Below are 144,179 nucleotides of genomic sequence, written 5' to 3'. Positions count from 1 at the left end.
AGAACAAGTCAGAAAAGGTAAACAAGGTCATCATGACTGGAACAAGTCGTGGCAAAAACGGCGGGTACTGGTTAATAATTCCTCAAAAAAGAGGGAAAGATCAAGGCGAAGGAATTCCTCACCCTAACTATGGGCAGCAAAAAAAGAAACTGAAATGGGAAAAGAAATTCCCATGTAGAACACTAGTGGAGAAAGGAAAGTTAAACAACGAGAAAGATTACTAGACAGTGACAAGTGTCCCAAGTACTGTTAGTTTAGAAAGAAAATGTGTGAGACTCTCTGAAGTGATCATTTAAAACCAGAAGATGATACATAATGAAATGATGACATTCAATTATGTAATAAATGCATAGAAGTCATGATATTACACACATTAAGATAGTAATCAACATCTCACATACATTAGCAGAATAATACATGTTTGTGGTGTTTATTTTTCTCAATACAATATTTTGTGGTCCTTATAGTGCGGATGCCAATAATACGCAAAAATAAACATAGATCTCTACTGTTCTACCTGGGAAACTAAAGACTAAATTGCCATCTAATTTGTAAAGAAGGAAATATATATATGAACAGATCTCTGTAATTCTGCCTGGGAAGCTGAAGACAGAATAGTCATTTAATTTATTAGAAAGGACACTAGAGAAGAGTGGCATAGATGTGGGGGAATCTAACTATACTCCTTCTACAGTGGTTATAAGAAACAGACCATGTCTAGCTTGTCATTGAGTCCTTTTGGCATCATAGTTTCCATGTGTTTTATCCACCAAATTTCTCTTTGTGATAACAATCTTATGTTATCGTGGTCTGGTTTTTGATCAATTACTTCAAGCACTAGAAATCTAAGTTGTGGAATGGTATGGTTCATGTCGTTCCAATGTGTGGCCGAGCTTGATGTTGTAGATTGACTACGGATTCAGCTCTTATGTTTTGATATGCGTATCTTGATTTTCCTGTCCGTTTTCCCGATATATAGTTTGCCACAGGGGCATTTTATTCCGTAAACACATGAGTGGAATTGCAATCGGCTCCGTGGCGAATTTGGATAGTTTTGCCAGTTTGTGGGTGTTGAATGGTTCTGCTAACAATGACGTTATTACAATGAACACAGTTAGCGCATTTTTTCATGCCTAATTGTCTTGTGTTCGGTTGTGTAAGGACTATTCTGGGTTTAGTGATCATCTCTTTTAGGTTTCTACTACGATTATAGGCAAACAGAGGTTTGTCTTTTGAATATTCCATTAAACTCTTGTTCTGTCTCAAGTAGTTCCCAGCGTTTATTGATGATGGTTTTGATTTGTGAAGATTGTGTTGAAAATTTGGTGACAAATACCATGCGTTGTTGTGTAGTTTTTGCTTTGGATTGTAACAATTGACTCCTTTTAATTGTTTGTATTCTGGATTCAGCTAGTTGTAGAATTTGTGGCGGATATCCACGTTCTGAGAATCTTTGTTTTTGTAAGTGTAGTTCTTGTGTGAAGGCTTGCTCAGTAGATGCGATGCGTTTTGCCCGCATGAATTGTGATAAAGGTAAGTTATGTAACAAAGCTTTCGGGTGAAAGCTGGAAAACAGCAAAGTATTATTGCGATCGGTGGGTTTATGAAACACCATAGTATCGAGTTGTCGTGTGTTGTTGTAGATCAGGACGTCCAAGAAAGGAATTTCTGAACGATTTGTTTTCGATGTGAATTGAATTCGGCAAACAATTGAGTCATTACCTGGAGCAAAATGACATACTAGATCCATCACAATCAGGATTCCGACAGTGTTTTAGTATGGAGACTGCTATTTTAGCAGTCACGTACTCGCTTAGACTAAAGATAGACAATTGCGGATCGGCTATCCTGATACTTCTAGATCTCTCCGCAGCATTCGATACCATCGCCCATGAAATGCTAGCAGAGTGACTGGAGTCATGTGGCATCCAAGGAACAGCCCTAAATTTGTTGCGTAACTTTATGTCCGATAGGACACAAACTATCATGCTTGGCCCATATAGGTCAGTGGCAAACAGTTTAGACAGAGGTGTCCCTCATGGATCCTGCCTAAGTCCTACCTTATTTAACATTTATATGGCCCCATTAGCTAGGAGAGCGGAACATCTGGGCTTTGAGATCATCTCTTATGCTGATAATACTCAGCTCATGTTCTCGTTTGGTATGGACTTAGTTGCTGAGAAAGCAAGGTTTGCCAGAGGTATTCTTGAGATCTCCAGCTGGAAGACGCAGAACTGTCTCCAGTTGAACCCTGGCAAAACCGAGATAATGTTAATGGGCAAAGCCACAGCAAGCTGGTCTGATGACTGGTGGCCAGCTCAGCTGTGAGCAGCTCAGTGCCTACTCATGTTGTGAAAAATTTAGGGATTAAATTAGATCAGTCCCTATCAATGAGAGATCATATTGCCACCGCAACCAGTTCTTGCTATTATAGCTTGCTTCTATTGCGAAAAATCCTCCCCTTCATGCCTACCGCTCATCGCAAAACCTTGATCCAATCTATGGTCATTAGTCGGTTGGACTATGGAAAAGCTTTACAGGCAGGGGCAGGAGAAACCCTATTGAATAAGCTGCAGGTGATTCAGAACACTGCAGCCAGGATGGTTCTGAATCGGCCAGGGGGATCCGCATCGGTGCCCCTCTTGCGAGAACTCCACTGGCTTGAGGTGAGAAAGAGATATTTTTTAAAGATCTGCTGTCTCACCTATACAGCACTTAATGGAAGACGTCCTAAATACCTCCAAAAAAGACTGGTCAAACATGTACCTAACAGGAACCTGAGGGCTGGGACACGTGGTCTCCTAGAAGTTCCACGTATAAGGCTATGTCGCTCTGGAGGGAAAGCCTTCTCGTATCTAGTTCCAAGATACTGGAATGAGTTACCAGATCCCCTTCACAAAATTAAAAATTATGGCACATTTAGGAAACAGCTAAAAGCCTTTCTTTTCTAATTCATTTGGCCGCTTTCAATCACGGGAACTGTTCTAGTCAAGCACCGAGATGCCCCCGGGTGATTCGAGCGCTATAGAAGAACAAATAACATAACATAACATAACACCCATTCACACCCCAATATAACATTTCATACACCCACTCCAACTTCCTCACTACCATTCTCAAAACCATTGACACACCCATACCAGTACTTATACACCCACTCACTGATTCATAAGTTTACACACATCCACTCATTCACCCCTACAGTCACTCATACACCAACTCACTCTCTAATATACAGCCACTGATATATCCACTCATACACCCACTCACACACTGTCAGTCACCCATAGAAGTACTATGTATTTTTTTGTTTCATTATGCCGCACATTCGCTTATGGACCCTTGGCCTTTTTTATGAAGCTCCTGGGTGGGCCAGACCCTGGGGGCATGCAGGCTTATATTCAAGGGAAGGGCTTATGGGACCCCCTCCTAGGCTTTTGAGAAGCCCTAGGGACTGCCACCTCCCAGTGGCATTAAACAATACAAATGTGAGGGGGCCCACGTGAGGGGGCCCACCCACCCTACCCACCTCACTCCAGCCCCAAGGACCGCCACCTCCCCAGGACACTTATTAATATAAATTTGGGGGGGCACCCAGCCCCCTGCAGCACCCGGGACTGCCAGCTCCCTGAGGCAGTGAACAATATGAATGCAATGGGTCTGCCTGGCCCTCCCACAACCCTGGGGACCACCACCTCCCTGGGGCACTTAACAATTTGAAAGCAGGGAGACCGCCCAGCCCCCGTGGACCACCACCACCCGGGCACTTAACAATGTGAATGTGGGGGACCTACCTGTCCCCCACAGCCCTGGGGACTGCCACCTTCCCAGGGCTTAAATATTATAATACAGGAGATCCACAGCTTTTAAATGGTAAAGGGATAGTGCAACCAATTGCATAATGCATGACAAACAGCGCCCAGGGTTCAAGTTCCCACTAAGATGACATTTTTACTACTGTATATTTGTATATATATTCAATAATTTTATATCTTTGGGAAATAATTTTAATTTTAATTAATAGCATCTAAGTAAATGGGTCAATTGAATACTGTAATACCCTAAGGTGGTAATTAGGTTGTCATATCACAGCAAGGGTGCTGAAGATAAAGTTTGTTGAATCGTAAGGAGTAGTTTTTCTTTTAAAAATCGTTCTGAGTTGGAAGCTTATAATTTGTAAGTAAAAATAGTAGTTATTAGGACAAACGTGTATTATACAGAACAACGTTTTTCCTTCTAAACCCATATCCTAAATTAATAATTGAGATAGAGTTCAAAAACAATTTGGAACATCTCACATACCATGAAACTGGCTGAACTGATTTACATGAAATGTGACAGTATTAGACATTATGGTGCACAGATGATTCTTGTGAGTACTACAGGTAAGTATGGTAAGTTGTTTATTTAAGTTGTAAGGCTTCTAAACTTACTGATATCTGTTGTTAGGCTATTTTTGTGAAATTTTGCAGTATTTAGCGATGACAAGGCATTATATGATTGGCTAATGACTGCTTTTACAAAAGTTTAAGTAAGCCATGTTGTTTTAGGTACACTTTAGCTGTGTTCTTTGTTTCATCCTCAGATATAGGTAAGTATTAAGTTTGATATTTTCCCCTCACTATCACCACTTTATATAATAGTTGTGAAAGATAGGGTCAAACACACGTTTTTATATATTTAAAAAGAAATGTGTGTAGTAATGCTGTACTCGCCCGGAAGTACCACAGTACATAAAGTGGAATTTTATGAAAATATATAAAAAATACAAAGAAATGCACTGTAAAACCTAACATTTTACAACATATGGTGTACAACAGAGTATTTTCTATTTTGAACATATTTAAATTGATATTGATGATGGTGACTGTCTGAGTGTTTTTGCTAGCTTTGACATTATTTGCCTTTAAGATACATCGGGGGGTCGAACCTCTCTTTGTGAATGGCTTTAGATCGTATCAGACTCCGGCCCTACACTCTAGAGCAGGTAGAGCGAAAGGTGGAGCGGAAAGCCAATACTTGCATGATTAAGATATGAAAACTTGTTAACCTTTTACAATATTTTCATTATTTGGTATGTGCGGGCCCTGACAAGTGAGATTTGTTAATAACAAAGTTTTATAATAATAACTTTATGGGTGACATATTACAAGTTGCCTGAGAAGTAGAGCAAGCAATCACTGTCACCAACTTGCTAAGCCTTTGAAATTTATTTGGCAGGGAGATTTAAATGTTAAGAATTGTCTTATATCGGAGAACCCAGTCTGAGGGATAGTGAACTGTGTACGGGAGCCCATCGCCCATTTTCTTCATACTGAGTATGGGAATGCACTACATAGGCTTTATCTGGAATCTGGGTTTCATAAATAAGGTTAACCCGGAGACAGGTCTTATAGAGGGGACCTTCTGGGTCTGGAAAAGGGTCAAGTCTCTGACACCTTACTAGATAAAATATTGAAGATGCAGACAACCTTTACAGAGTTTAGTGATCATGCCCTTCTCACCTGCCTTTTGTTCTGGGAGGGAAAAAAAGGCAATACCTGCTCTAGGGAAACATCCTTTACGGCGCAACTTTTACCACGCAGTGCCTTTACAATGCAGGTTTTTCAACGCAAGTCATTACAACGAATTGCGCTGGGGGGCGCTCCAGGATAGGTAATAGTTTAATTTACTATCCAACACCTTCCCAACTATCCACAGGGACTGGAGTTGGAATAGTAAATTCAACTATTCACTATCCAGCACCCCCCAACGCAAGTGGTTGTAACGACTTGCGTTGAAAAACCTGCGTTGTAAAGGCATGCGTAGTAAAAGCATGCGTTGTAACAACGTACATCCCCTGCTCTAAGAAAGTTGCAAAACCAGTCCTTTCTAAGAAAATTTTTTACACGTTAAAATGAAATTGGGTTGATGCGGGGAAGCTTTTATCTATTGTTTTTACCCACAGGCATCCAGAGGTCAAGGCTTGTCTAGATCTGTATGTCCCTTCAGAGCAAATAAAAGGGGCCTTCCAGGCGGATCTTGGAAGAAGTTAGTGTACAGTTAAAACACCCATTCCCTAGTAAAGGGCGTCCTCGGGAGCGATAGTTCTATACTAATTGCGCAAAGGCTCTGTCAGATGTTCACAAAGCCCTGAATATTATCCCTAGAGATGATCTTCTTGTCAGGATTCTCCACTCCGGATATAGGGAAGTGAGAAATACCAGGCTTAAAATGTTAAGAGAGGAAGCCTGGACAGATTTTCGTTAAGCATTAGCATTAAAGGACATTAGAGGATTTTGGTGTGTGATAAATACCCAGTTTCTGAAAGAGTCAGGTGAACCCTCCTTAGACACACACATAAAAGAAGAAAGGTGGGTCACACACTTTCCAAAAAATTTTTAAAGTATTGAAATGAGTAAGAATCCTGCCCAGAATGCAATAGGGAGTAGGGAGCATCTGCTGAGATTTGAAATGGCAGAAGTAGAGAGGGCTATAAATCAATCTACCCCCATGTAGGCCACTGCTCCCAATGAGGTGCCTGTTGACATCTTTCTGGCTAATAAAGCCCTTTGGGTACCCCTACTAACTAATGTTTTAATGCCATAGCTAAGTTGTATCCCCCCAAATCTTAGAATCATCGATCAAGTTCAATAAATTATCATTATTTATTTTTAATTGATAGCACTGCAATACTGATGGGACGTTTGTTATTAAATAGAATGGAAGATTGTGTAGGGGAACAGATAGTATGGCTTTCGAAAGGGCAAAGGAACTACAGATCAATGTCTAAACTTGGCAATGGTAATGGCTAAGCACCGTGGCAAAAATAAGACATTTATATATAGCCTTTATGGCCTCTCTGCCGCACTTGACTGTGTGGTCCATAGCAAGTTTTGGTTAATAATGGAGCAAATGGGCATTCATTCCCCCCCTCATTATCACATTTCTAAGGCAACTTTATATTGGGGCAACCTCATGTGCCCACTAATACAGGGAAGGAGAGTGAACAAAAACCTTTTTTATCCAGTAGGGTGTGATAAAGGGGTGCATTCTCGCTCCATTCCTGTTTGCTCTATACACCAACAGAATCGCTATGGTATTGGCAGAGTGTGCAAAAGATGTGCCTTACATTGAAGCTTCTCCCTTTCCCATACCCCTCTATGCAGACGATGCAATTCTCTTAGCTAGATCTTACAGAGTCTCATATAGGAGTATACCAAGTTTATGACAAGTTTGTAACTAATAGTAAATGAATCCAAAGCCCATGTGCTTATTGCAGGGGTCCACTAAGACCCCCCCCCCCCCCAAGGTTTTATATAGCCAACCAAAAGAAAGAGGCGGTGGAGACCTTCTCATATCTGGTGGTGTTATTGTACGGGAAATCTCAATGGAAGGAAATGGTCCCTAATCACACTGACCTGTTGGAAAAAAGTATTGTTGCAATCTTTAATTTTGTGAAGAAGCTGGGGTCTAGGCCTATTCCAGAAATGTTGAGCATTTATTCTGCCAAGGCCAAGATGGTTACGACATATGGCAGCAATTTGGGGAGCGATGAAAATCACTCAGCTGCAATGTGTGGGTGACACTTTTCTGAAAAAAGAATTCTATCACTGCCCTCAAGCTGTGTTAATTTCGTTTGTCACAACAAACATAATTTTTCATATATTGAGGGTAATATCTGATTGGCACCATGCCAATTTAAAACAGACTGTGCTGAGGGATTGCTTAAAATTCGATTTTTAACATTTTTTTCAGCCTTGGGACTCACATTTTTGTTAGAATCCCCTTCTGTTTGTGCTAGCTTTCTCAGGATGAAGCTTAAGAAGTTGTTTTGACATAAAGGTGCTAGGGAAAGGTGGGCATGCAACAACCACAACAATTCTGTAATTTTATATTATATGATGCCCCCTGTTAAACCTGAAACTCAGTCTTATTGGTCATGTGTATTAAATTCTCAACATCGTTTCATCGTTTCATCATGATACAGTTTTGTTCAAATATGATTCCCCTTCTGCTTGGTTTTCCGGCTCATAGCCATAAAATAAGTGCTCTGCCCCCTTGCCCCTGCGACGGGAGTTCTGCACAGACTAATTTGCATCTTTTATTTTTTTGTACTTTTTATTTACCACAAAGGTAAAACTATATTGTTCTCATGCTCCAAAAATATATTTTATACAATGTTTCCTCACTCTTTATTATATAGTCAACAGTTAGCTGACCATTATGTGTGCTTTGCGGTAACATTCTTTTTGTGGGCTGCATTAAAACATACGTGATTACTAAAGGATATGTGGTGCGAAGCATTTAAAGATATTTTAAACATGCTCTGTTTTTAAATCTAGTTTTATCTTTATGTATTAAGAAGTATGTATTTTAAGAAGCATTAATGAGTGTGGAGGCCGTATTTTATTTTATGAATTGAGGAATCAAATGTAATTTTAGTGGTTCTTTTACGATTGATGATGAACTTTGATCATGAAGGGTAGTAGTATGTGGATTCAGATGAGCTTTGTTTTTGTACTGTTTTACAGGATATTTTAACAAGATTTGGTAGGTAAATGCATATTTACTTATTTGTTAAAACTTTTATGCATTGAAAAATGCAAAGTATGGCAAGATGGCATCCGCACAACGGACGGGAGTGTGAGGAGCTCTCAGTTACCTCGTCTTTCCTGTCTGATTACGGAGTCAGAAGCGCGGCAACATTGATGAAAGCAGCGGTTTCAGTCGGCGTGCGTTGGGGCTCTTATTTGTGGTAATCTTCGCTGCTCGCAGCTCTCCAAGGAATTGTCTACGCGAGGAATTGCCCCTTGCTCGACCACACTGACAGGCGCAGTGGCGGCTGAGGAGGAGCGGCAGCGGATTGCTGCCACCTGTGCGGAGTTGCTAACAGCAGCCAGGGCGACTCTCTGTGGAACCCGCGGTCCGCTGCCAGATTCGCGGCCGGACTCACGACTGGATCTGGAGCTCAGCGGGAGCAATTGTTGCTGGTTTGGAGGGGCTGAACATTTAGGTAAAGTCTTTCATACAAAGTTACTTCCAGACAGTTCCCTGCAAACAATATAGTCGGTCTCTTTTTTTTTATTTTTGGTACGAAGGCAGGGGTTCCATTCCGACCTTAACAACATAGAAACCCTGTCGGAAAGTGTGTTTGGGGGCCTAGTGGGCATCTATGGTGCCCCCTGTTAATCTCTGCACATTGTGGCAGGCACCTTGAGGTTCCTGCCATTGGGTGCAGGGATTAACACAACCTCCTATTTCTCTATGGAAGCTTGTGTTACTGCCGGTTTACGGCCATAACACAAGCTCCCATAGAGAAATGGGAGAATGTGACCTCACCATCTGGGGTCGCATCATAATTAGGCCGTCGCAACTTACGCTGGAGGTCGGTCAGTCCTGGGAAACATCCTTTACAACGCAACTTTTACCACGCAGTGCCTTTACGATGCAACTTTTACAACGCAAACCATTACAACGCATTGCGCTGGGGGGCGCTCTAGGATAGGGAATACATTTAATTTACTATCCAACACCTTCCCTAGTGTCCACGGGGACTGGAGTTGGAATAGTAAATTAAACTATTCACTATCCAGCACCCCAAAGCGCTATGCGTTGTAAAGGTTTTCGTTGTAAAAACCGCGTTGTAAAGGCATGCGTTGTAAAAGTATGCGTTGTAACGTCATACATCCGTCGGTCCCATTCCCGCCACAGTGTAGGTCAGAAACTCTGACCGACATCGTAATAGGCCCCAGAATGTTTCATTGAAGTTGGCCTGACTGCAGACCTTGACTGAAACATATTTTGCTTTGCAGTGTGTTCTTTTTCTTTGCATGTGCTTTCTCAGGATTCAGTTAGCTAGAGAAAGGAGTGTTGTCTGTGCTCATTTCTTGGTAGTAAGGTCTGAGAAGAGAAATCTTGGCAAGAAATGTGAATACCTAATGAGCAGCTGAAGCCTCCTATGCATCTCCTATCTAGAATTAGGGGTGCTTAAGGTTGGAGTGACTGTCCAAGTTCTATGGGACGGGAAAGTATGGTAATGTTGCAAATGCATACCATGAGAAGTGAAATGATTGGTTCCTGCTGGAGCTGGAAGAGATATGATTGCTGTTCAAGCTCTACTGAGTTTAATTAGTGTTCACACTGTTAGAAGAGAGCAGATTCTCTTAGATATTGAGGGGACAGACCTCTCTGCTTCCTTTATTCTGCACGTTTGACACTTCGTACTAAACACTTATTCTAAAAGACAGCCACTGAAATGAATGAATGAAATTAAAATGGATTTATAAAGCGCATGGCTGCCCGAGAGCGTCCCAGCGCAGTAGAACCAAGGATAATGAGGGGGGCACCAGAGTTTAAGGGTCCTGGGGAAACAGAAAGGTTTTAAGGAGTTTACAGAACCTAGTGTAACTCGGTTCAGTGCGAATCCCAACAGGGAGGGCATTCCAGAGGGTCCCCGCATTTACAGAGAAGCGGCGTCCCCCTGTACGGGCCCTCTTGACTCTCTGGACGATAGCCAAGTTGCCATGATCAGAGCGCAGGGACCTGGAGGCTTTGTAGGGGCGGACCAGGTTCCCTAAAATAGGGGGTCCTTTCCCCTGTAGGGACTTATGGGCAATACATAAGGATTAATATTTAATTCATTCGCGAATTGGCAGCCAGTGAAGGGCTCTGAGTGCCGGTCTGGCTGATGCTCTGCGCGGGGTACCAGTAAGCAACCTCGCGGCCGAATTTTGGACTCGTTGAAGAGTATTGATAGTATTTTCAGGTGCGGCCAAATATAAGGCATTACTATAGTCTAGCCTTGATAGAATTAGGCCCTGGATAAGTAATTTTCTCGATTGCTCTGGTAGCAGAGGTAGAATTTTGTGGGCAGAGCGAAGTAGCCCTATGCATATGCCCGCTGTCTTTTTGGCTTGGGTCTTGAAGGACAGGTCCTGCTCATACCAGAACCCCAGACTTTTTAACTCCTTCTTAGGAGTAGGCGCGGTCCCCAGGCATGCAGGCCAGATGGAATTAGGTAATGATGTGATGTGGTGGCCTAGCAGCATGAGCTCTGTTTTGGTTCCGTTCAGTTTGAGTCGGGACCTATTCATCCAAGAGTGGATTTCCGACAGGCATGAATGAAAATTTTCCACGCAATGATTTTCTTGGGAAATCGAGACGACTAGTTGGGTGTCGTCAGCGTAGGTGACTACTTTGATCCCAAAGGGATTCACTACCTCCTCTAAAGGGGCCATATAGACATTAAATAAGGTAGGGCTCAGCGATGAGCCCTGTGGAACCCGCACTGAAGGGGGGTCAGTTTGGAGCGAGCTTCACCTTCCCAGACCTGAAAGGTTCGGTTCTCCAAAAAGGAAGTGAGCCATTGCAGCGCAGTACCTGTTACTCCCAGAGTACTGAGACGGTGGATTAAGATCTTATGATCCACCGTATCAAAAGCTGCGCTTAGATCCAGGAGGATCACAGCCGTTGATCCTCCCGAATCCAAGATGCACCTTGCCTCCTCCGCCACTGCTAATAGGGCAGACGCTGTACCCTGACCAGGGCGGTAGCCCATTTGAGAGTTACAGAGCAACCTATTACTCTCCAAAAAAGAGGAAAGCTGCTGATTGGCTATTTTTTCAGCCATCTTGCTGATACCAGGAAGCAGCGAGATTGGCCGGTAGTTTGCCAATTCAGAAGGATCGAACTCAGATTTTTTTAGGAGTTCTTTAACCGTGGCCTGCTTCCAGCTAGGAGGAACAATTCCCTGCAATGGTAGTTATTACCTGTTTCAAAATATACATGGGAGCAGGATCACTAGGGGAACCACTCTTCATAGATGACAGAACTTTTTGGCATTTGTCCTTAGTAATTGGAACAAATGCCTCTAGTCGGGGGCCAACGGTGTGGACATTCGATTGGAACAAGTCTGGAGCTAGATCATTATGGTCTAAGGTTTTTAGTACAGTTTGAATTTTACTTTCAAAAAATTGCTGCAAATTGATTGCATGGGTTTTTCGACGCCTCCTGGATTATGGGCAGACTTGGTGCTTTGAGGAGATATTTCACAATTTTGAATGTCTCTCTAGATGAATCAGAGGCAGTTCTAATTCTCTCCTCAAAGTACGCGGCCTGTGCTAGATTCCAAGATGATTTATATGTCTTCATAGCTGTTCTATATTTGGCTTTATTAAGGGAGGCCCAGTCTTTCCTCCAAGTGCGTTCTGCTTTTTTGCAATTTTTCCTTAGCTTTAGGAGTTCTGGCATGTACCAAGGTGTTTTGAAAACTCTGCTCTTCTTTTCCATTGATTTCTTAGGAAGAACAGCGTCCAGGGAGCTATTAAGCCAGTTTGAAAAAATGTTATCCGCCTCAACAGGGTCAGGATCGGAGGATGGAGCTGTCTGCTCTAATTTGTGTATCCAGCTTTCCAAAGGGAGTTTGGACCAGACCCTCTCTACAATACGTGGAGCTGGAACCTGCGGGCATTTAGTATTAATTTGCCACTCTAACGGGACTACAAAGTGGTCAGACCAAGGTATCGGTGGGGGGACTTGTTTCCAAGTCTGTAGTGTTTGTAAATATGGGATCCAGCAGATGCCCTTTTGTATGAGTGGCATCTTTATTTTTTAGGTCTAGCCCCAAGGATTTTAATTCGAGCTTAAGATCAGTTGCACCTTTATCACATGGGTCATTAAAATGCAAATTTAAATCCCCTAATAGGATGCAATTAGGAGCGGCCGAGGCTAAAGCAATAGTAGCTTCCAGGAGGGATCCTGCAAATTGACCTGGGTTGCCCAGGGGACGATATATCAATAAGCCAGAAAGTGACTTATTTGGGGTAATTTACAGGCTAAAATAAATATTCTCTCAATCCCTGATACCACCCTCTGATATTCTACAAACGAACTTGTCTCTATGTACTATGGCTAATCCACCACCTTTACCGTGAACCCTGTGTTGACACTGCATATTGAAGCCCTGTGGCAATGCAGTGACTATGTCGACCTCAGAGTTTGACGTCAGCCAAATCTCTGTCAGAAAAAGGATATCTAGTTTTAAGTCCTGGGTCAGAAGGTTAATCTCTACCGCATGTTTCGGCAGTGACCTACAATTTAGTAATGCCATACTGAGAGGATTCGTGCCTTTTTCGATAATTCTTTTTATCTGCGTGGGTACAGGGCCTCTGTAATATCTCGACCTTGAGTCATCAATCCTAGTATCCTGTACATTTAAGGGATTGTAGCTGGGTTTCATTTGTAGAAGCTTTTCGCGAGAATACATTATGTGATGCTCTGGGCACAAAGCCAGAGTTTCTGGCCCTTGGCCCGGTCTGGCACGGACGGGCACAGACGGGCTTGCTTCTGGTGCGCCTGTGGCGCGCCAGCGTCGCGCCCGCTGCGCGGACGGGAATTGCTGTTCATTTCATAGTGTATCGGCCGTAGCACTAGCGCGCTGACCTCGTCCTCCCCCAAGATGGCGCCCAAAGTCTGTTCCGGGAGGAATTGAGGCCGATGAGCAACAGCAGGAGCCCGAAATCGGCTTTAAGAAGTCAAGAATTCCCAGGAGGATACGCCACAAGTTGGATAAGGCTAGTCAAGTGGGGGGTGATTAAAATAACATAAAGCTAAATGCGTGAGTTAAAATTAAACAACGTTAACAGCATAACGATCGAAAACATTTTTTTTAAAAATGAGAGCCCTGACTCCCGGCTTTTCGTCTCAGGAGTCCTAAGTTCTACTGAATTCCCTGGTTTCAAGTGTCCAATTTATAGTGTCTCGGCCCAAATCGGCCGTAGCACTAGCGCGCTGACCTCGTCCTCCCCCAAGATGGTGCCCAAAGTCTGCGCCGGGAGGAATTGAGGCCGATGAACAACAGCAGGAGCCCGAAATCGGCTCTAAGAAGTCAAGAATTCCCAGGAGGATATGCCACAAGTTGGATAAGGCTAGTCAAGTGGGGGGTGATTAAAATACCATAAAGCGAAATGCCTGAGTTAAAATTAAACAGCGTTAACAGCATAACAATCGAAATTTTCTTTTTTTTAAATGAGAGCCCTGACTCCAGGCTTTTCGTCTCAGGAGTCCTAAGTTCTACTGAATTCCCTGGTTTCAAGTGTCCAATTTATAGTGTCTCGGCCAAAATCGGCCGTAGCACTAGCGCGCTGACCTCGTCCTCCCCCAAGATGGCGCCCAAAGTCTGCGCCGGGAGGAATTGAGGCCGATGAACAACAGCAGAAGCCCGAAATCGGCTCTAAGAAGTCAAGAATTCCCAGGAGGATACGCCACAAGTTGGATAAGGCTAGTCAAGTGGGGGGTGATTAAAATACCATAAAGCGAAATGCGTGAGTTAAAATTAAACAGCGTTAACAGCATAACGATCAACATTTTTTTTTTTTAAATGAGAGCCCTGACTCCCGGCTTTTCGCCTCAGGAGTCCTTAGTTCCACTGTAGTCTTTACTATGCTGACACCTTCTCACACTTCTGAATTTCCTTTCAAACCTATTCTATGAACCACCCTTTTTCTAAACTTAGAGCCTTGATTAGTTGACTTACAATGCATTCATGTTTAGGAGAGAGAATATGAGTTTCTATAAGGAACACCTATTCCAATTTATCAGTTTTTGTATTGATGTGGCTGGTATTATTTCGTAGTAAACACAGCAAAATTATGTGCATAGTACAGAAACTTTTCAAACCCTCAACCTCAGTCAAGCGATTTGGGTTACAGCTATCGTTCTTTTACTCACAATGCCACCCCATTTTCGATCTAGCCATATGCAAAGCAGTCTTGACCCTGGCCCCATGGTAACAGTCCAGCCCAAACTGCCAAGCCAGGTCCTCCCTGGACCAGGAATAAGCATCCTGAGACCGATCTCTGAGTATTACACCTCATCAACCAGGCTAGCTTCAATCCAGTGGCACAGGGAGCTAGGGAACTACATCTGGGCATACTCTTTGACACTTAGGGTGAACATAGCAAACACAACAAGATGATGGACGGATTGCTGAAACTTTTTAAAAACTCACCCTGAGTCAAGAGATTTGGGTTAAGTCCATCATTCCTTTGCTCACAATGCCACTCCAGTTTGGACCCAGCCATATGCAAATCAGTATTGACCCTGCTCCCCATGGGAACAGTCCAGCCCGAACTGCCAGGTCAGGTACTACCTGGACAGGAAACAAGTTTCCTGGGGCCCATTTTCAGGGTATCACCCCTCATCAGCCAGTCTAGCTTGACTTCAGTGACCAAATGAGCAAGCGACCCTCCTCAGGGCATTGATTATTTCATAACTTATTGTACTGAGACTAAACCTATTGCGATATCTCAGCTTGCCAGCTGTAATTCAGTATGTTTTAAATATTCTCTTGATATGCACATATATTGGTCTGAATATTAATTGGCCATAAAACTACTTAACTTCAATTACTGGTTCAGAGGAGTGAGTATCAATAGGGTACTGCATTGCAATTGCTGAGGTCTAGGTTATGGTGTTTTGCAGAGATATCATTGTGTGATGAGGTGATGTCATAAGTTGCTGTGAGGATGTGAAAGTACTTAATGCAAAGAAGTTAAAGTGGTTATCAGGCCTGATGTAGTCTAAGATCCTGGGATAGTAATGTAATATCAGTGTAGAAAACATTGTGTTGTACTTGTCTGCTAAATTTGATGGTGCTTGTCGTGAGGTACTGTCAATGGCACAATTGAGATAGGGTCATAAACTTTTGTGTGATAGTAAGGTCGGGTCGGTGTAGTGGATCCTTTTCTGCAGGGATTAAAACTACACTAATCCGGGTGATTCCCCGCCTGTCAAGGTTTCACTCAGAGTAGGACAGAAAGTGTTGCTCTGGACCATTTCTTCTGTGACTGAATACTTTGATTATTTTGTGGAACAGACAAAGTTTGTTGAATTTGCTTGGCATTGTTGTTGTGCTTGGATTGCAATGTTCACAGACGGAATTGTAAAGGATGGTGAGCCGCTGCAAGAAGTGAGAAGGATGTCACAGTATGCAGCACTGGTATTGGACAGTTGGCCTTAGTGCTGCTCTATTATTGGTTGAATATATCATAGGGTGCTGCACTGTTATTGGTTGTTGATGCTGAACTAGAATTGTGGGGAAAGAAATTATTTGCTGGGTTGAAATGAAATTCTACTTGTGATTGCTGACATTAGTGTTGAAAAGTGAAATTCCTTAAGGCTACATGAAATCGGATTAGGGGAGATGTGAGAATTCCTGCTAGAGATGCGGAAGAGGCATCACCAGAAGATACACCAGGTCATTAAATGACCATTAATGTGGGCCTTTAAACATGTATTTGCCTGAATCAATGGTAAAAAATTCCAGTGGAAGAAGGTGCATTGATGTTTCCATGATATGGCACATTTTCATTTGAGTATCATTGAAAACTTGAAAGGGCACTGTACAAAATGAAGCCGCCTCCTAGGCCCACACAGTTGAAAGCACTTAATGATTGGGAGCATGCAGCTCATGTTAGGTAAAAGGAAAAATATTAGGAAAAAATCAGAAAGGCAGTGCTAGATGGTATGCAGAACAGGGGCGGTGGAGAACTGATATAGTAGAGAAACTAGACTGCACCCTGTATTGATGAGTGAAGACCCTGAGAAAGAGAAGAAGAAGGAGGAAAAGACATGAAGCCCAGAGAGTAAAGGCAAAGACAGTGATAGTAATTCTAGCAATAATTTACAAGATTTGTTGTAATCAGCGTGTCCACCCCCATATAATGTGGTCCCACCTGAGGGAATTAATAGTGCAGTTGCCAGTGGGAACTCAGGAATAGCCACCACACCAGAAAAAAAATACATTAGTGAATATGAGTCAGACCTTGATAGGAGAGAGTTCAGGGACTTGTATCCCTGTTAACTCTGATGTTCCCAAGGCCCTAGGTGAAATTGATGTTCCGGGAAGTATTGGTCCCGCAGTTCCTTTGTATACACCTGAGTCGTCAGGAAACACAACACATATTTTGTAAGTTCCTACTGGAGTCAATATTTCAACTAATGCTCCTATTGTCCCAGGAATAGGAAGTACCTCCTTAGTCCCGACTCAGGTGAATACGCCTTATATTTCCGCTGCAGCATCAAACATGAATCAGATAGGATTTACTCCTGTTGGAGAGTCTGCTAAAAGATCACTGAAGTTTAATATGTCTATCTGGAATTCACCTCAGAGTGTTTTCAACAGTAATCCCCAAAAAAAGGATTGTGCCTTATACCTCTGTAGTACAGAATGGTATTAGTTCCAGAGAACTAGATAATTGGATTACATTAATAATGGAAGAGAGAAAGTGAAGGTTCAGGATTAGGCAAAGAAATAATTCAGACCCCAGTGAGGGAAAATGCAGTGGATGTGGTCAAATTAAAATTAGAAACGGAGGAGCTATTACAAGGAAATCTTGATCTTTCCTGATTAGATACCTACCAAGAGAACAAACTTGTATTCATGTAGCACCAAAGGAGCAGGACAAGCTCATGATAAATTGTCTGAAATGGTCTAAAATTATGATTCATGTCTTCACATCTAACATGGGCTTCGATTGGAATTCCATAGAGCATATTATCAAGACCATTATCGCCGCTTCATCGCCAGTTTTCTGCCGATAAAGCGGCGATAATTGTATCTCCTGTCTTGATAATATGCCCCTTGGTATCCACGCCAAATTTTCATCCTTTTCTTCTAACATCATGGGGATTCTAAAGGTACACAGGATTTGTGAATTGCCCTGGAGGGTCCCAGAAATTAGCCAAAATACAGCAAAATTCTGTTTTTATTTGGGAAAATTGGAAAAACTGGCTGCAAATGAAAGCGTCTGGGTTTTTCCCTGCAAATGGTATCAAAAAAGGGGTTGTGGGGCTGAAATCACCATTTTTACAGTTTGTAGGTAATGACAGACATTTGTCAGAAAACCAACATTTTTTACACAGTTCCGGCATTTTTCTGGGACATAGCCTATATTTGCCATTTTTTGTGCTTTTAACCTCCTTCCAGTTAATTGTAGAAATGGGTGTGAAAACAATAATGGATCCTATAAATTTCAGAAAAGTAGACAAAATTCTGAATTCAGTAAGGGGTAATTTGTGTAGAACCATCAAGGTTTCTTTATAGTAACTAACAGTTAAATATAGGAAAAATTGAAAATCAGTTGAAAAAAACAGCATTTTGTGTCAATGTTTTCACCTGTAACTTCTTATAATTATTACAGTTCTTTGAAAGCAATATACTGTTACATCCGTAGGACCTTCCTGGTTGTTGGGAAATATAGGACTTGTAATCTCACCAAGAACCTGACGAATCCAGAGTCAAAAACTGAACAGCAATTTGCAATGGCTTTTTATTATGTACCGGGTATATAGCAATTATTCTGCGAAAATGTATACATGGAAAAATCGGTATGAAAGACACCTATGCATTTCTGAAATGGGAACAATTTATAGAGTTTAGAAACAGTACATATTTGCACATTTTCGAAATTTGGAATACTAATACTAGCATGAAAATTATCGGTCATTTTTCAAAATGACTTCTTTTTTACACAATGTCTTTCATTTGGAAGGCGGAAATGCATACAAAATCAATAGGTAATAACAGTTGCTTTACAAATATGAATTACCCTAAGTCTCCGGATAACATTGGATGAAAATTATCGGTCATTTTTCAAAATGACTTCTTTTTTACACAATGTCTTTCATTTGGAAGGCGGAAATGCATACAAAATCAATAGGTAATAACAGTTGCTTTACAAATATGAATTACCCTAAGTCTCCGGATAACATTGGTACCTCACTTGTGTGGGTAGGCATAGTGCCCACGACAGGAAATGGCTCAAAACCCAACATGAACACACCACATTTTGACAATGAAAATGTACCATTCTTTTGCGAAGTGTCTAGCTGTAGTTTTGGAACACTAGCTCTGCCGGCACTTAGGGAAATCAAGTAAACCTATACATTTTTGAAAACTAGACATCCAGGGGAATCCAGGATGGGGGGACTTGATTGCCTCCCATCAGGCTCTGTTGCCCAGAATCCCTTGCAAACCTAAACATTTCTTTGGTGAAAAGTTCTGGAATCTCTGTGGATCCACACATTTCTACCCACACTGCGTTTCTCAAAGTCTTCCATGAAAAATGGTACCTCACTTGTGTGGGTCGTCCTAGTGCCTACGACAGGAAACGGCACAAAATGGAACGTGGTCACACCTCAATTTCGCAGTGAAAAACTTACCCTTTTTTGGCAAAGTGCCTAGCTGTAGTTTTTTAACCCCAGCTCTGCCGGCACTATACTTGTACTCATCCATTCACCCAGGCACTACACTTGCAGTTATCCATTCACCCAGGCACTGCACATCTACTCATGCAATCATCCAGGCACTGCACTTGCTCTCATACCGTCAGCCAGGCATTACTCATGCAGTTATGCAATCACTCAGACAATGCACTTACACTCATGTAATCAGTCAGGCACTGCACTTGCACTCATCCATCCACTCAGGTAGTACACTTGCACCTATGTATTACTCTCCAGGTGCTGCATTTTCACACATCCAATGATACAGGCACAGCACTTGTACTCATCCATTCAACCATGCACTACACTAGCACTCATCCATTAATGCAGGCACTGCAGTTGTATTTATCCGTTCATTCAGGCACTACACTTAGACTCATCCAATCATCCAGGCACTGCATTTGCATGCATGCACTCATACAGGCAGTGTACTAACACTCATACTATCAGTCAGGATTTGCCCATACAGTCATGCAATCACCCAAGCAGTGCACCTGCACTCATCCAATCATCAAAGCACTGCACTTGCAGTCATACAATCACCTAGGCACTACACATGCACTCATCCATTCACTCAGATACTACCCATGCAGTTATGCAATCACCTACGCACTGCACTTGCACTGATCTATTCACCCAGGCATCACACGTGTACTCCTCCATTCACACAGGCCATAAACAGTCACTTCATTTGCACTTATCTGATCATTCTGACACTTCATTTGCAGTCATGCAATCATACAGGCAGTGTACTTGCACTTATAGAATCAGTCAGCCATTGCCCATGATGATATACAATCACCCAGGCACTGCATTTGCACTCATTCATTCATCCAGACACTGCTCTTGTACTCATCCATTCACCCAGGCATTGCACTTGCACCACTAATCAATTCACCGAGGTACTGTACTTGCACACATGCAATCATCCAAGCATTTGCATTTGCACTCATCAATTCACTCAGGCAGTACCTGTGCAGTCATGCAATCACCCAGGCATTGCACTTGCACACATCCAGTCACCCTGGCACTACACTTGCACTCATCAATTCACCCAGACACTACAATTTCAGCCATTCAATCTCTCAGACACTACTCAGGCACTTATCCAGTCACCCAGGCAGTAGCCATGGAGTCATCCATACACTCAGGTATTACCCATGTAGTCATGCAATCACCCAGGTACACACATTCATTCACTAGGCGCTACATTTGGACTCATCCATTCACCCAGGCACTACACTTGCACTTATCTATTGACCCAGGCACTTAGACTTATCCAATGATCCAGGCACTGTACTTGCACTCATACAATCAGTCATGCAGTACCCATGCACTCACAAAATCACTCAAGCACTATCCACAAACTTATCCAATCGCCCAGCAACTTCCCACACATTCATCCAATCACCTAGAAACTTCTCATGCACTCATTGAATCACCGAGGCACAACACATGCACTCATCGAATCATGCATACACTACCCATGTAGTAATTCAATCAACCAGGCCCTATGCAGGAGCTCATCCAATCAGATATACACTACCCATGTGCTCATCCAGTCACCCAGGCCCTACACATGCACTCACCCAATCTCCCGGGCACTACACATGCACTCATCCAATCACCCAGGCACTCAACATGCAGTTATGCAGCAAGTCATGCATGTATTTAATCATTCATGACCCACTTATGCACTCATTCAATCATCCATGCATGATTATGTACTCACTCAATACCGCATGCACCACTCCTGCAATCATTCAATCATGCATGTACCACTTGTGCACTCATTCAGTCATCCAGGCACCACTCATACACTCATTCAATCAAACATGGACCACTCCTACACTCATTTAATCATCAATGCACTACTCATGCATGCATTCAATCGCCATATTTATGCTCATACATTGATTTATACAGCGTATCTTTTTTAACTGCAAAGATGTTTATTTTGGAGGTTTTTTGTGAATTGTAAAGTTTACAAAAACGTTGTTTGCTTCAAAGAAAAATGACAACTGGGTGTGCAAAAACTTCAACAGGCACTCAAAAATGTAAAAAAAGTATGAAGGGCCCAAAATTTTAAAAATCAAGCTTCATGATTCTTTGCAGCTTTGCGAATGATTGTTATTGACAGCCCTTCGGCACTCACTACAACTCTACAATCCATGCAGTATGATGCCCTCTGGGAAAACTCTGGAGCCAAATCTTGAAGTTGAGATTGGACATCTGAAGGAACTCTCTACCCCTGTGTTGTTGTGGCTGCTATTGAAGCTGATGATCTTTTAGCCTCACGCTGCCTTCTTGCTGCTTCTAGATGATTGCCATGGTCTGTTTTTAGATGCTAAAGCATGGACATAGCCCAGCAAGAATATTTTTTATTTGTACCTCTTGACAATGTCTTGTCACTTATTGTGTATTGCACATATTGTAGACTGTTTTTGATTCTCCCCACGGAATCCTGAAGAAATCCCAGGCAATGTTTGATTTCTTTTGCTGAGGCCCCTCATGTTCAGAGTCACCAGAATCCACCTCTTAGACTTTCTGGTCCACCTGCTGTTCCACCTGATCTCCCTCTTCTGTGTTAGTTTATCTTTTTGCAACAATATGCAAGAATAACACTACAAAAAATGCTAGTGAGCTGCTCACAATGAACTCCTCTTAAATAATGGCCAAGATAAATGGGCATGTTCTTCCTATTCTTATAGTTGAAAAGTGTATAATCCAATCATATTCCTTTATTATCTAAAAACATGATGTTCATGACGATCTGTGTCTTCCCAAAGGCTGAAAATTGAACAGAATGATATTTTATTTGAAATTTAGTACTCAAACAGATATTAAACCCCAAATGTGGAGCATACAATGTAATATGTATAAATATGGGTTATACACCAAAAACACGGGTTCATTGCAGTTACCGACTTCATCACGACTTCCAGCTTCGCAGTGAACACCTAGTCAAAGGCTTTTAATTGAAAACTTCTTACAAAAGTCAGGTTTAAAGAATATATAAATAAACAACTCGAGTCAAACATTAATTAAAATATGAGTAAAAAAGTGTTCCCAAGTTTTAAAATACCTGCGCACTTCGAGAATACTGATGACTCTGCAGTCACCACAAATATATAAAACACCACATTAAAGAGGTTTTTTTACAAAACCATCACACAAACTCAAATATAACTCTTCATTACTAATCAGCTAGTGTCTGCAATTAAGTAAAATCTATATATATGTTTAAGACTTTCTAAAAAAACATGCACTTTTCGCGATCTAACTGTGGGTATACCGAATTCTTCACGAATATAAAAAATGTAAAGGAAATAAACTACACTTATCAATCCACTGAAGAAAATTCATGGTTCTAAAAATACATGTTATAGAGCAATTATCGATCGAAAATACAGCTAGGAAATAGAATATGAAAAACCTTAGAAATTTACTGAAACCCCAAAGGTTACAGGGATGTTATAGTTAGAAAGTAGCATTTAGAAAGCCTTAGATATTCACAGAAAAAAACAAACGTTACAGGGACGTTATAGTTAGGAAAGGAAATTAAAAAAATTTAGAAATTCCCTGTAAAAAACAAAGATTACAGAGATGTTATAGTTAGGCTCAGGTTTCACTCTTACAAAACCAGGGAAATTCATCAGTTATAGTGCTGGGCTAACTAGAACTCGCGTCACCGCAATGCACTGCTTATAACTTCACATATTATATCACTCATGAGATGGTCAATGATATCACTCATAATATCACTGATGACATCCCAAATTACAACACTGATGACATCTTCCACATAATCTCTGGCACACCCATTCACACCCCAATATAACGTTTCATACACCCACTCCAACTTCCTCACTACCATTCTCAAAACCATTGACACACCCATACCAGTACTTATACACCCAATCACTGATTCATACGTTTACACACATCCACTCATTCACCCCTACAGTCACTCATACACCAACTCACTCACTAATATATAGCCACTGATATATCCACTCATACACCCACTCACACACTGTCAGTCACCCATAGAGGTACTAAGTATTTTTTTGTTTCATTTTGCCGCAAATTTGCTTGTGGACCCTTGGCCTTTTTTGTGAAGCTTCTGGGTGGGCCAGACCCTGGGGGCATGCAGGCTTACATTCAAGAGAAGGGCTAATGGGACCCCCCTCCTAGGCTTTTGAGAAGCCCTAGGGACTGCCACCTCCCAGTGGCATTAAACAATACAAATGTGAGAGGGCCCACCCACCCTACCCGCCCCACTCCACCCTTAAGGACCACCACCTCTCCAGGACACTTATTAATACAAATGTTGGTGGGGCAACCAGCCCCCTGCAGCACCCGGGACTGCCAGCTCCCTGAGGCAGTGAACAATATGAATGTGATGGGTCTGCCTGGCCCTCCTACAACCCCGGGGACCACCACCTCCCTGGGGCACTTAACAATTTGAAAGCAGGGAGATCAACCAGCCCCCGTGGGCCGCCACCACCCCAGGGCACTTAACAATGTGAATGTGGGGGACCTACCTGCCCCCCACAGCCCTGGGGATCGCCACCTTCCCAGGGCTTAAATATTATATGCAGGAGATCCACAGCTTTTAAATGGTAAAGGGATAGTGCAAACAATTGCATAATGCATGACAAACAGCACCCAGGGTTCAAGTTCCCACTAAGATTACAGTTTTACTTCTGTATATTTGTATATAAATTCAATAACTTTATATCTTTGGGAAATAATTGTAATTGTAATTAATAGCATGTAAGAAAATGGGTGAATTGAATACTGTAATTCCCTGAGGTGGTAATTAGGTTGTCATATGACAGTAAGATAAAGTAAGATAAAGTTTGTTGAATCGTAAGGAGTAGTTGTTCTTTTAAAAATCGTTCTGAGTTGGAAGTTTATATTTTGGAAGTAAAAATAGTAGTTATTAAGACAAACGTGTATTATAAAGAACAAAGTTTTTCCTTCTAAACCCATATTATAAATTAATAATTTAGATAGAGTTCAAAAACAATTTCGAACATCTCACATACCATGAAACCGGCTGGACTGATTTACATGAAATGTGACAGTATTAGGCATTATGGTGCACAGATGATTCTTGTGAGTACTACAGGTAAGTATGGTAAGTTGTTTTTTTTAATTTGAAAGGCTTCTAAACGTACTGATATCTGTTGTTAGGCTATTTTTGTGAAATTTTGCAGTATTTAGCAATGACAAGGCATAGATGATTGGCTAATGACTGCTTTTACAAAAGTTACTGTAAGCCATGTTGTTTTTAGGTACGCTTTGGCTGTGTTCTTTGTTTCACCCTTAGATATAGGTAAGTATTAAGTTTGATATTTTCCCCTCCCTATTACCACTTTATATAATAGTTGTTAAAGATTGGGTAAAATATACGTTTTTATATATTTAAAAAGAAATGTGTGTAGTAATGCTGTACTGGCCCGGAAGTACCACAGTACATAAAATGGAATTTTATGAAAATATTTAAAAAATACAAAGAAATACACTGTAAAACCTAACATTTTACAAATATGGTGTACAACAGAGTATTTTCTATTTTGAACATATTTAAATTGATATTGATGATGGTGATTGTCTGAGTGTTTTTGCTAGGTTTGACATTATTTGCCTTTAAGAGACATGGGAGGGGTCGAACCTCTCTTTGTGAATGGCTTTAGATCGTATCAGACTCCGGCCCTACACTCTAGAGCAGGTAGAACGAAAGGTGGAGCGGATAGCCAATACTTGCATGATTAAGATATGAAAACTTGTTAACCTTTCACAATATTTTCATTATTTGGTATGTGCGGGCCCTGACAAGTGAGATTTGTTAATAACAAAGTTGTATAACAATAATTTTATTTGTATTTGTATGGACTATTTATAAAGCGCGAACTATCGCTCCGAAAGGAGCATCCTGGCGCTGAAATAGTGTACAATACATCGACGGGATCTAGATGGCAGCCATTACAGTAACATCAGACAAGCTGTAAATCCAAGTTTTTAATTGCTTCCTGAAGACATTCTCCTTATCCAGGAGACTAAGATCTTTAGGCATGGAGGCCAGTACAGTAAGGGACTTTTCCCCCTTTGTTTTGAAATGGAATTTGGAGATATTGATCAGATTGCCACCTGATGACCTCAGACTTCTTGGAGGGTCATACCGGGTGAAACGCCTCGAAAGATACTTCGGCCCTGTCATGTTGAGGGCTCCAAAGATGGTCAGCAGAATTTTAAACAAGATCCTCTTATGTAGTGGAAGCCAATGTAGTGTCCGAAGCGCAGCCGAAGCAGAAGATATTCTAGGTAATTTGAGTACCAATCTTGCAGCTGCATGTTGCACACTCTGAAGTTTTTTTAACGTGGCTTTTTTTACCCCTGCCATCAGGCCATTACAATAGTCTAGGCATGAAAGTATTAGGGCCACTGCCACCGTCTTTCTGGATTTCAATACTCTGAAAAATGTTTTAAAAGTGACATGTTACAAGTTGCCTGAGAAGTAGAGCAAGCAATCACTGATTTATGTCACCAACATGCTAAGCCTTTGAAACTTATTTGGCATGGAGATTTACATGTTAAGAATTGTCTTATATCAGAGAACCCAGTCTGAGCGATAGTGAGCTGTGTACGGGAGCCCATCGCCCATTTCCTTCATACTGAGTATGGGAATGCACTACATAGGCTTTTGACTATCTGGAATCTGGGTTTAATAAATAAGGTTAACCCTGAGACAAGCCTTATGGAGGGGACCTTCTGGGTCTGGAAAAAGGTCAAGTATCTGACACCTTACTAGATAAAATATTGAAGATGCAGACAACCTTTACAGAGTTTAGTGATCATGCCCTTCTCACCTGTCTTTTGTTCTGGGAGGGAAAAAAGGCAAAACCTGCTCTAAGAAAGTTGCAAAACCAGTCCTTTCTAAGAAAAATTGTTATACGTTAAAATGGAATTGGGTTGATGCAGGGAAGCTTTTATCTATTGTTTTTACCCACAGGCATCCAGAGGTCAAGGCTTGTCTAGATCTGTATGTCCCTTCAGAGCAAATAAAAGGGGCCTTCCAGGCGGATCTTGGAAGAAGTTAGTGTACAGTTAAAACGCCCATTCCCTAGTAAACGGCATCCTCAGGAGCGATAGTTCTATACTAATTGCGCAAAGGCACTGGCAGATGCTCACAAAGCCCTGAATATGATCCCTAGAGATGATCTTCTTGTCAGGGATCTCCAGGATCAGGGATCAGGGAAGTGAGAAATACCATGCTTAAAACGTTAAGAGAGGAAGCCTGGACAGAATTTCATTAAGCATTAGCATTAAAGGACATTAGAGTATTTTGGTGTGTGATAAATACCCAGTTTCTGAAAAAGTCAGGTGAATCCTCTTTAGACACACACATAGAAGAAGAAAGGTGGATCACACACTTTTAAAACATTTTTCAAAGTATTGAAATGAGTAAGAATCCTGCCCAGAATGTAATAGGGAGTAGGGAGCATCTGCTGAGATTTGAAATGGCTAATAAAGCCCTTTGGGTACCCCTACTAACTAATGTTTTAATGCCATAGCTAAGTTGTATCCCCCTAAATCTTAGAACCATCGAACAATTTCAATCAATTATCATTGTTTATTTTTAATTGATAGCACTGCAATACTGATGGGACGTTTGTTATTAAATAGAATGGAAGATTGGGTAGCGGAACAGATAGTACGGCTTTAGAAATTGCAAAGGAAATACAGATCAATGTCAAACTTGGCCATGATAATGGCTAAGCACTGTGGCAAAAATAAGACATTTATATATAGCCTTTATGGCCTCTCTGCCCCACTTGACTGTATGGTCCATAGCAAGTTTTGGTTAATAATGGAGCAAATGGGCATTCATTCCCCCCCCCATTATCACATTTCTAAGGCAACTTTATATTGGGGCAACACTGTGCCCACTATTACAGGGAAGGAGAGTGCACAAAAACCTTTTTATCCAGTAGGGTGTGATAAAGGGGTGCATTCTCGCTCCATTCCTGTTTGCTCTATACACCAACAGAATCGCTATGGTATTGGCAGAGTGTGCAAAAGATGTGCCTTACATTGAAGCTTCTCCCTTTCCCATACCCCTCTATGCAGACGATGCAGTTCTCTTAGCTAGATCTTGCAGAGTCTCATATGGGAGTATACCAAGTTTATGTCAAGTTTGTAACTAAGAGTAAATGAATCCAAATCCCATGTGCTTATTGCAGGGGTCCACTAAGACCCCCCCCCCCAAGGTTTTATATAGCCAACCAAAAGAAAGAGGCGGTGGAGACCTTCTCATATCTGGTGGTGTTATTGTACGGGAAATGTCAATGGAAGGAAATGGTCCCTAATCGCACTGGCTTGTTGGAAAAAAGTATTGTTGAAATCTTTAATTTTGTGAAGAAGCTGGGGTCTAGGCCTATTCCAGAAATGTTGAGCATTTATTCTGCCAAGGCCAAGATGGTTGTGACATATGGCAGCAATTTGGGGAGCAATGGAAATCACTCAGCTGCAATGTGTGGGGGACACTTTCCTTAAAAAGGAATTCTATCACTGCCTGCAAGCTGTGTTATTTTGTTTGTCACAACGAACATAATTTCTCATATATTGAGGATGATATCTGATTGGCACCATGTCAATTTAAAACGGACTGTGCTGAGGGATTGATTAAAATTAGATTTTTACCATTTTTTTTCAGCCTTGAGACTCACATTTTTGTTTGAATCCTCTTCTGCTTGTGCTAGCATTCTCAGGATGAAGCTTAAGAAGTTGTTTTGAGATAAAGGTGCTAGGGAAAGGTGGGCATGCAACAACTACAAAAATTCTGTAATTTTATAGCATATGATGCCCCCTGTTAAACCTGGCACTCCGTCTTATTGGTCATTTGTATGAAATTCTCAACATTGTTTCATCTCGATACGGTTTGATTTAAATCTGATTCCCCTTCTGCTTGGTTTTCTGGCTAATACCCGTAAAATAAGTGCTCTGCCCCCTTGCCCCTGCGACGGGAGTTCTGCACAGACTAATTTGCATCTTTAATTTTTTTGTACTTTTTATTTGCCACAAAGGTAAACCTATATTGTTCTCATGCTCCAAAAATATATTTTATACAATGTTGCCTCACTCTTTATTATATATTCAACACTTAGCTGACCATTATGTGTGCTTTGCGGTAACATTATTTTTGTGAGCTGCATTAAAACATACGTGATTACTAAAGTATATGTGCAGCGAGGCATTTAAAGATATTTTAAACATGCTCTGTTTTTAAATCTAGTTTTATCTTTATGTATTAAGATGTATGTATTTTAAGAAGCGTTAATGAGTGTGGAGGCCCTATTTTATTTTATGAATTGAGGAATCAAATTTAATTATAGTGGGTCTTTTACGATTGATGATGGACTTTGATCATGAAGGGTTGTAGTATGTGTATTCAGATGAGCTTTGTTTTTGTACTGTTTTACAGGATATTTTTAAAAGATTTGGTAGTTAAATGCATATTCACTTATTTGTTAAAACTTTTATGTATTGAGAAATGCAAAGTCTGGCAAGATGGCATCCGCACAACAGACGGGAGTGTGAGGAGCTCTCAGTTACCTCGTCTTTCCTGTCTGATTACGGAGTGAGACGCGCGGCAACATTGATGAAAGCAGCGGTTTCAGTCGGCGTGCGTTGGGGCTCCTATTTGTGGTAATCTTCGGGGAGGCTGCGGTAGGGACATGTGCAGCACTTGCAGCAAAAATCTCCAAAGAAATGCTTGGTCGTGAGCATCTGGATAGCGGTTCAGAGGCCAAAGGGTTTTGTACAAGGGACACCCAAGATATCGCAGATTTTTCAAGCGGTTGCTGGTAAAAAAGCTGTGACTTCTTTGACACAAGTTAATTAATAACAATTCAAAGGTTAGCAGGGGGTGTCCGAAAGAGAAGCAACTCTACACCATAGATTTACATACCATCATCAAAATGTTTTATTTTCCATCCATCAATACTTATTTATACACGTAGTGTTTCAAAAGGTAGGTGCAGAGGTGACCCCAGGTGTAGTATAAGAACCAAGGAAATACAAAACATTATATAAAGTAAATAACACACAGTGATTTACAAGGTTTCTAAAAAGGAATTATATACAAGAAAAGGAAAACGACCTACAAGTAATTAATAATGTAACAATCAATGTAACAATGGCTATCAAGAGTCATAGACACTGTATGTAAGGTTTGTTTCCAGGGGGCGTCGACGGCGTTTCGACCCACATAGTATACTGGGTCTCGTCAGGACTGGGCAATATGGGACTTCTGTGAGATAGGAATAGAGAGTTAGGGTGTGGGAACACTACTTTACTATTATATTTTGATAATATCAGGTTGTTTGAGGGCAAGAGTGCTAATTACCTGGACGTATAAGAAAGCACGGGGACAGGATAGTCAAGGAGAGGGTAAACACCGTACGTGAATCATAAAATCATGCACTTACAGTTGACCCAGCCGGGTACTGTTGTTTGATGTTTTTTGAAAGAGGGAAAGGAAAAATTGATTAGAGACATATTTCTGCTAAGCCCGTTTTGAAACGAAGGTGTTGTTTACCTAGCATCACTTACCACTGTAGTGGTGCAGTCATGCGCGATCAGCGAGTGGGGTCAGATATGGCCGAGAGCTTGCACGGAAGTGAGTTAGGACGATACCTTAAAAATATAACCTGCCATCAGTGTCAATCTCGAGGTGATTACATAAATACACACACTGATGTCTTATGTGGGCCAAAGAAGGGATCTTACCTAGTGGAGACAGTTCAACCGGGTTGGTGCTGCCATTGAGCAACACGCATGAGGCGTCTCCACTTCTATCCACATATGCGCAGCCTCCCGTCTGACATTACTATACGAATATCTCATACCCAACAATATACTCTAAAGACAGAGTTTAGAATTCATACAACACATGCTATGAACTGAGTGTTTGCCCTTTAACACCTTCCCACCCAAACCTTTACCCCCCAAGTGACCCTCTACACCCCTCACCACCAAACCGCAAAACCCCCCACCCACCCTGACCGTGACCCTCCCCCATCAATGAGGCTTTAGGGCCAATCGCCCTTGTGATACTTGGTGAATAGGCCTTAATCAAGGGCGTCGACGTTTCTATCCGACTTATGGCGCTAGGGGATTTCGCAACCTCGGCCGTGCGGATCTTCTTCAGGACTGGGATAATGGGGGCAACCTGGATGAAGTGGCTGAGTCGCCGCCCTTGATTAAGGCCTAGACTAACTGTTCCATCACCCCTTATCGTGCAAATGTTGTATTCATTTCAGCTGTCATACATGTAAAAGTAAATGTATATATAATCTTGTGTAGCTAGTCTGCATATGACGGTGATTGATAAGCGCTCATATTGCCCTTTCAAATAATACACATTTCTTTCTCCTCTATGCCACTGATTTTTCTTTCTTTTTACACTGAGCACCCCTCTCTTTGCCAGCATGTTCCCCTTTTGAGCAACCTCCCTCTTTTGAAATGTTACTCATTGAATATGAAAAATTTCTCCACCTAAAAAAAGTACATTACATTGTTTGGTGGACATAACAATTTTGGTCTGTGGTGTATGCTCGTTTTCTAAAAATCTGATGTTCTGAATAATTTTGTACTAAGCCTTAGGCAGGAGCCTGCCTTGAGTCTTGACCTTAGGCTCCACCCTTTTGGGTTTTCCTGTTGTCTTGGCGTGTCTCTTCTCTATGCCCAAGTATGACTTGGTGTATTGTATCCAATGTAGTAGGACCACCATCTCATATCACCACTGGAGATTTACCTGGAAGCAAACCAGAAAGTGTTAAAGCTGATGAGTAATCCCATCTCAGATCTTTGCTATCCTTATTCTGAATACCACTCTGTGCGGCCGTTTTCTTAGCCTTTTTAGTCGTCGAGGGGAGATTTCCTTCACTATCCACAGGGTCAGATTCTAGACTGCTGCCCCCTTGAGATGTGCTTAGGACATCATCAGACCACTCTGCATCCTCTGAAACCGAGAAGAAGCAGTCACTGGGATTTTCATCCTTATCTGCGTCAAGCCTGCTTTGCTCAGTTAACGCTGATAATACAATACCACAATTTATTTCAGTGGCGGTACAGCTAGGATGGTTACTCATTTGGTTCACTTCTTCTTCAAGATCCGTTTCTAATCCGCCCACTTTATTCCTACCATTCACTGTCTTGCTGCTGGCGTTAATGATGTTACTGCCACTTTTACGGCTTCCAGACACTTCCAAACTGGACTCAAACTCTGGTTGGGGGGACTCCACTACTTCCACAGTATTTATCTGCTCAGTTGATGCAACTAAATCATCACCAAACTCCTCAGCCCCATGTAGAGAAAACTCAGTCATATCTCCCTCTAGCTGCGTTGAATAATACCACTCTTTGGGTTACCAGCGTCTGAGCCACACTGAAGCCCCACGTAGCTCACCTCTGTACCGTGGTGGCAAATCCGATTCTTCTCAATTCCTGCTGCATTGTTGCTGGTATCAGTATCGGTAATTGACCCGGTGCTGCCGCCTCTAATTCTGGTCGCGTATCCTTCGTCCGTAGGAGCAGCTCCTCTACTGAAGGACCGGGCGGGCGAATTTTAATGCTTGTTCCGCCCCTTCCTTTCCTGAGCACTGGTGGATCCGGGGAGGGGACCTGCTGCGGGCGGCCGGGAGAGCCCTCTCGCACCGCCGCATCTTCTGTATTCTCTGCACAAGCCCTTCGTGCTGTTGCCGCTACCGCCGTAGCGGAATTTGCCGCAACTTTTGGAGCCATCGGCAAGCGACCTCTCACCAACTGCTGCAAAAGCCGCAACAGGTACTCGTCATTGACGCGTCTGATCAGCTGCAGCTCGGCTCTTTTTAGCCAATTTCCACTGCGGGATGATGCATCGGGAGGAGGAGGGCGTGAGGGGGGTCCGGGTGCGGTATCACAGAGCGTGGACTGTCAGGATTAGATAAACATCGTATCCTGTCGTCATTAATACTTATACTCTGCCACAGCCAGCTAACACCACTGTCGGCCTCCTAAGCGGCCGCCATCTTCAGAATGTCTTCATTTTTCAATGGTAGGACGATGTAATGTTTTAAAAATGGTATACTCCCCCGGGTAATGTACTATTTTAGCACGGTACCGCTAGAGTTGAAACGGGTACAATTGACGCAGCTTCAGTCTATTGCAGATAGGTTTATATGGGGATGGAAGAAAAATCGGCGTGCTTCATATATGATGCGTCCATTGGCACGTGGTGGATGGGGCGTGGCGAACTTTATTTATTATTATCTAGTTTGTCTTCTGGAGAATATTCAGTATTTGGTGGTTGGGAATGAAGCAAGGCCATTTGAAGCTCCTAACTTATATCATACGTTGTTGGGGACTCAGACGAGCGAGGCCTTGCTTAAGTTCTATGAACCAAGCTATTTCAAAAGAAATCAATTTAAAATCGCCTCTACTGCATATAAGGCATGGAAGTTGATACGCAAAATCGTATATATAAATCGGATTGGCTACTAAACGCCTTTTAACTCCATGGAAATATTCCCACTGGTGTTTTGGGACACAAAGATGGCTACTTGGAAGGGCAAGTGGATACGACATCTAGGGGATATGTATAGGGCTGGAATAATTATTCCGCTTTCAGATTTAGTGGAACGATACAACATTTCTAAGTATTATTTTTTCTTTTTTTTTTTTTTTATATTTTTATTGATAAATTTTTTCCCCACATTTTATTTCCCACCCTCTCCCCCATTACATGGACAAGGCACAATGAGTTTCATAAGGCAGCCACATACTCAGCTACATATAAAAGAAAAAAGGGAAAATGAAATATTACAATATATATACTACATACAGATTCAATCATAATATATACGGATACAAATAATATATGTTAACATTCCATAATACATATATTTCTCTAAATACCTTATTCAGTTCCAACCTTCCATTGGATCAGAGGACCCCAGATTTGCATACCCAGCTTTTTACCCTTTCTCCCTTTCCTAGAGTAAATAGCTGTTTCCAATTTTTGTATTGACAAAGTTTTCCCAAGCCATTGATGATACGTTGGAGGATTTGGATCTAACCAAGTTGAGGCCACAAGCAGTCTAAAAATCGACATTGCTACAAACAGAAAATATTTACAATTAATTTGTCCGTTGGGGGATATTCCCAACAAAATGGTTGCTGAGTCCAACTCTATTGTTGTGTCTAAGGCATTCCGAAAAAAATTCCCGATATCTTGTTTTATCTTATCTAAATGTGGACAGGTAGAGAAAATATGTAACAAATTGGCCTCCATACTGCCACATCTTAAACACGAGATGCCCGACACAGCCCCCCATTGAGCAATTTTCCATGGCGTATAATACAAATGATACAAACTCTTGTAATGCTGGGCCTGAAGAGACGCTGAGCATAGTAAATTACATCCCATCTCAAGTGATTCAGAGAAAATATCTCTTTCTCTAGCTATATCTAAATCTGAGGACCATTTAATTATCCATTTGTCAAGATCATCCTTTTTTAACTTTATCATTTCTAAATAAAATCTTTTTATAGTACAGTCATTACCTTTTTGTATGAGATCCATCATTATACTCCTCCCAAAGCCTAGAGCTCCCCCTTTTATATTTAATATACAGCTCCTTATTTGAAGGTATTTAAAGAAATGATTTGTATTTAACATATACTTATTTTTCAAATCTATAAATTGTAAGATGCCATTATCGTCCCACATATCGCCAATCATTCTTATGCCTCGAATCTCCCATTCTTCATATACCATTCCTGAAAACACAGCCCTAGGTAATGAGGGATTATTTTTGAATCTAGTATATAAAAAAATATTTTCAGCATTTGTACCCAGAGCTAGACCATATATAGCCAACGAGCCTGTCTTATCCCATCCATCCATCTCAGCCCCCCCAATTAATCCAACCATTCCTTGTATTGCTGCAGCCCAATAATATACCTTTAGATCCGGCAGTGACCACCCCCCTCTCTCCCTAGGAAGGGACATAAACCTCAATGCCCTCCGGGTTTTACCTCTGGCCCAAATAAACCGATTTACCATACTTTCGCAAGTTTTAAACCACTTATTTTCAATTAAAAGAGGGATTGCCCTAAAAAGATACAACAGTTTGGGTAGGATCAACATTTTAATAATATTAACTCGCCCAACTAATGATAAATGTAAGTTCTCATAACGATCCAGATCTTTTCTTGCCTTTTCAATTACTGGGGCAATATTATTATCCACCAAACTATCTAAATTAGACATAATATTAATTCCGAGGTATTTCCCTGCCGACACTACTCTTCTATCTTCACAAGGTGTAAAAGAGTTTTTGATAATCTGAGTTTTAGACGCGTTCAATGAGTACCCTGAGACTTGTCCAAATCTTAAGGCCTCGGCCTCTACAAATGTGGCTGCTTCCGTAGGGCAAGGTGTTATCACCGCAACATCGTCAGCATAGGCTAATATCTTGCATGGCCCAAGAACTGTATTGACTGGGGTGATCTCTGGTGCTGATTCTATCTTCCGTATTAAGGGATCCATATAAATGGCAAATAGCAGGGGAGAGAAAGGACAACCCTGACGGGTTCCTCTCTTAATTTTAAATTGTCCAGTTATACCACCGTTTATCCTTAATGCTGCACCTGGGTCCACATATAAAGTCTGGATTGCTTTCAAATAACCTCCTCTAATCCCAACTCTAACTAGGGTCTGCCACAAATACTGCCAGGAGACCCGATCAAATGCTTTTTCCGCATCCAAAAGCATAACTGCCATCGGGTCTCCTGCTACCTCCGCCACATCAAATAAAGTTATAACTTTTCTAATATGGTGAGTTGTCCCTCTACCAGGAATAAACCCATGTTGGTTATCACTAACCAAGTTACTTATAATTCTTGCAAATCTTGCAGCCAGTGCCTTCGAATAAATTTTGGTATCATTATTCATCAATGTTATTGGGCGGTACAAACCTGGTTCATTCGGAGGCTTTTCTTTTTTTTAAATTAAGACTATATCTGCCCCGCTCCAGGATTTAGGAATGGATACCCCACTTTGTGCAGCTTGAAACATTTGAGTTAGATTATTGCCTAAACATCCCCAGAAAGTTTTATAAAACTCAATCGGTAGCTGGTCAGGTCCAGCAGCCTTCCCCGAGGGTAGAGCAGTCATTGCTTCTTTAATCTCAGTTTCGTCCAACACGGTCTCTAATTCCTCTGCATCTTCAGGGGATATAATTTTTGCCTCGATGTTCTGGAGATATTCATTTATTCTATCGATACTACTGGGGTCTTTCTCATCATATAAAGATTGGTAAAACTTCCTAAAGACCTCCCGAATTTCTTCTGGATCTGAATGTAATTGTCCCTTTTCATCTTTTATTTCCTTAATCATCCCTGCCGCCGCTATCTGTCTGGTTCGTATAGCAAGGACTCGCCCTATTTTCTCACTGAACTCGTAACATCTCTCCCTTCTAATTGTGTATTGCTTTGCGGATTTATTAGCAAGTTCTTCCTCTGCCTCACTTTTCACCTTCAGTAATTCTATTACGAATTGTTCAATCGGCTCGCCCCTTATTACACAGTTATTAAGTTGTTCTTCTGCCTCCAGTACTTTTCCCTCTTTCTCCTTATATTGCAGTCTTTCTGTTTTCCTCTTAAAGGCGCTATAACTACACGTTTCACCGCGTGCTCCTGCCTTAAAGGCATCCCATACTATGCCAACTGCAGCGGTTCCTCTATTATATTCAAAGAATTCGGTAATCCATTTAGACATATGTTTTATATAATCATCATCTAAAAGCAATCCCCTTTCGAATGTCCACTCCCTTCTTATTGTTGTTCCCCCACTCTGCTTTATCGTTAGGATTAGGGGATTGTGGTCACTAAGTATCCGAGGAAGTCTATCAATTTCCACTATACTAATTAAATCATTGGAGACCAGAAAGTAATCCAGCCTAACGCATATCTGATGCGGTGCTGAATAATATGTATAACCAAGTTGTTTCGATCTAATTGACCCCCAGGCATCTCGCAGTGTATTATTTTCTAGAAGATCAATAAGGGCCTTGTAGACCTTTTTTTTCCTACCCTTATACTGTCTTATTGAACCTGAACCTAGACCCTCCGCTCCATCAATATTTAAGTCTCCACCTATGATAACTCGAGGGGCCCAGTCTGCCAACTCAGAATCCAAAAATTGCAGAATTTCTGGATCGTCCTGTGTAGAACCATATACTGCAACTAATGTTGTCCACACACCCCCTAATAGTACCTCTACCATCGCCCATCTCCCCCAATTATCTCTTAACTTTCTCCTGGTTACTACACTTTTATCCCTCGATAGAATCGCTACCCCTCTCTGTTTTACTCCTTGTTTAGAAGCAACTATTAATTGAAACCCCAGCTGATTTAGATAGATCTCCTGGGTACTCATTACATGTGTCTCCTGAAGAAACACAAAATCTACATTCATTTGCCGTAGCCGTATTCCTATCTTCTGCCTTTTCGTTACATCATTTAGGCCGCATACATTCCATGTCACTAATCTAATAGACATTTTTCATTTTATTTTTTTTCCCCAGCCAGTTCTCTTCATACCCAATCTGCTTGCTTTTATTTAATGTTCTAAAAATGATATACAATACGAGACCTAGCTCACTACATAAATAGACTTCCTTGTTAATTTCAACATTTTCTTCCACATCTTCAGTATCACTACCCATATCATACAGTTGATACAAATTACTTTTGTCAAATCCTCTTAAGAGTCTTGTGCCTTTGTGCCCTGTCCATTTCCCTACCCGTCCCCAGCCCCACCCCAGACTGCCCACCCTCAGAGTCCCACCCCCCCTACAGGCAAATAGGTCCAACGGACCTATGTCTGGCCGACTTTTGCCTCCTGGATGTCAAACCCGTCAACCCCCTAACTTTCCCTTCATCTTACTGTGCTCAGTGTGTGTACAACGAATACCACCCCTATTCGTGCTCAACCTCTACCCCAATTCTTCTTATATTAATACCAATCTTTACTTATTGAAGCAGAAAAAGCTACAACTAAAGAAATTCTTCCAATAAAGAGGGAAAAAACAACAAATACATTTTTCATAGACCTTGAGCAAACCGCTTCCTCTATTATTTTAAATAAGTCCTCATATGTAGCTTTTCGTCTCCAAAAATTACCAGACACAGTCTCTATTTTCCATACTATATTTATCTTTGTTTCTTTTGGGGAATATCCCTAAGAGCAACTGCATAATCATTATTCTCAACATTCTCCTTGTGCCTTGTTTTCCGTAGATCTTGCAGAAAGTTAAGATATTCTTGTGCAAGTATCTCAGAATAGAACATTATAAGTTCCCATTTACACCAATCTTCAGACGAGCGGGATACAGAAGGTAAGCCTCACAACCTATATTTTGAAATGGAGTAATGAGCTGCCTCATCCTCCACCTTCTTTCCACCGTGGTGTGGCAAAAGTCAGGACGTGCGAAAAACTCTACACCGTTGTGTTTACATTTAGCTTGGGGCTTTGCTTTGTTGATTATCTCTTCTCGTAGAAGAAAATTCCCCACGTATATAAGTATTGCACGAGGCTTACTCTGCGCTGCTTTCTGAATCAGAGGAAAACGATGCGCCCTTTGTATTTCGTGTTCAAGATCCCATGTAGATAACTCTGGGAGGGCACCCTTTAGTAAGTCAACAACATACCCCCGAACATCACTTCCTTCTTTCCCTTCCTGTACTCCAATCAGGCGTACATTGTTGCGTCTTTGTCTATTCTCAAATTCCTCGAATTTCCATAACATATCAGCCGTAGTCTTATCTTGTTCTTTTCTGTCATCCTTCACTTTGACCATATCATCTTCTAATTTTCCGGTTCTAGTCTCTACTTCAGAGACTCTCTCAGCCATCTCCTCATACAACCTGCTAACCTTGTGCAAAGAGGATTGTATTTTCTTATTCGCATGTTTAGCCCTGCGCTTTGCTTTTTGGCTCTCAATGCGAGCCTCACTCTGCATTTGTTTTAATGTTGTAAATAAAACTTCAAAATTAGACATACCACCATCCGCTCCACGGTCCGCAGAATCCAGAGTTTCACCATTTACAAGCTCATCTGCCGGTATTCCAGAGTTCTCTGCGACCTTATCCAAATTCAATTTCTTTACTACTGTTTTCATATTGCCTCTGCATTCCTTTGACAATCTCTGTTGCCTAGATTTCCCTTTTCGTTTGCTTGACTTCTTTTTTTTTTTGCTCTTAGTTTTGGTTTTTCCCACAATTCTGATACTGCCCTCAAGATTTGTTTTTGATCTGGAAGAGGCGTCTTTTTGCAATGTTTTTTGAACTGAATCCTTATATTCTTTATCATTAGATTCGATCTCACTGCTGATAGGAGTTGAGGAGTTTTCAGAGTCAGTCCCTGATATAGTCTCGTTACTTCCTGTATCAGTATTCACTGTTTCATCATCTGAACTATCCGTCTCTGACTCCGTGTCTGTCGTTGATCCCAAACTACCATTCATACTTTCCTCGTCGTCCGCCTCATCATTACCAGTGAAAAAGACCTCATCACTGGGAGAAGCAGGAAGTGCATCAGGTAATTTGCTTGCATCCCTCTTATTAATTAAATCAAAGTTAATATCTTTATCAACCCTTAGCTCTATTTCAATAGAGTTAATCGCAGCCTCGGAATTACCTTTTTCCCCAACAGTGTTCTCCACCAGGCCTTGCTCTGCGCCTGGCCCTTTAACCCCAGATTCCACTGGTGCCAAATGAATTGTGACCTTCTCCTTTAAGAGCTTGGGTCCGCCCTTTTTCACAGCTGTAGAAAAGTCTCCACCTTCTGCTGCCTCTGTAACTTCAGTTAGAGGCTGTATCTCAAGTGTGCAGGTACCTTCCCCATCTGCTCCTGCCTGCTCAAACGGCTCCCTCTCCATAGCAGACTGAAACATCCTGCACAGGCTCACCAGCGTGGGGACTTTCACTGCCAGTGGAAAATTCGACTGTAAAGTCGTTTGGTCAGTCGTTACTGGCGTTACTGCGGGAGAAAAAGTCTCAACTATGGTCATCTGGCGAAGTGCAGTTTCCTTTCCAAATATCTCCCCAGCGGTGAGTTTTGCTTCCTCTCTTCTCCTTACAGTAGCTGACGCTGGGGCATTCACATTCTTTTTTTTCCCTCCTTCCTCTTTTTCACGCATTTTCTTTAATTTATTTTCCTTTGCCATTTCTCGTCTTTGCTGCGCTTTAGTTCGTGCTTTCCCTCTTAAATTAAGCGCTGGGGCCCTGAGATTATCCATATCTTCCTCCACTTCGAGGTCACGGCTCCAATCGTCTCGGTCACGACTCTTCCTCAAATAATGTGCAGGTTTTGTAGCCATATATTTTGAAGCAGCTTTCCAATATCGACTTCCAGGTAAAGGCGAGCGGGGAATCAAAGCTGAACAATGTTTGTGCAAATATTTCTGCAGAGCCCACTTTTTCTCTTGTGGAAAGTCACATATCAGAAAAAGCAAACCAGTGAGCTCTCTCAGCATCGCTTTTTGTCAATATCGAGTGGACTTTCTTCCCAGTAAAAAGGATAAATTTTCCAGAGCAGAATTAACTCAGCTTAGCTTAGTATTAAATCTGTAAATCTGCAAATATGTAACTCTGCAATCTAAGCATATGAGCACGTAGTACACCTCATCTTCTCAGTCAGGAGGTTTACAGGGGGCGACCATCCACTACGGCGTCTCGGCGGCCATCTTGCCGGACATCCCCAGTATTATTTTTTCAAATATTTGCAAATTTGTGATTTTATTAACTAACATTGCAGATATACGTCTATAACAACCAATGATTTTTTAGAGGCATTGTCTAAAAGAGCTAAGATTGGGGCACTGTATGACATATTACGGGCGACACAGCGGGATGACATTGAGATGCATGATGCAAAGTGGAGGGATAGATTTGGTAATAATGGCTCATATGTGCAATCATCTATAGGTATGGCTAGTAAAGTTATACTGACAGCAAATCTACGCACCCAACACTATATAACTCTGTTTCATTTATACCATACACCGGTCAAGATGATGAAGTGGGGTGGGGTACACGACGGGAAATGTTTTAGATGTCAGGCATAGAAAGCGGATATTGTACATATATTCTGTGATTGTACAGTTTTTAAACAATTTCTAGCAGGCATCTCTGAATTTCTATCGCAAACCAAGGGGGTCGATGTCCGTATTTCTAGACAGATTATGTTAGTAGGTGCGAGTGAGGATATTGAACCCACGCAGATGTGCTATTCTTTTCAATATTTTATATTTATAGCTATGGCCATGGCCCAATTATGTATCGCTTCTATGTGGTTGCAATCAGAGAGGCACCTTCATATGAAATGTGGCGTGCCAAGTTTCATAATGTGTTTAATCTTGAATTTAGCTTGATCGCAAAAAAACTTTGCGGAAGAAACAACTAGGGATTAAAATCTGGCAGCCTATGTTACAATATATGGAGATGTCGATTTGAAATGTAGCCTTTGATTATCTCTGTCTTTTTTGGGGGTTTTTTCTGGGTTGTTTTCCTCAATGTGATTTATGTTTGGTGCTATTACATATAACTGTGTAATATTCCTACACTTATGATTTAATTGTCTGATTTACAAATGTTATTTGCTATGAACTGAATAACAAAGAAATAAAAAAAAAAAAAATAAAAATGCAAAGTCTGATGATGATATTGATACTGATATGTCTTTATAAAGTACAACGAATGCCCACGGGCATCTTGGCACTAGCATCTGTAAGATACAGTACCGAGGTAGCAATATCTGTGGAAAACTATAGAGGGAGGGAAAAGAGCTGGGATTTTAGATGTTTCCTGAAAATGATCAAATTTGACTAACGTCTAATTGCCAGAGCAGCCGATACCAAAGTTTACAGGTGGAGTGGACAATGCCCCGCCCACCCCAAGATGCTTTACGAATTTTAGGGACAATAACTGTTTTAGAAACTGCAGATTGCCGACATCTTCTTGCAGTGTAGCATGACAATTTCTTCTTTAAGTGCTCGGGCCCTGAACAGTGGAGAGCTTCCACTATGCATAATGTTTTAACAGCACTCTCTTTTTCACTGGGAGCCAATTAAGCTTCACTTGTGCACCAGTGACTGATTTGAACTTCAGAATGTTCTTGAAGAGTTGTGCTGCTGCCTTTTCCAACCTCTGTAGTTTGTTTGAGGAACCTTGCTGAATGCCCAAATAGAGGGCATTACAATAGTCTAGCCTTGACAAAACCAGGGAGATGATAACTGATTTCTGTAATTCAATGGGAATGAAAGGCAGAAACTCTTCAAGATTTTTAATAGGAAAAAACAGGATGAGGTAAGTTGATTGATCTAATCAATGTGAGAAAGTTTGGAATCTAAGGTTACCTCAAAATTTCTAACTTTAGAATCTGGCGTAAGTAGAAGATCCTAAGTCTTTGGCCACTGGAATTGTTTTCAACATGAAGTGGCCTTACCAAAGAGGAGCACCTCTGTTTTCTCTGAGTTCAGCTTAAGACAATGACTGCTCATCCAGCTGACTACTGATCATATGCAGTTGTCAAAGCAATGCACCACCTTCCCAATTCTAATTGAGATCGATACCAAATTTTGTTTTTACATTTATTTTTGATAAGCCAATAACTGATAATATACAATTACAAAACAAAGTATTTCAACCAACATACAATTCCTGAGTCATAGAAGGGCGAGAAAGAGAAAAGAGAAATAACAAATACATACATATGGAGATTATACTCTGTCGTAGTAGTCTAATACTTCATCATATCTATAAGCAAAAAAAAATTCATATATATCAATTCATGGATACCAAGAAGAAGGCAGAAGAAATGTCAGATCTTTTATTCTATCTAGTTCCCTTTTAATTTTCCGCACCATGGGCTATCATTTTATCCAGACATACATTAATATGGACCCCCAGGTATGTTGCCTCCTCCGTAACCTTAGAAAAGATAAATAGCGCTTGGTTTGTGCATAATATTTGAGTCTTGGCTATATTTAATTTGTAGCCAGAGTTTTGTCTAAATAGAGTTGCTAGCCATTCAGTGTCTATCAAGGCCTTGGCTGGATCCGGCGAGACTACATCAATGCCATCTGCATATGGTAACATTTTGACCTGCTCTTCCCAAACCCCACCAGTTGAATGCTTAAACTATTCTCCAATAAGTTCAGAAATGGATTATTATAAAGGGCAAAGAGTAAAGGGGAGCATGGTAGCCGTGTCTGGTACCTCTTGATGTTGGCACCAGGTCAGATTCGAGCCCCTGCGCACATATTTGTGCAGGAGCTTTGTACATTGTTCTAATTGTCCTGACAAAACCAGGCCCTGAACCTTTCCACCGCATGGTTGCCGATAAAAATTCCCAAGAGACACTGTCAAAGCCTTCTCTGTATCAAATAGCACTACTCTACAAGGAGTTTGTCGAACATTAGCAGAGTCCAACAGAGTAACTACCCTGTTAATATGGTTGATCGTGCCTCTTCCTGGAATAAAGCCATGTTGGCGGACAGAAACTAGGGGAGTAACCGCTCGTGAGAGTCGTGTAGCTAAGATTTTTGCATATATTTTCCTATCGCAATTTAAAAATGAAATGGGTCTATACGACACAGGTAGTGTGGGTGATTTATCTTTTTTTTTTTAAATGATGATATTAGCTACATCCCACGAGGCAGGGGCATCCCCCTTCTGTGCTTCCTGAAACATAATAAGCATATCTGATTCCAGCTCCAATAAAAAAGTTCTATAGAATTCTAATGGGAGTTGATCAGGCCCGGCAGCCCTACCTGCTGCTAAAGAACCAACACCCTCCACAAGCTCTTCTGATGTTATTGGCTCCTCCAAATATCTCCGATCATCAGAGCTCAACATCCTCCTGTGTGGATCTGTGTAAAAAGATTCAGTTCTCTGCTGACTATTTTGATCCTCCGTATACAATTCCTCATAGAAAGCCCTGAAGATCCAAGGTGTACTGCAAACGTACCACAGTATACTGCAGCACAATACATAACTATGTTTTTTAAACGTATAACTTTAGCACTACTTACTCTATACACACACATACTACCAAAAATTACCATTTACACATTATGTATATTTCTGCAACATTACATCTACATTAATTCACCCACTTTCACTCTATGTATGTTTCAATTAAAACACTCTACACCACTCCACTCTATGCCACTCTATGCTATTACACTCTATGCCACTCCACTCAATGTGACTCCACTATATGCTACTCCACTCTACGCCACTCCACTCTACTCCACTCCACTCTACGTTACTCGACTCTACATCATACCACTGTTCGTTGTTAGACACTCCAGCCTATGCCACTCCACTGTATGCCGCTCCACTCTACACTACTCCACTGTACGCAGCTCCACTCGACGACACTCCACTGTATACTATTATACTCAGTACCACTCAACTGTTCACCACTTCAGTGTACACCACTGCACTATACACTGATCCACTGTATGCTACTTCTTGTGTGGGCTACTGACCGTCTGCTGCCCCACTGCACAGCCCAGCAGAACGCCGCCAACACCAGTACCCTCTGCCTCCCTCCCGCCGCCGCAGAATCCAGCCTTAGCGGCCGCAGTGTGGAGGGAGGCGACCGGGGAGAAACCACAACCCCCAGACGCCCCAGCGGCGGGAGCCGCGTCCAGCTGACCAACTCGCGCCAAGAGGCGCGCTAAAAGGACGCCGCCCCGGTGGAGCAAGGGGTCCATTCTTGTGTGGGCTACTGACCGTCTGCTGCCCCACTGCACAGCCCAGCAAAACGCCGCCAACACCAGCACCAGCACCCTCTACCTCCCTCCCGCCACCGCAGAATCCAGCCTTAGCGGCCGCAGTGTGGAGGGAGGCGACCGGGGAGAAACCACAACCCCCAGACGCCCCAGCGGCGGAGGCAAAGTCCAGCTGACCAACTCGCGCCAAGAGGCGCGCTAAAAGGACGCCGCCCCGGTGGAGCGGGGGGTCCATTCTTGTGTGGGCTACTGACCGTCTGCTGCCCCACTGCACAGCCCAGCAGAACGCCGCCAACACCAGCACCCTCTACCTCCCTCCCGCCACCGCAGAATCCAGCCTTAGCGGCCGCAGTGTGGAGGGAGGCGACCGGGGAGAAACCACAACCCCCAGACGCCCCAGCGGCGGGAGCCATGTCCAGCTGACCAACTCGCGCCAAGAGGCGCGCTAAAAGGACGCCGCCCCAGCGTCGCGGGAGCGCGCGGGAGCACCCGGGGCTAAGCCCGGGCAGAGGGCGGGCTGTCTGTGGCCGTCCAGGGTCGGCCTGGGACGGGACGGGCCACATCTCTAACATCCCCCCCCAAAAAAAAGGATCACCGATACTAGCAAAAGCTGTAAGAGGAACTTATTATCTAACTGTGACTGTTCTGCCTTAGGGGCAATACATTGTACTCTTTGAAAAGACGAAATCCCCGTATACCCTAGCTACATGGGGAAACAAAAAGCGACGGAGGGGGGGAACGGAGCAGGCAATGCATCAAAGCTTCGCAAGGCGAAGAGAGTATCTAAAAAGACATGCCAAGCAGCAGATAGTGACGTTATGGATCGTATTGACTCCTTTGTGAATGAGTGTAGAGAAATTCTCGTTGTTGATCAGATAGAGTCCTTTGCGACTGATAATGGTGGGGACACTTTGAATCTATCCAATGCTCCAAATGATCATCCTAAAATAACAGCTATGTTCAAGGCCAAACGGATACGTAAATCTAAGGAAAGTATGGCAAATGCTATTGAGGATTGTTTAATTGTACCAAGTGAATCTGTTAGCACAGTAGGCAGGACTACTCCCCCTGATTCCGAGAGTGAGATTGAGCCATTGGCCTCAGCCCCGCAGGTACTTCTGGGAAACAGGTTTGCAGTTTTGGCTGAGGTCCATGAAGAGTCTCCTTCTCACTTTAGTAACAATAGTAGCAGGGATAAGATGCTGCCTATGGACGTTGGTACTTTGTCCAATCTAGTTATCTTACTAAGGGATGAAATAGGGGCCTTGAGGTCATTGATCGTAAATTTAACCTCTATGATCACTGAAAAAACGCAAAGGTGTACCAAAACCAACAAGTAAAGTGGCTCCGCCAGTACGTAATCTATCTCAAACACGTACTGACGTCGTTAGTAAAGTACCCCTAGTTAAAACCCCGAACCAATCTAGTACCCAGAGACAGGGGAATATAGCTGAATTAAACACCGGGTGCCTAGCCCCGAAATTAAGGAATACAGGCCAGCCTCCCCAATGCCTTAGAGGAGAGGGGTGTGGCCAAACAACAAGACAAACTATTAATGGTCCAGCTGGTCCCCGTTTATATTCGGCTAAAGTCTCTGAGGGTCCACCAACCTTAGGGCCAAATAACTTGGGTCCTAAACCAAGTAGCCTTTATAATAAAATACACTCCTCTAAGAATAAAATATATATGACCAATGTTCCGAAACTTACGAAGGGTAAGCCTGGTAATAGCGAGCCCCCAGATTCTCTAACCAACAAAGCCATTCATTGGCTGCGCCATGCTAGAAGTTGCCGTTCGGTAATTAGGGAGGATATTGTAGAGGCAAAGAGATTGAGCTCCCCAAATCTTGTAGGTGACTCTATAGAGCTAACTCTGAAATCCCCATTCCTTGCAGAAAACCTTTTCGGACTGGAGTTTAGATGCAGTGCCCCATCTCCTTCTCAGATCCAGCTAAGGAAGACATGCCCCCACACCTTGGTGTCCACCCCTGCACTTCCTGTAAGACTAGGCAGTAGGTTTAACTCTGGGCTAGATAATATTGACTGACAATCATTGGTCTTACAGACAGAAGGTAGTGAGAATTGGATGGCAACCAATGATAGCGAGGGTATGCACAGACTGGTAAGAAATGGCTCACCTAGTCCTGAAGTGTGTGATGTTACCTCCTTAGTAAGCCCTAACCGTGAGCCAGATCCTGGGAGTAGGGTTGACATGGCTTCTGATCAACATCAAGGTCTGGTAAAGGAAACGGAACAAGATTCGTCTTTGGTAAACTATGCAAACCCTCTACTGAAGCCCCCGGTTGGTATTGTGGTCAATGTGGTAAAACTACTCTCATGGAACATTGCTGGGTTGGGTTCTAAACTGGACTCTGGCGACTGGCTTTTCTTTGTTAATTCTTATGATTTATGTATATTCCAGGAAACATGGTTATGCGAACCATCCTTTGCACAGGGATATTTGAATTACTTCGTGCCAGCACTAAAGGGTCCAAAGGGGAGACCTATGGGTGGTTTAACCATTTGGGTCCGACAGACTTTAAAACTAGCTGTCAAGGCAATAGACACCTCCCACAGAGACATACAACTAATCAGAATGAGCTCTGACACTCTGGGGTTGCTTGATATCTACAATGTTTATGTAAGGAGCAAAAAGGGTGGGAGGTCAGAGGTTTTAGCGGCCTTGGGTTCCCTCCTTGATACTCATTCACAAGATAATAACATTGTCATTGCAGGTGATTTTAACCGAACATTTGAACCCTTAGCCATAGATGACGATTTTCTCAGGGACGAAGAGGATATGCAATGGGGAGTCCCCAAATTAGAGCTGAAATCAGTTGTACGCTGGACCGAGGATGTCATTAGTATGAATGCCTTATGCTATGAAAAAGGATTAAGAGCGTTAAATGGGAGGACTTTAAGCGACAAAAATGGGTCTAGTACATTTGACAACGGGCGCCATAAAAGCAGAATTGACTATGTCTTATGTAGCCTGAAATAATGGCCGTTGGTCTGTGACATGGAGGTTGTGTGGAGGAGTGAGAGCGACCACATCCCTCTGTGTACAGAGCATAAATGGTGGACTCCCACCAATGGGCCCATAGGCTCTAATGTCCTTATTCCTCCCTTAATTGTCCCTACAAATGACATGCGCAGGCTTAGGTGGGTAAATGTAGCGACCAACCAGCAGGCTATTGCCAATATTAACTGTGAGGTAGATAATGCAATACTAGCTTTAGAACTCATTAACTCCTCTAGTTCTGGGTCGAGTACTGTGGATAAAATCCACGATACTCTCTTTTGTATAATCAAAAACCACTTTCTGAAGCCCGTAAAAATCACAAGAGCGAGAGCCCCCAAACATGCAAAATGGTTTAATGCCCACAGCAGGGATGCACGCCTGGCCCTAGGTGCAGCCATAAAAGGGAGACAGCCCATTGCTATTCTATTTGCTAGAAAGGAATATAAGGCTAGTATAGCGAAGGCAAAGAAAGCCTGGGACGAGCATTATTGGTCTGAGTTAAAAGTAGCCTGCGATAGGAACGATTCTAGGTTATTCTGGAGCATTGTTAAGTGGGGTAGTGAGGGGCAACCCGGTCCCCCAGGTAACAATGTTCCGGAAGAGGAGTGGGTAAAATACTTTAAGGCACAGTATGCTGATCCTAAACAGGTCCCTACATTGGTGGGTATAAGTTCATCCCACTTTAAAGATAAATCCTTTAGCCCAAAAGAGATCATGGCGGCCTTGAGCTCTGTGTCCAGTGGGCGTGCTCCTGGACTAGATGGAGTACCAGCGGACGTTTTTATTAACGATAAGGAACGCTGGTGTAAGTACATCTACCTTCTTATTACCGCTATTGCCCAGGGTGCAGAGGTAACGACATCCTGGCAGGGTGCGGTAATAATACCAGTGTTTAGGAAGGGTGACCGATCACAGCCTGGCAATTACAGGCCGATAAGCCTTATTGATACCATCCAAAGGTAGTGGGGCGTGTGATTGTGAACAGGCTGCTTGACTGGGCAGAGGAGAACAACGCTCGGTCACCTTTCCAAGCTGGATTCCGTAGGTCCACAAGCACGGTGGACCAGGTTTTCCGCTTTACCTTGTTGCAATGGAGGACCGTGGTACTGGGCGGGGGCAGTCTATACGTAGCCTTTGTTGACTTGCGGGCTGCCTTCGACCTAGCGCCACGGTCCAAGCTGTGGTCAGTCCTCAAGATTATGGGTGTTCCTACAGAATTATTGTCACTGATAATAAGACTCCACGAAACAAACTTTGCCAGGATTCTGTGGGGGGGACATGGTAAGGTGACTGCGGACTTCCCGGTTGAGCGGGGCGTCCGGCAAGGTTGGCTCAATGGCACCCTCCCTCTTTACACTATTCATTAATGGCATTGTAGCCCATATGTTGTCTGCGAAGGTGGATGCTCCCTCATTATCGGGCATAAAAATGCCTATTTTAATGTTCGCAGACGACACGCTCATCCTATCAAAGACTCCGAGCGGTCTCCAGAGTGCTTTGTCCATCTTTGATCTATTCTGTGGGGAACATGGCCTAGAGGTCAATGTGGCCAAAACAAAACTTATGGTTTTTAACCCCCACCGTAGCTTCGAATCTAAAATCATTATGAATGGCCGCCCTCTGGAGATGGTGAATGCTTTCACATATTTGGGGATTCACATATCGAGTAGGAACAGGTGGAGCCAGCATATAGATCTTGCCACACTGAGACATAGACAACTGTCAGGTGCTATTAGCTCAGAGCATAGAAAATCCCAGACTAAACCTGTAAAGCCTGCTCTCCAGGTATATGAAGCAAAGGCTCTTGGCTCCGCACTTTATGGTGCTGAGCTATGGGTGTTTGAGAAGGTGGGTGCACTTCAATCCTTGGAAAATAAGTTTTTCCGTGCAATAACTGGTGTACCTAAAAGTACTTCCTTGCTGCCCCTGAGGTATGATCTGGGCAGGAAAGCGGTTACAGACTTGGTTAGGCTTCGACCGATTCTGTATTGGCGAAGGCTCTGGACGACTCCTGAGCTTTCCCATTACGCGGAGGGGTTCCTAGACATTATTAAGGCAGATGTGTTTCACAAAATCGAGTGGCTCAAATCACTCAGTGCAATTTTGAATGAGCTTGGTATGAGTTCACTTTGGGTAGATCCAGCGGGATCGCCTTTTCCGACTAGAAGAGTCTTAAAAGAAATTTACTGGGAGAAGGTAGCCTCTTGGGGCTGGGGTAGCTCGAGTACAGGATCTATGGCTGGAACATTCCTAGAAGCTAAACTTTATCCCTGCCTGGAACCCTATTGGGACATCATAACAAGGCCTGGCGATAGAAAGCTCCTTTTCCAATTAAGAGCAGGTGCACTTCCCCTTAGAGCTTTGACAGCAAAATGGGACGGTGGAGCATGCGACAGTTGCCCTGCTTGTGGTACTGCCAAAGAAACAATTGGTCATTTTTTATTTTCTTGCACAGCCTACTCTGATCCACGGCGTACTTGGTTACCACCGATGTGTAAGAACTTGGGAACCACCAGCAGCACTGTTGCCTTGCGTATTATACGCACTAACAATCTGACATGGCTATTATCAGCTACTGCCAAGTATCTTGGATGGGCATGGTCGATCAGACAGAGACTGCTAGTCATCTGACTATTCTCTGTCCAACTAACTTGTCTGCATTTTATGCCTATGTTTTTACCTATAAAATTGTTTTAACCAGGCAAATTTTTACTTTTGTATTATTTTTAACAAATTGCTTATTTTGCACTGCTTTAAATTCCTAAAATTGGAATTGTAACCCAAGTCAATAATTGCTTTAGTTCTTAATATAACTAACTGTAAAATCTAATTGTATTTTTAAAATTGATGAATGTACCTGCTTTTATGAGTGAAACCTCGAATAAAGCATACCTTGACTTGACTTGACTTGACTTGCTACTTCACTCTATTACAGTGTAGACTCCTACACTGTACCTCACTCCACTCCAAGGCACTCCACTCTATGATATTCCACTCCATGCCACTCTATGCCACAACACTAATTCTTCACTATTCTACTTTATACCACTTCACTGTATGCCACTTAAGTCTAAGCCACTGGAATGTACACAATTCCACAGTACACCACTCCACTCTATGCCACTTTACTGTGAATAACTCCATTAAATGCCACTTCACTCAATGACAATCCACTGTACACTATTACACTGTACACCACTTCACTGTACGCCTAGCCACGCTACACCACTACGCTGTATGCTAGTACACTCTATGTGAGGTCCATTATATAATATTCCACTCTATGCCACTCTAATCCATGGTGTTCCTCTATATGCAACCCTACTCTATGGTACCACACTTTATGCCAGTAAACTCAATGTTATTACACTCTAGACCACTGCCATCAACCCTCCTCCATTGTATGCCACTCCACTCTACATCATGACACACCACACCATTCCAATGTACGACACTCTACACTGCACCACTCCACAGTACGCTATTATACTGTATGTCGCTGCAGTCTAACCCACCACACTCTAGCCAGTTCCACTCTACAACAGTCCTCTCTATGGTATTCTACTCTACAACAATCCACTCTATGCTACTTCACTGTATGCCACTCCACTCTATGTTATTACACTGTACGCAACTACACTCTACCTCACTCTACTCAATGTCTCTCCACTGTCTGTACACTACCCCACTGTATGCCACTCCAGTGTATGTTATTCCACTGTTAATCACTCCACTGTATACTATTCAACTGTACATCATTACATAGAACCTCACTCAACTTTATACCAGTTGACTCAACACCGCTCCACTCTATGCCCTTGCCCTTTATGGTATTCCAATCTATGCCAGTCCATGGATCATACTCTACTCTATGCCACTGTAGTGTACACCACTCCACTCTATGGCACGCCACCACACTGTATGACACTCCACTCTATGCTATTATTCTCCACGCTATTTCACTTAGGCCAGTCCACTAAACCACACTGCACTCTACACCAGTTTAGTGTACACTTTTCCACTGCACACTCTTCCACTGTATGCTGCTCCACTGTATGACACTCCAGTCCATGCCACTCTACTGTACTTAACTACACTGTACAGTAATCTACTCCCGGTGATTCTACTGTACAGATATCCACTGTATGACACTCCACTCGATGCTATTACACTCTATGCCTCTACAATCTACCCCACTGCACTCCACTCCACTCTACTATACACTATTCCTTTGTATATCACTCCACTTTATGCCACTCCATTCTACACCATTTTACTCGACTCCAGCTACTCTTCGCCACTCAACTCTATGCCACTCCACTCTACGCCACTCCACTCTATGCAACTCCAGTCTATGCCACTCCACTCTACAAGACTCCACTCTGCGCTATTTCACTGTATGCATATACACTCTTGCCACATTCTATGCTATTCCACTCTACACTACTTCACTCTGCGCCACTCCACTGTTTGCCACTCCATTTTGTGACAGTCCACTCTACACCACTCCACTTTTATTATACACTGGGTCACTCCACTCTAAGCCACGTCACTTTATGCCACTCCACTATAAACTATTCCACTCTACGTCACTCCACTCTACACCACTCCACTGCATGCTATTGTGCTCTCACAAACTCCACTCTACAGCACTCCACTCTTCGCCAATCCACTATACACTATTCTTCTGTATGGCTCTCCACTCTACATCACTACCCTCGACAACACTCCACTGTATGCTACTCCAATCTATGCCACTCCACTCTACTACAGTCCACTCTATGGCATTTCATTATATGCTATTCCACTGTTCACAACTATATTCTACGCCATTCAACTCTATGCTATTTGACTCTATGCCACTCCACTCTATACCACACTATTGTACGTCACTCCACTGCATGCTATTCTGTAAACAACTCCACAGTATCCCACTTCACTCTACACCACTCTACTGTACATCACTGCAGTTTACGCCTCTCCCCTGTACGCTTTTCCAATCAATGCCACTCCAGTCTACACCGGTCTAGTGTACATCGCTCTACTGTATGCCACTGCTCTCTGCGTTACTCCATTGTAAGCTATTTCAATGTTTGCTAGTCTACTATATGCTAGTCCACTGTATGCAACTTCACGATACAACACTACCCTGTATGCCACTCCACTGTATGCATGTTTTATTCTACGGCACTCCACTCTATCAATCAATCAATCATTCAATCATTCAATCAATCAATCAATGGGTATTTGTGGAACACAACTAATCTCGCTAGAGGGTACCCAGGAGCTATGATTCTGCCACAATCACTTGAAGAGCCAGGTCTTCAGTCCCTTTCTGAATTCCGTGAGGGAGGATGCTGTTCGGAGGTAGTAGGGAAGGCTGTTTCAGAAAATGGCGGTGAGGTAGGAGCGAAGGGTGTGAGCAACGGTGAGGGGTGTTGATCGTAGGTGTCTGGAGGGTTGGTGATAGTTGAGGTGATGGTTGGTCATGGTTGGCCTCGTAGGCATGTGTTAGTATCTTGAATTAAGTATTAAGAAAAAGTGGTAAACCAGGTACACTCTTGGAGGCTTGGGCAATTCAAGTATTAGCAGGTAAGTGTGCCTACAAGGAATTTGTTAAACCACATATTCACGTTAATGTTTGCATTCAATGTTGACAAGCTCTATCAAGTAGCTTACAGTTCAATTGATTCAGATTCAATTTTGCTTATTTCCATGTGAACAAATCTACAGAAGAATTTTTAACATAGGTATATGTATTCAAAAGATACATTTATATTGGCAAAAAAATGCAAAGGGTACAAAAAAGGATAGGAGAATTTCCATAACCAGAACACAATGTACCGAGAAGTTACAATATGTTGATGTTACAAACACCTCATTGTTGCACTCCACTCGATGCTTTATTAATGGATAGTTTTATTTTGGTTTGCAGTTAAAGAATAAATAAAGTTACATTGGGTTATCCTTTGGACACTTCACCCTTAGGGCCATGAAGTTTGCAAAAATCCTAACATGTTCTTTCATCTTAAATCTTTGTTAAAAGCGTCTCAGTCGCTCTCAGACACTTGAATGGAAATTGGTTTCCTGACACGGTATCAGAACTAGAGCGTGGATTGCTTACATATTACTATCAAATCCACCTGAAAATGTAGGACCTTAACTCCACATTATAGGAACACTTTCTGTAGATGTTTCAGTAGAATACCCATAATCCATACAAATGAATGTACGAAGGAAGGAAACACATTTGAAACACGAAAAGAGTAAATAACTGTGGTATCTGATTTTTTAAATTGTTTTTTTAGAGTAAAGTGTTTGTTTTTCTTCCGAGCTGACTAAGCACAGATGGGAAGTTTAACTCAAATCCACAAAATCCCCCTAATTCATGCGGCTCTCACTCTTACCAAGGGGGATCAAACTCTGATTTGTGAGAGCCCCCCCTTAGGTGAACCTACACCGTACCAATTAACGGTGGTCTGTAATAAAGCCAAGACAGCTCGCTCAAGGCTTCGAAATTCGCCAAGCGCCTTGTAGATGGAAAGGATCAGTTTAATTGGTGGGCTTTTGTTGGACAAAAATACATATTTTCATGCAAGGCTTCAACACACAGTGCATTCATTGCGCAGTTAGGAATTCTCAGAACGGAGCGCGCAGGGTATTAGCTAAATCTGTAAGCCTAACACTTTGATCCCACTGTAGCTAAGGTTTCAAAAAAATATAACCTTCCGCTACAATAAAAAGGGCAGGCGGGAATCATTACACTTTCCGGATTTGAAAGTTTTGTGCAGTTGCTATTTAACATAACGTGCTATATATGAGTATCTGCGTGTACCCCAGGAAAAGTAATTAACCTCTGAATGTTGTGGAGCTTCATTAAAATGCGCGAGCTGAGTGTCTCAGGCAGGATCCTGAAGAAAGTGTTCTCTGAGCCAGCGTAACAAGCAAGGCTACTTTGAGATAATTTGTATTGCTACACTCCAGCCTCGTGACCAATGTTATTAAACAACAAAATGAGAAATTAAATATGTATAAGATTCATTATGTCGAACACAGCTCGGGAAAACACACTGTAGCATGCCATTGCCCTAAGCTCTCCTTGAGGGCACGGCCAAGATAAATACATTCTGTAATGAAATCCAGGGGGCCCACACTTTCTGAAGAGGTGGTGACAGTGATAATTTTCAATAGTTTTAATGCCATTTTAAAGGATGGAGAAGTGAAGTCCTGTGCTTTTGTGGCAGAATGCTCGAAAGCATTTTGTTTGTTACAAACCTGGATACATGTCACAATTTATTGTAAATACCTTTGAAGTTGCCTTACACTTTTTTTCTGCTTATTTTTTCCTCTGTTCAGTTGTTGACTTAGTGGCATTTTAGTGCGGGGGCAATGAAGAACACCCCTGCCAACAAGAGAGCAGGCAGAGAACAGTGAATGTGCTCCCACCCTCACTCAGGATGGGTGATTGTTGGGGAGCAGGTGGGGCCATGCGCTTCCCCAGTCATAAAAAGCTGTGTGTGCCCCACATGGGAACAGGGCTCTCAGCAAAAAAAACTAAAATCATAAAAACTGCAAGGTAGCACAGAACGAGTCCAACACGCTGCCATACAAAAGAAAATAGGGCATCGGTGCCCCGGTTAGGACCTTGGCATCCGAATAATTAAAAAAAACAAGAGGAAACAACACTGTGCTGCCAGAAAATTAAAATTTAAATAAAAGTAAAAAAGGTTGGCTGTTGGTACCTCAGGGCATACACCCTGCAGCCCCAAACAAAGAAAATATGGTTTTCCCACAAAATAAACTAATAATAAAAAGTACAATACGGATAGAATAAAAGAACGCCCAGAGCTAATCCAATCCCCGCTGTGCACTTCCTTCCGCAGTGCATGGCGATAGGTTGGCTGTAGGGCCTGGCCGGCCATCTTGTCACAGACACTTAACCCCCTGCTGCTCAGGCCCTTTGCCTGTACTCAGTGGGGGATCGGCCACAGGCCAGGCCCCGTGGCCAACACCCCACATGCAGGCGCACCCGGGAGAGGGACATGCTGCCCCCCTCTCCAGGCTGATTACGGCTCCTGGGACCCCATCCTGGGGCCCATTCATATTATAAATTGGAGGAGTGCAGGCATCCCCCTCCCAGGGCTGAATTTAGCCCCAGGGACCCCATCTCCCACGGTCTGGCCCCTAAAAATAAGGGGGTGGACGACATGTGCCCCCCTTCACAGACCAGATTAGCCTTGGGGACCTCCTCTCCTAGGACCCTGTTCCTTTTTAAATGGGGAAGGCGGCATGCAACCCCCCTGTCCGGGCCATTATATGCACAGAAACTCTATGCCCCGAGGCCTGGCCAATCCAAAATGGTGGCAGGGGCCCAGCCAATTACTGAAACGTTGGGTGCTGCGTTACCCCGCTCTCCAGGCCAATATTAGCCCCAGGGACCATATCCTCTGGCAGGCCGGCCAGTCAATGGTATACACATATATTCACCGAAAAAAGCAAAGGTTAAAGTAACGTTATAGTTAGGTGAAATGTTCAGTGTAAATGTAGCATAATAAACTCTAAAACCCATAGAAATTCAACAGTTATACCTACAATTATCTCAAGCAACTATAACTCGTACCCTTTGGTAACTCAACATTGCACCCCTGCAATGCACAGTTTTCTCATCAATAATTTAATTGCAAATGTTGCTTGAATATTATCAATGATGTCACAGAAGATTTCATGAGTGATGTAATATGTGGGGTAATTAGCAGTGCATGGTGAGGGTGTGAGTTATAAAATCCTTAGGGCATGAGTTATAGTAACTTTAGATAACTATAACTATATCTGGTGAATTTCTATGATTTTCTCAGTTTAAACAATACATTGTTACTGAACATTTTGCCTAACTATAACATTACTATTATTTTCTTCAGTGAATTTCCAGAGTTTTTTTTTACGGAAAGTAATATTTTATTACCATATGTAAGGCAAACCCACTGCCGTGCACAGCTCCCTGTAGACAGCCAACTACATGCTGCGCACAGCCACATTTCGGGGGGTTGGCCAACACCCCCTTCCTCCCACTCAACACCCTACAGCTCTATCATCTTTCTCCAAACATTACCAATAATTTTAATCAAATTTATATTTCAATAATACACACAATACAAGGTTTATGTTTATTGATTAGTTAAAACATATTTAATTTGGTTTTTATTAAACTACATGTCTGTGTTTCTTTATCTTTACATAGATTTTATTCTAACATTTAGGTGGTGCAAAATGTGAAAATAAATAGTTAGAGCTATATTATTTTTCTTCTATAATCCACTTTGTAACATTTTATACCCCCAAAAATGCAGTCATAAAAATGTTTACAGAAAGGCCTTATATTTTATGTGATACATTTTCAGGCCATTTTCAGGCCACATATAATACAACCTGTCCCTACATGGCATTGCAGTTACAGCTGCAGAGCAAAAGCTCCAGCAGAGAAATACTTTAAAACAATATATTAAGATCTGTTCGGGCCATGGTTTCAATGACCCAGGAGACTTATGTTTTTTTTCCTAATGTTGAGAGAGGACGGCAGAACTCCCTGCAGCCCCCCACAACATTAAGAAAAACAATTTTGGGTGATGTATCTGCCCTTTCTATGGACATCACCAAAAACAAAATATATGGAAATAGCCCTTCCAGGGAATTATTGGCTGCTCCTTGAAAGAGATGTGAATAATAAATGAGCTTCCACTCACTTTTTCATGTATTTTTTTCTGGGCATCCCTGTCCCACCTGGTACACACACTGCTTTTCTTTCCATAGGGGGAGCTCAAGGGCCTCAGTGGCCCTGCCTGCTTCCTGCAACTGGCCCTATGGAACCACACAGGAGCTGACTGTTTCTTTAAATTTAAGGGTGGCCCCGGTGCCCACCCAGAAAACCCCATTCCATTAATATTTATAGGGGCTTTGGGGGAGCCTCGGTCCCCTGTGACCAAGCTAGCATTTATTTTTTTATTATAAATTGGCATGCCCCAGTGCCAATATGGGGCATACCACAACTAGTCCTGTTACATTCTTCTTACGTGGGGTGCCACGGTGCCCACTTTGGGTGCCCCACAGCTAGTTCCTTGTTGGGGGCTGGGGGGAAGGTCTGCAGCCCCTTCAGCTCCCCTGCTTGCAACCATCATGGGTGCAGTGGGAGCCAGCATTGTAAATCCCACAGGAGCAGTTTTCCTTTGCTCCTGTGGGGTGGGAGCAATTACCAGTGTTTCTCTGACTGAGAGCATGGGCAGCGACATGTTTTGTTCTCCCACTGGATGAATTCAGCTTTCTTCTTCTGCCTGGTTGGAGACCTTTGCATTTCCCTGCCCATACCCATGGGCAGGGAAATAAATGGCGTCCAGGGGTTGGGGACCTGGGACACCATCACTGAGCCAGCCCCGGGGAATGGGGTCTCCATGCAGACTGTATGCCTTAGGGAAGGGGGTATGTGCCCCCCTACCCTTTATTTAAATAACCAGTCCCAGAGAATAAACTCCTTGGGGGCTTTCCCAACTTGGAGAGGGAGGGCTACATGCCGTCCCTTCCTTTTATGTTAAAAGACGGGCCAGGGGATGGGATCGCCGACTACTCTTGGAGGCTTTGGGAGGGGGGCTGCATGCCACCTCACCCTAACATATACCCAGCACATCCCACCTAGACCTGGCCCACCTGCGATAGTTTAAAGGTGCTTTTTTAAAAGTTGCTGTGGCTTTGAGGATCCTCCATGACTTCACAGCAGAATTAATAAAAAAACATTTTGGTCCAAGATGGGATCTCTCTGATATCCCACCAGCAGGCCAGAGGGCCAAGGTATCTGTCCCCAGCCACCTTTGTCTCTTTTTGTGTTTTTTTGGGGTGGGGACTCGGGCTGAGTCCTGAGTCCTTATATGACTGCCACCATTTCCAGGTCCAAGTGGTGTCAGCCAATCAGATAACAGGATAAGATCTGTCTGATCCACAGACCCTGTGTGGCATGATATATGCTATTTTTTAACCTTCTTTTATCCAAAACTATTGAACAGATTTACACCAAAACACAAAAAGTACTCTTTCTGGACCAATATCTAGCTTCCTGCCAAATTTGTTTATTCTAACATTTAGGTGGTGCAAAATGTGAAAATAAATAGTTAGAGCTATATTATTTTTCTTCTATAATCCACTTTGTAACATTTTATACCCCCAAAAATGCAGTCATAAAAATGTTTACAGAAAGGCCTTATATTTTATGTGATACATTTTCAGGCCATTTTCAGGCCACATATAATACAACCTGTCCCTACATGGCATTGCAGTTACAGCTGCAGAGCAAAAGCTCCAGCAGAGAAATACTTTAAAACAATATATTAAGATCTGTTCGGGCCATGGTTTCAATGACCCAGGAGACTTATGTTTTTTTTCCTAATGTTGAGAGAGGACGGCAGAACTCCCTGCAGCCCCCCACAACATTAAGAAAAACAATTTTGGGTGATGTATCTGCCCTTTCTATGGACATCACCAAAAACAAAATATATGGAAATAGCCCTTCCAGGGAATTATTGGCTGCTCCTTGAAAGAGATGTGAATAATAAATGAGCTTCCACTCACTTTTTCATGTATTTTTTTCTGGGCATCCCTGTCCCACCTGGTACACACACTGCTTTTCTTTCCATAGGGGGAGCTCAAGGGCCTCAGTGGCCCTGCCTGCTTCCTGCAACTGGCCCTATGGAACCACACAGGAGCTGACTGTTTCTTTAAATTTAAGGGTGGCCCCGGTGCCCACCCAGAAAACCCCATTCCATTAATATTTATAGGGGCTTTGGGGGAGCCTCGGTCCCCTGTGACCAAGCTAGCATTTATTTTTTTATTATAAATTGGCATGCCCCAGTGCCAATATGGGGCATACCACAACTAGTCCTGTTACATTCTTCTTACGTGGGGTGCCACGGTGCCCACTTTGGGTGCCCCACAGCTAGTTCCTTGTTGGGGGCTGGGGGGAAGGTCTGCAGCCCCTTCAGCTCCCCTGCTTGCAACCATCATGGGTGCAGTGGGAGCCAGCATTGTAAATCCCACAGGAGCAGTTTTCCTTTGCTCCTGTGGGGTGGGAGCAATTACCAGTGTTTCTCTGACTGAGAGCATGGGCAGCGACATGTTTTGTTCTCCCACTGGATGAATTCAGCTTTCTTCTTCTGCCTGGTTGGAGACCTTTGCATTTCCCTGCCCATACCCATGGGCAGGGAAATAAATGGCGTCCAGGGGTTGGGGACCTGGGACACCATCACTGAGCCAGCCCCGGGGAATGGGGTCTCCATGCAGACTGTATGCCTTAGGGAAGGGGGTATGTGCCCCCCTACCCTTTATTTAAATAACCAGTCCCAGAGAATAAACTCCTTGGGGGCTTTCCCAACTTGGAGAGGGAGGGCTACATGCCGTCCCTTCCTTTTATGTTAAAAGACGGGCCAGGGGATGGGATCGCCGACTACTCTTGGAGGCTTTGGGAGGGGGGCTGCATGCCACCTCACCCTAACATATACCCAGCACATCCCACCTAGACCTGGCCCACCTGCGATAGTTTAAAGGTGCTTTTTTAAAAGTTGCTGTGGCTTTGAGGATCCTCCATGACTTCACAGCAGAATTAATAAAAAAACATTTTGGTCCAAGATGGGATCTCTCTGATATCCCACCAGCAGGCCAGAGGGCCAAGGTATCTGTCCCCAGCCACCTTTGTCTCTTTTTGTGTTTTTTTGGGGTGGGGACTCGGGCTGAGTCCTGAGTCCTTATATGACTGCCACCATTTCCAGGTCCAAGTGGTGTCAGCCAATCAGATAACAGGATAAGATCTGTCTGATCCACAGACCCTGTGTGGCATGATATATGCTATTTTTTAACCTTCTTTTATCCAAAACTATTGAACAGATTTACACCAAAACACAAAAAGTACTCTTTCTGGACCAATATCTAGCTTCCTGCCAAATTTGTTGCAAATCCTTACAGTGATTTAGGCTGTATCTGTGTTTAAATCTCCTTTAAAAAAAGTAATGGGGAAAACGTGTTTAGGGGCCTCTCTTTTTTCTCAGCGTCCACTTGACGGATCACCCTGAAACTGTCCATGCACAAACTAGTCAAACTGTAGCACTTTTATAGAAAGTTTTGAGGAGATTTGTTAAATAGCACAAACGTTATTAGCAACATAAAAAGGGATTTTCCAGTGTATCCTAACTATAACATCCCAGTGGCAACCATCACTAGGTAATATATGTGTGTGTGTGTGTGTGTATATATTTTTTTAAATATATTTTCACTGAAGAAAACAAAGGTTAACGATTGGTCATAGATAGGAAAATTTCATTTATTATTCCTATACAAAACAAACATTCTACACAAACTTTGGAAATTCAAAACTGATAGTTATAGTTTAAAGTTATAATTTGCACCCCATGCAAAACCTAATACAACTCAAAAACCTCTGTACTCGGTGTTGTAAACTCACTGACCAGACTATATAAACTATAACTCGTGCCTTTTAAATGCACCGCTGATAAGCTTTCATATAACATCATTTATACTATGTTCGATGATAGCATTCATAGCAAAACTTATGACATCCTAAAACACATAATTTATGTGAAGACTGTGCATAATAGTGGGCAAGCAAAAATAAAAAAAGAGAAGGATAAACATTGTTATTTTGTAACAAAATGTCTCAAAAGCTAAAGAGCTTCAACAATAGTAACCATATTTTTTGTAGGCATCAGAAATAGCACATTGCAAATAATATAGAGATAAATAGTTAGAGTAAGTGTTAGAAATGGGAGTTTTGGTCAGCTAGGGCATGTGCCAAAGTCGGGCAGAAACCACCACTCTATTAAGGATAAGGGAGTTACACTCCTAAAATAACCCCTCGCGGTGTAATGCATTTGCACATAACTAACAGTAATACTGTGTAAGCACTACAAAAGGACACCACACCAGTTTAGAAAATATCCAATATTTTTATATACTTAATACAAGACCAAAAACGATAACAATTCACAATACAGTACTTAAAAATCTTCGGTTATCAAACTATGCTTGAAAAATAGTTTCTTATTTTCAAGAGTTTTATATAGCGCTGGCTAGACCCGGAGGTATCAGAGCGCTTTACATGTGCATCAGATCATAGTTACAGGTTACATCATAACGAAGGCTACATAGTTCTTAGAGCATGGCCACATAGTTACTGGTAAGGTCGAGATAAACAATAAGCACAAATACGTAAGGGGAGAAGCAGGCAAGGTGAGAGATTCAGCGGAAGGGGGGTTGGAGCAGGGGAAGTAGACAGATAATGAAGGCGGGAAAGAGGAGGTTAGGGTGAGAGACACAGCATGGGAAGAGGAGGGGAAGGGTGACTGGTACACAAACCGGTAGATGAGTCAAGGCAACGTCCAAAGTCCAGTGAGCTGTGATCCCAGGGGAAGTGGTATCACTTCCCTATCTCTGTTGCGAGAGGCTCCCTTTGCGCAGTGGACTCTCTCAGAGAGGTCTCTGAGACTCCAAGACCTACATACCGGATCCTTCCCCAGAAAGGGGAGAGGGAGTGCTTTGGCAAGGGGTGCCATACCATGCCTCAAGTGTGAGTGGCTCCCTTGGCGCAGTGGACTCACTCAGCGGGTTCGCTGAGACTCCAGAGTATAAATATTGGATCTTCCCCAACAAGGGGAGAAGGAGTGCTTAGTCAAAGGGCACAAAGGACAGGGGGTAGGCACAGTAGCAGGCAAGGGGAGAGAATTTGGGGGAGAGGGGATAGGAGCTAGGGACGAGACAATGAGGAGAGATGAAAAGAAGTCTGTCTAAAGACCGACTGGGTAGGTGACGACCAAGGAGGGAATCCACGGCCCATCTCCCCCTATGGCTAAACTAAGTAGCTCCATCGGGCGTTAGACAAAATAGTTCAGTCTCAATACATTAAGAGAGGAGGGAAGGAGAGACATAAATGAAGGGCGGATGCGGTAGGAGACTGCAGGAGAGACGAAAGTAAGTGCAACAATGTGGTTCAACAATATATAGGAAAAGATCAACCAAGAAAACATTATATCAAACAGTCAGCAATACATTAGGGGAGGAGAGAGAGGAGCGAGAAAGTAGTGAGGGGGAAGGGGGGAGGGGTAGCGGACAGGATGGGCCACACAGGCGTACACGGGTAGATGGAGGATCGCCATAAATCAGGAGGAAGCAGAGGGCAGGTCAAATGAAGAGGGCTAAGGGAGGGGAGGAGGGAAAGTGAGGTTGGCGCGACCCAAAGGTATCAGAGCACTATACATGAGTATCAACAATGTATCAGACAAGATCAACAATTACACAATACATCAAAAATAATAGGCAATACATTAGGAGAGGAGAGAAAGGAGAGAGAAAAGCATTGGAGGGGTCGGGGGAGGTGGGAAAGGGACGAAAGGGAGAAAAGACAACAAGGAGAGACAAGAGGAAGTCTGTCTAAAGACCGACTGGGTAGGTGACGACCAAGGAGGGAATCCACGGTCCATCTCCCCTATAGCTAAGCCATGTAGCTCCATCGGGCATCAGACAAAATAGTTCAGTCTCAATACTTAGAGAGAGCGGGGAAGGAGAGACATAATAAAAATAAAGTAAAATAAAAATAAATGGTGGGAGGATGTGGGAAGAGACGACAGGAGAGATGCAAGGAAGTCTGGCTAAAAACCGACTGGGTAGGTGGCGTCCAAGGAGGGAAATCCCCGACCTGTCTCCCCTATAGCTAAACTAGGTAGCTTCATCGGGCATCAGAACAAAATAGCTAGATCTCAATTGACGAGGGAAAATTCACAGATAGAGAGGGTGGGGGCTAGGACAGGTGAGGGCAGGGGTCATTAGCAGGAAAGTGGAGAAGAGTAGAGCGGGGAGGGGTAGCGGACAGGACGGGCCACACAGGCGCACACGGGTAGATGGAGGATTGCCATAAATAAGGAGGAAGGAGAGGGCAGGTCAAATTAACAGGGCTAAGCGAATTACAGTTGCGGGAGTCCAACCGGGTAAATGGGTTGTAGAGCCCCCGGAAAACGCTGCTAGTTTGGTGTAAGTTTCCATGGATCAGCTTTGAATCAATCTAAAAGTGGGTCCGTTCCTTCTCAGGTGCCCTATAAGATCCAGCCGGCTAGGGGGTCAGCGCAGTCCCACTCCTGCGCGTAACGGCTCCAGCAACGAGTAGATCTATTCCATGGAGGGCCGCCTCAAGTCCTCCAGGCCGCAACACACAAGAGGATGGGGGCCCTAGGCTGGGCGCAGGTCGCTAGGGGCAAGAACACTCGGGAGCCAGTGCCACCAGACCGCCCAGCGCAGGGGGACATCACCACTGCGGTGCCCTGTCTAGTCGAAAATACCGCCGTGGTTCGTCTGCCGTGAGAAGGTGCCCATTCAGCAGGGGCAGAGAGAACAGCCCGGGTAGATAGGTAGCAGTGCGGTAGGCGCCCAGTGGATGAGGAGGGGAGTCCCACGGGTGGTGGTCGGGAAGGTCAATACTGTTAATCCCAGTTGTTGTTCTGCCTGGTGGGAGCCCTGGGCAAAGCTAGTGCTGGATCTTCCGTCTCCCCTCCATCCAAAGTGGCAGTCGTCCCGGGCCACAGGGCACTCCGCCGGACCACCTCCTGCCAGCCGGCTCTGAGAAATTCGGGCCCACCATGTGCAGGATCCTGAAATCAGTCCCCTCACCCCTTACACGGAGCCAGCAGCTGAGGGAAACTCCGGGATATTATTCAGGCCGCCAGCCTAGGATTGTCATTGCAACGCTTCTCTGTCACCCCGGTCAGTCCGCACCACTATCGGGGCGTTGTGAGCAAACAAATCCAAACATTTCTGGCTGACCACGGCGTAGCGGGACAGCTACTGTGTTGGGAAGACCAGTAAACAGTACCTTTTAGAAATGCAGGGTGCCGGCAACCTCTTCTTGAGCTTCTGAAAGCATGGCGTCCATATGCGTCGGTTCCGGAGATCGGTGTAGGAGTTGTCGGGCCCTCGAAGTCACATGCATTGCATATCAATCTCCTCTCTGTTGAAGTCAGGAGTGCTGTCGTTGGCAGGTGATGAGTGCTGCGGTGTGATGCCCTCAGGTCGCGGTGCCAGCAGCGGCTCGGTGGCGGCATCAGATGGCGGTGTCAGTGAGACCAGGGTCGCGGTGCAAAGTGAATGCAGTGCTCATCGCGGTGCTGGGAGGTCGCAGTGCAAGCAGCGTCATCGTCGTTGCTGAAGCGCTGATGAACTGGAATCGATGGCGCTGGCATCGATAGGCCAAGGCTGCGGTGCGGGAGGAGGGTGGTGTGTCGTGTAACTTTACAAGCGTTGACCTTGAACCACGGTACAAGCAGCGGCGTAAATTTCAGCGTGGAGCACCGGCGTCGGGTATACCACGGTGTCGTCTTGAATAGAGGCGGTGTGGAGTGTGGTACCCACAGGTCGTGGTGTGAGCAGTGGCTTGCTGGCGGCATCAGCAAGTGTCGTCGTTGAGACCAGGGCTGCGGTGCAGTGGTGCGGCAGTGCGGCGTTGCGGCGGTACCCTCTGCGGTGCCTTCAGGACACAGAGTCAGCAGCGGCGTTTGTAGACGTCGTTGGGCCGCTTTTCTTCCGTTGCAGCACATAACACACAATCTCCAGTGCTGAGTCAGAAGAGCTAGAAGTCTTTGCAGTTCCTTGAGACTTCTTGAACAGGGGACAAGCTCTACCTCAAGACCTTGGAGAAACTCACAAAAGTAGATTGCAGAAAGTTCAGTTCAGTCCTTTCACTGCCCAAGACAGAAGCAGCCACTGAAGGCCAATACAGCAAAGCACCCAGCAAACTTATAGTTCCTCCTCACAGCTTCTCCAGCTCTTCTTCTTGGCAGTCTTCTTGATCTAAAAGAATTCTAAAGTTCAGGGTTCTGGGCCTCAATATTTACATCCCAAAATCCTTTGATCTCTTTGGCAGAGAGTGTCCGTGCTCAGCCAAAACCAGCTCTGCCTTCTCTGGTATGACTTTCTGGCAGGAAGTGGAGATGGCATTGTCGGAGGCAGACCAGGCCCTTTGAGGTACGTGGAAATCTCCTCCCCCTTTCCCAGTTGTAGCCCAGATCTATCAAGCCCTTTCACGACCCACCTAGACTATCTGGAGTCACTCCTGCTCCCCAGCCTTCTGTCATCCGAAACCCAGACAGGCAACCCACATTCCAGCAGAGGCACACAGGAAGACTGAGCAAGAACATACCTACTTTCTAAAAGTGGTATTTTCAAACACAGAATGTAAAAATCACCTTCACTAAAAGATGTATCTTTAGATTCTGAGTTCAGGCATACTAAACTTTATTTTCCTACCAAGTTCCCAGGGCTAGTTATGTTTATAAGATGTTATAAACAAACTTCCCATTACATCCAATGGGGTACAGGTAGCCTTGCAATAGTGAAAAACGAAATTGGCAGTAATTCACTATCAGGACATGCCTCACACAGCAGGGCATGTCCTACCTTTCACATACACTGCACACTGCCCACAGGGGTAAGCTTGGGCCTACATTAGGGGTGGTTGACATGTAAGAACAGGGAAGGTTAGGGCCTGGCAAGTGGGTGCACTTGCCAAGTCGACATGGCAGTACCAGACTGCGCACAGGCAAGCCGGAGTCACATTTACAGGCTGTTTGAGTGGGTGGCACAATCCAGTGCTGCAGCCCACCAACAGCATTTGATTTACAGGCCCTGGCATAAACAGTGCTCTTTACTAGGGACTGACACATAAATCAAATAGGCCAATCATGGAAACACCAATCCATAACACATTGTACCACAGGAGCACTTGCACTTTACCACTGATCAGCAGTGAGAAAAGTGTGCAGAAACACTAAGCCAGCACAAACAGAGTCAAAACCGGGAGTTCAGAGAGCAAAAACTCAGGGGAAACACGCCAAAAGATGCCAAGTCTAACAGTAAGGTAAGTTACACATTTGCTTTATGGTGGCTTCATAGTAGATTGAACATTAATAATACACTACTACAATGATATGTGACTGCATTTAATAAACATAACACAAAGTCAATCAATCATTGCTTTCCCTTTTATAGTTTTCAGACAAAACTACAGTTATTATGGCAATGTTTAGACCATTTATAGTTGAAGAGGATTATATGGTCATAGCCGTTATAAAAAAACTGGGGGAAAAAATCAATACGATTGTGAAAAATAACATACATGCTGTGCATGTGCAACTTTTAATATGTCTAATGAAGTAACTTCATATATGTGAAAGCATAGAAGACAGCAATACTTAGACTGGATTTTTACAAATGTCATCACCCATGGCAAGCCACATAATGACATAGCTCCTGAATTATCTGGCTACTGAAGTTGTGTAAGTATCAGTTTTATGTTATAGCAATGGTAACATAGTAACTTAGAACTTTTTCTAGACAATAAGAAAGTAGCTGTCTTGTATATTTTAGGCAGTCTTTGCTTAAAAGTCAGAGTAGTATCATTATACTCTGACCAACCTTTATTATTTAAGTAGATTGCGTAGTGTCCTGATGCTACCGTCTCTCCATGAGGTAAATTAGGACATTAGTAGTATAGGTGAATCCTGAAAAAGAAATTTGTGAAGCTATAAAGCTAGAAATAGACTTATTTATATTTCTCCTATAAATGGTACATCTTTGTCTCATAAAAATTACATATTTGGTTACCATTGTTGACATGTTCTGATGTAAACTTGGGCATAAGTTCTTTTGCCAACCTTCAGATATTAAGTTGTTAAATGGAATAGATTTGCAATCAGGTATGGGCAGATATACAAATATTTTTGCAATTTTTAACAATGGTGGTTGAATGTAGACAATTTAGGCATTCATGCTCGCAAGAGTAACTTATACCAAATAGGTCACAACTGGGGTGATTTTCCTTATATAGCCGTGTAGAATTCCAAAACATCTTGTTGTTCATCAATAAAAAATTGATTATGACCTGTAAACATATCTACCTTATCTCTTATGGCACTTATAGGGTGGCATGTGTGGTTGTCTGATACAATCTTTTCATAAAAATGTATCAGAGTTTTGCAGAAGTGTTCATCTACATGCTGGTGGATAATTTCTTTGACAGATGACAGTTAAAAAATAAGATTAACCATTACATTGCTGTAGTAAATTATACCGTTCTGATTTTGAAAATGAGGTCCTGCCATTTCCATGTGTTTTTTCGATTTTGTTTCTGTTGTTCCAATTCTTCTTTCTTATTGTAGTGTGTTTCAATTTGTCTTTTAACCCATTTACTGCCAGGCCGTTTTCCCTCTGTGACAAGCCTTTTTTTGGCCATTTGGGATAGAGTGCGCGTATGCCCCTATAATCTTTTGTCCACGTAATATATTCAGGCCAAATTTGCATTCTTGTTTCCAATCAACCTGGGGATTCTAGAGGTACCGAGGGTTTGTAGATTCCCTTAGAGGGGACTGAGAAATTAGCTAAAACACAGCTACATTTGGGGGGTTTTGATTTTTTTTTTTTTAAAGTGCTGCAGAAGAAATTATCAGTTTTTTTCCTGCAAATGGAATCAATGAAGGGTTTGTGATTCTATAATCACCATCTTTACAGCTTTCAGGAACAGGTAGACTTTTGTCAGAAGACCACATTGTTCACCACAGTTTTGGCATTTTACTTGGACACAGCCCATTTTGTTTTTTAATTGTTTGTGTTTTTAACCTCCTTCCAGACAGTGCTAGAAATAGATGTGAAACCAATAGTGAATCCCAGAAAACTATACATCTCTGAAAAGTAGACAAAGTTATACATTCAGAAAAGAGGCATTTGTGTAGATCTTTCAAAGTTTCCCTATAGAAAGTAACAGTTGAAATAAAAGAAAATTTAAATTGATTTGAAAACACAGCCATTTGTAACTTTATTTTCACCTGTAACTTTTAACTATAACAGATTTTGAAAAGCAATAGACTGCTATGTCAGCTGAATCCTTCTCTTTGAAGGGATATGTAGGGCTTGTAGGTTCATCAAGAACCAGAGGTACCCACAGCCAGTAACTTAGCTGTTCCTTGCAGTGTTTTCTTTAAAGTGTACCCAGTATACAGCAATTCATTTATTAAGAGATAAAGATTGAAAAATAGATATTGAGGAAATCTGTGTATTTTCAAAATTGGAACAAGATATGAAGTTTAGAAGCAGTGGTTATTTGGACATCGCCGTATTTGTGGGTATCCATACTAGCATGATATTTAGAGAAAATCTTTCAAAATGACTTCTCTTTTACACAGTGTCTTACATTTGGAAGGGACAAATGTAGAGAAAGACAATTGGTAATAACACTTGTTGTACTATTCTGTGTTCCCCTAAGTGTCCAGATAAAACTGGTACCTCGCTTGTGTGAGTAGACCTAGTGCCCGTGACGGGAAGAGGACCAAAATGCAACATGGACACATCACATTTTTCCACTTAATATTAACACTTTTTTGCAATGTGCCTAGCTGTGGATTTTGGGCCCTAGCTCAGCGGGCACCTAAGTTAATCTAGTGAACCTGTACATTTTTTAAACTAGATAACCAGGAGAATCCAGGATTGGGTGACTTGTGTGGCTCACAAGATTTTGTTACCCACTATCCTGTGCAAACCTCAAACTTTGCAAATCAAAACACATTTTCCTCATATTTCTGTGATGGAAAATTCTGGAATCTGTGGGGAGCCATGAAATTCCACCCCCCCCCCCCCAGCATTCCTCCAAGTCTCCAGATAACAATATTACCTCCCTTTTGTGGGTAGGTTTAGTGCATGTGACAGAAAAAGGGTAAAAACGCAGCATGGACACATCTTATTTTTCCACTTTTTTTGCAATGTGCCTAACTCTGAATTTGGGGCTCTAGCTCAGCAGACACCTAGGGAAACCTAGCAACCCGGCACATTTTTCAAAACAGTACACCCAGGGGAATCTAGGATGGGGTGATTTATGTGGCTCTCACCAGATTCTGCTACCTGGAATCCCTTGCAAACCTATGATGGGAAGTTCTGGAATCTGTGAGGAGCGACAAATTCCATCCACCCAGCATTCCCCCAAAGCTCCTGATAAAAATGGTACCTCACTTGTGTGGGTAAGACTAGTGCCCGCAACAGGAAAGGGCTCAAAACGTATTGCGGAGATATCAAAATTGTGGATCACAAAAAGACCTGGTTTCGCAAGAGAGGCACCTGCAAAACCAAGACATTTCTGACAAGTAGACACCCAGGGGAGTCCATGGAGGTTTGGCTTACCCAGAATCCTCTGCAAACCTCAAATTTAGCTAAAACAAAATCACATTTTCCTCACATTTCAGTCTAGGAAAGTTGTGGGATTACTGGGCCGACATACATTTTCTACCATCCAGCATTTCTCCAGATCTCCTCATCAAAATGTGTGGTGGGCCAAGTGTCTGCGACAGGGAAAGGTCCAAAACATGCTGGTTGCATTTGGCATGAGGGTGAGTGAAAGGTTCCAAATGTATATATTTTTCAACAAGAGATTTCAAAAAAATGAAAGACACTGTTAAGAACTGAAAGTTCTAAAAACTGAACCAATGACTCACAGCTCATGAGCTGTAAAGCAATGTCATGGTACCAACCGCTTTACAGGTCATTCGCACACCTTTCATACATGACACACACACAAGACCATTCACACGGCCAGCCACGGACCCAGTATATTACAACATAAACATCAACAGGCAATATAGAGACAATGGACACCCTGGCAGAGAAAGACAGAAAAACAAATATTACTTCACACTCATCTACTCCTCAAGTACACACACATACTGGTTGGGTTTGGCACAAGGGTGAGTAAAGGTTCAGAGCATAAAATGTTATTAACAAGAAAGTTCACAAAAATGAAATGTACTGGTAATTATTGAAAGGTTAAAATCCTGAACCAATAACTCACAGCTGATGAGCTGTAGCAGTAGCTGCAGCAAGCCACCAAACTCTTACAGATCTTTCATATGTGACACACACAAGACCATTCACAGCACTAACTGCAGGCCCAGCACATGACAACACCCATATCAACAGACTGCACCATTTAAGGGCCCATCACATTCATACGCCTACATGACTGGCACAGAAATCACACTGGCTGGCGGTTAACAGAGTGTGTGCACTGGCGTTTGGCTAGCAGTGTGTGTTGTGACCAGCCAAGCACCAGTCCATGCACACTGCTAGCCAATTCCCAGTCCATAATACTGCCAGGCCATGCACACCACCAGCTAAGCACCAGTCCACACACACCTCCAGCCAAGCACCAGTCCACGCACACCGCCAGCCATGCACCAGTCCACGCACACCAGATTCAAATTTTTTATACTAAAAAGAAAACACAAAACAATTTGCAATAGATTTAACATTTTAACTACAAACACAACAGCTCTAACTAAATACATCACACTAATGCCAACCCTGAAATATGAACAAAAAGTATAAAACAATACAGACCAGTCAGTTTAATTTATGCTCATGGTTGCAAACAAAAACTCAGTTCCGTATGGTACAATTTAAAACATGCTTAGAAGAACAATCGGGGAGTAAACAACTACCTCTTCGGGCACAAACTCAATATTTCTTAGCAGGATAGGTTTATTTGAACATGGGAGGAATGTGATTGGGAAAGTGATGATATTTCACTCAAGCCACATCCTCCACTCCTGCTTCTTTAGGAACTCTTGCCTGTTCCACTACAACAGGGCTGCCTATCAGAGACTGCTGAAACTGAAAAAATGTCACCTTTTACTCTGGAGAACAATCCTTAAATATAACAAAAGCATTGAAGGTAGCTAAATGGAATAAATGGATAGACAACTTCTTATACCAAATGTATGCCTAGTGAACAGCAGTGTAAGGTTCCATCCAACTTCTGATCTACTCTATCTACATTACCCATGTGCTTATTGTAGTCTAAAATGCACACCGGTTTACACACTTTGCAACCTGAGTCCAAAGCAGTCACAGGTGAAGTACTTTCATCATGTATGATAGTCAGCATATAGACATCTCTCCAGTCAGAAAATTTCAGAGCTAGAATATCATCACTACACAAGGCACTGCATAGTCCCTTCCCAGGTTTTTTATTTTACAAACAAGTTCTTTTGGGTAACATTTACTGTTAGAGCGGATTATGCTACAAGCAACTGTGGCACTTTGAACAATTTCCCGAACAATTACATACCAGTGTAAAAGTTATCGACGTATAAATGGTGACCTTTGCTAAACATTCCTCTACCAAGTTCCCACACAATTTAACATGTAACTCCAAAAGTGGATGGATATCAGGGGAGTCAATACTCAATTACCTACTTGTGTAGACCGTGAAATTATAGACATATCCAGAACTGCTCTCAGACAGCATATACATCTTAATTCTATAATGTGCTCTCTTGCTAGGAATGTACTACCTAATAAACAATCAGTCCTTGAACAGGACCAAAGACTCATCCGCACATGTTTCTATCCCTGGAACATAGATCTCTAAAAATGTATCTAGAAAGTAATCAAGAACAGGCCGAACCTTAAAAAGACAGTCACAATCAGGGAGATTTTGTGGCAATACAAAAGCATTATCAACAAAATGCAGCATCCGAATAAGAAGCAAATACCGATTATGACTCATGGTTGCAGGAAATATAGTTGTTGCCATCAAGGGACTAATAGACCAGTATGATGACAGTGGCAGCTTCCTTATCGGGCCCATCAAAAAGGTTAAACCCAAGACATTCTTCAACTCATCCAGATTCATGGGAGTCCACCAGGTAGCTATAGAGCAGGGCTTAAGTCTGGTACTGTTGTCCTTTAAATACTGCTCAGAATATAAATTAGTCTGCTCAACAATCTCATCCATAAATACATTATCCATAAACAACTGAAAAATGTTATAGGCAAAACATTTTCGAAAGTTACTCTTCACCCTGCTACACCACTAAAGGCAGGCAAGACTGGCTGCACCATGTTTGGGTCAACCCAGAGTCCAGCACTTCCAATGGATAGCCTTTCAGCCCTAGGCTGCAATCCACATGCCTCTTGCTGCACTATTGGCACACCAGCAACTTCCTCTAAAAAAAGCACTTCAACCGCACTGAGAGCGGCTTCATCATCAGATGATTCCTCTCAGACAGAAAATTCACTGCCAAAATCCTGGCTTTCCTCCTCTGCCTCAGATGCAGTCAGTCTCATAATCATCCTCAGATGAAGACTCAAAAAGCATGCTAACAACCTGCTGGGCAGTCATCCTGCAGCTAGCCATAATCCTTACCATGAAAAGTAACTTGACAAACAAGTCAAGAATACCCAACACTGTGTAAAATGAGAAATAAACAAAGTGTGGATTTATAAAACGCAAAGCAAAGCTACTGGCATAAAGCAATTGCAAGGTAAAGTCAATGAAGACCTTCATACTGTAAAGTAATACCACTCGCTTTTGAAAGACAGCAAGACTCACCACCACATACTTCACACAGACACTGCAAGCACCAATAATATTCCACTAGAAAAGAAAAAAAAAAGAAAATGACACACAAGGAAACACAATGCACATTGTGCACAAATACAAGGAAAATTTCACACACATTCAAACAGAAGCTAAATAGGCTGCTATTATTACAGCATTTCCATTAGTCACATTCATTCAGGTCATTGATACTCGTTTGGAGTAAAACGTAAAAAAAAGGTTTTCTTACCAAACACTTGAACCTACACAAATTGCAGATCTATCAGTGCCAAAACTGCAAGCAAAAACTACACCAAAGAAAAACAATAGTTTTGCACTAGAATACAAGGAGAAATAAAACATCACGATCATAAATGATGACAAAAAAGAACAGTTAACATTATCAAATGCTATGAAGTCTGCCAATCACTATCCAATTGCCAGCCACACATACCGCCAGCCAAGCACCAGTCCACACACAGCCAGCCAAACCCCAGAACACTCAGACCATCAGCTGAACTACATTCCACACAGAAACCTTTCCAGGTAGTTTAGTGTCTCTGAGTCCTGCCCCCCTTGGGGGCAAATACGCCTACAAATATGCATGATCTGCTCCCTGGGGGAGAGAAAACAGACAAAACATTCACCTAAAAAAGGGAAGTGACCTTCTGACAAGCGGCTGCTCCCCAAAACATGCACCATGCACCAAATATAATAAAATCCTTGGTGGTCTGGTGGCTTCTGCCCCCCTCAAGGCAGATGGGCCTAAAAATAAATGGCAGATCTGCTCCCAACGGGGACAAAAATGGCTAAAATACTCAACCCAAAAATGGGAGCAACTCTTGCCCAAGCGGGCCTGTCTCCAAAACATTTTGTGCCATATACAATAAAATAACTGTTGGTCTACTGACTTTTCGCCCCTTGAGGGCAGATGGGCCTAAAAATATAAGACTGATCTGCCCCCAAGGTGGGCAGCAATGGGCAAAATATTCACCCCCCAAAAGGAGTGTAATCATAACAACCACAAAATCCCTGGCTTCTAGGGGGTTTCAACTCCCCGGGACTAGATTCCAAAATATGGCTGATCTAGCCTGGGGAGGGGACAAAAAATGGAAAAAACAGGCTGCCCCGAGGGCAGGGACCCTTGTCCACGGGGCCACCCCCGTATAGATGTATTTAAAATAAATTCCTGGGATCTAGTAGATTTTGACCAGAAGGGCAGATCGGTCAGAAAAACAACTGAATCAGCTCCCGGGCAGGAAGGGGGGGCATAGTGGGGGGGGGGGGCACAAAACATAGATCAAATAATGCCCCTGGGAAGCGACCCTTGCCTAAGTGCTAGCGCCCACAAATAACACCCCAAAACATCCCTGGTATCTAGAAGTGTGGATTTCTGCTCCACGATCGCGGACCCTCCTGCGATTATGGAGCAGAAATCCTCTCTACAGCTCTACAGATGCACGGGGAAAGCCTTCTCCTCCTGTATCTGTATTCCTAAAAAAAACAACAGCGAAAGACTCACTAACAACAAGTCCTCGTCCCGGTCGCGCTGGAAGTAAATGGCATCTAGCACGTCTGGGGCTGCACTTGATGACATTGGCGTGAGCACACCAACATCACTAGATTGCTGGGGGGGTCAGGGGTGGCAGCTAAAGCGCTTCTGCTGCCATCCCCAATGAGGCCATGTGGTTGGATGCCCCATGGGGGGGAACACCAGTGCTTCCCCCACTGGTGGGTATCTAGATGTAATGGTTATATCCTCAGCCAGGAGCACCACAGCAGAGGTGGTACCCATTATGACGATGGCACAGAAGGGGATAAGTAGTAGGATGTATTGTTCCCTATTACCACTTTAGTAAAGTAAAAATAGTTGGGAACAACAATAAAACCTCCTACTTACTAATATGTATTGATCCCTGACTCAGAATGCAGGGAAACGTAGAACGTGGAATGTGGTGAAACTGTGCTTCAAATGACATGGCTGCCTTTTAAGTTTGGTAAATAGAGCAATTTGCTAATCACATACTGCCTTCACATCCACATGTAACACGGTATACTGCAAACTTACTGTGGTATACTGCGCAACAATAGATAACTAAGCATTTTAACACCTGTAAGTTTCACACTACTCTGTTTCCACAATGTACCAAAAATGGTATTCCTGGCACATTAAGCTACATTCATTTACCCACTTTCATGCTATGCCTGTTTTAAGTACCACATTCCACTCTATACCACTTCACTTAATGCCACTTTACCCTGTGACACTCCACTCCACATCATTCAATGGTACTTCACTCCATTATATGCCTCTTTATGCTAATTCCCTGTGCGCCACTTCAATGTGCTCCACTCCACGGTACACTACTCCACTCTACACCACTTCACTGAAGATTACTACAGTCTATACCACTGCATTGTAAGACAAACCAGTCGATGGCACTCTACCCTATGCCCCTGTTCTCTAGACTACTTCACTGTACGCTATTCCTTGGTACTCAACTCCACCAACATCACTACACACTACTCTGTTCCATTCTATATCACTCCAATGTATGCCACTTTAGTGTACACTACTGCACTGTAGCTATTTCACTGTTTGCCACTATAGTGTACGCCACTCCACTGTATACTACTCCAATATACACCACCCACTCTACGATAATCCACTGTATGCTATTACACTGTACACCACCCCCCTGTATGCCTCTCAACTCTATGCTATTCCACTGTACGACACTCCACTCTGCCCTCAGGAGTAAAGTGGAATTCATTCCCCAACCAGTAGTGCACCAGGAGACGCGTTTGCAGAGTGAGGAGACAGGGGTGTGGACTCCAACAACCTCTTAGCAATCTGGCTGTGTGGGACTTACTAGAGGAAACAGGATGAGTTGCTCGGCACCAAGGACCCTCTGGAGGCAGAAGGACCTCATTACCCAACCAGCAGCGCACCAGGAAGGCAGTTTGCAGAGTGGTGGAAAAAAGGGGTGGGGCCTCCAGCGAGTTGCTGGGCATTTATTTCTTCTATTTTTAAGAAAGGAGAGCTGCATAACCCCCTCATGGGCTGATTTCGGCCCAGGGACCCCATTCCCCAGGGCCTGGCCCATATACTGGGTATCCTGGACTCACTTAGAACAAACACTCATTTTCCCCTGCTGGCTCCTGCCTGCTAACCATGTCCTGCGGGAGACAGCAGTGCTTTTGGACAGAGGGAGCTACTGCACATGCAGCTCCCGAATTTGCAAATATCGGTGAAAAACCTAAAATACATTCAAAGATCCACACAGACAATGATGCATCCAATTACAGATCCACTCAGGGACTCATGCATCTACTCGTAGACCCACTCTGAGACTCATGCACCTACTGAGAGACCCACTCACAGACTCATGCACTCACTCACAGACCTGAGTGGGTCTATGAGTAGATGCAGCCAATCACAGATCCACTCAGAAATTCTTGCACCCACTCATGGACCTACTCAGAAACTAATGTACCTACTCACCGACTCACTCAGGGATTCACACACCTACTCAGAGACTCATGTACCCACTCAGAGATGCACTGAGACACTCAAGCACCCACTTGCAGACCCACTCTGAGACTCGTGCACTCTTTCACAGACCCACTTGAAAACTGTTACACCCACTAACAGACCCCCTCAGAGACGCATGCATTCACTCACAGACCCAGTCACAGACTCATGCACCCACTCACAGACCCATTGATACACTCATGCACCCTCTCTCAGACCCACTCAGATGCTCATGCACCCACTCACAGATCTACTGAGACACTAACACACCCACTCACAATCCCACTCAGAGACACACTGACTCAAGTGTAGACCCACACACAGACTCATGCACCCACTCACACCCACTAACACACTTGCACATACACCCACAGCACCTATTTACAGATCTACTCAGACACTCATGCTTCCACTCACAGACCCACTCAGAGACTCATGCACCCACTCACAGTCCTTGTCAGTCATCTATGTACTGACTCACAGACCCACTCACAGACATATGCACCCACTCACATTCCCACTCAGAGACTGATTCACCCACTCACATACCCACTCAGACACTCAAGCACCCATTCACAGACCCACTCAGACAATGATGCACCCACTCGCAGATCCACTACGAGGTCCATGCACCCACTCACAGACCCTCTCAGATACTGGAGAAAGCTGTCTCTCTATATAGTGTGCTAAAACAAAGTACATTATGCAGAGAGTCCAGTGAGTAACATATTGGTTTACAGAGGCAATAGTAGATAATACTAAAGCTTTATTTGTGGTAGTGTGGACGAACAGTTAAGCTTATCAGAGGATAGTGCTAAGCATTTGCTGAACTCACATTGGCAATACATGAGACACACACTCAGCAATAAATCCACAACCAATTTATAAAAATAGTATACATTTTTATATAATTTTTAAGATTAAGAACTTTGATTTACAGTAAGTGCCTTTAAAGTTGAGATTTTTCAGCATTCGCAAAATACATCACTTTTGTACGCAATTATGCACCATTGAAGTCAATGTAGAAAAGCAGAAAAATGCATGCAAAATCCGGCAATGTTTCCACGAAGTTCCCCTTTTCTTTTTAGGTTGATTGCAGGACCCAGTCCAATGTTCCAGCAGCAGAAGATTGGGAATGTCCTGGATTCGACTGGGAGCAGGAGGCTGAGGCTGTTAGTAGCTGGTGTGCTATGACAAAGGGTACCACTTGAAGCGACACTGCACAGGAGGACTTAAAGGTAAGTCTGGTGAGACCCATTTGGGCGAGAAGGTCGGAAGAATCTGAGGACCATGGGAGCAGAGTTGAGTCATAGTTACCAGGGCTGGTCGGGCACAGAGTAGATAGGTCTGCCGGGTGCTGTGCATCGAGATGGCCTCACGGTCAAGAGCAGACAACTTTGAGAGACAATCTCGGACAACTAGGCCACTCATCAGCATGGGTCTCAGGGGTCTCTATGTACCACGATGGATGCTTGCTTCTGGGCTGTTTGGAATCTGGAATGTACTATTCGCCTTGCTGTTTGGTGAAGAGGGTCCAGTTCCCCGGGTATTGGTATGGTGTGGCTCCTGTAGGTCCTGGTGTCTCGAAACTCGGTGGGAGACATATATTACCCTCCAAAGCTGATGTGCCTTTTCTGCTTTGGAGGCTGTGCCAGCATAGCCAGGGAACAGCAATTGTACAGTAAGTCTCGGTGGTGAACTGAGTGCTCCACCCTTAGTGAATAATATATAGATATTTTTATTTATTTTAGCCAGTACCCATATTTATTTGCACAATAAGTTGCCAAGGACAAGCACTTAGCTTTGCAGAGGGTGTCTAACTCTGTCATTGGCTTGTGTCCAAGCTTCCAAGCAAAACAGAGTAACCCCTCCACTACCCTACTTGTATGGTGTACCATTGCTGTTATGAGTGGTTTCCAATTCATCATATCATTAAGTAAGTTTACTAAATATGTAAAATTACTCAATTTGTCAATACTTTGCCCCTTACAGCAAAATGTCTAGTTTTGGTCAGTTTGGGGGCCATACACCATAATATGAGATTTCATAAAATGAACTTTCAAATCAAGCGTCAACACAAAAGCCGTAAAATCGTTGAGTGATTTTTGGAGACTATTTGCTGTCCAAGCCATTAGCACTGTGCCATCCGTGTAAAATAGTAGCGGGACATAGTTATCACCAATTCGGTGAAAATCAATTTCCTTATAAAATAAAATTGCCTCTAGGACATTAGTATAGATTAAAAAGAGAAAAGGAGCTAAAATGCTCCCCTGTCGGACATCTTCAGTGGAATCAATCAGCTTAGTCTTTTCCCCATGGGGGCCCCCTATCTAATGGCAACAATGGTGGGAGTATGTAACATACACAAGAGGGAGATGAGTGCCTACTCAACACCCATTTTTCCAATTAGTGTCCTCAATTTCTCCCGATTAATGGTATTGAAAGCACTAGACCGGTCCATGAAGGCCAGGTGGATAGAACCCTTCCTGGCCCTTAGGTACTTGCTAATAATCAGGGACAAATTGAGGCACTGGCATGTAGCCCCCTCCTAAAACCATATTGGGTTTTGAAAACGACCGCTCTGGTGGCCGCCCAGGCTTCCAGTCGGGCAAGGATGACCCTCCCCAGTACCTTTGCTGTGGCAACGACAAGGGAGATGGGCCTATGACAAGCCGGGTCATTCCTATTACCCTTTTTAAAGATAGGCACCACAATGGCCTCCTTCCAAGCTGCTGGAATAGGTCCAATCACCACCGATTTAAAGACATTAGTCAAAAGGGGTGCCCAAAGGTTGGGATTCCTTTTGAACAAATCAAGTTGAACCCCATCAGGGCCTGGGTCTTTCATGCATATTCCTTTCGCTAAAGCCTCCTCAAACTCCAATACTGAGATGGAAAAGCTTAATTGGGAGGCTGCGGTTAGAATGAAAGGCAGGTCCCCACTATTCTCCTCTAAATGCAGGCTGTTCGGGTTAAATATAGCTGAGAAATGGTATTCCCAGACATCCACCAGAATCAGTGAGTCCATCTGCCTCACCTCGACCATAAATAAAGGCCGATTAATGATGTCCCAAAAGCCCGTGGTATGTTTAAGGGAACTAGCTGTCTCCAGATCTTTCATTACAAATCTCCTCAATTCATCTTTCCTTTGGCTGATAATAGTTTGTACATTTGTCTTGCACTTTTTTATTTCTGTCATGAGGGCTAGCGCGAAGGGCCATCTTAAGGTTCTTTGGAGCCCTTGTGCATTCGGTTTTAAACCACTGTACCTCTTGAGGTTCCCTTCTTTGGGCCGGCCTAGTTAGTCTCTTAGCTACATTTATACAAATCGACTCAAATTGCAGAATAACCTCCTCGGGGAAAGAATCTTGTTGTAGACAATTTATAATTAGTTGATAATTAGCTATGACAGTTTCTACCTCAAATTGGGGGGTTATTTTACCCCACTTTAGTCACTCTTTATTAGGATTATAATGAATCAGGCGGCTGTCACCCTTCCCTACCTGGGCTGTTATGCTTAGCAAAACTGTGAGGGGGTTTCGATCACTGGAATTATTGGGTTCTACCTCGAAGTCGCTAACAAGACACAAAAACGTCCTTGAAATAAGTATATAATCACTAAAACTTTCCCTGCCACCTCCAACATATGTGGGGCATAGAGATGAGGAACTAAAGGCCAAGTTATTATTGAGGCCTAGGTTATTCTCAATGATGATGGAATTTAAGGCCTCACCCCGTAGTGTATGGATAAAGTGCGGCTGGGGCTGACCTCTATGTCCAACAGCCCACAGACTCGATGGCCGCTAAACCCTCAGATAGTGCAGTTAAAATCCCCCACCCAAAAGATACATAATGGCTGCCACTTCCCAGAAATTTTTGAAATTTCAGCCTGTAGGACTTCTATAATATGACAGGAATTTTGGTCAAAGATGTTGTAATACCAATTCACCACTAGTATTTTAACCTGCATCAAATCAGAAATCATAATTAATTGATACCAGGACGAGGAACCTAAGTTAAGGGGTTTTAATGGATGCATACTTTACCGAGATCAACAACACCAGCCCTCCTTTAGCCCTCCCTGCTGGGGAAAGAACTGCAGGGACAGTGAACGAGCAGTAACCGTCTAACATGATGTCATCCCTATACCATGTCTCCTGGAGACAAATTATATCAAAGCCATACCTCATTGGTCAATGTACAGCGAATAAAGCAAACACAAGGAGATGATGGACGGAGTGCTGAAACTTTTCAAACACTCACCCCCAGTCACAGATCTGGGTTGAATCCATCATTGTTCTTTAGCTCACTGTGCCACCTCACTTCAGACCCAGCTATATGCAATTCAGTCTTGACCCTGTGCCTCATGGGAACAGTCCACCCCAAACTTCGTCCATCATTTCCATGTGTTTAATTTATTGCAAATACCTGCAATGTTCCAGAAAATAATTTTGAGGGGAAAAGTTGTATGTCCCTGGTTCACCAAACCCATTGGTGCACTGTTAATAGCGGCGTAGTGGCAAGAGCTGCTAAGCCAGGTCCCTCCCCTACGGGATTACCCTCAATGATTGAGTTGAGTGGGAGGAAGGGTTTTCATGTTCATTTTGACTCTTATACGTAGTGATTGAGTTCTATGAAATGGTATCGGCTAGGTCTAGAAGCCCTTTACTGACAGAGTCACCTTCATGTAAATCTCTCTCTGGGTTGATGTATTGCGAACCCATTCTTCTCTTCTCAACTGGCTGTCCAAGTTGTTTGAGCAATCAATCGATATCAGTAAGTCCCGAGAGAGCATCAAAGCGGTTTGGATGATTAAAAGGCGAGGACTGTGACTGTGCAGAAGAATGAATATTCAAACCCAACCATGAGGGCTGTTGTCTCATGATAGTACCCCTATGTGGATGATAGAAAAAACCCAATGGGCGAGCTTTTATCATTTCGCCAGGGCTGTGTCTAGGATGCTTCAGAGCAAAATACACACACCTGGCATCATTGAAATTAAGCACCACACAATCCCCTTCCACAGACTTAGCCGTGTAACCTAACCAGCTCACCTGCCTTGCCATGATGATGTGTTCAAACCAATTTATCTGGGATGGCATTTTCAAAATGGGTGTGAAGAGGGGTGGGTGATTATATTCGATCTGGGCATGTAATAAGCTTATCAGGATTTGGAGGGGGTAGCGCATCCTCAAAGAGTCTCAGCGCTCTAAGCTTGGCAGGTAAATATTGCGCATGTTCTATTTTACAGAGATATTGAACCAGGGGACGCCATACAGTGTTAAAGTGAGTTTCTCGCAATTGCAGTCGCGCAGTGAAAAGCTCCATAGTTATAAAGTGCCACAGTCGTACAAACCAGCTCACCTGCCTTGCCATGATGATGTGTTCAAACCAATTTATCTGGGATGGCATTTTCAAAAAGCACCAATGAGTTAACTTATTATAGAGACTTTGACAAGTTTCATGTAGACCCGGGGGAATATGGGGAATTCCTGTCAAGATCAGTGTATATGGTGTACAATCAGGGGGTATATTTAGTATGTTTTTTACACCCCCCCACTTAGGGAGACATACACTGGGCCGTTAGCATTTGTAATTCCTCATGGATAGTTAGTCTCATATGGGGGTCCGGTCTAGACAAATTGAAACCCCATGACCGACCTTTTCATTATTCCCTTGGATGTTCCCATGGGGCACAGGTTCCCACATTGTCCGTGCCGGAGAGTTGTTATGGGGATGCTGAAGGGACGTGACTCTCTTCCATAGAGTACTATAAGTAGATGTTAAACTTAAAGGGGCCATCCTATCCAAAGGGGCACTAAAAGGAGCATCATTTACATTTCGTTCTACATTAATAACCTGAGTGGCCCTTTCAGTCTGTTTGTTGACTGACAAATCCTTTCCCATGTCCCGCAAAGGCTCTTCTATACAGACTAACCGAGATAAGATTGGTACTAAAGCCTCTTGTACTATTTGACTGATTTTTTTGAAAGAGGTGTCCATTCCTTCATGTGTGGCGCTTCGTCTTCCTCCTGTGAGAGGTCTGCCGGCATTGCCTGGTATGTGTGTTTTTATAGTTCTCTTGACCCTCCGTGAGTGGCCCTTTAATTTGTGCTCATCCCCTGCCAGTTCAGTGCGTTTCCTCTTCCCCCTGTTGCTGGCTGAGTACCAATCTTTTCCAGGGATGGGTTGGAGGTAGGCTCAATTCCCTCATGTGTAGCACAAAGGACAACCTGATTCAAAATTATGACAGAGGCAAAAGTGGGGCTTGTGGCCTCTGGTCAGAGTCTATTTCAGCCATGGCTGGACGAAAGTCAGAGTTAGCATGAACAAGTGAATCAGGAAGTGAAACTAATTAAAGTCTTTGTTCCCCCAGTTATATTTCCTTGCTAATCGCCTCTACTGCCTTTTGAAGGAAACCATCCAGTGTAGTGTCAGTGGTTTTTGAAGCAGGGTCAGGTTCCAGTTTCCCCATAATAAGATTTCCCTTAGATATATATCTGGGAACAATTAATATTTTCACCTTCAGGTGGCTTCACAGGGCTGGATCGCAACACGGCTGACACCACAAACACAGCTACACCAAGAGTACAGAGACAAAAAAAGGAAAGGAAGAAAACCCTAGAGGATAGGCCCAGCCCAGTCTCCTCCGGGCGCGGAAGGAGCGTCAGTAGCAGCAAAACTCAAGCTCCAAGCCTGCTCATTCTAAGAGCGCCTCAGGGCGTGTCGCGTTGGCCGCATGTTGCCGCAGTGGTGCCTGGGTACTGTGGTCCTGGGCAGTGGCATGGTGTCAGTAGCAGCAAAACTCAGGATCCCTGGTGCACACTTTTTCTGGAACTTTATTATGTGAGAGTAGCAGATGGGTAGGGACTTCCAGTACTCAACATAATGTCTTTAAAATTTAGTTAATTGTGGTTAAAGCAATTAGGGATGCTTGATGCATATGGGACTGAATCATCACCTAAGGAGCCTTCAGGAAAATGGCAGTCAATGGAACCAAGGCTTCCTCTTGGCTGGCTGACCTCTTCTCATTATCCAGTTAAGAACGTTTACAGATGCGTTTCACAGGGGACTGTATTTGAAGACTTTCTCTCCTACCATAAGATTCCTTTAGAACTTGAGGAGTGAAGGATTTTCTGTTTTCCAGCTTGTGAATTCTACAAGCGCTTGATAGTGACTGTGCATGGTCACGCGTTGGAGGAGCAGCAAGAACAGTGCTGTTGTTGCCGCGAATACCGAAACACTGAACATGAGTACCGGCAAATCGGACTATTGGTTGCGGCTGTGAAGGAGGCCCGGACGGAGGTGAGGCAAGAAAGCAGTCCCTCGTGGCCTAAGCTCAGAAGTGGCCATAAAGGGGGCTGGCAAGGTGAGGCAGTTCCTCGTGGACCCTCGCTGTCTGAGGAGTGAGGAGAGCCACAGAGGCGGCCGTGAAAGGGGCTGTGGAGGTGAGGCAGTTCGTCCAGTTAGTAATCTCCCCAGCAGGCAAACCCGCTGAAGGGGGACCGGCAGCCCCGGAGCCAGCCCATGGGCACAGGAGGGCGGGCCACCACACAAGACCGGAGCACCCAAGTCGTGATGGCACAGGACCTGCCCCAAGCCCTATGCAGCAGGTCTCAGGGGGATCAGGTCCGGCACCCAGTGGTGTGTCCAGGCAGCAGGTCACGGAGGCACCAGGCCTGCAGCTGAGCAGTCCGCTTTCCTCCGGTTGCAGCAGACCTGGTTATCCCTGTCTACAACACAACTTACGGTTTTATGTGTATGATCTTTTCAGATTTTTTGACGATATCTCCTTGCGGGTAATCATTTGGCCCTTTGCCAACCATGCTAGTAAAGTCAAGTCAAAATACTTATTTCGGCTTTATGAATAAAACTATAAAAGTTGCTAGTCATTTAGTATATATTTTTTAAGAATCTAAAGTTGTTTGCATGTATTATTAACCATCACATTTTTCTCCATAGTGTAGGATATTAGCTTATACATTATCATGTGACAATCATTAGATTGGGTATTCCGGTTTTAACCTGCACATATGTATGAGGTTTCATGGTTATATTTCTGACCAAATGTGTTCTTACAACGTGGGACACTAGTCCTAGATTCTACACGCACTTGGCACTTATCATGGTAACTTGATATGTATAGTATTCAGATATTTCAGCCTTTCTTTACGGATGTTTGACAACTTTATTGTATAGATTCTTGTGAATAAACATACCTTTGTTTTCTAAATTGATTTTTAAAGCATAATTTTGAGATGGCATGTCGAAATGAACTATTATTTGTATATTGCACTGGTTTACAAATGAGCAACAAACTGACCACATGTCCTATATGAAATGGATGGCATTAGTCTTTTCTTTTTGCTTTCTGTAAACAGTGAATTCACCTGCAGGTCGAAACACATTAGCCCCAATAAATTGATCATTTTGGAAAATATGTCCGGAGTGCGGGCTCTTACTTGCGTTGCAGCGTGGGTACTGGCTAAAAAAAATAAATATGGGTCTGTTGAAATAAAGCTGCTGCCATAAGAATGAAGCCCCGTGAGTGCCATTCTTTTTCTTTGTGAGGAGGAGAAATTGTGAGCTGGATATATATATATATATATATATATATATATATATATTCACTGAAAAAACCATAGGTTATAGACCATATATAGTTAGGAATTAGCATTTAAAAAACCTTATTTTACTCACACAAAACCAATGAAATTCCATATATAGTTAGTTGTACTAACTATATATCACGCACCCGCAATCCACTGCTGATGATGTCACATATTACATCATTCATGACATGGTCAGTGACATCACTGATGACATCACTGATGACATCTCAAATGACATCACTGATGACATCACTGATGACATCTCAAATGACATCACTGATGGCATCACTGATGACATCTCAAATGACATCACTGATGACATCACTGATGACATCATCCATTGACTGTGTGTTTCTGTAAAGTTTAAATATGTTTTACATATTGAAAAATGAGTAGATGTAGAAGTGCCTAAATAAAAGATTTAGTAGGTGCGTGACTGACTTTATGAATGAGTAAGTGATTAAATGTGTCTCACTGAGTGCATGGGTTAGTGACTAAACTGTCTTAATTTGTGCATCATTATGTCTGTTGTTCTGTAAAGTGCTGCATGTGTTGATCAGTAGCTATATGAGTAACTATATGGGTTATTGATTGATTGTCCAAGTATTTGTATGGGAGACTGAGTGTGTGTGTGGCTGGCTGGGAGATGTCTGACTCTGTGCAGATCAATGTGTTCTTGTATCAATGATTGTATAAGAGAGTAAGTATGTGTTAGTATATGTTTGAAAATGTAAGGTACTCTATGTTTAACTGTATAGATTAGAAAATGGAAGTGTGATTGATTCTTTACAGGACTGACTAGGTGTGTGAGTAACTCCATGGATCAGTGGCAGAGTGTGAGTGTCTGTATAGGTGTATGAGTGCATATGATAGTGTTGTAAAGATGAGTGATTGTATGTATAAATGATTGAATGGGTCAATGAGTGAATGTGTGTGTAGACGTAGGAATCAGTGAGGGCGTATGTAGTAACTAGTATTGGTGTGTCAATGGTTTAAAAAATGATATTCTGTATTTAACACTGGGTGTAACAGAGATTATATTAAAGTGTGAGGAGATGCATTGTATTGTCACATGAATGATATCATCAGTGATGTGACCATTGATGTCAAATGAGATGTCATCAGTGATGTCATCAGTGATGTCATTTGAGATGTCATCAGTGATGTCATCAGTGATGTCATTTGAAATGTTATCAGTGATGTCATTTGAGATGTCATCAGTGATGCCATCAGTGATGTCATTTGAGATGTCATCAGTGATGTCATCAGTGATGTCATTTGAGATGTCATCAGTGATGTCACTGACCATGTCATGAATGATGTAATATGTGACATCATCAGCAGTGGATTGCGGGTGCGTGATATATAGTTAGTACAACTAACTATATATGGAATTTCATTGGTTTTGTGTGAGTAAAATAAGGTTTTTTAAATGCTAATTCCTAACTATATATGGTCTATAACCTATGGTTTTTTCAGTGAATTTTCAAGGTTTTTTAAATGCTAATTCCTAACTATATATGGTTTATAACCTATGGTTTTTTCAGTGAATTTCAATGGTTTTTTAATAGCAAATATCTATAGCTATAAAATGTATTCTTATTTAAATCCAAAAATATATTTTATATGTTTATTAATAATTTTTTTTAAATATTTTTTTTGTTTCGCTCCCGGTCCGCGAACCGGGAAGCTTCCCGTTAGCTCAATTTGATGCCGCGACCCGGTAAAAAATCAACTTAGTGACGGTATCGCGTTGCCGCGTAATGCGTCTTATGACGTACTGCGTTAGCGCACCCGGAAGTGCCCCGGGGCGCGGACCGAGGCGCGAAGCTCAGCGACCCGGAAGCTAACCGGGGCGCGTCGCGAAAGCGCGACGTATCGCGTTGCCGCGTAATGCGTCTTGTGACGTACCGCGTTAGCGCACCCGGAAGTGTCCCGGGGCGCGGACCGGGGCGCGAAGCTTAGCGACCCGGAAGCTAACCGGGGCGCGTTCCGCAGCGCGTAACATGAGCGTGAGAGGTCATGTGACTTGTTAATAAAACTTTTCATTGGTTCATTTCAATTTTGGTTTCATAATGATGTAAGGCTAGGTCAGGTGACCTAAAAATAACACTTTTCATTGGTTGAGAAGTATTGTTTTTCCCAAATGATGAAAACCCCTCCTTCTTTCCTCACTCTGACTTTCATCTTGGTGAGAGAAAGACCCTTTTACTTTATAGAGAAATGGCTTCCATTGTTGCTTCAGCTAGTGTTCCCCCACCACCACCCCCACCTCCTCAAGGGAAGAAAGGACCACCTGCTCAACCAATGTTTGAAGAAGAGGAAGATCAAGAAGAGGAGGAAGAGGAGGAAGAGCCTGAGTTTTTGCCAGAGGAGCCCAGGAGGTACAATAGAAAAGAAAACTACATCTGGCAATTTTTTAAATTTCCAGCAGGGCAAAAAAAAGTCAATGCCAGATATGTGTTTTGCCGTATTTGCAACGATCGACTGTCAAGGGGCACTGACAAGAAATACAGCTTCGGCAATTATACGATGCACAGGCATATGAGTAGGTGGCACCCAAATAATTATAGTGCTGCCCAGCTTCGTGATGAACAGCAAAATCCCCTGGCAATGGTGAGAACATCTGCTGTCAAAGAAGTATCGGGACCAGAGGCGAGGGAGGTGATCCCAAACATTCAAATGGACATGGGGGAAGTAAAGCAAGTGTGCGTGTGGTGCAGCCAAACACTTTGCTACCGAGAAAGTAGCATTACTCTTATAATGAGAGCTATCAAAAATCATGTTTGCCCGAAACGCCCCAAAAAATAAATTCTTCTTTTTTTCGTTGCTCCTGTTGAGCCCTTCTCAATGAATCATTTTTGTTTCCCCCCTCCCCCCCAAAAAAACAAAAAAATTACAAAATGTTCAGAAAAAACAAAAAAAATATAAAAAATGTTCAGAAAAATAATAAAAAAAATTTAAAACAACAAAAAACAAAAAAAAAGTTCTTTTCAGAACTACCTCCCCATTATAAAAAAATTGGTAGAATTTTTGAAACTCTGCCAATCTCTATTTCTTTTAGTTCGCTTCCAGTTCGCACTCCGGTACGCGAACCAGGAGCGAACCAAAAAAAAATTTTTACAAAAAGAACAGTAAGTATAAGGGAAGGAAACAGACAGTTATGTTAAAAGAAAGACAGCTACAGGGAGTAAAGAAAACATACTGTTACCCGCAATCCACTTCTGATCATGTCACATATTATATCATTCTTGACATGGTCAGTGACATCATCAGCAGTGGATTGCGAGTAACAGTATCTTTTGTTTACTTCCTATAGCTGTCTTTCTTGTAACATAAATGTCTGTTTCCTATCCTTATACTTACTGTTCTTGTTTTAAAAATTTTTTGAGATCATTCAGAAACAGTAACATTAATAGAGACAGAATGAGTGAATAATAATGAAGAAGTATGAGAAGAGAGGGACTGAGAAAAATACTGGAAGGAGTAGAATAATTAAGTAATAGAGAAAGGAATGAGAGAAGTAGCAAACGCAGGAAAGTAAGGATTAAAGAAATGAAGCAGTAGAACTAATAGATGTTAAATGTGATAGATTAAATGATTGATTCAGGATGACGATAAGGTGTGTCCTCTCCAAAATTTTGTTTAAGATGAGGCCTACTTAGGGTTGCATATCAAATTTATGCTTGTTGAAGAATACAGAGGAGATAATACATGTGAAGGCCTACCATTGAAGTAAAACATGTCCACTTCACTCTTGAACAACGGCCAGACCTCTTCTGTGTCCATAGACAGACCTAAAGTTCATCTGCACAATGTCATCCGTAAACTTAGAAAACACAAGTAATGTAATTGAAAAACGTGGAGTTTCTTTTGCTCATTTCAAAATCACATCACCTGTGTTGCCTTTGCTTAGGTATCTCATAGTGCAGATGTAGTTCAGCATATGAAACAGTACGCAGAAGTGCAGCAGTGTATGCATTAATACATGTGAAGGCCTACCAATGAAGTAAGTCATGTCCACTTATTACATCATTCATGACATAGTCAATGACATCATCAGCAGTGGATTGCGGGTTAAAAGAGTAGAAAACATTTACCTTATAATTCTTGTTAACTTTTTCAAATATTTTTTCATACTTTCAATCTGTAAAAGAGAGAAGAAACATTTCAAAAATATTAAAACATGTATTTAAAAATTTGAAAAGACAAGGGAAAAGGTTCAAGAAGAAACAGTTTTTCAAAAACTTTGAGATTTACAGAAGCCTCTGCTGCTATACGTCCCCTACACAATCCTAAAGATATATATTTTAAACAAACAGTATCTTGATGCTGATGAAGTGAGGCCTATTTTGGAACATGGTGCATCTTTTGCACTGCTGATGTCTCACAATAGTGATGCAATAGCAGCGCAAAAAAGATGTAAAGCCATCATAAAATTGTGTCTAACATTTTAAATGATTCTTTCAGGATACAAATAAGATGTGTCCTTTCAAGAGGTTTCTTTAAGGTGAGGCCTATTCAGTTTTCAAAAAAAACCAGTACCCAGAAGTGCAGCACTGTAAGCATTAACTTTGACACTTACAGAAGCCTCAGTTTCTCCATATCTACCTCACATTTCTAAATGTATATCATAAGTACAAAAAGTAGAACATTAATTATACATGTTAAATGGTTTATTTTTGCTGTTCTCAGAATGTATCAAATTTCACTAAAAACAGTGACTTGAAGGTATTCATCATGTAACAGCGGGGAAAAAAAACCACAATCAAAATGATTGTGTTTAAAAAACCCATACAACATCAGAAATCAAAATTCAGAACTCCTTAAAGTTAACATACTTTCCATGACGTCCAAGGATGTCCTATGAACAGCTTACACTCTTTTGTGCTGTTATTACTTTCAGCCCGCCACTTTCTGAAAGAAAATCTCCATCGTTTTTAAAAACACGTTACATGCAATAAATGACTTCTTGCTCTCTACCACAATTTTCCACAAGGCCAAATCTGGTCAGAGCCATTTATAACTCTTGGATTTCTTGTAAGCCAATCCCGTCATTTGGCATTTCCGCAACTTTCAGAATTAAAATGTTGAAGATCATTTTCACAATCCTGGAATAGTAATATCTTCCCCTTCTTCCTCAGTCATGTTCTACATTTCCTATGACACTGATACTGCTTACTATGAAGCAGACTTACACTACCTCTATGACTACTACAATTATTTAATTCTCTACATCACTTTTAATCACAAAGCAATGTAAAACAGTAGACAGCATTGCAGACTTACATTCCCTCTACTCCATGTTTTGATTGGCTGCTTCAATTAGCTTATAAAAAGAAACAGTTTTTCTGAACTCATTGAAAGTGCACGTATTTCTCCATGACGTCCAGTCCTATGGTTAGAAGTTATGTCTCTGAACTACACTTATCCTCAAGGCCAAATTGTGTAGGAGCCATTAGAACTTCTTGAAATTCCACAGAGCACATCCCGAGATTATTTCCCTAAAATTTTGGTTTTAAAAACACCAGGTAAGAGTTTTTAAGGTCATACGGCAATTTTTTTTTGAAAATTAAAACAGAATCATTGCAGAATGACCAGCCATTTCTAGACTTTAAATAAGCTGTATAATGTCCTGATGTTATTGCAGGGCCGTCATGATATATAATTGCTGCAGTTACAAAAGTCCTTCCTGATATTGACAACTGCGAAGCTACAAAATTTTTAATTAAAGTTGTCAATTTTGTTCCATCAGGCCTACATCGTTGGAACATTAAAATGACATACTGGCCATATGTTCGTATAAATAATGTGGACATCATTTCAGATTTACATTGGCTACACTCCATGTTGTGATCAGCTGCTTTTACTAGCTTATTAAAGGAGACTGATTTACTGTCTGGCAAAGTTAAATATATAAATCTTTCTGAGTCTACACTAGTAGTACTTGATACCATACAGTTCTCGCAGTCATGCTGCCATTGATAAGAAAGCCCAAACAGCTGATCTACATCTACACCTTCAGCATGTAATACATCAAGCATATACATTAAAAACTCCTGACAATCTTGCTGAATATTTTGAGAGAATTGTGTTTGGCCTGAACATCTGTCTAACAGATTTCGAATTTCAGACACACTTTCTATGTTTCTTCTATCAGTGCTACATTTCTCTAACACAGAATTTAACAAACTGCAAAATCTTTGATCAGAATTGACCACAATCTTTTCTTTTACATTTTTTAGAGAAAACAAAACATTAACCACTACATTAGCATAGCAGTTGACACCAGAACTGTTTTCAAACTGAAAACCAACAACATCTTCAACAGAATCCTTTTTGTTTCTGCTTGTAATTTTAGGTTCATTGACTTTTTGTCTTTTTGCTACAACCTCCCCAGTATTGTTCTCATTTCTTCGTTTTCGGCCTACCACACGTTTCTCAAACAAAGGATACTGAGGCAAATGTGGCGCATACTCTCTTCTTAACCTATTGTATTCCTTAACACAATCTAGATCCGCACAAATGTTTGTGACATCACACTCAATCAAGTACAATCCCGATAAAGTTCTAACTCATGACAATGCCACATATGCCATACCCTCCTTGAACACAGAACTGCCAATATTCACCAATGCACTGTCTACACTTAAACCTTGCGATTTATGGATTGTCACCGCATATGCCAAGCAAACAGGAAACTGCTTACGGCGAACATATAAGTCTTTTACAAGCAAAAATCTAGCAGAACAACGAGCAATTAGCTGTACTTCCTCAATGCCATCAAATTTAATTTTTAAAAATTCAATTCCATCTCTATTTCTGTATTTCACAAAATCAACAACATTACCCATTGATCCATTTACCAGACCTCTTTCAACATGTAAATTCCTTCTTAAAATTATACGGCAGTTCAAGCACACATTCAGAGTCTTTTCAAAACCTGCAGTTTTAGATATACTCTTCTCTAATGAATCCAATTTTGTTTTCAGATTCTCAGACAAAATAATTGTTGATCCCATATGCTCTACTCTATCAATAGCTTCCAGTTTCACAATCTCTTGCTTTTCTAAATGCAACATTTTGTTGTTAAATTTGGCACATTCTGCAAGAGTTGGCATCAAACATATTCCAGATTTCTTCTCAGTAATTTTCTGAAAAATATTCTCAGGCACAACATCTTGTTCTGGATATAAATTTGACAGTAATCGTGCATGTAAAGCTTCTTTCCCATGCTCGGTCACTTTTCCAATTCTAACATCTTGTAGAATAGTCTTGTAAACTTCATCCTTCGCCTGACGCATATTTTCATGCAGTTCAGCATAATTGAAGTTTAACCATATATTGACGTTGCCAATGCTGCCTAGGCACTTCCTGGTATCTTCATGCGTGAGCATTTTGAACACAGGTTGCCCTTTCACTGGTGTCAGCTGCAGAAGATCTCCGAAAACAATGATGTGTTTGCCACCAAATAACACATCATACTCTGTTTTGAGAACTTCTTGCATCCTCAAATGCACAAAGGCAAGCATGACATTGGAAACCATGCTTACTTCGTCAATGATAAGAAGTTTCATTTTCCTCAAGATTCTTGAAACTTCAAAACAAGCATCTCCAGATAGCTTGTGATATTGTAATTTGTTGTCATGCTCCACTGGCAGCATCAGTAAACGATGTAAAGTAATCCCTTTAATATTATGTGCTGCCAGTCCAGTTGGAGCAGTGACAACACAAGACAGCGATGACTCTGTCCTTTCCTGCAAATAGCATGAAATTGCTTTAATGAGGAAACTTTTTCCAGTTCCCGCTTCTCCACTCACGTACAGTCGGACAGGCTTCAACGACGTACATGAGCACTCTTTCTTATCATGACTTAATCCATGATCAATTTGCATGGTAACTTCGTCATATATTTTCCTCTGCTCAACGTTGAGTTGTCTTTCCAACTCTTCTAAGTTAACCGCATCCTCCTGAGCATGTGCCATGGCTCTTTCCACTTCATTCATGGCAGTGGCAGCTTCATTTTCGATAACAGGTCCTCCTAGTGGATCCTGACTCAATGAAGCAGAACTCTGACTGTCCTGAGAACTGTCTCTGGCAATCTCGGCTGCAATCGTTGCTTCCTGCTCAATTTCCGCATTCAACATTTCTACATATTTGGGAAAAGCAGGACATTCTATGGTCTCCTTGGCGGCATTGAAAGAGTCTTCGTAACAGAGGAAATCTCCAAGCAGTTCCTCTTCTGCACGCCAAGGCTTGAAAAGTTGCAAAAGTGCTAAATAGAAAAACTCCTTTTTTTCAGGAGATTCGCCACTCAATTTTCGATGGTTTACCAAGTGGCATTTTCTTTGCTTGACCAGACATCCCTCACTTCCTATTACAGCATACACTCCTTTCTCAGTATCTTCTTTGATGTTCCTCTTGAATATGTAATTTTGCAGAACCTCATACAGACAAACATTCTCGAGGTGACTGCTTCGATTTGGATAATATGTATCCAACATGTTTGTCTTCAAAATGTCGGTACTGTTTGGCTCCTTTTCCGCCAAATACTCAATTTCCCGCACAGGTTTGAGAACTCGATTACGCGTTGCTGCAAGACCAAGACTCGCCCAAACGATACTCCTGGACTTGGCATAGAGACTTGCTGAAGACAACCGGTCAGAACATTCGTACGCTCCGATTTCTCGATGCGACAACATCTTCAGACTGAAACTGTACAACTTCTTGCTGAGGCTCTTTTCATGGGAAATGTCCTCCCACATATCCTTCAATTCTGTCTTCTCTTTTTTGGTGATGTAAGACGTCACATACCGAGCCACAGCCATACAGTTATCAGCCACAAACTGTATATCCATGTTAGCATTCCACATGGACAAAATCACCGGGTTGTAGTCGTTGATGTACTTGGACTCTTCGTTCCTCTTCAAATTGTAAGTGTTTTTAGGTGATTTCTTCATGACATTGTGTCGCAGCGAAGACATCAAACTGTTTACTCTTCCTTTAGAAATCACCGGTCGTGGAAAGCCGAAACGACATTTAGTGTAGAACTTGTCCTTGTTTCGGAATTTACGACGGCAGTACTTTCCACATCGATGGCTTTGGAAACGCAGAACTTTTTCTCTTAGGCTTTTCTTCTCCTTTGCGTTTGGAACAGCACACGTAGAATACTGTTGGATGAAACTCATCACTGAGTCTTCTGGATCCGTTCCAAATTTAGGTGCATCCTTGATCCACAGCAACATATGTATATGAGGAGCACCTCTTGCTTGGTACTCCTTTCTCCAGAAGAAATGCAACACCTCTCCAAGAGGTGGATTCTTCTTATTCATGATGAAAGACATCATAGCTTCAAATCTATGATTGAAGTACCTACATACATTGACTGGATCCAAAGAGCACAGTTCTCCGGGTGTCTTGAATTCGATGTTATCTACGTTAGCATTTGCCTCTCGTAGAAATTCAAGTAAGTCTTCCCAGCCATACTCGGCACAGCTCAGAGTGAGGAACCATGTGGGAGTACCTAAGTTCCTCAACATACATTTTAAATCACCATGACGACGGTACCAGTACTCATTAGTACCACGCTGACACGCCATGAGATTAATCAGGTGAGAATCCAAAATACTGTCTTGGACATTGACTTTATCCATAAAGTCACTTGCCGAGATGTTTTGCATGTGTATACCACTTTTCAAGATGTGGTTCACTGCATATGACAGTCCAGACAGATCGCTTTCAAACAGGAGATGAAACAAATAAGGAATGCATTGTCGAAACCTAGCATCTCCTGCATACAATCGCAAAGTCCGGTATTCAGAAGCAGGAATTTGATGAGGTCGCTCATCATATCTTCCTCCCTGACCTGTTGGAAAAAGCTGTGGGAAACACCGAGCTTCCAAACTTTCCTCCCAAACACTAATGGGACTCCCTTTGGCTTGTTTCATTTGAAACAACTCAATAGCATTCCCCATGACCTCCTTGGAATGCAAAGGATGAACACTATAATGTTCATATATTTCTTCACTAGTAGAGGGTTCTACTTTCTCAATTTGACCAGCACACAAATCGCTATCCTCTTCCTCACTTACTTCCTCTTCTGCAACATATACATTCTTATAGTATTTATTATTTTTTTTCAAATACAATGTTGCCTTTTTAACTTTCCTAACATCTACTAAATCTTGCCATATTTTCTTATTCTTTGTCGGAACCCCATTAACTAAGATAACCAGAGGTTCCTCTTCCACTTTTTCTACTCCAATTGTGTTAATGTTTTTCTTCAAATCTAGAGGCAAATAAACAACTCTTCCCTTTAATCCTCTCTGTAAATCTGATGGAGGCAATTTCCCTGTCTTTGGCTCCATTCTTACAATAGCCTGAAAGGGATGGATACTTTGAATCAAAATAGATTCATAAGTATTTAAATCCTTCAATTCAGAAGGAATCTCAACCAATTCCAGATTATTATGAACTGCTCTAGCAGGCATCTGGTTTTGATTTAATTTGCAACAACAATAACTACACACACGTTGATCCAATCCCAAATCAAAACAATTTTCTACCATCAAGTATGTTGCGAAATCCTTCCATTCACTATTATTTTCCCTTTCACTTTTTGCATATAAATCCACTAACTTAGTCTGATTCTTATAATAAGTGCGTCGACAACACACACAAGTGAAATTAGGCCTCTCACTTGATTTCACCTCAAACGTCGCAATTTCCCTCTGGAAATTATCTGTACTGGAAACCTGTACACTATCTTCCACATGACCCTCTTCTTCTTGCTCAATTTCAACATTCTCCTCTTTACTTCCAAAGTAACAAAACTCAATTTCTTCACATATATTCTTCACATCTATTTCAGAACCATGCAAAAGAGCAGCGCATAATTGTTTAAGCATAATTGCTGGACTCTTAGCATAATACAACATTCTAACTAATTTCCTCACTTTATTATGATGCACTGCTAGCATCCTGAAATGATGAAAAACACTCTGGCATACTCTCCTGGAAAGACAAGCCAGTGAATGACCATGCAAACCTGTCACTTCTCTTACTCTGCAAGGATCTAATTCTTGCAACAACCTTATTTTCTGCTTCAAACTTTTCTTATTAAATGACCGTACAAAATCACAAAGCAAATTGATGGAATCCTGTCGCACACTGCAAATACTACTACACTTCCAGGTGTACACAGGACCCTTAGCACGTCTTCCTAAAACCTCATTACCTAACACCTCTTCTGCCTCTGTTGTCACAAGTTTTTCTTTTTCAACTGGACAACCATCTTTCACTTCATAAGCACGACCACTGGTGTCAACTGCATGCACCAAATCATTATCCTGGAAATAACTCTCCTCATTAAAAAATGCCTCACAGCTTGAACTATGCATCCATTCTCCAGAAAAAAATTCACAAAAATTACTACGATTAACTATTCTCTTCCATCTACTATTTCTTTTGAAATCATAAATTGCCTTGTTTAGCTTCCTAATTCTATTGATTATCAAAATAAATAACTTACGTTTAATTTCAAATGCCTGATCAATAACTTTCTCAACTTTTTTTTTTCTCTTATAAAAAACCAGTTTCTGTTGACCTTTCTTAATATTTTTTAACAAATTGCCAATTATCCTGTTGCGGAACTGTTGTTTCCTTCTACTATCATGCATAGAGTTATCTCTTGCTCTAGCAGTAACATTTTTCATTGGCCTTTCCTTTCCATTTGAATTCCTTCTCGTTTTATGGACTGAAACATTTTCTGTAGTAATATTTTTTTTACTACACATATTTCTTATGAAATATTTTGTGCTCTTACCCGGTGCTTTCTTCGTGACTTGACAAATCTTTTTGTTAGAGGACTGCTGCTTATTTTCTTTCACCTGCTGTCTTTGACGTTTTGCAGCCTTTCTCTGTCTTTCTATTGTTGGCATGGTGAAATCTTGAAATGATCTGCAGTTGAATCTGTGGTAAAATATAATAAAAAATGTTATTAACCATTATTACCAAACAGTAAAACAATAACAGTGATCAAAAACTTAACACACTACTTGACATTTTAAATAGAAGATTTTTTAGTCCTTGCAAATTTACAATACAGAAATAGCAGAAAAGAAATGACATTTATATTTATGTTACCTGTGCTATTTTATATGTGAATCTGATCTAATTTTATGAGCATATTTTAATATTTTATTGAAGACACTACACATAACCTGCTTTTGAAGGTGTCTTTATTTTTAAATTAAACGGTTTACCTTTTTACTTTTTATTAATTATAAATTTTTAAAATAAATGTTTATATTTCCATAGGCTCAAGCAGGTCAGCTTCCCATCCTATGTCATATAATTCGGACAAATCTGCATCCTCATCACGCTCTTCTTCATCCTCAGGATTTAAATCATCCAAGGGATCAACATCCACTGATGTTTCAATTACAAGTTCAATGATGAGGTCAAAATCAACTGATTGCAGATTGTCGCTCATGTTGAGGTTGTCTTTATCTTTAAAGAAAGATAACAACAATGAGATGTTGCAGAGTAAGAGACAAATCTCAGAGATTATAATAGTAAAATTGTTTAACAAGAGTAATATTTTGCAGCTATTATTTAGCCATGTCCATCAATGCTGAGCAGGTGAAGACTATGTCTAAATTTTCAGTGAACAGGACTCATCTCTTCTTAACCTTGGATAAGCCTCACCGACTCTGTGTGTCCTGCACATACTTAAATGTAAAGGGGCAGATTTATGTTAAATGGCACATCCCCAGGCATGCACCAGTTAACGTGCACCACTACTCTGCCACCCATGGTGTGCCGTATTTACAATCAGATAGGAAAAAGCTTCGTCAAAACCCTGCGCCTGCTTTAAGCAGGCATAGGTCTTGACGCAACATTGTGGAGATGGGGCACCCCTGAGCCTTGCTTGAGCTGCATCGCACTTGCGATACAACTCCAGCAATCACTACCTTTACAGCACAGATACGTCACGCATCTGTGCCATTTTTGCCCCATGATGCCCCGCATTCTAAATGCAGCACACCATGGGTGGCGGAACAGCGGCGCAGGATGACTGACACATCCCTGGTGATGCACCAGTCATCATAAATCTATCCCTAAGCTTCTTATCTTGTTACAGATGAACCGCCATATGTAGCATGAAACTATTTTGCATTTCCTAAATAGCGAATTTTAAGGAATAAAAAGCAATTCTTTACCATTCCTAATTTGCAATGAGCAAATTGCTAATTGCAAGTTACCCATTCATTTCCATGGGCTAGGAGGCTCATAGGAATGAAGGTTTAATTTGCGATTAGCAATTTGCTCATCACAAATTAGGAATTTTTCCAAGGGTGCAGGGGTGTCTCAAGAACACCCTGCTGCACCCCTGAAAAAGAAATTTGGGGGCATATGGCACACATACATGCCCTAAGGGCATGTGTTGGCGTCATATGGCAGAATTCACAAATTACCACCAATTTACCACAATAGTTTCCAAATCCTTAATGTCATTTTTTACATATTTTTTGTTTGATACATTGCATTTAAGTAGTCACAAAATTTGCAAATCCTTCAGTGCAATTGCAAAATAAGGAATAGCAAATTTTGCTACTCCTTATTTTGCATCAAACTTGTTTGATACATACCATTTGTCTAATTAACATTCGCAAAGGCCGAAATTCGTAGAATTTTGATCTTTGCGAATGCTAATTAGCTTGATACATATGGCCCCAAGTGAGGCCTGTCTTGCGACATGGTGCATCTTTTGCATCACTGCTGCATCGGTTTCATGTGGTACGTTTTTTTTACACCATGACATATCTGCCTAAATGCATCAATTTGTAATGTTGTCGCCTCATAGCAAATCTTTTGCACCGCCGCTGCATCATAAAAGTGACGCACAGTGGCGCAAAAGAGGCATACACCTATCATAAATCTGTCTCTACCATTTTAAATGATGAATTCAGGATGACGATAAGGTGTGGCCTATCCAGAGGTTTGTTTAAGGTGAGGCCTACTCAGGATTGCAGATTAAAGTTACGCTTGATGAAGAATACAGAGGACATAATGCATGTAAAGCTCTACCAATGAAGTAAGTGATGTCCACTTCATTGCGCCAGTCATCATAAATGTATCCCTAAGCTTCTTATCTTGTTACAGATGAACCACCATATGTACCATCAAACTATTTTGCATTTCCTAAATAGCAAATTTTAAGGAATAAATAGCAATTCTTTACCATTCCTAATTTGCAATGAGCAAATTGCTAATTGCAAATTAGCACCGCCGCTGCATCATAAAAGTGACGCACAGTGGCACAAAAGAGGCATACACCTATCATAAATCTGTCCCTAGCATTTTAAATGATTAATCCAGGATGACGATAAGGTGTGGCCTATCCAGAAGTTTGTTTAAGGTGAGGCCTACTCAGGATTGCAGATTAAAGTTACGCTTGATGAAGAATACAGAGGAGATAATACATGTAAAGGCCTACCAATGAAGTAAGTAATGTCCACTTTATTGCGCCAGTCATCATAAATGTATCCCTAAGCTTCTTATCTTGTTACAGATGAACCACCATATGTACCATCAAACTATTTTGCATTTCCTAAATAGCAAATTTTAAGGAATAAATAGCAATTCTTTACCATTCCTAATTTGCAATGAGCAAATTGCTAATTGCAAGTTACCCATTCATTTCCATGGGCTAGGAGGCTCATAGGAATGAAGGTTGCAATTTGCGATTAGCAATTAGCTCATCACAAAATAGGAAATTTTTCAAGCGTGCAGGGGTATCTCAAGAACACCCTGCTACACCCCTGAAAAAGAAATTTGGGGGCATATGGCACACATACATGCCCTAAGGACATGTATAGGCGTCATATGGCACCTTTTGTTTTTTGGAAAAAAATGCTTTTTGAAAAGAATTCGCAAATTACCACAAACTAGAAGTTGGTGGTAGTTTCCAAATCCTTAATATCATTTTTTACATATTTTTTGTTTGATACATTGCATTTAAGGAATCGCAAAATTTGCAAATCCTTCAGTGCAATCGCAAAATAAGGAATAGCAAATTTTGAATTAAGGACATTTTAAGTAATTTCCACATGTGCAGTGTTTTCAAATTATGATTTGAAAATCGTTTTTGGGGAAAAGTAATGGTTAAAAATTTATGACAAGGACATAATGGTGTATGCTTCTCTATAAGGCATTTCAGTGTCTCTGATGTCATTTTTCCCATATTACATTATAAGACCTTTCCCCATAGAGCACATTCCTTGTAAATATGCTCCCACCTGTGCATGGTGAATTTAGATTTTGACTGTTTGAGTCACATAGCCATGTTAAAAGTCACCCCAAAAAATTGCAAACGCTTTAAAAAAACACATTCATGTGTCTTAAGGACATTTTAAGTCATTTCCCCGTGGACAGTGTTTTGTAAGTGGCACAAAAGAGGCATACACCTATCATAAATCTGTCCCTAGCATTTTAAATGATTAATTCAGGATGACGATAAGGTGTGGCCTATCCAGAGGTTTGTTTAAGGTGAGGCCTACTCAGGATTGCAGATTAAAGTTACGCTTGATGAAGAATACAGAGGACATAATACATGTAAAGCTCTACCAATGAAGTAAGTGATGTCCACTTCATTGCGCCAGTCATCATAAATGTATCCCTAAGCTTCTTATCTTGTTAGACATTAACCGCCATATGTATCATATAACTATTTTGCATTTCCAAAATAGCGAATTTTAAGGAATAAATAGCGATTCTTTACCATTCCTAATTTGCGATGAGCAAATTGCCAATTGCAAATTACCCATTCATTTCCATGGAGCAGGAGGCCCATAGGAATGAAGGTGCAATTTGCGATTAGCAATTAGCTCATCGCAAATTAGGAATTTTTCCAAAGGTGCAGGGGTGTCTCAAGAACACCCTGCTGCACCCCTGAAAACGAAATTTGTGGGCATATGGCGCACATAAATTTTAACAACATTCCTTTACCTCAAAAACGATTTTCAATTCATAATTTGAAAACACTGCCCACAGGGAAATTACTTAAAATGTCCTTAAGACACATGAAAGTGTTTTTTTATTGCCTTTCCAGCATGGTTGGGTCACTTTTAACATGGCTATGTAACACAAACATTTAAAATCTAAATTTCCCATGCACAGGTCGGAGCATATTTACAAGCAACTTGCGCCACAGAGAAAGGTCTTACATTAAAATGGGAAAAATAACATCAGGGACAGTCAATTGCCGTATAAAGAAGCATACACCATTATGTCCTTGTCATAAATTTAAAAACAATTCCTTTTCCCCAAAAACGATTTTCAAATCATAATTTCAAAACACTGCACATGGGAAAATTACTTAAAATGTCCTTAAGACACATAAAAGCGTTTTTTGATTGCCTTTGCAGCATGTTTGTATCACTTTTAACATGGCTATGTAACACAAACATTCAAAATCTAAATTTTCCATGCACATGTGGGATCATATTTACAAGCAATTTGCGCCACATAATTCATAATTTTCTCCTTAAAGCACACTATTCTCTATCTAAATTAAAGAAATATTTTCTCACCTTAGCAAATACTTTGAGTTTGAAAACAGTCTCAGAAACACACCAATTTGTCTTCAGCAGAGCAAAAGGTATGCACTCCAGAGTCTGCAGCTATCAAAAGCACAGAAATGCTGTAAATCTTCACACATATCTCTCATGTCACCCAATCAAAACTCTTCCCTCACTTTTTTTCAAATGAAAACCCTTCCCCCCTCTGCCATTTCATGCCTTTTCTGCATGGCAACCACCTCATTGGAAGACTTCTGGTGTTTGCAAGTTCACACAACTTTGTTGCAATTGAACTCTGAACTCTCCGTGCACCTGCATATCCAGTGCATTCTTTCATTTACTGATTTTTTATTGACCATTCAAAATACATCTTTCAAAGAACACATCCGTGCACCCTAACTTTCTGTTTTCAGCAATCAAAATCCACCAATCACTGTTACTGCTTCATGAACACAGAAACTCCACAGTTTTTTTCATTTTAAACTCTCATTTTTTCAACTGCCATTTCATTGCCACACTTCATCTGACTGCAGGAGAACCTTCTCTCACCATGTTTTCTGTCTGGATTGTTGGACATAGTTATATTCACTGGGCTCAAAGGTACGTTGAAAACAGGAATTTACCTAACCTCAATTTACAAGATGTGGAAATTAAGTGGTTTGGCCACAGAGGATTAAAATGTCACCAATTGATACCATTGGTGAAAACCTTTATGCATTTGCCCAAACCTGACCTGTTAATTGTGCACTGTGGAGGTAATGACTTGGGCACTTTGACTGGGGTAGGTCTGGAAATGCTTTTAAAGGACACCTTTGAGCAATTGATGGCACTTTTTCCTCAGACTGCCTTGGTATATTCAAATATATGCCAAAGACAGAAATGGAGGTGGTCAAACCAATTTTGTCCACAAATTGAGAAGTCGAGGAAGCATGTAAACAAATCTGTTTCAGCTTACATGAGAGACCATGGAATGGGCTCCCTGTACAACAATAACTTGCGTTACTACATGCAAGATATCTACAGAGGAGATGGAGTTCACTTCTCAGATGAGGGCAACAGAGTTTTCACTCTGAATTTAAGAATGTGCATTGGTACCTACTTATAAGTATCTAAATGTACCATAAACCCAAAAGCTCTTCTCAGAGCTACCCTACATCTAATCACTCACAATTATTATTTTACTCTAACATTTTTCACTAATTTTCAACAAAGTACGCTCCCCGGGGCGCTACCCGGTACGCGAACCGGGAGCTAACCTCGCGAAATTTTTTAAAAAAATGGTTTTTTTCCACACATATAAGCCTCCTCAGCCACCCTCACAAAACCTAGGGTGTCAAGATAAGTCTACCGTGCCCCCTACTACCCATTCTGAACATTATTTGCCCTCCATTTTGTATCTTAATTCGACCGAAACACAAAATGGTGGACTCTCGTAACGCTTAAGGTTCGCGTACCGGGGCGCTCACCGGTTCGCGTACCGGGTCACTCCCTGGGAAGCGCACCATCAAAAAAGGTGGGAAAGTAGTTCACAGAAAAGCCACTGGAGACAATTTCACCAAATATAGATTAGCTCATACTACATACCAATCCCTACCATTTTCACAAATTTGATTGGAATTCCATTTAGTCATTTAGCCTGTAGACCTCTCTAAATACCCTGAGGTAAATTACTTCACAAAACACATCTGAAGTGTTGGAATTGACAACCAATGAAAATGTTACTTTCATTTTCTACTTTTTTTACCTGACATTTCATTGGTTATATACCTGAATATATATAAAGGAAGAGAAGAAAACACAGCCATTTTGACTACTACTTCTTGCTGTACATTTCAATAGTATTTTCACTAATTCCTTCAACTTCTTTCTAAAGGTAAGTTTTTATTTTTAAAACTGAAGTATATTGTGCACTATAAGTTAATATGGTAAACTTTTTCTGATAGATATATACTATCCCTCTGTAGTAGTTATAGATTTAGAGAGACTTCTCTGTTATAGTTATGGATGGAGTTAGGCTTCTCTTGTATAATTATGAATTTACTTACGTTAAATCACATACACTTTTTTAAATTCCTACTTCCACTCTGATACTATACACTGCCCAAAGATAAATTCACTGATAAAAAATGCCTATCTAAAATTATTCCCAACATTGCCCTATCTCTACTAATATATATTTTTTTAATCCAAATTTCAGGCAAAATGGAAGGCGAAAACCAAGTTTCTTTTGAAATGGACCTGCAAGAGAGCAGCCAAGAATTGATTGATACAATTGATCAAATTGACATTGAATTTTTCGATGAAACTTGGGACAATGAACTACTGCAATGTGTACAAGCAGTAGATAACCTCCTTGCAAATGAGGACATTTTACACCCTCAGAGACTACAATGTATATTCCATGATAATTATGAAATTTCTGACAATGAAATGTTAGAAAGTTTAATAAATTATGAAACACAATCACAATAAAAAAATGCTTAAAAAATAAAGAAAATAAAAAATAATCAACAAAACCAACAATCAATTAACATACTGCATTTGAAAAGTCTCTCATTCTTTTTTCATTGTAGTACGCTGCCCAGAACGCTTCCCGGTTCGCGTACCGGGCGCTACCCACGCAAAAAAAACAAAAAAAAATTATTTTTTTGCCCCGCGGGGCCCTTTTAAAGCCTCCACATTAAACCTAGGGGGTCAGGGAGGATCTACTATGCCCCCTTATGGTCATTTCCCCCTTTGTTTTGGCCTCCTCTTGTCTCTCAATCCTACAGAGAGACAAGATGGCGGCCGCTACGGACTGTTTAGAATGTTGACAGACACCGGAGAGCCAATCAGCTTCGCTACGCGAAGTTCCGGTACGCGCCCCGGTCCGCGAACCGGGGCGCGGACCGGAGCGCGCTTACAGATATATATCTTTTTTTAAACGTTAATTTCTCAAAATCCACTGGAGCACATATATTGAGACCTACAAAAGGCACATCGGGCTACCAGTCCCTACAATTTTGCCAAGTTTCGTGCAAATCCATTCAGCCGTTCGGGCTAAAAGTGAGGCCAACCGCCCTATGGAAAACTCAATGTTAAAAACACGTTTTGGGACCCCCCTTTTTTCTCGGCCCCCCCTTGACGAACCCCCCCCAAATTTTCAAGGGCTGCTCAGAAACAAAATGTTCCATTTTCCAGAAAATTTCAGCCAATTCCGTCCACAAACACCAAAGTTATTAGACATAGAATTTTCAAAAATCCCATAGGGAAAAAATCCTAACTATATATACCTACTGGCGACCGCCAGTAGGTAATATATATATATATATATATATATATATATATTCACTGAAAAAAACATAGGTTTCAGCCACGTTATAGTTAAAAATTAGCATTCAAAAAACCTTAAAAATTCACTGAAAAAAACAGAGGTTTCAGCCATGTTATAGTTAAAAATTAGCATTTAAAAAACCTTAGAAATTCACTGAAAAAACCATAGGTTTCACATACGTTATAGTTAGGAATTAGCATTTAAAAAACCTTAGAAATTCACTGAAAAAACCATAGGTTTCACACATGTTATAGTTAGCTGGACATGTCACTCATACAAACCCATTGAAATTCCCCCGTTATAGTTAATTCAGCTAACTAAAACTTGTGCGCCCGCATTGCACTGCTGATGACGTCACATATTACATCACTCATGACATGGTCAGTGACATCACTCATGACATCACTCATGACATCTCAAATGACATCACTGATGACATCATCCAGTGAATGTGTATCTTTCTGAAAAATAAATATTTTTTATATATGTATATCTAAAGGTTGATGGAAGAATAAATGGGTAAATAAATGTCTAAATGGATGTTTTTTTTGTGTAAAATTGATTGGTTAACTGACTTAAATGTATCTTAGTGAATACATATATTAGCGAGTAATGTTTAAATATTTAAATATCTGTATCTGTGTCTCACTTTGTGTATAAGTGGCTGCATGGGTTGGTGAGTAGCTACATGAGTGTGTATATGGGTTATTAGTTGTTTTTTTGAGTATCAGTATCAGTGTCTGTATGGTTCGGTCGGGGATATTACTTAGAGCACAGATGCATGAATGAGTGACTCACTATTTGTATTTATTTTGAAGACAGCATGTGTGCAAGACTGTATGGGTGGATGATTGTGTGTATGGGTGGGTTAGTGAGTATGTGTTTTTATAATTGATTGTTCAAGAGAGTAAATATGTTTCCGTTTCTGTAGAAGTATGTGTAGTGGTGTGTATATAGCAGTATAATCAAGTAAATGGTTTTTGATAGTTTATTTGCATGTGTGAATTTGTGTGTGAGTAACTATATGGATGAGTATTAGTGTGTAACAAGATGTATAGGTGTATGAGTACATATGATGAGTAAGTACATGCATGAGTGACTATATAGAACTTTTGGTGAATGAGTGGATGTGTATGTAGATGTTGGAATTACCTAATAAGTTGTTGTAATTGGTATTGGTTTCTCCTTTTTTAAGAAAATGTTAGTTTCTATTTTTGAATGTGTGTGTCAAAGGTTATTTTATGCTGATAGGAGGTCTGCCACTTTGTCACAAGGATGTTGTCATCAGTGATGTCATTTGAGATGTCATCAGTGATGTCATGAGGGATGTCATGAGTGATGTAATATGTGATGTCATCAGCAGTGCATTGCACGCGCAAGTTATAGTGAGTCCAACTAACTATAACGTGGGAATTTCAATGGTTTTATACGAGTAAAATTTCCACCTAACTATAACTGGTGTGAAACCTATGGTTTTTTCAGTGAATATAATATATATATATATATATATATATATATATATATGTATATATGTATCCAAACCTAGCAGGAGTCCATTTGAATGAAGCCTCAGAGAGTGTTTTCTATTCTCAATAGTTTAATGACAGCATGCCAGCAAAAGGAAACGGGACCCAAAGCTCGCAAATTTTCAAATGCCAGACGCGTTTCAGGACAAGAAATCCCTTCTTCAGTGGCGTAGTGTTCTCCGGGAAAATGAAAAGCGCTGTTGCACGGCGCACACTTTATCTTCGACACCTGTCCCAGTGGGCGTGGGCACACTGCGGCCTCATGGTTGTTGTAGTGCGCCGAATGTCATGTCCCAGTGGGCGCTATATTCACTTTCAAAATTAAAACAAATAACAAATCCCAAGTGGGTGGAGGTGGGCATCCGCTTGCTTTTGCTGGGAAATTATCGGACCTAAAGGGAAAAAATCACCATTTTCTGGCCTGTGATGGAGGGTCCCGTTCTACCATCTAAATCACCCGGAAGGATATTTCTAGCGGCCTTGGTAAGATGAAGGTCTGATGTAGGCCCTGCGTGATGTAACCCTGAAAATATGCTAATATAACTCTCATCATGCACTATTAGTAAACAAAGGCCCAAGAGCCCACCATGCTTAGGCCTAAAACGTGTCCAGGGGCTACCATCTTATGATGACAGCCTCTCACATTAAACTTACATTTCGGTGCATTGAAATAAACAGGTGAAATTAGGCCTTCAGAGGCTAGTTAGTTTCACAGCCAGCTTCAAGACCAACACCCACACATACACAGACTGGTGCACGTTGGTACAGCTTCCTGAAAACATTGCTAAAGAAATATTTTGAAACATAGCTTGCACGAAGTAAAAGCAGCAACCTCTCGCAATAATGAGCACCTATCATAAGTTTCGCACTTGCAGATGTTTTTAGAAATGTACGTAACAAAAAATGTTCTTTTTAAAAAAAGTACAAAATGTTCTCTTTCAAAATGTACGTAACACAATGTTCTTTAAAGATGTCCTTCCGGTGTCCTAGGACACATGTGGTTAAACCGCCTGCACTGAATGGGCGTAGGCCAGTGCGTCACCATAGAACCTTGGTTCCTCAATTTCAGGTATATCAGACCCAACCGCCAGATTCTAAGGCAGAACTTTCCTGCGGATGCCTGGCATTGAGCGTGGTCTGTTCTCCGGCTAGCCGAATATCTGACTTGGGACACCAACGCCTCTCTCAGGTTGTGGGTCTCCCAGGGCAGATAACCCTTCCGCCTCTCTAGATCTCTAACCCTTTAGCTATCTCTCTTTATAGCTAGTTCCCTGTATGGTAGACTTTTTAGACATTAGGGGACTGGTCTAGTTTCCAGGTACCACCAGACACTGAATTTAATAGCAAAATGTTCTATTTTAAGCTAAGTGTACTTGTGCCATCATTGCCTTGACCCCATAATTCAGGGTCCTGATAGAAATGTATAATCTGTGAGAATAGATCTGTCCTAGATATTTTGCCCTTAGGCACTGGAGTTCTATATCAATGTACTCAGTAGCGTAGGATCTTTGATCACCTGTGATCGTGTTATTTTTAATACATTTTTATTCCAGTTTTGCCTTGCCATATTGTGAGCATTTGTCATCTAGCATTTACTCCAGACAGGGCGAAGTCTGGACCCCTTGTAGGAACTTGCATTATAGCCTGAACTGATATGCAGTTATTTTTCTGCTTGTGAACTGAAAATAAAAGTGCCACTCCAAACTTGAAATTCTGGTATCTTACATCTTTATTCCTTGTCTCTCAGTGGAATGCTGGGTTGCTGATTTGTGTCCACACTCGAGGTGGTGATCACTGACCGAAAGGGTCAAGATTTACCCTTTCTCAGCTGGCGCCCAACGTTTCGTCGTGCCTGCTCCATTCTGCGGTGGATCTGGTGAACTTCCACGAGCTGCCTTAGGGGGTCCGGCCGCAGCCTCTTGCATACCATTGGTGAGTCAAGGAACGTTTTCTTTTTTCCCTTGAGTTTCCGTGGTGTTGGCTACTTGGCTGTGTGCGGTCCCCTTGTGGCTAGCTCTGTTTAGGACTCCTGACCCCCCCCCACAGCATTGTCTATGGTCATGATTCAAGAACCTTCTGTGTCTCTCAGTGGTCACATTTTGCAACTTTCGTCTCATACATATTGGTTCTTAACAGTTGTAGTTGTGGCTTGTGGTTTGTCGGTTTACGGCCCGTCTCCCTGCCGGTTCAAGCCCGGAGGGAATGGTTTGTGGTGTGGTTTTTGGTGTCAACTACCCCTAGGTTCATGATCCCTCTCGACAGTTCAAGTCTGTGAGCTGGGTGTGTTCCGGACCCTACGGGTCCTGAATTGGGTTCAAGTCCCACCCTCCCCCTTTTGGGGGTAGGTTCGCGATCCCTCTCCCAGTTCGAGTCTGGGGTGCTGGGTGTTCCCTGGTTGTATCCAGATTCGGAGTTTCTCCCCTAGGGGTCTTGTTGACACATGCTTATTGGCCCTCTGTGGTACTTGCCAGCACATTTTAAATACTGCATTTTGCTTGCCAGCACAGTTGAATATTCTATTTCTCTTCTTTCCTTTGGAACACCTCCTGCAATATTGTCTTTCTTTTTTCTTCTTCATGCATTGAATATTGTGCCCTTCGTACTCCTCCTATGTTCTTACTCTTCATTTGATTCCGCATCCTTCATCCCCCCCCTGCCTTGCTGCCCGCTCTCCCCTTCATTTGATTCCGCATCCTTCCTTCTCCTCCCCTGCCTTGCTGACCGCTCTCCCCTTCATTTCTCATCTGATCTGTGTCCTGCCCTTCCCTTCCATGAGGGCTCCTCCTTCCCTTTACTTTCCTCACAATCTCTTTGTCCATGATCTGGCTGTATTAGTGTACATCTCCGTTCCACTTCTACATCCCTTCTGCTGCCTGCCTCTGAAAGCCTGCCCTCCGCGCACACAGAAAGAGGAAGTACTTAGTGCTATTTGTGGCTCATACACTCCATCGCCCGGCCCACTTCCTCCCCTGGCGCCGCGGCGTTGCCTTCGCTCCACAGCTCCCCCGAGCCCCCGCTCTTCCTTAAACTCTCACTCTACACACTTCCAGACTTTCCTTCTTTCTCCTCTTCCTTGTTCTACCTTCCTCCTGTCGTTCGCTGCCACTTCACGCCTCTTCTCTCTCTCTATCCACAGGCACTTCTTTTCTCTGCCCCCCCCTGTTCTTCCCCTACCTACTCTTACTATTATTACCCCACTGCCCCCTGCGCCTGCCTTTCTCCTGCCACTTACCCTGTTGTCCTATGCTGCCTCTGTCACTCTCCCTTTCGTTCTTCTTCTCTACGACCCTCCGTGCCTCTTCTCATGATTACATTACCTTTTTACTGCTGACATTACCTTACACTGTGTCTGTCGTTCTCCTGACATTTTATCTTTAGGTCTCTTGTTGGTGACGTTCCATTTCTGGGTCTCTTGTTCCTGATATTCTTTACCAAGTTCTTGCTTCTGCCGTTTCCTTTATAGATCGGACATTATTTTGCTTACAAACTCTGACGTTCTTTCCAGGTCTCTTGCTTGCGCCACTTCGTTTTTAGACATCTCTGGCAGTAGTGAAATCTCTGTTCTTGCATTAGTGAGATTTAATATCTAGATCGTTGCTTTTTCATTAAGGATGCATCCTCTTTACTTCATCAGTATTTATTGTTCCGTCATTATGTTTTGTTGATTATTGACTGTGTTGATTATTGATCCTCTCTATTTCATGTTTTGTTCATTTGCCCTGCTCTATGTCCAATGTGCTTTTGGATCCATGTGCTTTGTGTAAGCAGCAGCTGTGCTTTGTGATTCCGCCAGGACTTCCCTCCCCAGTGCCCCACTGTTCCCGCAGTTGTCTGCGTTACCTGCTCCCTGCCTTGTCCCCTCACTTCGGTGTATCACACGCCTGATAGGTAGCCATTTGCTCGTCCCCATCCCCTGCATTGCCTTTCCTTTCTAATACAGCACGCTCATTTTTTGCCAATCATTTGCTTCAGCAAGTGATTGCCAAAGGGGGGGGAACTGTTATTCCTCCTGCCTCCCTCTATCCCTTGCCTATACGTGGTATGCCTTACACCTCCTTATTTCCGTAATGTCCAGCATCCCCCCACATATTCTTCATTGCACTATTCAGTTCCTTCACGGCAGGCCTGAAATAATTCACAGGACCACTAACAACGTATTCGCTTCCCATGACGACGAACTCCGCACTATACTAACAGGCGCCTGGACAATTTTAGGAGTTAACCCTACGCCAGGCACCCAGCTTAACTTCTCTACCAAATCTCTTGGCATCCTCCCAGACATATTTCTTACCCCACCATCTCCAGACACTACGGGCCCTCAGCTGCTGTATACAGAAGAGGCCTCACCGAGCCTATAGTAAAGGCTCATAGCAGTTCTCACTACACCTCTGCACCACCTGCTTGTCGCACTCAGGAAACAAGCCCCATGCAGACTCTTCAGGCAGTATACGAGAAACGGATATTCGGCACTTCAGTGCAAGAAACACCAGAGTGGATCTACATACGGATTCGCCTACTATCCCCAGGCCTAGAACTACCCACTGTATTCATGTCCTCCTGGCCACGAAACCCACTGCAAAGCAAAATTCGCAACACCTTTGCCCGACACAATCTTGAATTCCCTGACCTCTCCCCAGAAGGAAGGTACAGGGGACCTGACGAATTAGATTTAAGATTCATACTCTACCATATTGTCTGTAATGAAGTAGGAGAGGAACTTATCAGAGATCTGCATCCTCACGACTGTAGCCCTGTAGAAACTTCACACTCCACAGACCCCAACCCTCCCAACTACTAGGTGAAAAACACCCAGGCAGGGTTTGTCTGTCCCTCCATGCAAACATCAGACCTTATCCCACACAGTTTTGCCCAGCTACCGCATATGCATTAAGTAACCTTATGAATAGGATACTGAATTCCACTGTGTATAAGACATCTGCTGGCTATTATATATATTTTATTTTGCGCCTTGCAAGTTGGGAAGGACCAACAATCCTGTCAAGCTTCTTCCCCAGACACCCTCTCCAGTCCCAAATAGCAAGCGCCTGCTTTGGAGGCCAACTCCAGTTCCCTGGCTGCACCCCCGCACAAAATATTGAGTTACAAAAGGGTGTTTACGACCGGGTCCTAGCGGGTGTAGCAGAGGAACTCGTGCCTGATCTTTAGAGAAGCATAGCCAACACCCCGCATTAAAGGCTCTGCCTTGCGGGCCCACAAAAAAAATTTCATTATGGCAACACCCCTCCAGCACGTCTTGAGTGTATTTGGTGGCCAGGAAAAAAGCATACTCAAACACTGTAGAGAGATTCATAAGCTGACACAAAAAATGACTTTTCCATGGCCGTCAGAAGGCAGCTTTGAAAAAAATGTACTGGAGCACGCCACCACCTTCCTGGATACTAAATACTCTGGCACCAAATTACAAAAAAGAAAAGCCTCCTTAGATCTCTGGCGAATCTTTAAAGAGAACCCGCAAGAGCACCCTGTCACCCTGGCCACTGCCCCTTCGGCGCCCCCACCATACCAGGCCTCTGGTATGTACACCGCAATAGCATCCGCTGACACTAAAGAACTAGACCTACAGTGTACAACTAATAACTTACCAACTGTCGGATACGGACAACTCCCAAGTGATCTCTTTGCCACACCCGAGCACCCTCCACCTGTCACTGACGGTAGTGCTGCCCCATCGACACCACCTGGCACCAGCGGTGGCCCAACAATACCCGTTACAGTGCCAGCCACCATACCCGCGTCAGTGCCAACCCTAGTCAGCCCCCCACCGGTTACACCTATCACCGGTGGCAGTCCAACACTGCACGCCACGGTACCAGGGTTACCAGGGCAGATAAATGCGCAGTTTTCACTACAATTGAACCCCACTTCTGTCACAGTCCTGCCTGTTGAGGAGGAAGAGGAGGTGTCCGACAATGTGTCCATCGCATCATCAAACCACTCACGCGCGTCGTCTCACCACTCACCCGACCCAATTCGCCCTGCACTCCCCCATTACCCCGAGCTGAGCAGCCTCCGAGACACCAATGTTCCACAACCCCAGGAGCAGGAGGACACCTCACAAGACTGCATGCCATTCTGCGGCATAAACACAGGCGAACAACTGATCACATTCTCCTCTGTCCAACAACAGAATAAGGATAGAGAAGTACAGGGCCCGCCGGCACCATATCTAGTCCATTATGACAATTGGAGATCGGTCACAGAATTCAATAAAAGCTTAGAGTGCAGTCCAAATTGGAACGCCCGACCTGACATGTTCATCAGAGAAAAGCCACAGAGCCTGGAACATGACGACATATCCCTGGTAGTCCGACATGCCTCATTAAAGTTAGAACAAATAAGTGACAGATTATCCGAGACCCTCAAGTTTGCCCACTTTAACTCACCACTTACTCAAGCAACAGTGAACACTTCGCGACAACTTACGGGACAGGCAGACCTCTTTGAAAGCACGGAAGGGACTGGGGAACTAGGCCACAGTAAACAGCAGACGGCCCCGTTCCTATCCACACCCCCGCCGAGTGCGGGTCCCTCTCGGGACATTAGAGATTATGAAGGACGACCAGAAGTGCAGTACCATAGGTTCCCCTCTCCTCATTTGATTCTGGCCTTTTCTCGTTGATTTACTACTTGTTTTTGGTACTATACATTTCGGGAAATTGCACCCTGCCCCCACCCAAAACTCACCGAAATCACGAGTTGAAGGGGTAGCGCACAAGGGGGAATAGTACTCATCATCGTATTGGGTTTTCACCCCTATTGCTTGACATTCAAAAAACCGGGGGCACTAGCCAGGGGTGCTTCTATCCGTAAGAAATCATGAGATCAGGCAAAGTGCCAGTTAAGAATAAAAAAAAAAAAAGAAGGCCATACGACGAAGAGAGGGGCTGGTTTCAGCTCCCGAAATTTCTACCAGCAGCCCAAGAAAAATTATCGGGATTCAAAAAAATGTATTTTTAAAGGACCCAATGGCTGCCATTTACGCGCCAACCCAGGAACAAGCCCATCTGCCAAGTCCAATTGTACCTGCATCAAGGGTTAATAACAGCCAATATCTACTGGAACGGAGAGAGAAGGAGGAGAAAGGCACACAAATAATTACTATAGAGAAACAACAACCAGGATGAAGGGGCAAAACCAACAGAATATCTTCAAAATCCTCAAACTATTGCTGAGACAAATAGCAAAACCTTATGTTGTAAACCGGTTTTAGCAATAGCTCAGATACACCAACACAATTCTTTAAAATTCGAAAATGTTATAAAAGCAAATAAAGGGAATGAGGAGAAGGACAATATCTCCCTAAGGGAGGAAAACAAAAATGGGGTCGAGCATATTACCATACAGGACGACGTTTGGTCCACCTCCTTCTCCCTATCAAATGAGGTAATGTTGGATCAAATATTGGAACCCAACACACGAATACAAACAAACACTCGACCCCGAACACAAGAAGTTTCTAGCAAAAAACAAGATCAACCAGGTGGATGTAGATTATCAGCAGATCCTGAAAAGGGACGGATACAGGGTGGAGAAGAAAGGTTAGAATCTACACCACTATGCTCAGATAATAGACTTGATAAACCGGAAAACATGTATGAAGAAGATAGATGCTGGCCAAAACAGTTAAATTTGTCTTCCCAAGTAACAATTTCATCCGTGAGCAGGCTCAAACAAAGGTCAGGGGGCCTGGAAACATCGGTTGGAGAGGTTAATAAGGCCCCATGGAGTAAAGCATTGTTAAGTACATTGGATCAGGCAATAAGGGCCTTGAACTTCCAATCGGATAAAATGGAGGTAAAGATTGATCTTATAAATCTCATCGCTGGACACATTTCAGGTATAAACACCAAGCAGGACCACATCGCAGCCCTTATACCCAGGAGGGCTGATAGGGTGCAACATATAGATACTTTGCAAACCCAAGTTGCGTATGTGGCAAACTAGTGGACAAATTGATAAATCTGCTCGATATATTAAAAGATATCTTAGGGGCAGTACAGTCATCGATAAGGTACAACAAAAATATGAGCCCCATTGGGGTTAAGGAGGCTAATGAGGAAAATGGGCGATTTAACGAAATCAAAGATCTGAGTGTAAATGATGACCCGGAAAAAGAGGTTAAAAAGGCAAATGAGGAATGCTTAGATCAGGGAGTTTGCCAAATTGATGCCACACAAAGCACGAACGATACTTTAAGAACGTTAAGTTAACAAAAAGACAAAGAAAACGGGTCAGAAAGGGCAGGGTCCAGCATAATGAGAAACAACCTATAAATGAACACATCTATCCAATTTTCACTAATCAAACAATCACAAAGAAAGAGATCCACCCGTTGGGAAAAAATCCATCAAACATCTCAAATATGGATTCAGAGCAATCAAACCAATCAGGAGTGGTTAACGGAAGAAATCCGCAGAACGTATCCTTGAACTCTCCAATCTTTACAAAGCAAGAAAACAAACTAGAGAGAAAGAGTCAAGACGTACAAACAAACAAAACTGTACAGCAACCATGTAAAAACCGGACAATTGTAAAAGGGGATGCAAAGCAACCGCGCCAAACTGAAATCAAAGAACGGGTAGGAACGACACAGCGGGTATATGAAAACCAAACACCTAAGGACAGAGGAGCGAAGAGAGACATGGGGGCCCAAAACTCTCCCAGGCATGAGGAAAAACAACCTACTGTAAGTTACGAAGGAGGTAAAATCACCTCACAATAAAAAGCAAAAGAAAAAACAAACAATGTAGAGCATAGTGCAAGGAGCCCAATAAAAATAAGGATAAACAAAAAAGGGAGTACATGTAAATTGCCACAAAAATAACATCACTTAGAGTCCACAAAATTGTTAAAGCATAAAAAAAGTGACAAACTTGAAGAAGTCAAAATAGAAGGAAACAATTTGGTCACAGTAAGGAGTAATTTCTCCATTGAAAAACTGAGCAGAGCGAATGATGCGAATGGAGGAATAGTAAAAAACAATCGAGGGCAAAAAGGAAAAGAATTCAACCTAGTTACTCGAATAGAAGGTGAAACCCCCGAAAAACTGACGTTTGTACCAGAATATCGTACAAATGGCGGACAAGATTTCTTGAATCAAGGGAATTTAATGCGGCTCTTTAAAGAAATTCCAGAATTAGAAGAAATATCAACACAAGACCTTCTATCCGTGGAGTTTAAAACCAATGTAAACTCCCCTGACATCGAGGAGTCTTTGACCACCTGGTCCTCAAAGGCCTTAGTAGATAGGATATAAGCCATGAGCCTAACCTTTGAGGCATGGGGCATCGGGCTGAGACATCACAAACGACAAAAATATCCATTTCCCCTTCTAAAAAACACCATCAACCAAAAAAAGGAACATGAAGTTGGGAATAACCAGAAGTCATGTTTAAAGAGCGCGTGTTCCGTAACTCCTCAAAAACCATTAGGAGTTAAGAGATTGGCAAGCTCAGAAGAGTAAGATACCAGGCTGGATAAAAACACTGATTGGTCCTGGGTTCCCAAGGCCTTAAGCAATAAGTGTTCCTAACCTGCAAGTAAAGTTAAACGAGGAAACAAAATACCAGTATCAGATAACACATTGCAATTGGCAGAAAACAGGAATTACGCAAAGGATTAGGGATGAACCAAGCATGGAGAACTCGTATAAAATTAGTATTTGCTCATGGAATGTGCATGGTATTAATAAAATGGGGCGAGACCACGAATCAGCAAATTTTCTTGAACAACATGAATTAATACTACTCCAAGAAACTTGGAATCTGAGCCCAGTATCAATCCCCGGTTATATAGAGCTTCATACCCTAGCAGAAAGATTCTCAACATTTCGGGCACCCGAGAGGAGGTCTAACACCATACATTGCACAAAAGTATGGATGGCAAGTGGAAGAAATAGACACTGGGGTAATTTGGCTGCAAGCCACAAAACTCAGAGGGAAACCCGATTCATACTCACTTAATCACAATTTATTAGTGCTTAATGTTTACATTCACCCAGATAAAAAATTGAAAAAGGAAAAAATCACTACATTAATGACCCTGATCCAAGCGTTACAAAAATCACACGAACTGTACTCCTTGATCATCTCTGGTGATTTTAATTGCAATTTAGCAAAGGTTAATCACATAATCCAAGAACTGGGAAGTCTGGGTCTGAAATTTTTGAATGGGAACGCGAACGGGGATAGACCTGCGGTTGTAACATTTTTAAGTGGCAAAAGGCAATCGACAATAGACTTTACGATAATCAGCAGTAATTTGGTTCCAAAAGTAGTTTCATTCGAGGTTGGCCAACGCATAGAAAGTGACCATTTCCCATTAATCACAAAAATTATCATTTCAGTTGATAAAACTGAACACCTTGATTCAACATACCGAAAAGTTTAACTTACGGAAATTGAAATGGGTGGGGAAGGATATAAATCCAATATTTGATACATTTAAAGAACACTTTAATAAAAACCCAATACAATAAGACCTTATAAAGACTTGGGAACATCTATGCCACGTTTTAACCCGTAATTTTCCGGCCATTAACTCAAGCAAAGGAAGAACGGATACTGGGAAGAAGCCATGGTTTAATCTTAGCCTACGAAAGGAAAAAAGGAAGATCATACGTGAAGTCCGAAGGCAAGCCATAATGATGAAAAAGAGAATGATAGTAGAGGAGGTGAAATTAAGGGTCCTACAAAAATTATAAGAAGATGCTGGGTAAAGCAAAAAAATTATACCAAGAAGGTATTTGGTCAAAACTACTACTGGCCAGTAAAAACCCAAATGGTCGGACATTTTGGGGTATTAATAATAACTTGACAAAGGGCAACCAACTAATACAGGACGCAGGAATTGGAGAAAACAACTGGATTCAGTATGTACAAAACATGTTTATTGGCAGGGAACATGGCCAAAAAAGGCACATTAAAAAGGAGTGTGAAATATGTGCCACAAACATGGAGTTAGCAAAAACATTTCGAAAAAAAGAAGAAAACCTACATGAAGACATTAGCATGCCATGGCAGGGTAAAGAGATTTTGTCCGAAGGGGACATTTGTCAAGATCGAGTTACCATGCCAGACTCTAACTATTTGAAAGAAACAACAAAACATACAGTACCAGTTTTAGACATCCTGATAAACATTAAACAACTGAAGGGAATAATAAAACGCTTAAAATCAGAGGGTGCGGCAGGCCCAAACGGGCTCCCTAATGCTCTTTTTAAACATTCACCTGATTTTTGGGCAGAGTATCTAACTCCGCTTTTTAATCAGATCTATAGCTAAAATAAAATGCCCAAGTCATGGAAAGGGAATATCATCCATCCGATTTTCAAGCAGGGTGATCATAATGAGCCGGGAAATTATAGGCTGATATCGCTGATCGACGTGGAGGCAAAATTATACGGATCATGCTTACTGATGCACCTTCAAGATTGAATGGAGTAATATAACTCCAATGTTCCAAACGGGCTTCAGGCCAGGGACAGGTACATTAACAAATCTGACAACTTTGGCGCTCCTAACGGAAAAAGCAGAAGAAAAGAAGACCAGATTGTTTGCATGCTTTATAGATCTGAAAGCAGCTTTCGACAGGGTGAATCAAAACCAACTATGGGGAAAATAAAGATCCTGGGGGCTGACGAGGAAAATACTGGAAGCAATAATAAGCTTGTACAGTGAAACCTGGGCAAGAGTAAAACTGGGTGATGGTTGCAGCGTCACTGCCGAAATCAGTACACAACAGGGCTTAAAACAAGGCTGCGTCCTGGCCCCTAGTTTATTTAACCTATACATGGCAGATATCGTGAGACACATGCGTGTAGGGGAAGGTCATCCACCGAAGTTGGCAAATAGCCCAATTTCCTTTTTACAATATGCCGACAATATTGTGGTGCTGAGCCAAACACCTATAAGTCTTCAAAGAATGATCAACAACCTTGTTATTTATCTAGAGCACGAAAGCTTGGAACTGAACAAGGAGAAGACTAAGGTGGTACGTTTAGTAGACCCTAAAAAATCTAATTTTAAATGGTATGCAAAAGGATCACCAATAAAAGAGGAAACGTCTTATAAATACTTAGGTCTAAAGTTGGGGCGAGGATTGACCCACAAAGAACATAAACTGGACCTAAAGGCGAAAACACATTCCTTGATCTATGCATACAGGCTACTATACAAAACAAGCATTGGAAATGCAATAGGTCTCGCATTAGGAAAATTTGAGCTATTGGTCTTATAAATTAATTTTTTTTATTTATGTGTTTGTTAAAATAGCTAAATTAATAGCTCTGTCATTTACAATGCCAATAGTTATAACTTTCGCAAATGTGACACCTATAGCATTTGTAATGCAACATGTGTTTTATTTACGTGACTTAGATGTATTAATATTACAAATAACAATGGCTTTTATTTTTTTTGTTAAATTAATTGTTAAATAATTTATTTAATTTGTAATGGCAATAGCTTAAACTTTTGTAAATAACTTTTGTGAAGATTATATTCAGTGTTTTTTATTGTGACGAAAATCCAAGAACAGAAGTAAAATATTAACATCTTTTTTGTGATTTGTAATAAAGCTTGAAAGCTTGAAAACAGCTTGAAACATTGCCGCCTGTCGTGAACTGAGGGCTGTAACTCACTGTGTAATGCACTATGTAAAGTCGACCACAAAATACAGAAACTGTGAATTGAACTTTACAGGAACTGGGAGCCGAACAATGGGGAGAAGGAGGGCAGGGTGTTTTATGCTTCCAGATTATGAGGTGGAAGTGCTCTGGCGAATACACCGCCCCCTCCCCACAGTTGCAAATCAAACTTGAGCGAAGAGAAGAACATGCAGTGTTGCAGATCCTGAGCTAACTTTTGTTTACCTTTGTCAGTGGCAGTGTAATCCCTGTCAAAGATTACATGCTGTTTTTTATTTATTATTTACTTTGTGTTTCAGCCTGCCACTAGTTGTGCTAGTTGTGTGCGTGTGTCTGAGTGGGAGTATTCACTCACTCGCTCATCTTACATGAAACCGAGCTGCATAAAGCCTTGGGGAGTCCTCAAAACTTAGGAACCTCCGCTGTCACAATACTAAGGAAACAAGGTTGGCAATGAAGCCAGCTGGTTTAAAAGGGGGAAGGCTGTCGTTTCTCTGACATCCAAGATAACATAAAGCACAGAGTGATGTTACCATAGTGTAGCCCACTTCTTGGTAAAGTTAGTGGCAAAATAACAAGACGGTTGATGCATCATAATCTTGGTCATGGGCAAAAGCTGGATCAAGGTTATCCAGGCAAAGAACTGGTCACGGGCCACTAGTGCGTGATCGCTCATTATAATGAACCAAAAATAGCTCCCCTTAATACACTGCTGCCAGGTGAGGCTTGCTACCTTCTTTTTGTAGCCTTTCCTGCCTGTCTCCTGACTTACGGAGACGTTTTTTTTTCAAATTAATTGTGAATCGGCATCAGCTATTTGGCCATTTGTGTGGTTGCATAGCGGCAATGAAGAAACACATTTAACTGCTCCTGGAAAAGGCAGAGAATCTCCTTGTCAAAGCTCTAGGGGAACTAAGTATTTAATTACTCTTCTATTCTCTGAGTACTTTAGCATACAAAAGTACATAAAAATACATCCTACGCAAGAGTTTGTGATATTTCTTGTATGTGGCAGAAAATGTGCTGCACATGCTTTCCTTGTGATGGGAAAACATAACACTCCTTGGATGCCGCTAGTTGTGCTAGTTGTGTGCGTGTGTGTCTGAGTGGGAGTATTCATGTGAGTGTGAGTGTGAGTGTGTGTGCATGTGTGTGTGTGTGTGTGTGTCTGAGTGTGCATGTGGGTGTGTGTATGTGAGTGCATGCATGTGAGTCTGTTTGCAAGTGCATGCGTGTGTGTGTCTGTGTGTGAGTGCGTGCGTGTGTGTCTGTGTGTGTGAAGAATTCTCTCATGCTGTATTTTGAGAAAGCTTTTGTGTATGCTGTCTATGTTTGTAAGCGCTGCGTTTAAAAAACAAGACAGAGGGAAGGCAGAGAAGGGGAAGGGGGAGGAGAAATGCGACACGGCGGGCAGGGGAGGGGGCGGAGCGGGTACAAAAAACAAGACGGAGGGAAGGCAGAGAAGGGGAGGGGGGAGGAGAAATGCGACACGGCGGGCAGGGGAGGGGCGGAGCGGGGAGAGCGGCGATGAGGGTGTGAAGCAGCAGGGGCCTTTGAAGTGAAGTTAAGCTTCACTTCAAAAGGTGTGGGAGGAGTGCTGCTGGGGAACACTTTGACCAGGATACAAATATTACATTTCCTGTGAAACACATCCCCGGTAGATGACAGACAACTTTCTTCACTTGAGTCGAACAAAAAAAGAAATCCTGACAACCACCTACACTCTAAAAGATTTCTGTCAAACAATCAAGAGAAATAGGAGCTACACGCAGCCCAATCAGAAATACATTTCAGGATATGTGTAGATGTTGCTAGGTTTTCTAGTGAATAAAACTGTATCACGGGTAAAACCTTTCAGTGTCTGAGTTTACAGTGAAAACGAGGTCCCAGTACATTCCCTGCGATGTTTCGATAAGGTATGACAAAGATCTCTCATTTGTATACCAAATCAAGCCAGTCATTATGTGAGGTTCACTCGGAGAAAAGCCTTTGCAGTTTAAATGCAATGACAGACTGCTATAGCGCCATCACTTGCTTCAATGAGATCTTACCACTTCAGTTAATTTGCAGGAAATAAAAAGTACAAGAAATCTACTACCACTAATCAAAGTATTCTTACAGCAAAAGGTGAAACAAAAGCATATTTGTTTGAACAAGACGGAGGGAAGGCAGAGAAGGGGTGGGGGGAGGAGAAATGCGACACGGCGGGCAGGGGAGGGGGCAGAGCGGGGAGAGCGGCGATGAGGGTGTGAAGCAGCAGGGGCCTTTGAAGTGAAGCTAAGCTTCACTTCAAAGGTGTGGGAGGAGTGCTGCTGGTGATTGACTGGCGATTTGATGATGTGCACGCGCATTTTAGGTCAATGCGCTTGCGCATTGACCTAAAAGCGCACGGGCACAGCATCAAATCGCCAGTCAATCGCCAGTCTAGGTAAAGCTTATTTAAGCCCCTATAGTCTCGCTCTGCTCAATGCGCATGCGCATTGAGAGGCGAGACCTAAAAATGGATTGCCCAAATTACACGCATCTTCTAAAAGTGATTGCATCATAAACGCTACCCACTCTGTCATACGCTCTGGTTAGCTGGTGTGGAAAAGAGGCTAGGTTGTTAAACAATCTCCAAACAAAGGTGTACAAAGCAGTTTTTAATCTCCCAAAATCAGCATCGCCGGCACAGGTTCGACTGGAATTTGGGTTGCGGAACCAGAAGTTTTGGGGCATGAGTAGTTTTGTAAAACTGTGCCACAAAATACGCCTGTCAGCACAAAGTTCACTAGATAGCCTGTGTTGGAAAGAAATTGAAAATCAGTTGAATCAAAAAACTTTAAGTGGTTGGGGAGCTTACCTTATTAAATCTTTGAGGGAGTTAGAAATTCAATTGACATGGGACACCATGCCAGATAGAGCCAGCTTTGACAAAATAACAAATAACGCTGCCAAATGGAAGTCCTTCGTGGAAGACAAATCAGCTATCTCCACGCGCCGGCACGGGTGGACAGTGATTAATTCATACTCCTTGACAAAACCCCAGGCATACTTAGAAAGTCACTTTAGCACGATGCTAAAGAAGAGATACATTGAATATCGGCTGGGCCTACACATTTCGAAAGATTTACAACCATCTTGGAAAGGCGTTTATATGGATCCTCACAGTCGCCTATGTGGTTACCAAACAGAATCATTACCCCACCTGTTATGCGTGAGCCCTCATGGATCTAAAGAGATGGTTTTTAAAGGCCATTTTTAACAAATTGAACATTCGCACATGCAGGCAAGTTGTAATTCGATGGCTGGAGGAATCGTCAACCATGTTGGCTCGTAGGGGGGTTAAATATATGAGAAAAGTACAATCTCTCCTACGACAAGCCAAACAAGGGGAAACAAGTAAAGGAGGAAATGGTAACCTCAATGCTTGACAGATTATTTTAGCAAGGGTGGAATACATGTAATCAATAGGCTAAAATGAAAGACTTAATTGAGATGGCCTGCTTAAAAACTTTTATGGACCAGTTGCCCATTTATTTAACGTGGTATAAAACAAACCTCGTCAATGAATTCCTTGATTATAAGCACACCGTAATGGAAAAGGCAACTAGATGAGAATTTTATGTAATATGTTTTAAAAGTATTTTAAGGATCATTTTTCTATTGTGATTTGTAATGATTTTAAATAATCAAAAACAATAAATTTTGACTTGACTTGACATAGTAGCATATGTATATGAGGTGCACCTCTTGCTTGATGCTCCTTTCTCCAAAAGAAATCGGTAACTTCTCCAAGATGTGGATTCTTTTTATTGCAGATAAAAGACATCATAGCTTGAAATCTATGATTAAAATATCTGCACACATTTACAGGATCCAATGAACACAGATCACCAGGAGTCTTTATTTCAACATTTGTTATAGTGGAATTTGCTTCTCTTAGAAACTCAAGCAAATCTTCCCATGCATACTCTGCACAGCTAAGTGTGATAAACCATGTTGGTGTACCTAAGTTCCGTTACATACACTTGAGTTTACCATGACGACAATAGCAATACTCATTGTTCCATATTGACATGCCATCAAATTGATTAACTGTGCTCCTAAATTTTCATCTGTTTCTTGACCTTTTTCCACAAATTCTTTCCGGGAAAGAAGTGATTGATGAACTCCAGTTTTAAGTATGTGGTTCACTGCATACAACATATAAGACAGATCACTTTCAAACAAAAGGTGAAATATGTATGGAATGCACTGTCGAAATCTAGGATCTTTAAAATATAATCTTTATGACTGATATTCTGAAGCTGGAATTCGTACAGGTCGGTCATCATATCGTCCAACTTCTCCAGTAGGAAACAGCTGTGAAAAACAAAGCGCTTCCAAGCTTTTCTCCCATACAGTCATTGGAGTTTCCTGTGCTGCTTTCATTTGAAATAACTCAACTACTTCCTACTACTTCTTTTGAATGCAAAGGACTTGGGGGCAGATGTATCATCACCATCATTTGCGATTCCCAAATAGCGATTTTTTAGAAATCGCTATTTGAGAATTGCAATTTGGGATATATGAAGAAAATCACAATTTGTTTCGCGATTTCTTAAAATTACTTAATTGCGATTAGCAAATTGCTAATCGCTATTAAGGAATAATTTCCCATTCATTTCTATGGGCCAGGAGGCAGATAGGCAGGATTGGGAATTTATTCTCAATTTGCGATTCGCAATTTGCTAATCGCAAATTGAGAATAATTTCAAGGGTGCAAGGGTGTCTTAAGGACACCCTGCTGCACCCCTGAAATTTGCATGTGTGCGCATATGGCACACATACATGCCCTAAGGACACGTATGAGCACCACATGGCACCTTTACAAATGCCAAAAAGTGCATTTGTGAAAGAAATCGCAAATAACCACCAACTACAAGTTGGTGGTAATTTGCGATTTCTTAATGTGGATTCGCAAAAAAAAATGCTTGATGCATAGCATTTAAGGAATCGCAAAATTGCGATTCCTTAAATGCTTGAGCAAAATAAGGAATCGCAATTTTTGCAATTCCTTATTTTGCGATTTTGCTCATCATACCAAAACACCTTTGCGATTCGCAAACGCCAGAATTCTGCGAATCCTGGCGTTTGCGAACGCAAACGGCTTCTTACATCTGGCCCATAATGTGTAATATTCATTAATCTCTTCAGTCCTACACTTGTCCACTTTCTCGATTCGATATTTTTGTAATAAATATTGTGCTCTATAAGATATGAGGTAGCCTCAATTTTTTTTTTTAACCTAATGATATACTTTTGCAATATCTTACCGAACATTTAACAGCACGTGCAGGTTAAAAGTTCACAATAGGGGTGAGTAGTTCTTCAACTTTATCCCCAACTTCAGCAGCACCTGAACTTACGCCCCCAGCGCCATCAGACCCATAGGGCTCAGTGCTTTCCACTTTAGAAATAACAAATTAATTTGATACGCGTGAATTTACTTTAGCATTCCCTATATAACACCCCTTAAGCACCATACACACGTTACACTGTTCGAAATAAAAGTTCCTCCGAGTAGGTATAACTACATGCTGACACTACTTGGACAGATGTGACACAGCGGCCAGAGCACATGACTTCACAGCATATGACACACAGGTTGAGCTTACGCCTACATCCTCGAGTCCGGCAGCACCTCACCTTAGAAGCATGAGACTCTACACAGTACCTCACACATTTTCCATACCCCAAGACTTTCAGACCAGTACAGGTCAGTAGTTCATCCTAGTAGGTATAAACACATTCGGACACTACTTCCACAGCTGTAGTGCAGCGGACCCGGCACATGACTTCACAGCATAAAACACACAATTTGGGCTCACTCTTTAATCCCCGATTCCCGCACCACCTCACCTTACCACCATCAGACTCTACGCAATACCTCACTAAATTTCCATAGCCCAGCACTCTTACACCGGTAGGAGCTAATACTTTGCGTCACACACCCTCTATATAACACCCTAAACACGCCACAGAGGTTACACTGCTCCTACCCTACTGTTTCCCACTTTTTTCGCCTTTTTTTCCCTTACTTGCTTCAACGGAATCACAAAATGGCAGCCAACAATTCCAAGTTGCAACCGCTCGCAGTGCTCGCAGCCAATTAGCAGCAAGCTTGTGCTTGTAACGCCTCAGCCAATCAGATGGCAGAATTCCCAAATATCAATATCTGTAAATTTCGATATTTCTCCAAAACTACTGAATGGATTTACACCAAACAAAGAAAAGCGTGCGCGGTAGGGCACAGAGACGTTTCGCAGCCTAGGGGATCTCCACCTCCCCGGGTATTGTTTACTAATTGTTCTGGGGGTTTCGAGGCCAACTGAAGTAAGGGGATCGCCACCCTCCGGGGCTTTACTTAAATATGCTGGGTGGGCCTCGCCAGTCCTTGAAACCTTGGTGGTCCTAGGCAGTGCCTTATTGGTTTGTAATCACACGGGCAGTACTCATGGTTTTGTAATAAAGTGATACAAGCATAGAACACTTGCAGTTATAGAATTCCGAAGTCTTCATTTATGTAATAGTCTGTTGGTTTATATTTGGTAGGTGCACCACAAATTTACAAATGTTTTCCCTCATGACCTCCTATGAACAGCAAATTTTCACAATAAACTACAGACAAGTGTTGTCAGAAAAAGAAGACGTATACACTCACTTATTTGTTGGTAAAAAAATAACCTTTATTAAAAGAACACAAATAAATAGAAACACAACTTTATTCGAAGAAACAATAGTATACCATGAAATAAGTGGCTGTGACTCCTCCAGAAGCAGCGTACAAAACCTGCAAGACAAAAATGAAACATAAGTATGTGTGCTAAGTCCAAGAAAAAAAGAAAGGTAGTCAGAATTAAAGGAAGATAGTGAGAATGGGACAGAGAGGGAGTGGGTGGAAGAGAGAAGGGGAGTGAGAGTCAAAAGAACAGAGGGAGGAGGAGACAGAGCGTCGGTCTACTGCACCCAGCCCTCAGTGATTACCTCCCATCACCGTGTGTCTAGGACGCTGAGGTCCGCGAGAAAGAGTGTGGTTCAGCGAGTCCTTAAAATGAAACAGGTACGAATGAGGCCATTAATTACAATATTAGCTATGGGAACATTGCTTTCCTGCACCTGTGCACCCAGGCTGCTGCACCCCAGCCCCTTCCCCCGCACTGTGATCAATTGTAGTTCCTGCGCACCGAGGCTTCACTGCTCACCTGCCACCATAGGTGTATCGAACAACGGGCCGGTGCAAGCTCCGACTCCGGGGTGCCTCTGTAGGGTGGCACAGCAGGTGTCCGGTCCTGGACGGTGTCTTGATACCACAATGGAAGGCGTCCGAATGCCCAGGGCATCATCACGGGTGAGCACCCGCTCCGCCCATTTCAGCGCAACAAATTCAGTGTCTGAAAAGGGAGAAAAAATATGATGGTGGAAATGTCTAAAGGTAAATGAAGGTTTATTTCAAGACTAATAGAGTACACCAGTTGAGTGCATCCTTCCTTCTTGAAGTACCATCTACCAACTGTTAGTGGTAATCGTGGTTCAAAGAGGAGTTGGAGTGCACGAGAATACACAAGGTTAAATAATAATATGTTATGCCAACGTTTACATACAAAGGAACAGAGCGCTTGCTAGGAGCATAATGTGCGCATGTAATACAGTGACGCGAGCCTGTGTGCATGTACACTTAGTAATCAGCTCACTACAGTGCCCTGAAAGGCAATGCTACGTGTCTGTAGGGCTGCGCTGCCCGATAGCTCAGGCCTACAGTACGGTCCAGCAGGTCCTTAAAATGAGACAGATATGTGACTTAATGAGGTCAGAGATCTCATCATTACACAAGACAACATCGCTTCTTCATACCTGCGCAGCTAGGCTGATGCACCCCACCCCTCCTGCAGCACTGCGCTCAACACGTGTCTGTAGGGCAGCGCTGTCCGCTGGCTCAGGCCTACAGTACGGTCCAGCAAGCCCTTAAAACGAGACAGAGATGTGACTGAATGAGATCAGAGATCACATCATTACGCACGGCAACATCACTTGTTCGCACCTGCACAGCTCGGCTGATGCACCCCACTCCTCCCGCAGCATTGCGCTCAACACATGTCTGTAGGACAGCGTTGCCCGCTGGCTCAGGCCTACAGTACAGTCCAGCAGGTCCTTAAAATGAGACAGACATGTGACTGAATGAGGTCAGAGATCATATATTTACGCGTGGCAACATCGCTTGTTCGCACCTGCGCACCCAAGCTGATGCACTCCACCCCTCCCGTAGCACCGCGCTCAATTGCAGCCCCTGTGCACCCAGGCCCCACTGCTCACCTGCTGTCATTGTTGTGTGTCCAAACATGACGGGGAGCAGTGTTCACAATTCAGATGCAGTGTTGAGTGCAAGATGGTGTACACCTCATGGAACCCTTTCGAAACACGAAGTCCAGTAGGGTTCACAATTGATGTTCAGTGTATGCCTTATGGATTACTTTTTTTATTGTGAATTGTGATATGAGAGGTGGATGCGGCTATATCACCTTAGGCAGTGTGGAAGAACTGGGACATGTGGCATTGTCGTTATCCTATTTATATGCATGCAAAGTGGGCTTGGCTTGCAAACGCCAGGCCAGCGTAGGGGTGTAAATAATTGTTCCGGGGACTTGGGCGTTGTTCAGTTCCTGCCTGGCCAAGAATGTACTTATGTGTGTTTCTGTTGCAGTTTTGACATCGCAGAATGCGCAGTTTACATTAATGTAGCATGTACTGGGGGGGCGGCAACTGTCGCTAAGGAGATGCTGTTTGAAAAAATTGAATGGCCAACATCACATGTCATTGTCAAGGTTGTTGATATGGGCAGACACGCATGTAAGTGGTTTGCGGTATTATTGAAAGCGTTGCTATCGCGAAGCGCACACATGTGAATGTGCTCGGATGGAGGGAGGATCAGCAGTGAGGCTACGTCATACATAGTGATAACGTTCATTATAGTCAAGTAATGCATGTCAAACATGAATCTGAAAGTCTCACATATGACACACTACTATACTGGTAGAGCCTGACAACAGAGCATACTGCAACACAAATCTACACATTACTCTTTAGTGTTTGTCACATGTTATCTAGGATGTGAAATCTGCCCTTGGCTGATGATACCCCTTCGAGCCAACAATACCCAGGCCAAAAGGCAGCACAATAATGTGCACACACACACCAGGGGCATCGTGTAACACATATTCGTTTTTTGATGTAACATTTGAGATGCATGGCAATCACACGTGGAAGGCTAATGTACAGACCATGAATATTGATCAAGATGATCGTTGCATGTTGTGTGTAGTATAAGATATGTGTACACAGCAAAAAGACTTTCCAAAAAAGCTTTCTAAGCAGAAGGGATGTGTATCATCAAACGCTGTAAGAAGAAATACTAAAATGGGTGGGGTCCTCCAACTGTTACAATGGGAAATGTTATGAACTAATCAAATGCTTTTTTTAAGGTCACATGGCAATTGCGCACCGAGCGCGCAAGGAGGCCGCACGTGACACGATTTTAAGAAAATATATTTATCATATTATAAGTTTATTACAGTTAGAAATATATAAATGTTTAAAATATTTTAGATTATTGCTCGCTCTCATATACAGTTTAAAGTTATTTAGATTTAGTTTTGACACATAAACAAAAGTGAGGGCATGGCATACCCGGAGCAACACCATACGTCTATGACATAACACAGGGCCTGGCATCGTGCACTTGTCGCATACACAATGCGCAGCTGGTGTGGTCTCATACGTACATGACGTAATGCGTGGCTTGGTACTGCGTACCTGTTGGATACCAAAGTATCAGCTGGCACAACCTCATACGTATATGATGTCATGCAGGACGCGGTGCCACGAACCCGTCGCATACAAAATGCGCATCATTTACGAGTTTAGCAATATGGCGGTTAGGATTTGCATGGTGATGGAGCTTGGTACACTACCGGTATGGGAGTGTTATTAGTGATATTCACTATAACACCATAAGTTTCAGGCACGTTATAATTAGTTGGACATTTGACTCATATAAAACCAGAGAAATTTGCCTGTTATAGTTAGTTGAGCTAACTATAACTCCCGCGCCTGCAATGCAATGCTGATGATGTCACATATTACATCACTCATGACATGGTCAGTGACATCACTGATGACATCACTGATGACATCTCAAATGACATCACTTATGACATCATCCACGTGGTAATCTGATGCACATACTGATGCCCCAATATAAACTTTGATACACCCATTCTAAAATGCAGTCTACTATTTTTGAAACCCTACACACAAGAATGCCATATACTACATAGCACTCACTATTTGCTAGGTCTACACACACATCCAGTCACTTATACATGTAGGTACACATCAATACAGGACTATAATATGCACTCATGCATCTATACATGCAGTCACACTCCGCCACTCATCTATAGATTTACTCACACACCTAGTCAGTAATGCAAAGAATCAATCAAATACCCATTTACTCATGTATACAGTTATACACACCAACTCCGTTATTTATAGACATACCACATCACTTATTTATACAGATACTAACAAATATTTACTGTCTTATACAATCACTGATAGAAGCAGACACTTATTTACATACCCACTCTTCAAATAACTTACTCTCACGTATAGTCATTTATATACTCCAACACTTACATATAGTGCCTTAAAACATATGTAGTTAGTCACAGATATACCACTGAGACATTCATTCAATCATCAACACACCCATACACATAGTAACTCACGCTTACAGCCCTCCCCAGACGCACTTTTGAATCCATACAACCAGTGAATCATCCACTCAGACATCTGTGCACAGACTCATACGCCCCCCACCCAGCCACACAAACACTCGGGGACCCATATAGATACTCAGACAACAAATCCATAACCCATATAGACACTCATGTAGCTATTCAGCAACCCATGCAGTTGCTTACACAACAACTGAGAGACTAATAGAGAGTTTCACAAAGTTTAGTCACTAAGGGCCATATGTATCATTGAAAATCTTCGGCCTTTGCGAATGCGAATTTGCAAAATGATATGTATGAAGGAAATCCCGATGCAAAATAAGGAATTGCAAAATTTGCGATTCCTTATTTTGCGATTGCATTAAAGGAATCGCAAATTTTGCAATTCCTTAAATGCAATGTAAGAAGGCAAAAAAATGTGCTAAATGGCCTTAAGGAATCGCAAATTACCACCAACTTCTAGTTGGTGGTAAGTTATTCCTTGAAAAATGCACATTTTTGCATTTTTCAAAGTGCCAGGTGACGCACATACATGCCCTTAGGGCATGTATGTGCCCCACAAGTGCACCTATGCTTATTTCAGGGGTGCAACAGGGTGTCCTTTGGACACCCCTGCATCCTTGAAATTATTCTCAATTTGCGATTAGCAAATTGAGAGAAAATTCCCATTCCTTCCTATGGGCCTCCTGACCCATAGAAATGAATGGGAAAGTATTTCTTAATTGCGAATTCACAATTTGCAAATTCGCAATCAAGGAATATCAAGAAATTGCAAAAAAATTGCATTTTTCTTGATACATACCATTTTGCGATTCTGAAATAGCGATTTCTTAAAAATCGCTATTACAGAATCGCAAAATGGTTCCTTGATACATATGGCCCTAAATCATGAATTCAGTAAGACACGTTCAATCACTTAGTTATACAGTCTGTCACGCACCTACTAAATAATCCCTTCAGGCACTTGTAAATGCATTCATTCTTCAATACACCTTGGCATAGATATATTTGAAAAATATTTAAACTTTATAGAAACGCACATTCACTGGATGATGTCACCAGTGATGTCATCAGTGATGTCATTTGAGACGTCATCAGTGATGTCATGAGTGATGTCACTGATCATGTCATGAGTGATGTAATATGTGACATCATCAGCAGTGCAATGCGGGCGCGCGAGTTCTAGTTAGCTCAACTGACTATAACAGGCGAATTTCTCTGGTTTGATATGAGTCAAATGTCCAAATAACTATAACATTTCTAGTGAATATCAAAGTTTTTAAAATGCTAATTCCTAACTATAAAGTCTGTAAAACCTATAGTTTTTTCAGTGAAGATATATATATATATATATATATATATACGTTCTTACCATATTGAGTTTTATTGCTGAGTTCTTACTTCTAATGTTAGTATTTGTGTTATTTATATATATATGCTTCTGTATGACTCAATAAAAGAAACTTAAAAAGTGTATTTTATTGAGTCATACAGAAGCATATACAAGGTATTGATGATCCACTACTTCCCATTGGCCTTTACTAGGAGGACACCAACCACTGATGAGAGAAGCCATGAAGCTGTCAAAGGTTGATGGGAGTAGTACTTCCTACAAGTCTATTCATAAGCAATCGTTCTGGGTTGCATTCCAACCCATCATTCTTTTGACCATCATACCATCTCAGTTTGGACCCAGTCATATGCAAATCAGCATTGGCCCTGCTCCCATAGGAACAGTCCATCCCAAACTGTCAGGACAGGCCCTTTTGAATAGGAACTCAAGCAACCCAAGACCAGTTGTGTCCTGATTGGGGCTCATCACTCAAGTGTAGAAGAAAATTCACATCAGAACAGTCTCCTCCACCTGCTTCCTCACTCTTCGCATGCTCCCCATAATCTTAGAATGGCTCCTGGCCAACACCAGATGAACCATCACCCAGGTCCTCGTCACCAGCAGACTGGACCACGGCAACGCACTCTATGAAGGAATCATCTCTCATCTCCTGAAGAGACTACAGGTCATACAGAATTCTAAGGTGAGACCCATCGTCATCCTCCCCAAGCAGACCCACCTCTCGCTTCCAATTCAGGAAAATCCACTGGCACCCCATTCAGAAGAGACGTCACTTCATGATGCAGATTCACACATACAAGGCCCTGCACAGCCAAGGACCAGCATACACCAATCACTGCCTGAACTTCTACCAACCCTCCAAACAACTGTTTTTGCCTCCCTGCACCTTGCTCACACCCCTCGCATACGTTGAAGCTACTGCTAAGGCTTTTCCTCCTTCTACCTTGTGGCCAGGTCCCGGAACTGCCTCCTTCTTCACCTCTGGGCCTCACCGTCTCTGCTTTAATTCATAAAAGGACTCAAGACCTGGCTGTTAGATTGAGCATCTGCAGCAAGAATCCTCAGCGCCTGGATACCCTCACGGGTGATTAGCTGCGCTATACAGGTCCTGTTTGAGGGATTGATCAATTGATTCCAGTCGCACAGTGAGCACAGTACTCATGTCTGGGCATACTTTTGCCACTTAGGGCTGTACATCAAACACACATAAGGTGATGAGCGGAATGCTTCCAATCAGTCTAACCACTGGCAATCACTTGGTTTTCGGTTGCTTGAGTTCCAGTTGAGGGAGGACTTTATCTGACAGTTCAGGAGGCCTGTATTAGAGCAGGGTCAATACTGATTTGCATATATCGGGGTCAAAACTTAGATTGCATGGTGAGCAAAAGAATGATGCGTTAGAATGCTACCCTAAGAGACTGTAAGTGATTAGACATATTGCAAGCATTCCTCCAATCACCTTTTGTTTGTTTCATGTACCAGTTGTAAGGGTATGCCCAGACGTGAGCCCAGACCTGTGTCCCGTGCTCACTGTGCCACTGGAACCACGCTACATCTAACTGACGAGCCCCAGTAAGGGTAAATCAGGTCTTGAGTTGCTTGTGTTCCAGCACAGAGAGGACCTGGCCTAGCAGTTCAAGCTGGACTGTTCCTACTGGTGTTGGGTCAAGGCTGATTTGCAAATAACTCAGTCCAAACTGAGGTAGCTTAGTGTGCAAAGGAACAATCGGTTGAAATGCTACCCTTAGCGATTGACAGTGGTTAGACTTATTGCAAGCATTACTCCTTACTTTTATCAATCCTGTCTCACCCGCCTACCAGTTGCCCAGCATGTAGTGCTCCATGGTGTTCTTGAGCAAGTATTTCTTATGAATGTATTTTTTCCAAGGCAATTCCTGGGAAGTCCCGCAAAGATAATCCCTTAAAAGGCTCACAAATGTCATTCTGATTCTCAGACCCTTCTGGCCACCAGTATAACTTGTGAACTTGCTGGTCTCCCGGTTTCCATGGAGGGAAACATCCCACTCATGCAAGACTATGGCCAACCATTCCTTCGCCCTGCAATCTCACTCAATTTACATTGACTTGGTGGAATTACTCAGGTCCATTACTAATGTTAGTAAACCGCTCATCAATATTCGGACAAATTAGACGGTCATAAGAGGAAAGGCAATTAACAACTTTTAATACATGGAAAATGTGTGTACAATACGGCTACTAGAAATATTCTCTCAATCTTTGTCTTTATCCCATCCCAGAAGAAAAGCTGAGTCAACATTCTCATGGGGCCCACAAATACATACATCGTCCAAACGTTGGCTCCTATATTATCAGATTACCTTCCTGATATAGTTGCATCCAAATATTTTTTTAACCTCTCATACTATCCTTTTTAAATTTGTATTATTTTCCCTTCTTTTCTAGTGAGAAAGGCAGTTTTGCGCAGAAAGCCTTAATAAAAACAATCAATAAAGCAATCTTGCCTTCCTCAAACAAACGTCAATGTGGATAAATTGTGAACAGTAATATTGTTCATCCCCTCAAATTCGCCGCCTACATTTGTATGCATGCTTACTCCCTCTGCCCCAGCGGGCTGTATAACCAAGCTCCCAAGTTCTGCTCAACTTTGAAAGACTTGAATGCAGGTTAACAACATTAATAGTTAATGCCCGCAAGACAAACCAGTTTGATAGCACATCAGGTCAATGCACCTACGGTGATAATAAGCATGCATTTTGTGTAAATGGTTAAAATTGGGTTCAAAATAAAAAAAATCATGTACACATTTAATTTGAAAAACAGTGCTCACGTCTGTCAGTCTGTTAAAGGACATCTTTCTAAGGATATTTTGTCTTTTTTTGCTGCATTGCCCACCTCCGGCGTGCAACTAAAGTCCTTTTGTAAGATTAAAAACAAGGTTGACGTGCTGTACTGTCTGACAAACTATCACAGCGAATGCCGAGAGCACATCACAAGTGATCTTTTTGTTCCAAGAGCCTCCCGTTGAACATAATCTTGCTTAGGAAATACCTCCATTTTGTATAATTTATTCTTCTTCATAGAAGCGCTGGACAAGGACTATCAGACTGCATAGCTCACAATGCCAATAATCGTATTAAACAGTAGGATGCTGAAGAGCGGAATCTGCTTTTGAAATAAAACAATGAGAACGTTTCAAGCTCTGCTGCTCCAGCATAATCTGACATTTTATAATTGACTTTTCTGTTTGTCGCTTTGTATACAGTGATAAAAGGCCTGGTTCAGTCTGAAAAAAGTATGCTGATGGAACTGAAATTGGAGCCCCGGCAGCAGAATAAAGTAATTTAAATTATCCGGTTTTTTTTGCCACATGTAAGTCGTTATTGTCGAAAAGCAAACATCTAGAAGCCACAAATAAGATGATGTAACATAATCACAACAAAATAGCCTGAGTTCCCCATCTGCACCTACCATACTGTGATCCATTATAGTCATAGAAGGCTCGCACAATCGCATTTTTTGAAAGTTTATTTTATGATGCCAGGCCAAACATTTTTCTTACTCGTATGTGCTAAATGTGGGTGTGAAAGCATGGTTGTAAAGTCACTTACATATAAAGAGTGTGTTAAATGTGTAAATTGCACTTTTATTTCATCCGTACCAATTTTTCACCAAATTGCTTTTTAACGAAAGTTGGGGCATATTACCAAGGGGGGCGATAGACAATTATCGCCGATTTAGCGGCCGTTTTCGGCTGCTAAGCGACGATAATTCTATCGCCCTATTAGCAAGCTCTCTCTAACTGATGTTAGCGACAGCTTCTAGGCAAAAGCGAGCGGTTTGTGGCCCGCTTTGCATGTCAGCGATGTTTATCGCTAATAACATGCAAAGTGGGCGTACCCAACCCTTTAGCGACTGAAAGCAATCTATAACGCCGCTATCACCTACTGACAAGGCAGGCGTAGCGTTGGAAATCTCCAAAAACTAACGCCTGCTCAGACCAGTTCTTAGCCATGTTATCCAATGGGAGGTGGATAACATGGCTAAGAGCATTTTGTCGCTAATGCGTGAATATCGCTGTATTCTCAGCGATATTCACGCTATCGCCGGAAAATTTATCGCTTTGGAGATAAACGTTGCTAATAGCACGTTATCTCAGCGATATTTTCCGGCGATGCTTAGCGATATAAAATTTGTTGCTAAGCCTAGTTAGCGATAAATATCGCTAATCGTTGGTAATATGCCCCGTTACCTTTCTGCTGTTTAGCTCAGTTTATGTTTGTGGTAGTCAGTCTCCTTGTCTATGCAAAACAATGGAACGATGATTGTTGCTGTTACAAAATTCACAGACATCCACAAAAAAACAGAGCAATATATCAGACCCTTCCTTATAGGAAATTTTGTGATAAAGTGCACCTTCGTGCAAATAAGCCTCATGGGGTATTTTTTGGCATGCCTTCCCTGATTGTGCTTCGTCCTTGAACCACACACTTCCAACCAGCAGTTTTTCTCCTCATTGCTTTGTTCTGCACCACAGCTTTCCCTTAATTCTGCTGTAACTTGCAATGTCACCATGCTCAATTATGTCAAACACTGGTGGCCATCTCAAGAGCAAGTCTTTGCCATTATGCATGGCTCAAGTCCTAAAAAAAAAGTGGGGGGGGACTCTTCACTAAGTTAAGCAGAATGGGCGTGACATCACCAAGTGACATCACAGGAAGTGACATCACCGTGTGTGACATCACAAGAAGTGACATATTAGCATATGACATCACATGTGGCATCACAAGAAGTGGCATCCCAACCCATGACTTCACAGGAAGTGACATCAGATCTTACGGTCTCAGATATGTTTAGCAGGTGTATCATGAGTACATTTGAGCACATTACAATATTTAACAAATTAAATTTTCCATTGGTGGTGTGCTAAAATATTTATGCAACCCTGAAGCAAAACCTGGGCCTTAACTTAAACATCATTTTTTTAAATTAACCCTGCCATAAAGAAATTGGCAAAAAAGGAGAAATGTGGCAGTAGATCTGTCCTGCTTCATTGGTTACAATATCTGTATTTTCAAATATCTTGTGAGGTTAAGGCATTGAGGTTCTCTGAGCACCAGAGTCTGATCAGCTTTGGGTTGCTTTGCCAAACACGGTAATTGTGTCTGCACTCTGGCTAGGTGCCGCCCTGTCGTCATTTTAACTATTGAGGCTCTTGTTTCAAACCCCAGAGTGATGCCTATTCCAAGGTTGCACTTGGTGTTGCGCCCATTAATGACACAGGCATTTCTCCGCCCGTGCTGGCAGCCAGCACCTCGAGCTGGGCCTATTGCTAGTCGGGCGCCCTACTACATCAGAGGTTTAGATGCATTTTAACTGTTCATGTATTACCCAAGATTGGTTCTTTGTATGCTAGCTTTTCCTCCTCTTCTCCCTCATTAGGTCCCCCAAACCCCTGATTAATTCAGGATCCTGACGGTTGTTTATTTTCGATGTTGTTCCCCATCACACCTGTTCCTTCCATCCATTCGGAATGGAGTTTTCTTTTTATTTTCAGAGTAAGTTATGCGTTCACGAGCAAAACAGTATATGTTTTTGCAGCCATACCAATTCCACTGGCCTGGCTGACCAATTCCACTGACCTTATTCTTTCAGGTTGCATCTCACTCCTCCCTTATCGTTGTCTGTGAGCCTGTGTGGCCATGCTTGTCCCCACCATTGATGTGTGAGAGGACCCTGTCTCCGCATTCACAGTAATTATGTAGCTTATGCCCAGATCCCCGAGACGCTTTTAACCTTCCACCTTATCTGTTAGCGATGGGACTTACCATCTTTTCTTTCCATAGGTGCCTTGTAATCCCACTCCACCCACTCACTGTCCTGAGGAAGACCCCACCAGTAAGGTTCTCGAAGAGGCCTACGTCTTCACGGGGGTCGAAACGTCAAAACCATCAAATGCCAGTCGTATCTACAGTACTTGATTTACTGAGGAATTATATGTTACATGGCATATACGTACAGACATTGTATACTCTAATTTAGTGTTCGTCTGATTCATGTCCTTCCCGGGCATATGAATAATATGTGCTTGCATTGTTTGTGATTTGCACTTTCTTTATCCCACTACCTCACCCGAATCACAGCCTGTCCCTTCCCGACCCCGTTCCTTGGGCACTGTAATGTTGCTAGTTTTATAACAAATGTACAATGTGGTTTGCTTGTGTGAAGAAATTCTGACCAGTTTTGGTGTGATTAAACAACACTGAAACCCACAGTCTGTTATGGTTTGTATATTTGAATTTTGCTTTACAACTTTTCTCCACTTTTAACACTCTTGATGTTATAAATACTGGGACCACCCCATTATATATTGTTAAGGCACCTGCAGCAGAGATCTTTGTGTGCCAGCTAAATCTCACATATAATAATATTGGTGAAATAACTCTGGAGGATAACATATTTGCTGGAGAGATCTGTGTTTTGCCTAGCCCTAGTTTTGAATGAAAGTAGTATAGAGGGTTAATACGTCTCATGCAAAGCACATTATGTAACACACAGAGGGCCAACGCCTACCTGCTGTTTCCCGCCCTAGCGAAGACTTCTGAATCTTGACACCTGCTGGAGTGAGCTGAAGCATGCTCTATCGCCACTGCTGGGGACCAACTATAGGTCCCACAATTCCTTGCTCTCCCTGACCACTGGTTCTATTGAAGGATCAATGCACACCCTCAGTGCAGGAGTCACATCTGCCAGTAATTTTGCTTGTTAGTGAATATTTTGAACTCTGCTTGCCCTTGGAGGGCCATCACCTCCTTGGTGAGTTCCGCCCTACCGAAGGCTCCTGGACCTTGACTCCCACCGAGGTAAGCCGCAGCGTGATCTATCACCGCCTCTGGGGACCAATGACAAGTCCCATAATTCCTGGTTCTTCATTACCATCGGTGCTATTTAAGGATCAACGCATTCCTGCATGCAGGACACACCCGCGCCGTGCACAGGCATAGCCTGGGCCAAAGGTGGGCCCATCTGCACCCGTCAGAGCCTGGAGGAGGCTGGGCATGGCTTACCCCTCAAATGTTTTTCTTATCAAGGTACTGTTGTTCCAATTTTAGCCACACAATTGTTTTCCAACTACACCAAATGTTTGTATAACATGATATCTTACCACCAAGAGTGTTGGAACTCTTAGTTTGATTGTTTCACTGGTATCCTTGAGCTAAGGCTTGATATGACAAAAAGCAAGGATACAGAGAAGGGAATGTGGCTGCTAAAGCAAGAAAATCTAGGAAGATTCGGAAATCTGCTGGTGAAAACTGTGTATATGATAGGGTTGATACTCTATTATTAGAATGTGAACAGATATTAGCACTGGACTTTATCCCTCTGCCCTCTAGCATTCCAAGCCCCCAACCTTATCTTCCAATAGAACATCTTCATAGAATACCTAGCATGTTCTCAAAATCTAGAGAACAGAGACGTGAACCCTCCATTGCTGCAAATATGCATTTATGCTCCAATCCCTGATCCATATTCTGATGTTCATCCTTGTAGCAATTATTTTGCTCCCCTGCGCGAAATGCAGGAGGAGCAGACACATGATGGTATAAATCCCAAACAACAATCTAATGAGCTAACAGGGGTGGTGTGCACTAATACTAACGAGGCCTTTCTTGTTTCACCTATTTAATCTTTAAAAGAGGAGGTGGGCGCACTGAAATCTATGGTAACGACTTTGACCTTTACAGTAAACCTGCTAGCAGACTCATGCAGGAAACCAGTCGCACCTAATTCTCAAACACATTTTAAACCCTTTTCTGTCCCTTTAATTCCAGCACAGATATTGTCCACTAAAGCCAAGTCTTTGATTCTGACAAGTTCATTGACAAGGTCTGTAGACAGGAGACTTGGACCCATAATAAAACAAGATACTGGTACAACGACTAGCCATAGTCCACCCAAAGTTACAATTTTCACAATTTCACCTATGAACACAGACACAGGGGATAATATGGGCATGAACACACAAATAACTCCCATACAGATAACATCAAATATTTTTATCCCGCAGCCATATCACGATGACTAATACCCATACCCCCAAGTTATCCCATCACTCACCATCAGAGACACAAGATTCTCTCAAAAACAAGGGGATCAATTGGATTTGCCATGTCCGGGGTTGTCACTTCTCAATTGAGATGATATCATCACTGCAAAAAGGTTGTGAAATGCCAACTTCACATTTGATAACAGAGACTTAAATTCTGCACACTTCCGACCTGGCAAACAACTTAGTTGATCATGATCACAGGACCTCCCCTCCAGGCTCCTCTAACATTCAGTTCAAATATACCAAACCACAAGCTCATTTAACAACTGGACCTAGTACCTCACAACTTAATCACAATGACCGATTATTCAGTCACTTCTAGATAACAATCTTATGGGTGCCACAACTTCAGCTAGTGGTAGATATCCACAGATTGACGAAGTCAGCAGTAATTCAGCCCCTTTATTTAGCTCCTGTATCAAACGCCATTGTATCAAATCTAATACAATCATACCTGGCTCTATTATTCCTGACAGCGTCGCTTCCACTTTTGGGCTCCAGCAACTTGTTAGACACACCTCCTCTGTTGCCTCGACTTTGTCAGATATTTCAGATTTTCTGGAAGCAGCTCCTACGGCTATATCTACTTTTCCCTATGATTAAAACTCAAACCTATCTGGTCGTTTGTACATTACTGGTAGGGAATTTTCTGGACCGGACATTAACAATTTAGTGCTAATTTCCTGGAATGTAGTGGGTCTCAGGCCTAAGATTCAAATGCCTGATTGGATCTCTCTCATGGACAATCATGACCTAAGTTGTTTTAAAGAAACATGGGGTCATATTATCAAGAAAGGGTGATAACATTATTGCTGCTTTAGCGGCAGGAAACTGCTGCTAAAGCGGAGATAAGGGGCTTGATAATATGCCCTATAGAATTCCAATAGAAGCCCAGGTTTTGGTGTGAAGGACATCAAACCTGGGCATCTATTCGAATTCTATAGGGCATATTATCAAGCCCCTTGTCGCCACTTTAGCGTCAGTTTCCTGCCGCGAAAGCGGCGATAATGTTGTCGCCTATTCTTGATAATATGGCCCATGGTCTTGTATCCCGTTCACAGGTCAGGTTTCTAAACGTTTTCATCCTTGCCACTTCTAATCAAAGGGGCAGACATCTGGGAGGCCGTACTCTATGGGTTAGATCCTCCCTTCACTGTGCCTTACGACAACTTAATTCTGAGTCCTGCACTTTCGAACTGCTTGATATTGATGGGGTCCACATATCCTGTAACGAAGACAAGACCTGGTCCATTTAGGCATTAGCCACTGAATATAGGTTTAGGGCCGTGAATGGCCATACTAAATCTGACCAGATGGTAGATCATACTTTTAGTTAACCATTCCATACCAGCAGGATCAATTATATCCTGATTGACGTTAGGCTATATGCTCTGTATAATGAGATATATGTGCCTGAAAGGAGTAAAAGTGACCACAATCCACTCTGAAGGAATCCAATTCCACTATGTCTACTGCTCCTGTTTCTCTTCTTTTCACCAGGGATGTCAAATCAACTGTAGAAAACGCCACCTAAAATGGAATCAAGTGGCCACCTGCCCTGACATCCTTTCTCCAGTTACCGTCGACATCAGTGAATCAATGACCAAGATTGAGGAAGGGCAACTGGAGTCATGTGATCTGCTAATCACAAAGCATGCTGTTTTGTTTGATAGCATATCAGGACATTTAACTGTCCTGATAGATCCAAGAAGAGACAAGCCCAAGTAGAATGTCTGGGATAATGCTAAATGTCGCAAGTCTAAGAGCTTTCTAGTGAGGGACATCAAAACCAAAGACTTGTTTAGCATTCCTGTGGCCAGCAAAGCTGGCAATCTCGTATGCTAAAAGGAGTTGGGATGACCAGAGATGATCTACCTTTGATGAAGCTTGTGCAGAAACAGATTTTATGTCATTTTGGGAGATAGTAGCCTTAAGGAATACTCCAGTTGCATGTGGTCCTGTAAACAATGTTGCCAACCTCCATGTGGGTCAAGTTTTTTCAGCAATCTCTGTGCTGCCAATAGCCCCAGTATTTCCTCAAAAAACAGGTCATCAGTCTACCCTCCTACTGCCTTGCTCATTTCCCTCTGAAACTATGTATGTCTTGCTGATGGTGATCAATCATTGTGAGCTACTGTAAGGGATCGTGCTGAAGGGCCAACGGTCTTCCGGCTGATGTCTTCCTATTGGGCAAGGAAGTCTGGGGGTTTTACATTCTGACCATTGCAAATGCCATTGCCACAGGGGGTCCTAGCCCAGAAAATTCTGGAAAGGTGCCACTGTGATTCCTGTCCACAAAAATGGGGATTGGTCTGTTCCAAGCAACTACAGACCAATAAGTCTTCTTGATTGCATTCAGAACATTTTCTGCTGATGTGTTCTTGAGAAGATCCTGGACTGGATCTCGGATATGTCCATTCTCAGTCCTTATCAGGCACGATTTCAATCCAAAACCTCCACAATAGATCAGGCTTTTCGTTCCGTATTGCTATATTTTCATACTGTTGTAATGAACATGGGCGACTTATACATAGCCTTTGTGGATTTACGTTCAGCCTTTGATTTAGTGCCACGTTCTAACCATAGGCAAAGAAGCAGAAATATGTAAATGCCATTGCATCTACTGCGGCTGGTAGTCTGTCTCTACAAGAATAATTTTGCACGTGTAAGATGGGGAAGGCAGAACTACTTGAAGGACAAGATTACAGTTTCCAGAGGCATAAGACAAGGCTGCGTTACTTTATTTTTGTTATATATATAAACAATATTGTTTCCCTCACGTTGATGCAGATGCACCCTCTTTGGCTCATGTCAGTATTCCAATACTAATATTCACAGATGATGCTCTTTTGGTCTCAGAGACTCCAATTGGCCACCAGAAACTCATGACGAGTGTTGAGAGTTAGTTATGCGTCAATAGGGGTCTGGAGATCAATATGACCAAAATTAAGCTAACGACACTCAACCCCCACAAATCTTTCAAAAAGGGTCTAGAACTTGGGGGTCACTATTCAAAATCATTCACTTGGTTTCGCATATCAAGAGTGAAGTTGGAAGTCTAAGATATGGTTATACTTTAGTCTACCACAAGCATGCTTTACTGAATTAATGGTCCTTTGGCAAGTCATGCATGATTTCTTTTATATTTTGAAACAATGTGAGAATTTCAAAATCTTGGCAGCTTTTTGAAAGCTCACACTATGTAAACCATGCCCAATCCACATGCCTTGTGGTAGTCCATCGAGTATTGATGCATATGTAATCATATATCTGGTTATCACACTCAACTGCGAATCATCACCTAGAGCCAGTGTTCTTGTGGGAGACCTTCAACCCCACATTTCACCCCCAAAGTGGAAATGCTCCATTCTGAAAAACATAAAAAAAGATACATTCAACTATATAGGTCAGTCATTTTAGGTATTATTCGAAAAACCATCTCAAGTAAGAGAAGAACACTAAAGAACAACCATGTTCAATAAATTCAATGAAAAAGTGTTAATAGCAATCAATTGAAATACAATCCAAGGTCATATCCATGGAGAATTGGAATTCCTGTGTAACAATGTTGCTAACCAAGTCCCCAGGTTACAATTTAGAGAATCATTAAGGAAAATATGTGCAGTAAAGAGGCTTTGAACGGAATTAAAGGAATCTACAAATACAATACCTACAGTGAGTTGAAACCCAGTGACCAGCAGAAATAGGACAGACTGTACATGACACATAATGGGTATGATGTTTGCATTATTATTGTTGCAGGGCATAGAATTAATTCCATACTCAGAAACACTCAACAAATAGAGAGTTGCCTTCAGGTCAAGAACAGTATAGTTTGTAAAGGAGGTAATAAGAGGTGGATGCTAATGATAAGACAGTAAACACATTGGAATCTTGTACAGACAAAAGATGATCTTATTTCTGTTTACAAATTGGGGGAACATGGCGGCAAGCTAGAGAGCGCGGTCGTGAGCTCCAACATGGGGGAACATGGCCGCCAGCTAGAGGGAGCGGACCTGAGCTCTGACATTCCAAGCACAGATACTCGTGCTTTTTGAGGAATTTATGGTTTAAGATTTTAGGTTTGTCTTTTTGAAGCCCCCGAGGCTGACAAAATGTGTATCTTACGCTTCTGGCCCAAATCCATGGTTTAGTTGGCAGCTCTTCCTCATGTCTCTGCGGGACTGGGTATCGGCTGCCCTGCTACCGGGGAGAGGGAGATTGTACGGGTCGAGAGCAGCGCATCACTGCTGCGCGCCGCATGTCAGCTGTGGAGAGGCTGGCTGGCGGAGGCTTGTTTGAGCTTCTGGGTTGCGGGGGCAGCCAGAGTGGTGGAAGCAACTAGAGTGGATCGGGAGGTGTGGGGGAGCAAGGCAGGGTTAAGATCTGAGCGTGTGCCGGAGCACGGAACAAACTGGAAGTGAGAGGCTTGGGAAGAGTACTGGATGCAAAAAGAGGTGGGGGTGAACAGACACAGGATATAATTCCCAAACCTATAAACCTAACTTACCACATGACCCCAAAAAAAGGAAGCAGAGGTCTTCTTAAAAAGAAAAAAATCATACATAAGGCAGGAAATTTAGATGATCAAAGAAAGGTTGTAGATGAGACAGGACAGACAGGACAAGACCAAGCAACCATGGAAACCCTTGATAATTTCTCTAAACTTGGTATAGCTAAAAACCAGACACTCCCTGAGGAACGCAGAGTGTGCACAGTTAATAGCTCTAGGAAAGGGGGACTACAATAAGGGCATAGGGATAGGTGCAACGCTAGTCTCACCCCCCCCTGGTAGTACAAAGTAAGACTACTATAGCGCAAAAGGGTAATATGGATTAACTAAGGAAGACGTCAAATAAGAATAAAAACTATTCAGGGAAACCTAGAGTTACATCATCCCTGAGATCATATTTCAAAATAAGAGAAGCAGAGCCCTCAAGCAAGCCCCCATCACCAGTTTCTAAAGATATCATGGCTACTTCAGAACAGTCTAGCGACTTGTACAGACAAATAACAGTTGAAGTTAACCTGGTTACCGCCAGTCGATATTCTGTACTCATGGAAGATGACATAGATATAGTTAT

The sequence above is a fragment of the Lissotriton helveticus genome, chromosome 8, assembly GCF_964261635.1.
Source record: "Lissotriton helveticus chromosome 8, aLisHel1.1, whole genome shotgun sequence".
NCBI classification, from domain to species: Eukaryota; Metazoa; Chordata; class Amphibia; order Caudata; family Salamandridae; genus Lissotriton; species Lissotriton helveticus.
This window is presented reverse-complemented; position numbering follows the sequence as displayed.